This window comes from Spea bombifrons, chromosome 5 (genome assembly GCF_027358695.1).
Source record: "Spea bombifrons isolate aSpeBom1 chromosome 5, aSpeBom1.2.pri, whole genome shotgun sequence".
In the NCBI taxonomy this organism is placed as follows: Eukaryota; Metazoa; Chordata; class Amphibia; order Anura; family Pelobatidae; genus Spea; species Spea bombifrons.
In genome coordinates this window covers 77,366,439-77,510,617 of record NC_071091.1, presented here as the reverse complement: position 1 = coordinate 77,510,617, position 144,179 = coordinate 77,366,439, and the positions used below count along the sequence as shown (strand labels likewise).

At 39.1% G+C, this 144,179-nt stretch overlaps 2 protein-coding genes across 2 annotated transcripts; both read right to left on the bottom strand.

The window, feature by feature from the left end:
- Positions 1-39,914: 39,914 nt before the first annotated feature.
- LOC128497717 (laminin subunit alpha-1-like) lies at positions 39,915-131,577 on the bottom strand. Its single transcript, XM_053467878.1, is given in 56 exon segments — positions 39,915-40,713; positions 41,787-42,009; positions 43,760-43,893; positions 44,486-44,639; positions 44,917-45,075; positions 45,721-45,910; positions 46,871-46,986; positions 47,578-47,758; positions 48,118-48,306; positions 48,613-48,764; positions 49,407-49,577; positions 49,958-50,072; positions 50,420-50,561; positions 50,726-50,870; positions 51,197-51,347; positions 53,152-53,276; positions 54,689-54,839; positions 55,294-55,427; positions 56,031-56,174; positions 56,679-56,833; positions 57,725-57,907; positions 59,062-59,178; positions 59,716-59,818; positions 61,086-61,224; positions 61,573-61,736; positions 61,818-61,934; positions 62,180-62,390; positions 62,811-62,970; positions 63,365-63,476; positions 64,127-64,225; positions 65,552-65,694; positions 66,577-66,770; positions 67,230-67,316; positions 68,188-68,309; positions 69,344-69,481; positions 69,573-69,693; positions 69,832-69,953; positions 70,327-70,512; positions 70,943-71,122; positions 71,352-71,495; positions 72,225-72,461; positions 72,602-72,738; positions 74,007-74,187; positions 74,433-74,539; positions 76,129-76,340; positions 76,791-76,877; positions 77,070-77,197; positions 77,295-77,405; positions 126,825-126,945; positions 127,082-127,203; positions 127,576-127,761; positions 128,013-128,249; positions 128,390-128,526; positions 129,668-129,848; positions 130,135-130,200; positions 131,518-131,577. Coding segments are annotated over 56 exon segments (8,244 nt in total). The 3' UTR covers positions 39,915-40,552.
- A 277-nt stretch (positions 131,578-131,854) lies between these two features.
- On the bottom strand, positions 131,855-139,912 carry LOC128497716 (laminin subunit alpha-1-like). Its single transcript, XM_053467877.1, has 4 exons — positions 139,903-139,912; positions 137,885-138,055; positions 136,846-136,958; positions 131,855-132,110 (listed from the first exon to the last, which is right to left on the bottom strand). Exons 1-4 carry the CDS (start codon positions 139,910-139,912, stop codon positions 131,862-131,864), a joined length of 543 nt encoding a protein of 180 aa, XP_053323852.1. The 3' UTR covers positions 131,855-131,861.
- Positions 139,913-144,179: the final 4,267 nt, after the last annotated feature.

Below are 144,179 nucleotides of genomic sequence, written 5' to 3'. Positions count from 1 at the left end.
TTAAGCCATTCAGGAACAAGAGATTTTCACACTCCAAAATCATATTTGCTAAAGCATGATTTTACTTTTATATTTTTGATGTACCCATAAAATAAATTAGATATTGGTTTGCTCAGGACGGGACATACTAAAACAAATGACAAAATGGAGTGCCCATAGACCCATGGGCCACTTCATCAGAACTGTATACGTGGGCTCATTTTTTACTATTAAAAAAAGAAATAAAAGGCCCAAAGTAATATCTCATGGTATTACATTTACATGAAATACACGAAGAACAATAGCTGAATTTAACTTTTGTTTTTAATTGTACCGGAACAAAAGGCATGCTTTATTCCGAATGTCTGCTCCTCTGGGAAGATTGGCCCCAAATGATGGTGCAAATTGTTTGCTGTTGCTTTTGGCACGCAGGATCCGGTCGCGTATGTTTGTTTGTAATGGCATGTTTGTTCCAAATGGTGTAAAATTCAATATGAACCAGTCCAGGACTTTGTTTTGTGTGAAACTGTTTGTTTTCAGCCTCTTTCTCGTAGGACACACAGATACTGGGTCCATCCTCTGCATTGTAACTGTGGAAAAAACGCCATAAAAAACGCCAAGCCAATAAACCCACATGGCTTTTTCATGGCGTTTTTTCTCTCCCATTGACTTCTATTGGAGAAAAACGCCAAGATTTCTTGCAAAAAACGCCAGAGTGTCAACATGCTGCGATTTTGAAAAACTGCCAAAGAGCCCAAAAAAGCAGAAAAACGCCAAAGAGGACTGAAAAAACGCCAAACAGAAAAACGCCAAGTGGAAATGGCATTTTGCGATTTCCTATTGAAGAACAGTTAACATCTGGCTGCAGCCGTTTTTCACACAAAAAACGCCAGTTGGCGCTATTGGCGTTTTTATGGGCGTTTTTAGCAAAAAAAAAAACAAGTGGAAATCTAGCCTATCACTGATTTATCAGAGAAGACTGTGGTTAAAGACATTTAATCCAGTAAAATATACATCTATTCCTCAATTAGGAAAGAATGGTAATGATATGGCAACGAAGGTTAGAGCGCTGGATTATCTAAAAGAATAAGACCCAAGTAGCATGTAAATGTTTCTTACCAGTGCAGTTTTTCGCTAAGATTGCATCCCCATAGAAGCCATCGGCACATCGTTCACAGTGCCGTCCCGCTGTGTTGTCTGTGCATTTGAGGCATTCTCCTGTCACTGCATTACAATGGCCAACCTCAAAAGGGTCTATGTTCCCATTGCAATCACAAGGGACGCACGATCCTCCGGGAACAGAGGGACTGCCATAGTAACCATTTGCACATCTAGAACATAGGAAGTATTTAGTATTAACAAAACGTACTCTTTCAAAACACAGTTAATAACAGAGTAAAAAAGAAATCAACCAAGTCACTGCTATTATCATACATTTAAATTCACTATAACCATCATAGTTTGAACTTGACATTTGTATAAAGTCATAAGTGCCCCTTTATACAATACTATTAAATATTATTCATTGTGTATTAAAGACGATAAATAATGACTTACTTTTCACACCGTGTTCCGGTGTATCCAGGGGCACACTGGTCACAGACTGCCTCACCGTCAATGGATAAGTGACATGTTGGACTGAAACTGAATTAGAAGAAATATAACATACCACGTAAAACAGAACTCATTTTTTGGCTTTACATTGGTATCTCAAGTAACAAGATAATCAAATTAAAACTATACAACAAAATAGTACATCCAAAAATGTAAATAAACAGTTCAGACTGGCTTGGTAAAGAGAGTACATTGGCATGAATCATTTAAATAAAGGCTCACTTGTTAGTGGAGATCAGCAGAGGACAGGCGCATGGTTGGCAGTCATTAGGTGTTCCATGGTAAGGGTTTCCATAATAGCCTGGCATGCACTGATCACAATGATGTCCTGTGGTATTGTGCTGACAGTCCTGAAGGGCCATAAATAATTTTGTTAGTAAAGAAACAAATTCTCTCTCTCTCTCTCTCTCTCTCTCTCTCTCTCTCTCTCGTACATGTAAATGTAGACGGTTAAATTACTTACATAACATGCACCATGGATGTCGCACTCAGTCGCGTGGCCGTTGCATTCACAGGGTTCACAGATGCCACCAAACAGGGTTCCACCCACACGATAATGACCAGGGAGACAAGACTAGAAAAGAGCTGGTATCCCGGGACAGAGACCCCAAATCGGGACTGTCCCGCCTGAATCGGGACAGCTGGGGGGCATGCGATCATAGAATTGAATATAGCTATGCATCAGCTCCAAAACATAACTAATCAACACTGTGCAAAACCTACGAGTGCAGCCGCCATCCTGGTATGCATAAAATCCATGGGCACAAACATCACACTTGAGTCCAGCTACTCCAGGTACGCAGGTGCACTGCCCGGCATCATTACAAGCATCTGAAACGGAGCCTGACTCGTTACAATCACAGGGGAGACATCCAATGCCAGACGTCAAACCGTAGAATCCATGCTGTGGGAATAAACCATAAAGTCACTCACTTTCCATGAAAATGTATTTAATTCCTAGAGTGCGTTAATGGCCCTATAGAAGTGCCGTTTGCTTAACCGGATCCGTGTTGGTGAGTCCACAGGAGAATACTGTTATGTTATCTATCTTTGTATCTGTTATAAAATCAACTATATTTAATTGCCCTGATCTTATTCTTTTTACACTATACATTCACTTTAAGAATAACCGGTTTTATTGTTTCTTACCACGCACTGATCGCATCTTTTTCCAAACACATTTGGTTTACATTCACATATGCCAGTCTCGTGGCGACAAATGCCTGAAACAGAGCTTTCAGGATGGCATTGGCAAGCTTAAAAAAAGAAAAGGAAAAAAATAGACGTAAATAATGGTCAACTTTTTTAAATTAGCAAATATACACATTTAAAAAAATAAATATGATACATAGTGAATAATGCATTTGTTTGCATTCAAAAGCTTAGTCTGCCAGAAAAAAAAAACCAGCAGATGTTTAAGGGAAAAAAGAAGGGAAATTCCACAATAAACTAGATGCCTTCATTCAACTATCCGAAGACATAACGTGCATACAGCTATAGGGATTAATCAACGGGAAATGTTGAGGCACAACAAGAAATAAAAGGCACAAAAATGACAATCCTAGTCAAGTAAATGCCACATTTGTGACACCAACGGAGAGTGCCGTTTTCTTAACCGGATCGGTGTTGGTGGGCCCACGGGAGAATACTGCCTCCTTACTACAAAGAAGGTGACTCCGTCCTGAATCACAGGGGCTCATACCCACCAACACAATACGTACAGTCAACCGCAGCGGTATTTATGTCACGCGAAATGCTGCCGTACTTAAGTTATGGCGAGTGCTTAAACTTTTTTTTTGTTTTGTCATATTAAAATCTCCTATGGGTACTTAATTTATTAGTATGATTACTTTGCATTATTATGTTTATCTTAGCTATACTTCTAAAGTATTTGCTCGGCTGCACAGTCAAGTCAAACGGGAGTTAATATATGCATGGAATCAGCCATTCACAATCGAGTGGGCGGGGTTATCTGGCTGACGCAATAACAAAGGCACCAACGAAAAGCTAGAAGCTGATACAGCAGCTGAAAACCTATTTTGACAGAATAAATTGATTTGGAGAGAAATAAGTAAAGCGCAAACGCCACAGGTATCCCCCTCGAACATTGTTATATGTTGGTGCAGTATTTATATTGTTAAAAAAAACAAAACATTTAATAGATTTATAAATATTTATTTGGGGTTTGTGTGACGTTTTTAAGCCATTCAGGAACAAGAGATTTTCACACTCCAAAATCATATTTGCTAAAGCATGATTTTACTTTTATATTTTTGATGTACCCATAAAATAAATTAGATATTGGTTTGCTCAGGACGGGACATACTAAAACAAATGACAAAATGGAGTGCCCATAGACCCATGGGCCACTTCATCAGAACTGTATACGTGGGCTCATTTTTTACTATTAAAAAAAGAAATAAAAGGCCCAAAGTAATATCTCATGGTATTACATTTACATGAAATACACGAAGAACAATAGCTGAATTTAACTTTTGTTTTTAATTGTACCGGAACAAAAGGCATGCTTTATTCCGAATGTCTGCTCCTCTGGGAAGATTGGCCCCAAATGATGGTGCAAATTGTTTGCTGTTGCTTTTGGCACGCAGGATCCGGTCGCGTATGTTTGTTTGTAATGGCATGTTTGTTCCAAATGGTGTAAAATTCAATATGAACCAGTCCAGGACTTTGTTTTGTGTGAAACTGTTTGTTTTCAGCCTCTTTCTCGTAGGACACACAGATACTGGGTCCATCCTCTGCATTGTAACTGTGGAAAAAACGCCATAAAAAACGCCAAGGCAATAAACCCACATGGCTTTTTCATGGCGTTTTTTCTCTCCCATTGACTTCTATTGGAGAAAAACGCCAAGATTTCTTGCAAAAAACGCCAGAGTGTCAACATGCTGCGATTTTGAAAAACTGCCAAAGAGCCCAAAAAAGCAGAAAAACGCCAAAGAGGACTGAAAAAACGCCAAACAGAAAAACGCCAAGTGGAAATGGCATTTTGCGATTTCCTATTGAAGAACAGTTAACATCTGGCTGCAGCCGTTTTTCACACAAAAAACGCCAGTTGGCGCTATTGGCGTTTTTATGGGCGTTTTTAGCAAAAAAAAACACAAGTGGAAATCTAGCCTATCACTGATTTATCAGAGAAGACTGTGGTTAAAGACATTTAATCCAGTAAAATATACATCTATTCCTCAATTAGGAAAGAATGGTAATGATATGGCAACGAAGGTTAGAGCGCTGGATTATCTAAAAGAATAAGACCCAAGTAGCATGTAAATGTTTCTTACCAGTGCAGTTTTTCGCTAAGATTGCATCCCCATAGAAGCCATCGGCACATCGTTCACAGTGCCGTCCCGCTGTGTTGTCTGTGCATTTGAGGCATTCTCCTGTCACTGCATTACAATGGCCAACCTCAAAAGGGTCTATGTTCCCATTGCAATCACAAGGGACGCACGATCCTCCGGGAACAGAGGGACTGCCATAGTAACCATTTGCACATCTAGAACATAGGAAGTATTTAGTATTAACAAAACGTACTCTTTCAAAACACAGTTAATAACAGAGTAAAAAAGAAATCAACCAAGTCACTGCTATTATCATACATTTAAATTCACTATAACCATCATAGTTTGAACTTGACATTTGTATAAAGTCATAAGTGCCCCTTTATACAATACTATTAAATATTATTCATTGTGTATTAAAGACGATAAATAATGACTTACTTTTCACACCGTGTTCCGGTGTATCCAGGGGCACACTGGTCACAGACTGCCTCACCGTCAATGGATAAGTGACATGTTGGACTGAAACTGAATTAGAAGAAATATAACATACCACGTAAAACAGAACTCATTTTTTGGCTTTACATTGGTATCTCAAGGAACAAGATAATCAAATTAAAACTATACAACAAAATAGTACATCCAAAAATGTAAATAAACAGTTCAGACTGGCTTGGTAAAGAGAGTACATTGGCATGAATCATTTAAATAAAGGCTCACTTGTTAGTGGAGATCAGCAGAGGACAGGCGCATGGTTGGCAGTCATTAGGTGTTCCATGGTAAGGGTTTCCATAATAGCCTGGCATGCACTGATCACAATGATGTCCTGTGGTATTGTGCTGACAGTCCTGAAGGGCCATAAATAATTTTGTTAGTAAAGAAACAAATTCTCTCTCTCTCTCTCTCTCTCTCTCTCTCTCGTACATGTAAATGTAGACGGTTAAATTACTTACATAACATGCACCATGGATGTCGCACTCAGTCGCGTGGCCGTTGCATTCACAGGGTTCACAGATGCCACCAAACAGGGTTCCACCCACACGATAATGACCAGGGAGACAAGACTAGAAAAGAGCTGGTATCCCGGGACAGAGACCCCAAATCGGGACTGTCCCGCCTGAATCGGGACAGCTGGGGGGCATGCGATCATAGAATTGAATATAGCTATGCATCAGCTCCAAAACATAACTAATCAACACTGTGCAAAACCTACGAGTGCAGCCGCCATCCTGGTATGCATAAAATCCATGGGCACAAACATCACACTTGAGTCCAGCTACTCCAGGTACGCAGGTGCACTGCCCGGCATCATTACAAGCATCTGAAACGGAGCCTGACTCGTTACAATCACAGGGGAGACATCCAATGCCAGACGTCAAACCGTAGAATCCATGCTGTGGGAATAAACCATAAAGTCACTCACTTTCCATGAAAATGTATTTAATTCCTAGAGTGCGTTAATGGCCCTATAGAAGTGCCGTTTGCTTAACCGGATCCGTGTTGGTGAGTCCACAGGAGAATACTGTTATGTTATCTATCTTTGTATCTGTTATAAAATCAACTATATTTAATTGCCCTGATCTTATTCTTTTTACACTATACATTCACTTTAAGAATAACCGGTTTTATTGTTTCTTACCACGCACTGATCGCATCTTTTTCCAAACACATTTGGTTTACATTCACATATGCCAGTCTCGTGGCGACAAATGCCTGAAACAGAGCTTTCAGGATGGCATTGGCAAGCTTAAAAAAAGAAAAGGAAAAAAATAGACGTAAATAATGGTCAACTTTTTTAAATTAGCAAATATACACATTTAAAAAAATAAATATGATACATAGTGAATAATGCATTTGTTTGCATTCAAAAGCTTAGTCTGCCAGAAAAAAAAAACCAGCAGATGTTTAAGGGAAAAAAGAAGGGAAATTCCACAATAAACTAGATGCCTTCATTCAACTATCCGAAGACATAACGTGCATACAGCTATAGGGATTAATCAACGGGAAATGTTGAGGCACAACAAGAAATAAAAGGCACAAAAATGACAATCCTAGTCAAGTAAATGCCACATTTGTGACACCAACGGAGAGTGCCGTTTTCTTAACCGGATCGGTGTTGGTGGGCCCACGGGAGAATACTGCCTCCTTACTACAAAGAAGGTGACTCCGTCCTGAATCACAGGGGCTCATACCCACCAACACAATATGTACAGTCAACCGCAGCGGTATTTATGTCACGCGAAATGCTGCCGTACTTAAGTTATGGCGAGTGCTTAAACTTTTTTTTTGTTTTGTCATATTAAAATCTCCTATGGGTACTTAATTTATTAGTATGATTACTTTGCATTATTATGTTTATCTTAGCTATACTTCTAAAGTATTTGCTCGGCTGCACAGTCAAGTCAAACGGGAGTTAATATATGCATGGAATCAGCCATTCACAATCGAGTGGGCGGGGTTATCTGGCTGACGCAATAACAAAGGCACCAACGAAAAGCTAGAAGCTGATACAGCAGCTGAAAACCTATTTTGACAGAATAAATTGATTTGGAGAGAAATAAGTAAAGCGCAAACGCCACAGGTATCCCCCTCGAACATTGTTATATGTTGGTGCAGTATTTATATTGTTAAAAAAAACAAAACATTTAATAGATTTATAAATATTTATTTGGGGTTTGTGTGACGTTTTTAAGCCATTCAGGAACAAGAGATTTTCACACTCCAAAATCATATTTGCTAAAGCATGATTTTACTTTTATATTTTTGATGTACCCATAAAATAAATTAGATATTGGTTTGCTCAGGACGGGACATACTAAAACAAATGACAAAATGGAGTGCCCATAGACCCATGGGCCACTTCATCAGAACTGTATACGTGGGCTCATTTTTTACTATTAAAAAAAGAAATAAAAGGCCCAAAGTAATATCTCATGGTATTACATTTACATGAAATACACGAAGAACAATAGCTGAATTTAACTTTTGTTTTTAATTGTACCGGAACAAAAGGCATGCTTTATTCCGAATGTCTGCTCCTCTGGGAAGATTGGCCCCAAATGATGGTGCAAATTGTTTGCTGTTGCTTTTGGCACGCAGGATCCGGTCGCGTATGTTTGTTTGTAATGGCATGTTTGTTCCAAATGGTGTAAAATTCAATATGAACCAGTCCAGGACTTTGTTTTGTGTGAAACTGTTTGTTTTCAGCCTCTTTCTCGTAGGACACACAGATACTGGGTCCATCCTCTGCATTGTAACTGTGGAAAAAACGCCATAAAAAACGCCAAGCCAATAAACCCACATGGCTTTTTCATGGCGTTTTTTCTCTCCCATTGACTTCTATTGGAGAAAAACGCCAAGATTTCTTGCAAAAAACGCCAGAGTGTCAACATGCTGCGATTTTGAAAAACTGCCAAAGAGCCCAAAAAAGCAGAAAAACGCCAAAGAGGACTGAAAAAACGCCAAACAGAAAAACGCCAAGTGGAAATGGCATTTTGCGATTTCCTATTGAAGAACAGTTAACATCTGGCTGCAGCCGTTTTTCACACAAAAAACGCCAGTTGGCGCTATTGGCGTTTTTATGGGCGTTTTTAGCAAAAAAAAAAACAAGTGGAAATCTAGCCTATCACTGATTTATCAGAGAAGACTGTGGTTAAAGACATTTAATCCAGTAAAATATACATCTATTCCTCAATTAGGAAAGAATGGTAATGATATGGCAACGAAGGTTAGAGCGCTGGATTATCTAAAAGAATAAGACCCAAGTAGCATGTAAATGTTTCTTACCAGTGCAGTTTTTCGCTAAGATTGCATCCCCATAGAAGCCATCGGCACATCGTTCACAGTGCCGTCCCGCTGTGTTGTCTGTGCATTTGAGGCATTCTCCTGTCACTGCATTACAATGGCCAACCTCAAAAGGGTCTATGTTCCCATTGCAATCACAAGGGACGCACGATCCTCCGGGAACAGAGGGACTGCCATAGTAACCATTTGCACATCTAGAACATAGGAAGTATTTAGTATTAACAAAACGTACTCTTTCAAAACACAGTTAATAACAGAGTAAAAAAGAAATCAACCAAGTCACTGCTATTATCATACATTTAAATTCACTATAACCATCATAGTTTGAACTTGACATTTGTATAAAGTCATAAGTGCCCCTTTATACAATACTATTAAATATTATTCATTGTGTATTAAAGACGATAAATAATGACTTACTTTTCACACCGTGTTCCGGTGTATCCAGGGGCACACTGGTCACAGACTGCCTCACCGTCAATGGATAAGTGACATGTTGGACTGAAACTGAATTAGAAGAAATATAACATACCACGTAAAACAGAACTCATTTTTTGGCTTTACATTGGTATCTCAAGTAACAAGATAATCAAATTAAAACTATACAACAAAATAGTACATCCAAAAATGTAAATAAACAGTTCAGACTGGCTTGGTAAAGAGAGTACATTGGCGTGAATCATTTAAATAAAGGCTCACTTGTTAGTGGAGATCAGCAGAGGACAGGCGCATGGTTGGCAGTCATTAGGTGTTCCATGGTAAGGGTTTCCATAATAGCCTGGCATGCACTGATCACAATGATGTCCTGTGGTATTGTGCTGACAGTCCTGAAGGGCCATAAATAATTTTGTTAGTAAAGAAACAAATTCTCTCTCTCTCTCTCTCTCTCTCTCTCTCTCGTACATGTAAATGTAGACGGTTAAATTACTTACATAACATGCACCATGGATGTCGCACTCAGTCGCGTGGCCGTTGCATTCACAGGGTTCACAGATGCCACCAAACAGGGTTCCACCCACACGATAATGACCAGGGAGACAAGACTAGAAAAGAGCTGGTATCCCGGGACAGAGACCCCAAATCGGGACTGTCCCGCCTGAATCGGGACAGCTGGGGGGCATGCGATCATAGAATTGAATATAGCTATGCATCAGCTCCAAAACATAACTAATCAACACTGTGCAAAACCTACGAGTGCAGCCGCCATCCTGGTATGCATAAAATCCATGGGCACAAACATCACACTTGAGTCCAGCTACTCCAGGTACGCAGGTGCACTGCCCGGCATCATTACAAGCATCTGAAACGGAGCCTGACTCGTTACAATCACAGGGGAGACATCCAATGCCAGACGTCAAACCGTAGAATCCATGCTGTGGGAATAAACCATAAAGTCACTCACTTTCCATGAAAATGTATTTAATTCCTAGAGTGCGTTAATGGCCCTATAGAAGTGCCGTTTGCTTAACCGGATCCGTGTTGGTGAGTCCACAGGAGAATACTGTTATGTTATCTATCTTTGTATCTGTTATAAAATCAACTATATTTAATTGCCCTGATCTTATTCTTTTTACACTATACATTCACTTTAAGAATAACCGGTTTTATTGTTTCTTACCACGCACTGATCGCATCTTTTTCCAAACACATTTGGTTTACATTCACATATGCCAGTCTCGTGGCGACAAATGCCTGAAACAGAGCTTTCAGGATGGCATTGGCAAGCTTAAAAAAAGAAAAGGAAAAAAATAGACGTAAATAATGGTCAACTTTTTTAAATTAGCAAATATACACATTTAAAAAAATAAATATGATACATAGTGAATAATGCATTTGTTTGCATTCAAAAGCTTAGTCTGCCAGAAAAAAAAAACCAGCAGATGTTTAAGGGAAAAAAGAAGGGAAATTCCACAATAAACTAGATGCCTTCATTCAACTATCCGAAGACATAACGTGCATACAGCTATAGGGATTAATCAACGGGAAATGTTGAGGCACAACAAGAAATAAAAGGCACAAAAATGACAATCCTAGTCAAGTAAATGCCACATTTGTGACACCAACGGAGAGTGCCGTTTTCTTAACCGGATCGGTGTTGGTGGGCCCACGGGAGAATACTGCCTCCTTACTACAAAGAAGGTGACTCCGTCCTGAATCACAGGGGCTCATACCCACCAACACAATACGTACAGTCAACCGCAGCGGTATTTATGTCACGCGAAATGCTGCCGTACTTAAGTTATGGCGAGTGCTTAAACTTTTTTTTTGTTTTGTCATATTAAAATCTCCTATGGGTACTTAATTTATTAGTATGATTACTTTGCATTATTATGTTTATCTTAGCTATACTTCTAAAGTATTTGCTCGGCTGCACAGTCAAGTCAAACGGGAGTTAATATATGCATGGAATCAGCCATTCACAATCGAGTGGGCGGGGTTATCTGGCTGACGCAATAACAAAGGCACCAACGAAAAGCTAGAAGCTGATACAGCAGCTGAAAACCTATTTTGACAGAATAAATTGATTTGGAGAGAAATAAGTAAAGCGCAAACGCCACAGGTATCCCCCTCGAACATTGTTATATGTTGGTGCAGTATTTATATTGTTAAAAAAAACAAAACATTTAATAGATTTATAAATATTTATTTGGGGTTTGTGTGACGTTTTTAAGCCATTCAGGAACAAGAGATTTTCACACTCCAAAATCATATTTGCTAAAGCATGATTTTACTTTTATATTTTTGATGTACCCATAAAATAAATTAGATATTGGTTTGCTCAGGACGGGACATACTAAAACAAATGACAAAATGGAGTGCCCATAGACCCATGGGCCACTTCATCAGAACTGTATACGTGGGCTCATTTTTTACTATTAAAAAAAGAAATAAAAGGCCCAAAGTAATATCTCATGGTATTACATTTACATGAAATACACGAAGAACAATAGCTGAATTTAACTTTTGTTTTTAATTGTACCGGAACAAAAGGCATGCTTTATTCCGAATGTCTGCTCCTCTGGGAAGATTGGCCCCAAATGATGGTGCAAATTGTTTGCTGTTGCTTTTGGCACGCAGGATCCGGTCGCGTATGTTTGTTTGTAATGGCATGTTTGTTCCAAATGGTGTAAAATTCAATATGAACCAGTCCAGGACTTTGTTTTGTGTGAAACTGTTTGTTTTCAGCCTCTTTCTCGTAGGACACACAGATACTGGGTCCATCCTCTGCATTGTAACTGTGGAAAAAACGCCATAAAAAACGCCAAGCCAATAAACCCACATGGCTTTTTCATGGCGTTTTTTCTCTCCCATTGACTTCTATTGGAGAAAAACGCCAAGATTTCTTGCAAAAAACGCCAGAGTGTCAACATGCTGCGATTTTGAAAAACTGCCAAAGAGCCCAAAAAAGCAGAAAAACGCCAAAGAGGACTGAAAAAACGCCAAACAGAAAAACGCCAAGTGGAAATGGCATTTTGCGATTTCCTATTGAAGAACAGTTAACATCTGGCTGCAGCCGTTTTTCACACAAAAAACGCCAGTTGGCGCTATTGGCGTTTTTATGGGCGTTTTTAGCAAAAAAAAAAACAAGTGGAAATCTAGCCTATCACTGATTTATCAGAGAAGACTGTGGTTAAAGACATTTAATCCAGTAAAATATACATCTATTCCTCAATTAGGAAAGAATGGTAATGATATGGCAACGAAGGTTAGAGCGCTGGATTATCTAAAAGAATAAGACCCAAGTAGCATGTAAATGTTTCTTACCAGTGCAGTTTTTCGCTAAGATTGCATCCCCATAGAAGCCATCGGCACATCGTTCACAGTGCCGTCCCGCTGTGTTGTCTGTGCATTTGAGGCATTCTCCTGTCACTGCATTACAATGGCCAACCTCAAAAGGGTCTATGTTCCCATTGCAATCACAAGGGACGCACGATCCTCCGGGAACAGAGGGACTGCCATAGTAACCATTTGCACATCTAGAACATAGGAAGTATTTAGTATTAACAAAACGTACTCTTTCAAAACACAGTTAATAACAGAGTAAAAAAGAAATCAACCAAGTCACTGCTATTATCATACATTTAAATTCACTATAACCATCATAGTTTGAACTTGACATTTGTATAAAGTCATAAGTGCCCCTTTATACAATACTATTAAATATTATTCATTGTGTATTAAAGACGATAAATAATGACTTACTTTTCACACCGTGTTCCGGTGTATCCAGGGGCACACTGGTCACAGACTGCCTCACCGTCAATGGATAAGTGACATGTTGGACTGAAACTGAATTAGAAGAAATATAACATACCACGTAAAACAGAACTCATTTTTTGGCTTTACATTGGTATCTCAAGTAACAAGATAATCAAATTAAAACTATACAACAAAATAGTACATCCAAAAATGTAAATAAACAGTTCAGACTGGCTTGGTAAAGAGAGTACATTGGCGTGAATCATTTAAATAAAGGCTCACTTGTTAGTGGAGATCAGCAGAGGACAGGCGCATGGTTGGCAGTCATTAGGTGTTCCATGGTAAGGGTTTCCATAATAGCCTGGCATGCACTGATCACAATGATGTCCTGTGGTATTGTGCTGACAGTCCTGAAGGGCCATAAATAATTTTGTTAGTAAAGAAACAAATTCTCTCTCTCTCTCTCTCTCTCTCTCTCTCTCGTACATGTAAATGTAGACGGTTAAATTACTTACATAACATGCACCATGGATGTCGCACTCAGTCGCGTGGCCGTTGCATTCACAGGGTTCACAGATGCCACCAAACAGGGTTCCACCCACACGATAATGACCAGGGAGACAAGACTAGAAAAGAGCTGGTATCCCGGGACAGAGACCCCAAATCGGGACTGTCCCGCCTGAATCGGGACAGCTGGGGGGCATGCGATCATAGAATTGAATATAGCTATGCATCAGCTCCAAAACATAACTAATCAACACTGTGCAAAACCTACGAGTGCAGCCGCCATCCTGGTATGCATAAAATCCATGGGCACAAACATCACACTTGAGTCCAGCTACTCCAGGTACGCAGGTGCACTGCCCGGCATCATTACAAGCATCTGAAACGGAGCCTGACTCGTTACAATCACAGGGGAGACATCCAATGCCAGACGTCAAACCGTAGAATCCATGCTGTGGGAATAAACCATAAAGTCACTCACTTTCCATGAAAATGTATTTAATTCCTAGAGTGCGTTAATGGCCCTATAGAAGTGCCGTTTGCTTAACCGGATCCGTGTTGGTGAGTCCACAGGAGAATACTGTTATGTTATCTATCTTTGTATCTGTTATAAAATCAACTATATTTAATTGCCCTGATCTTATTCTTTTTACACTATACATTCACTTTAAGAATAACCGGTTTTATTGTTTCTTACCACGCACTGATCGCATCTTTTTCCAAACACATTTGGTTTACATTCACATATGCCAGTCTCGTGGCGACAAATGCCTGAAACAGAGCTTTCAGGATGGCATTGGCAAGCTTAAAAAAAGAAAAGGAAAAAAATAGACGTAAATAATGGTCAACTTTTTTAAATTAGCAAATATACACATTTAAAAAAATAAATATGATACATAGTGAATAATGCATTTGTTTGCATTCAAAAGCTTAGTCTGCCAGAAAAAAAAAACCAGCAGATGTTTAAGGGAAAAAAGAAGGGAAATTCCACAATAAACTAGATGCCTTCATTCAACTATCCGAAGACATAACGTGCATACAGCTATAGGGATTAATCAACGGGAAATGTTGAGGCACAACAAGAAATAAAAGGCACAAAAATGACAATCCTAGTCAAGTAAATGCCACATTTGTGACACCAACGGAGAGTGCCGTTTTCTTAACCGGATCGGTGTTGGTGGGCCCACGGGAGAATACTGCCTCCTTACTACAAAGAAGGTGACTCCGTCCTGAATCACAGGGGCTCATACCCACCAACACAATATGTACAGTCAACCGCAGCGGTATTTATGTCACGCGAAATGCTGCCGTACTTAAGTTATGGCGAGTGCTTAAACTTTTTTTTTGTTTTGTCATATTAAAATCTCCTATGGGTACTTAATTTATTAGTATGATTACTTTGCATTATTATGTTTATCTTAGCTATACTTCTAAAGTATTTGCTCGGCTGCACAGTCAAGTCAAACGGGAGTTAATATATGCATGGAATCAGCCATTCACAATCGAGTGGGCGGGGTTATCTGGCTGACGCAATAACAAAGGCACCAACGAAAAGCTAGAAGCTGATACAGCAGCTGAAAACCTATTTTGACAGAATAAATTGATTTGGAGAGAAATAAGTAAAGCGCAAACGCCACAGGTATCCCCCTCGAACATTGTTATATGTTGGTGCAGTATTTATATTGTTAAAAAAAACAAAACATTTAATAGATTTATAAATATTTATTTGGGGTTTGTGTGACGTTTTTAAGCCATTCAGGAACAAGAGATTTTCACACTCCAAAATCATATTTGCTAAAGCATGATTTTACTTTTATATTTTTGATGTACCCATAAAATAAATTAGATATTGGTTTGCTCAGGACGGGACATACTAAAACAAATGACAAAATGGAGTGCCCATAGACCCATGGGCCACTTCATCAGAACTGTATACGTGGGCTCATTTTTTACTATTAAAAAAAGAAATAAAAGGCCCAAAGTAATATCTCATGGTATTACATTTACATGAAATACACGAAGAACAATAGCTGAATTTAACTTTTGTTTTTAATTGTACCGGAACAAAAGGCATGCTTTATTCCGAATGTCTGCTCCTCTGGGAAGATTGGCCCCAAATGATGGTGCAAATTGTTTGCTGTTGCTTTTGGCACGCAGGATCCGGTCGCGTATGTTTGTTTGTAATGGCATGTTTGTTCCAAATGGTGTAAAATTCAATATGAACCAGTCCAGGACTTTGTTTTGTGTGAAACTGTTTGTTTTCAGCCTCTTTCTCGTAGGACACACAGATACTGGGTCCATCCTCTGCATTGTAACTGTGGAAAAAACGCCATAAAAAACGCCAAGGCAATAAACCCACATGGCTTTTTCATGGCGTTTTTTCTCTCCCATTGACTTCTATTGGAGAAAAACGCCAAGATTTCTTGCAAAAAACGCCAGAGTGTCAACATGCTGCGATTTTGAAAAACTGCCAAAGAGCCCAAAAAAGCAGAAAAACGCCAAAGAGGACTGAAAAAACGCCAAACAGAAAAACGCCAAGTGGAAATGGCATTTTGCGATTTCCTATTGAAGAACAGTTAACATCTGGCTGCAGCCGTTTTTCACACAAAAAACGCCAGTTGGCGCTATTGGCGTTTTTATGGGCGTTTTTAGCAAAAAAAAAAACAAGTGGAAATCTAGCCTATCACTGATTTATCAGAGAAGACTGTGGTTAAAGACATTTAATCCAGTAAAATATACATCTATTCCTCAATTAGGAAAGAATGGTAATGATATGGCAACGAAGGTTAGAGCGCTGGATTATCTAAAAGAATAAGACCCAAGTAGCATGTAAATGTTTCTTACCAGTGCAGTTTTTCGCTAAGATTGCATCCCCATAGAAGCCATCGGCACATCGTTCACAGTGCCGTCCCGCTGTGTTGTCTGTGCATTTGAGGCATTCTCCTGTCACTGCATTACAATGGCCAACCTCAAAAGGGTCTATGTTCCCATTGCAATCACAAGGGACGCACGATCCTCCGGGAACAGAGGGACTGCCATAGTAACCATTTGCACATCTAGAACATAGGAAGTATTTAGTATTAACAAAACGTACTCTTTCAAAACACAGTTAATAACAGAGTAAAAAAGAAATCAACCAAGTCACTGCTATTATCATACATTTAAATTCACTATAACCATCATAGTTTGAACTTGACATTTGTATAAAGTCATAAGTGCCCCTTTATACAATACTATTAAATATTATTCATTGTGTATTAAAGACGATAAATAATGACTTACTTTTCACACCGTGTTCCGGTGTATCCAGGGGCACACTGGTCACAGACTGCCTCACCGTCAATGGATAAGTGACATGTTGGACTGAAACTGAATTAGAAGAAATATAACATACCACGTAAAACAGAACTCATTTTTTGGCTTTACATTGGTATCTCAAGTAACAAGATAATCAAATTAAACCTATACAACAAAATAGTACATCCAAAAATGTAAATAAACAGTTCAGACTGGCTTGGTAAAGAGAGTACATTGGCGTGAATCATTTAAATAAAGGCTCACTTGTTAGTGGAGATCAGCAGAGGACAGGCGCATGGTTGGCAGTCATTAGGTGTTCCATGGTAAGGGTTTCCATAATAGCCTGGCATGCACTGATCACAATGATGTCCTGTGGTATTGTGCTGACAGTCCTGAAGGGCCATAAATAATTTTGTTAGTAAAGAAACAAATTCTCTCTCTCTCTCTCTCTCTCTCTCTCTCTCGTACATGTAAATGTAGACGGTTAAATTACTTACATAACATGCACCATGGATGTCGCACTCAGTCGCGTGGCCGTTGCATTCACAGGGTTCACAGATGCCACCAAACAGGGTTCCACCCACACGATAATGACCAGGGAGACAAGACTAGAAAAGAGCTGGTATCCCGGGACAGAGACCCCAAATCGGGACTGTCCCGCCTGAATCGGGACAGCTGGGGGGCATGCGATCATAGAATTGAATATAGCTATGCATCAGCTCCAAAACATAACTAATCAACACTGTGCAAAACCTACGAGTGCAGCCGCCATCCTGGTATGCATAAAATCCATGGGCACAAACATCACACTTGAGTCCAGCTACTCCAGGTACGCAGGTGCACTGCCCGGCATCATTACAAGCATCTGAAACGGAGCCTGACTCGTTACAATCACAGGGGAGACATCCAATGCCAGACGTCAAACCGTAGAATCCATGCTGTGGGAATAAACCATAAAGTCACTCACTTTCCATGAAAATGTATTTAATTCCTAGAGTGCGTTAATGGCCCTATAGAAGTGCCGTTTGCTTAACCGGATCCGTGTTGGTGAGTCCACAGGAGAATACTGTTATGTTATCTATCTTTGTATCTGTTATAAAATCAACTATATTTAATTGCCCTGATCTTATTCTTTTTACACTATACATTCACTTTAAGAATAACCGGTTTTATTGTTTCTTACCACGCACTGATCGCATCTTTTTCCAAACACATTTGGTTTACATTCACATATGCCAGTCTCGTGGCGACAAATGCCTGAAACAGAGCTTTCAGGATGGCATTGGCAAGCTTAAAAAAAGAAAAGGAAAAAAATAGACGTAAATAATGGTCAACTTTTTTAAATTAGCAAATATACACATTTAAAAAAATAAATATGATACATAGTGAATAATGCATTTGTTTGCATTCAAAAGCTTAGTCTGCCAGAAAAAAAAAACCAGCAGATGTTTAAGGGAAAAAAGAAGGGAAATTCCACAATAAACTAGATGCCTTCATTCAACTATCCGAAGACATAACGTGCATACAGCTATAGGGATTAATCAACGGGAAATGTTGAGGCACAACAAGAAATAAAAGGCACAAAAATGACAATCCTAGTCAAGTAAATGCCACATTTGTGACACCAACGGAGAGTGCCGTTTTCTTAACCGGATCGGTGTTGGTGGGCCCACGGGAGAATACTGCCTCCTTACTACAAAGAAGGTGACTCCGTCCTGAATCACAGGGGCTCATACCCACCAACACAATATGTACAGTCAACCGCAGCGGTATTTATGTCACGCGAAATGCTGCCGTACTTAAGTTATGGCGAGTGCTTAAACTTTTTTTTTGTTTTGTCATATTAAAATCTCCTATGGGTACTTAATTTATTAGTATGATTACTTTGCATTATTATGTTTATCTTAGCTATACTTCTAAAGTATTTGCTCGGCTGCACAGTCAAGTCAAACGGGAGTTAATATATGCATGGAATCAGCCATTCACAATCGAGTGGGCGGGGTTATCTGGCTGACGCAATAACAAAGGCACCAACGAAAAGCTAGAAGCTGATACAGCAGCTGAAAACCTATTTTGACAGAATAAATTGATTTGGAGAGAAATAAGTAAAGCGCAAACGCCACAGGTATCCCCCTCGAACATTGTTATATGTTGGTGCAGTATTTATATTGTTAAAAAAAACAAAACATTTAATAGATTTATAAATATTTATTTGGGGTTTGTGTGACGTTTTTAAGCCATTCAGGAACAAGAGATTTTCACACTCCAAAATCATATTTGCTAAAGCATGATTTTACTTTTATATTTTTGATGTACCCATAAAATAAATTAGATATTGGTTTGCTCAGGACGGGACATACTAAAACAAATGACAAAATGGAGTGCCCATAGACCCATGGGCCACTTCATCAGAACTGTATACGTGGGCTCATTTTTTACTATTAAAAAAAGAAATAAAAGGCCCAAAGTAATATCTCATGGTATTACATTTACATGAAATACACGAAGAACAATAGCTGAATTTAACTTTTGTTTTTAATTGTACCGGAACAAAAGGCATGCTTTATTCCGAATGTCTGCTCCTCTGGGAAGATTGGCCCCAAATGATGGTGCAAATTGTTTGCTGTTGCTTTTGGCACGCAGGATCCGGTCGCGTATGTTTGTTTGTAATGGCATGTTTGTTCCAAATGGTGTAAAATTCAATATGAACCAGTCCAGGACTTTGTTTTGTGTGAAACTGTTTGTTTTCAGCCTCTTTCTCGTAGGACACACAGATACTGGGTCCATCCTCTGCATTGTAACTGTGGAAAAAACGCCATAAAAAACGCCAAGGCAATAAACCCACATGGCTTTTTCATGGCGTTTTTTCTCTCCCATTGACTTCTATTGGAGAAAAACGCCAAGATTTCTTGCAAAAAACGCCAGAGTGTCAACATGCTGCGATTTTGAAAAACTGCCAAAGAGCCCAAAAAAGCAGAAAAACGCCAAAGAGGACTGAAAAAACGCCAAACAGAAAAACGCCAAGTGGAAATGGCATTTTGCGATTTCCTATTGAAGAACAGTTAACATCTGGCTGCAGCCGTTTTTCACACAAAAAACGCCAGTTGGCGCTATTGGCGTTTTTATGGGCGTTTTTAGCAAAAAAAAAAACAAGTGGAAATCTAGCCTATCACTGATTTATCAGAGAAGACTGTGGTTAAAGACATTTAATCCAGTAAAATATACATCTATTCCTCAATTAGGAAAGAATGGTAATGATATGGCAACGAAGGTTAGAGCGCTGGATTATCTAAAAGAATAAGACCCAAGTAGCATGTAAATGTTTCTTACCAGTGCAGTTTTTCGCTAAGATTGCATCCCCATAGAAGCCATCGGCACATCGTTCACAGTGCCGTCCCGCTGTGTTGTCTGTGCATTTGAGGCATTCTCCTGTCACTGCATTACAATGGCCAACCTCAAAAGGGTCTATGTTCCCATTGCAATCACAAGGGACGCACGATCCTCCGGGAACAGAGGGACTGCCATAGTAACCATTTGCACATCTAGAACATAGGAAGTATTTAGTATTAACAAAACGTACTCTTTCAAAACACAGTTAATAACAGAGTAAAAAAGAAATCAACCAAGTCACTGCTATTATCATACATTTAAATTCACTATAACCATCATAGTTTGAACTTGACATTTGTATAAAGTCATAAGTGCCCCTTTATACAATACTATTAAATATTATTCATTGTGTATTAAAGACGATAAATAATGACTTACTTTTCACACCGTGTTCCGGTGTATCCAGGGGCACACTGGTCACAGACTGCCTCACCGTCAATGGATAAGTGACATGTTGGACTGAAACTGAATTAGAAGAAATATAACATACCACGTAAAACAGAACTCATTTTTTGGCTTTACATTGGTATCTCAAGTAACAAGATAATCAAATTAAACCTATACAACAAAATAGTACATCCAAAAATGTAAATAAACAGTTCAGACTGGCTTGGTAAAGAGAGTACATTGGCGTGAATCATTTAAATAAAGGCTCACTTGTTAGTGGAGATCAGCAGAGGACAGGCGCATGGTTGGCAGTCATTAGGTGTTCCATGGTAAGGGTTTCCATAATAGCCTGGCATGCACTGATCACAATGATGTCCTGTGGTATTGTGCTGACAGTCCTGAAGGGCCATAAATAATTTTGTTAGTAAAGAAACAAATTCTCTCTCTCTCTCTCTCTCTCTCTCTCTCTCGTACATGTAAATGTAGACGGTTAAATTACTTACATAACATGCACCATGGATGTCGCACTCAGTCGCGTGGCCGTTGCATTCACAGGGTTCACAGATGCCACCAAACAGGGTTCCACCCACACGATAATGACCAGGGAGACAAGACTAGAAAAGAGCTGGTATCCCGGGACAGAGACCCCAAATCGGGACTGTCCCGCCTGAATCGGGACAGCTGGGGGGCATGCGATCATAGAATTGAATATAGCTATGCATCAGCTCCAAAACATAACTAATCAACACTGTGCAAAACCTACGAGTGCAGCCGCCATCCTGGTATGCATAAAATCCATGGGCACAAACATCACACTTGAGTCCAGCTACTCCAGGTACGCAGGTGCACTGCCCGGCATCATTACAAGCATCTGAAACGGAGCCTGACTCGTTACAATCACAGGGGAGACATCCAATGCCAGACGTCAAACCGTAGAATCCATGCTGTGGGAATAAACCATAAAGTCACTCACTTTCCATGAAAATGTATTTAATTCCTAGAGTGCGTTAATGGCCCTATAGAAGTGCCGTTTGCTTAACCGGATCCGTGTTGGTGAGTCCACAGGAGAATACTGTTATGTTATCTATCTTTGTATCTGTTATAAAATCAACTATATTTAATTGCCCTGATCTTATTCTTTTTACACTATACATTCACTTTAAGAATAACCGGTTTTATTGTTTCTTACCACGCACTGATCGCATCTTTTTCCAAACACATTTGGTTTACATTCACATATGCCAGTCTCGTGGCGACAAATGCCTGAAACAGAGCTTTCAGGATGGCATTGGCAAGCTTAAAAAAAGAAAAGGAAAAAAATAGACGTAAATAATGGTCAACTTTTTTAAATTAGCAAATATACACATTTAAAAAAATAAATATGATACATAGTGAATAATGCATTTGTTTGCATTCAAAAGCTTAGTCTGCCAGAAAAAAAAAACCAGCAGATGTTTAAGGGAAAAAAGAAGGGAAATTCCACAATAAACTAGATGCCTTCATTCAACTATCCGAAGACATAACGTGCATACAGCTATAGGGATTAATCAACGGGAAATGTTGAGGCACAACAAGAAATAAAAGGCACAAAAATGACAATCCTAGTCAAGTAAATGCCACATTTGTGACACCAACGGAGAGTGCCGTTTTCTTAACCGGATCGGTGTTGGTGGGCCCACGGGAGAATACTGCCTCCTTACTACAAAGAAGGTGACTCCGTCCTGAATCACAGGGGCTCATACCCACCAACACAATATGTACAGTCAACCGCAGCGGTATTTATGTCACGCGAAATGCTGCTGTACTTAAGTTATGGCGAGTGCTTAAACTTTTTTTTTGTTTTGTCATATTAAAATCTCCTATGGGTACTTAATTTATTAGTATGATTACTTTGCATTATTATGTTTATCTTAGCTATACTTCTAAAGTATTTGCTCGGCTGCACAGTCAAGTCAAACGGGAGTTAATATATGCATGGAATCAGCCATTCACAATCGAGTGGGCGGGGTTATCTGGCTGACGCAATAACAAAGGCACCAACGAAAAGCTAGAAGCTGATACAGCAGCTGAAAACCTATTTTGACAGAATAAATTGATTTGGAGAGAAATAAGTAAAGCGCAAACGCCACAGGTATCCCCCTCGAACATTGTTATATGTTGGTGCAGTATTTATATTGTTAAAAAAAACAAAACATTTAATAGATTTATAAATATTTATTTGGGGTTTGTGTGACGTTTTTAAGCCATTCAGGAACAAGAGATTTTCACACTCCAAAATCATATTTGCTAAAGCATGATTTTACTTTTATATTTTTGATGTACCCATAAAATAAATTAGATATTGGTTTGCTCAGGACGGGACATACTAAAACAAATGACAAAATGGAGTGCCCATAGACCCATGGGCCACTTCATCAGAACTGTATACGTGGGCTCATTTTTTACTATTAAAAAAAGAAATAAAAGGCCCAAAGTAATATCTCATGGTATTACATTTACATGAAATACACGAAGAACAATAGCTGAATTTAACTTTTGTTTTTAATTGTACCGGAACAAAAGGCATGCTTTATTCCGAATGTCTGCTCCTCTGGGAAGATTGGCCCCAAATGATGGTGCAAATTGTTTGCTGTTGCTTTTGGCACGCAGGATCCGGTCGCGTATGTTTGTTTGTAATGGCATGTTTGTTCCAAATGGTGTAAAATTCAATATGAACCAGTCCAGGACTTTGTTTTGTGTGAAACTGTTTGTTTTCAGCCTCTTTCTCGTAGGACACACAGATACTGGGTCCATCCTCTGCATTGTAACTGTGGAAAAAACGCCATAAAAAACGCCAAGCCAATAAACCCACATGGCTTTTTCATGGCGTTTTTTCTCTCCCATTGACTTCTATTGGAGAAAAACGCCAAGATTTCTTGCAAAAAACGCCAGAGTGTCAACATGCTGCGATTTTGAAAAACTGCCAAAGAGCCCAAAAAAGCAGAAAAACGCCAAAGAGGACTGAAAAAACGCCAAACAGAAAAACGCCAAGTGGAAATGGCATTTTGCGATTTCCTATTGAAGAACAGTTAACATCTGGCTGCAGCCGTTTTTCACACAAAAAACGCCAGTTGGCGCTATTGGCGTTTTTATGGGCGTTTTTAGCAAAAAAAAAAACAAGTGGAAATCTAGCCTATCACTGATTTATCAGAGAAGACTGTGGTTAAAGACATTTAATCCAGTAAAATATACATCTATTCCTCAATTAGGAAAGAATGGTAATGATATGGCAACGAAGGTTAGAGCGCTGGATTATCTAAAAGAATAAGACCCAAGTAGCATGTAAATGTTTCTTACCAGTGCAGTTTTTCGCTAAGATTGCATCCCCATAGAAGCCATCGGCACATCGTTCACAGTGCCGTCCCGCTGTGTTGTCTGTGCATTTGAGGCATTCTCCTGTCACTGCATTACAATGGCCAACCTCAAAAGGGTCTATGTTCCCATTGCAATCACAAGGGACGCACGATCCTCCGGGAACAGAGGGACTGCCATAGTAACCATTTGCACATCTAGAACATAGGAAGTATTTAGTATTAACAAAACGTACTCTTTCAAAACACAGTTAATAACAGAGTAAAAAAGAAATCAACCAAGTCACTGCTATTATCATACATTTAAATTCACTATAACCATCATAGTTTGAACTTGACATTTGTATAAAGTCATAAGTGCCCCTTTATACAATACTATTAAATATTATTCATTGTGTATTAAAGACGATAAATAATGACTTACTTTTCACACCGTGTTCCGGTGTATCCAGGGGCACACTGGTCACAGACTGCCTCACCGTCAATGGATAAGTGACATGTTGGACTGAAACTGAATTAGAAGAAATATAACATACCACGTAAAACAGAACTCATTTTTTGGCTTTACATTGGTATCTCAAGTAACAAGATAATCAAATTAAAACTATACAACAAAATAGTACATCCAAAAATGTAAATAAACAGTTCAGACTGGCTTGGTAAAGAGAGTACATTGGCATGAATCATTTAAATAAAGGCTCACTTGTTAGTGGAGATCAGCAGAGGACAGGCGCATGGTTGGCAGTCATTAGGTGTTCCATGGTAAGGGTTTCCATAATAGCCTGGCATGCACTGATCACAATGATGTCCTGTGGTATTGTGCTGACAGTCCTGAAGGGCCATAAATAATTTTGTTAGTAAAGAAACAAATTCTCTCTCTCTCTCTCTCTCTCTCTCTCTCTCGTACATGTAAATGTAGACGGTTAAATTACTTACATAACATGCACCATGGATGTCGCACTCAGTCGCGTGGCCGTTGCATTCACAGGGTTCACAGATGCCACCAAACAGGGTTCCACCCACACGATAATGACCAGGGAGACAAGACTAGAAAAGAGCTGGTATCCCGGGACAGAGACCCCAAATCGGGACTGTCCCGCCTGAATCGGGACAGCTGGGGGGCATGCGATCATAGAATTGAATATAGCTATGCATCAGCTCCAAAACATAACTAATCAACACTGTGCAAAACCTACGAGTGCAGCCGCCATCCTGGTATGCATAAAATCCATGGGCACAAACATCACACTTGAGTCCAGCTACTCCAGGTACGCAGGTGCACTGCCCGGCATCATTACAAGCATCTGAAACGGAGCCTGACTCGTTACAATCACAGGGGAGACATCCAATGCCAGACGTCAAACCGTAGAATCCATGCTGTGGGAATAAACCATAAAGTCACTCACTTTCCATGAAAATGTATTTAATTCCTAGAGTGCGTTAATGGCCCTATAGAAGTGCCGTTTGCTTAACCGGATCCGTGTTGGTGAGTCCACAGGAGAATACTGTTATGTTATCTATCTTTGTATCTGTTATAAAATCAACTATATTTAATTGCCCTGATCTTATTCTTTTTACACTATACATTCACTTTAAGAATAACCGGTTTTATTGTTTCTTACCACGCACTGATCGCATCTTTTTCCAAACACATTTGGTTTACATTCACATATGCCAGTCTCGTGGCGACAAATGCCTGAAACAGAGCTTTCAGGATGGCATTGGCAAGCTTAAAAAAAGAAAAGGAAAAAAATAGACGTAAATAATGGTCAACTTTTTTAAATTAGCAAATATACACATTTAAAAAAATAAATATGATACATAGTGAATAATGCATTTGTTTGCATTCAAAAGCTTAGTCTGCCAGAAAAAAAAAACCAGCAGATGTTTAAGGGAAAAAAGAAGGGAAATTCCACAATAAACTAGATGCCTTCATTCAACTATCCGAAGACATAACGTGCATACAGCTATAGGGATTAATCAACGGGAAATGTTGAGGCACAACAAGAAATAAAAGGCACAAAAATGACAATCCTAGTCAAGTAAATGCCACATTTGTGACACCAACGGAGAGTGCCGTTTTCTTAACCGGATCGGTGTTGGTGGGCCCACGGGAGAATACTGCCTCCTTACTACAAAGAAGGTGACTCCGTCCTGAATCACAGGGGCTCATACCCACCAACACAATATGTACAGTCAACCGCAGCGGTATTTATGTCACGCGAAATGCTGCCGTACTTAAGTTATGGCGAGTGCTTAAACTTTTTTTTTGTTTTGTCATATTAAAATCTCCTATGGGTACTTAATTTATTAGTATGATTACTTTGCATTATTATGTTTATCTTAGCTATACTTCTAAAGTATTTGCTCGGCTGCACAGTCAAGTCAAACGGGAGTTAATATATGCATGGAATCAGCCATTCACAATCGAGTGGGCGGGGTTATCTGGCTGACGCAATAACAAAGGCACCAACGAAAAGCTAGAAGCTGATACAGCAGCTGAAAACCTATTTTGACAGAATAAATTGATTTGGAGAGAAATAAGTAAAGCGCAAACGCCACAGGTATCCCCCTCGAACATTGTTATATGTTGGTGCAGTATTTATATTGTTAAAAAAAACAAAACATTTAATAGATTTATAAATATTTATTTGGGGTTTGTGTGACGTTTTTAAGCCATTCAGGAACAAGAGATTTTCACACTCCAAAATCATATTTGCTAAAGCATGATTTTACTTTTATATTTTTGATGTACCCATAAAATAAATTAGATATTGGTTTGCTCAGGACGGGACATACTAAAACAAATGACAAAATGGAGTGCCCATAGACCCATGGGCCACTTCATCAGAACTGTATACGTGGGCTCATTTTTTACTATTAAAAAAAGAAATAAAAGGCCCAAAGTAATATCTCATGGTATTACATTTACATGAAATACACGAAGAACAATAGCTGAATTTAACTTTTGTTTTTAATTGTACCGGAACAAAAGGCATGCTTTATTCCGAATGTCTGCTCCTCTGGGAAGATTGGCCCCAAATGATGGTGCAAATTGTTTGCTGTTGCTTTTGGCACGCAGGATCCGGTCGCGTATGTTTGTTTGTAATGGCATGTTTGTTCCAAATGGTGTAAAATTCAATATGAACCAGTCCAGGACTTTGTTTTGTGTGAAACTGTTTGTTTTCAGCCTCTTTCTCGTAGGACACACAGATACTGGGTCCATCCTCTGCATTGTAACTGTGGAAAAAACGCCATAAAAAACGCCAAGGCAATAAACCCACATGGCTTTTTCATGGCGTTTTTTCTCTCCCATTGACTTCTATTGGAGAAAAACGCCAAGATTTCTTGCAAAAAACGCCAGAGTGTCAACATGCTGCGATTTTGAAAAACTGCCAAAGAGCCCAAAAAAGCAGAAAAACGCCAAAGAGGACTGAAAAAACGCCAAACAGAAAAACGCCAAGTGGAAATGGCATTTTGCGATTTCCTATTGAAGAACAGTTAACATCTGGCTGCAGCCGTTTTTCACACAAAAAACGCCAGTTGGCGCTATTGGCGTTTTTATGGGCGTTTTTAGCAAAAAAAAAAACAAGTGGAAATCTAGCCTATCACTGATTTATCAGAGAAGACTGTGGTTAAAGACATTTAATCCAGTAAAATATACATCTATTCCTCAATTAGGAAAGAATGGTAATGATATGGCAACGAAGGTTAGAGCGCTGGATTATCTAAAAGAATAAGACCCAAGTAGCATGTAAATGTTTCTTACCAGTGCAGTTTTTCGCTAAGATTGCATCCCCATAGAAGCCATCGGCACATCGTTCACAGTGCCGTCCCGCTGTGTTGTCTGTGCATTTGAGGCATTCTCCTGTCACTGCATTACAATGGCCAACCTCAAAAGGGTCTATGTTCCCATTGCAATCACAAGGGACGCACGATCCTCCGGGAACAGAGGGACTGCCATAGTAACCATTTGCACATCTAGAACATAGGAAGTATTTAGTATTAACAAAACGTACTCTTTCAAAACACAGTTAATAACAGAGTAAAAAAGAAATCAACCAAGTCACTGCTATTATCATACATTTAAATTCACTATAACCATCATAGTTTGAACTTGACATTTGTATAAAGTCATAAGTGCCCCTTTATACAATACTATTAAATATTATTCATTGTGTATTAAAGACGATAAATAATGACTTACTTTTCACACCGTGTTCCGGTGTATCCAGGGGCACACTGGTCACAGACTGCCTCACCGTCAATGGATAAGTGACATGTTGGACTGAAACTGAATTAGAAGAAATATAACATACCACGTAAAACAGAACTCATTTTTTGGCTTTACATTGGTATCTCAAGTAACAAGATAATCAAATTAAACCTATACAACAAAATAGTACATCCAAAAATGTAAATAAACAGTTCAGACTGGCTTGGTAAAGAGAGTACATTGGCGTGAATCATTTAAATAAAGGCTCACTTGTTAGTGGAGATCAGCAGAGGACAGGCGCATGGTTGGCAGTCATTAGGTGTTCCATGGTAAGGGTTTCCATAATAGCCTGGCATGCACTGATCACAATGATGTCCTGTGGTATTGTGCTGACAGTCCTGAAGGGCCATAAATAATTTTGTTAGTAAAGAAACAAATTCTCTCTCTCTCTCTCTCTCTCTCTCTCTCTCTCGTACATGTAAATGTAGACGGTTAAATTACTTACATAACATGCACCATGGATGTCGCACTCAGTCGCGTGGCCGTTGCATTCACAGGGTTCACAGATGCCACCAAACAGGGTTCCACCCACACGATAATGACCAGGGAGACAAGACTAGAAAAGAGCTGGTATCCCGGGACAGAGACCCCAAATCGGGACTGTCCCGCCTGAATCGGGACAGCTGGGGGGCATGCGATCATAGAATTGAATATAGCTATGCATCAGCTCCAAAACATAACTAATCAACACTGTGCAAAACCTACGAGTGCAGCCGCCATCCTGGTATGCATAAAATCCATGGGCACAAACATCACACTTGAGTCCAGCTACTCCAGGTACGCAGGTGCACTGCCCGGCATCATTACAAGCATCTGAAACGGAGCCTGACTCGTTACAATCACAGGGGAGACATCCAATGCCAGACGTCAAACCGTAGAATCCATGCTGTGGGAATAAACCATAAAGTCACTCACTTTCCATGAAAATGTATTTAATTCCTAGAGTGCGTTAATGGCCCTATAGAAGTGCCGTTTGCTTAACCGGATCCGTGTTGGTGAGTCCACAGGAGAATACTGTTATGTTATCTATCTTTGTATCTGTTATAAAATCAACTATATTTAATTGCCCTGATCTTATTCTTTTTACACTATACATTCACTTTAAGAATAACCGGTTTTATTGTTTCTTACCACGCACTGATCGCATCTTTTTCCAAACACATTTGGTTTACATTCACATATGCCAGTCTCGTGGCGACAAATGCCTGAAACAGAGCTTTCAGGATGGCATTGGCAAGCTTAAAAAAAGAAAAGGAAAAAAATAGACGTAAATAATGGTCAACTTTTTTAAATTAGCAAATATACACATTTAAAAAAATAAATATGATACATAGTGAATAATGCATTTGTTTGCATTCAAAAGCTTAGTCTGCCAGAAAAAAAAAACCAGCAGATGTTTAAGGGAAAAAAGAAGGGAAATTCCACAATAAACTAGATGCCTTCATTCAACTATCCGAAGACATAACGTGCATACAGCTATAGGGATTAATCAACGGGAAATGTTGAGGCACAACAAGAAATAAAAGGCACAAAAATGACAATCCTAGTCAAGTAAATGCCACATTTGTGACACCAACGGAGAGTGCCGTTTTCTTAACCGGATCGGTGTTGGTGGGCCCACGGGAGAATACTGCCTCCTTACTACAAAGAAGGTGACTCCGTCCTGAATCACAGGGGCTCATACCCACCAACACAATATGTACAGTCAACCGCAGCGGTATTTATGTCACGCGAAATGCTGCCGTACTTAAGTTATGGCGAGTGCTTAAACTTTTTTTTTGTTTTGTCATATTAAAATCTCCTATGGGTACTTAATTTATTAGTATGATTACTTTGCATTATTATGTTTATCTTAGCTATACTTCTAAAGTATTTGCTCGGCTGCACAGTCAAGTCAAACGGGAGTTAATATATGCATGGAATCAGCCATTCACAATCGAGTGGGCGGGGTTATCTGGCTGACGCAATAACAAAGGCACCAACGAAAAGCTAGAAGCTGATACAGCAGCTGAAAACCTATTTTGACAGAATAAATTGATTTGGAGAGAAATAAGTAAAGCGCAAACGCCACAGGTATCCCCCTCGAACATTGTTATATGTTGGTGCAGTATTTATATTGTTAAAAAAAACAAAACATTTAATAGATTTATAAATATTTATTTGGGGTTTGTGTGACGTTTTTAAGCCATTCAGGAACAAGAGATTTTCACACTCCAAAATCATATTTGCTAAAGCATGATTTTACTTTTATATTTTTGATGTACCCATAAAATAAATTAGATATTGGTTTGCTCAGGACGGGACATACTAAAACAAATGACAAAATGGAGTGCCCATAGACCCATGGGCCACTTCATCAGAACTGTATACGTGGGCTCATTTTTTACTATTAAAAAAAAAGCAATAAAAGGCCCAAAGTAATATCTCATGGTATTACATTTACATGAAATACACGAAGAACAATAGCTGAATTTAACTTTTGTTTTTAATTGTACCGGAACAATCCGGGCAACGCAGCTGGTGAGCACATACATTTTGCCTAACAGCTATTAAGGAGGTTATTGAGAATGACCGATTCTGGTGCAAAACAAAAAAAAAAAAAACAGAGATGGTTATTACACACAAGCCTCTCAGCGTCAGGTTGTTTAGAAAGTTTTATCGGCGTATCACTGATTTATCAGAGAAGACTGTGGTTAAAGACATTTAATCCACTAAAATATACATCTATTCCTCAATTAGGAAAGAATGGTAATGATATGGCAACGAAGGTTAGAGCGCTGGATTATCTAAAAGAATAAGACCCAAGTAGCATGTAAATGTTTCTTACCAGAGCAGTTTTTCGCTAAGATTGCATCCCCATAGAAGCCATCGGCACATCATTCACAGTGCCGTCCCGCTGTGTTGTCTGTGCATTTGAGGCATTCTCCTGTCACTGCATTACAATGGCCAACCTCAAAAGGGTCTATGTTCCCATTGCAATCACAAGGGACGCACGATCCTCCGGGAACAGAGGGACTGCCATAGTAACCATTTGCACATCTAGAACATAGGAAGTATTTAGTATTAACAAAACGTACTCTTTCAAAACACAGTTAATAACAGAGTAAAAAAGAAATCAACCAAGTCACTGCTATTATCATACATTTAAATTCACTATAACCATCATATCCCACAATGTAAAGTAAATTCTGCAATGCTGTAAGTCTATAAAGAAGTTGAAAGAACGGTTCTGCTTATATAAAATGTAGTTCAAATCTGCATGTTTAAGTTATGAAACACATCCATTCTGGATTGTATTGCTCCGGAAATTCTCAAATTCCAAATAATCCAATCTGAGTACAGCTGTGCAATGCATTCGATGTATTTACTATGTGTTGGTCTGTACATAACCGTTTGAACTTGACATTTGTATAAAGTCGTAAGTGCCCCTTTATACAATACTATTAAATATTATTCATTGTGTATTAAAGACGATAAATAATGACTTACTTTTCACACCGTGTTCCGGTGTATCCAGGGGCACACTGGTCACAGACTGCCTCACCGTCAATGGATAAGTGACATGTTGGACTGAAACTGAATTAGAAGAAATATAACATACGACGTAAAACAGAACTCATTTTTTGGCTTTACATTGGTATCTCAAGTAACAAGATAATCAAATTAAAACTATACAACAAAATATTACATCCAAAAATGTAAATAAACAGTTCAGACTGGCTTGGTAAAGAGAGTACATTGGCGTGAATCATTTAAATAAAGGCTCACTTGTTAGTGGAGATCAGCAGAGGACAGGCGCATGGTTGGCAGTCATTAGGTGTTCCATGGTAAGGGTTTCCATAATAGCCTGACATGCACTGATCACAATGATGTCCTGTGGTATTGTGCTGACAGTCCTGAAGGGCCATAAATAATTATGTTAGTAAAGAAACAAATTCTCTCTCTCTCTCTCTCTCTCTCATACATGTAAATGCAGACGGTTAAATTACTTACATAACATGCACCATGGATGTCGCACTCAGTCGCGTGGCCGTTGCATTCACAGGGTTCACAGATGCCACCAAACAGCGTTCCACCCACACGATAATGACCAGGGAGACAAGACTAGAAAAGAGTAATTTCTGATTATAATATATACACCTTTACTACCTGCATGCTGTAAATATATTTAAGCTCTTGAAAATACTTTATTACTAAATGGCAAAAATGGAAAGAAATAAAATGGAGGCTTGGCTGAAACTCCCACTGGGTCGATGGAACTGACCATGCACTCGCCTACGTCGATGTGTTTCAGGAGTGGTGTGGAAAGCAAGGGCTTGTTTCACTCACCTCTGCCTATTTTAACCAATCTCCACTTACTCTCTCTCATTTACAGCCATGCATTCTCCCTCCTACAAAAGCCTTTTTATTTATTTTTTTAATTAATGTATAAGGCTGCTTAGGGATGGAGACATGCAAACATTTTTAATAAAAACTTTATAGTCTTTAATCTTATCACATAACTTGAACGATGCATATATTGCCCGTAAGACTATAATTCTGCCATGTTTGTACGCGTCGCTGTGGTTTTTATTGCTTCTATGAAGTTCTATGAAGTACCAGTACCCAGGAAACGTTCTGAGCCCATAAGGGAAACAACAGTAGAGAAAATGGATTTGGATCAACAACATGAAACAAAACATGCAACAAACATTTATTTAGCCTGTGGCTTCAACGTTATCAAGTTAGTACCAAGGAAAAGTCATTTAGAAAACAGTAGTACATACTTCTGGTAAGGTTAAGTGTCCTGAAGCTACCATGTATAGTCCACGTCCATGTATAGACCACGCAGACATTCTGTTACTGAATTCCCTTTTATTAAGGCTCACATCAGACGTGTAACACAGTTGCTGCCTTAAGGACTAAAGGATTTTTTGCACTTTAGCTACCTGGTTTTCAAACATAATCCTCTCTCATTTAATTTAACTACACAAGTAGTATATCATTTGATCAGAGAAGGCTTTCAATTGTTTGGGAGTCTCATTTGGGTGAAAATGCAGTGCAGTCTCATTGATTTAGTTATTTGGTAAGCAATATAGCCATGAAAAATTAGATAGGACTTGTCAAACTTGGGGTAAGCAATATATGGCCGTATAGCGTGACAAAATCTCCAATAGTTATGCCATAGATGGTATTTTTTTAAATGGCACTCATTGGGTATGCACTGAAGTCTTGCTTTGTTTTGTGTTCTTATAACAAATGTAGCTGTCCTTTTATCCATGTAATCCAATGTCACTGATTAGTAGGGCTGCAACTAACGATTATTTTAATAATCGATTAGTTGGCCGATTATTTTTTCGATTAATCGATTAATCGGATAAAAAAATACATTATTTTAAATTGAAGAAAAATTGCAATAAAAAACGTACAATTTACACTTTCATCTCTTTATTGCAATGGCCTCTCTCTCTATTCACCTTCTTATTTTACTGACATAATAATAAAAGCTACAAGAACCCAAACACAGTGCTTCTCAAACTAGGTTTTAATACAAAGTTATTAGTAAATATTAATTCATATGTTAACTATTTTTCATATTTAATAAAAACTGAGAAAAAAGCCTTGTTTAAATTTTTTTATTTACCAAACTGCCCCCAGTTATGCACATCTGACCCCCAGCTTGCCACTCTGCCCCCATATATGCCTTATACCTCTTATATGCCAGATTCCACTGTGCCCCCTGATATGCCACTGTGCCCCTGATATGCCTTATACTCCTTATATGCCAGTGATATGCAACTGAGCCCCCTGATATACCTTTTACCCCCAGATTTGTTTTATGCCCCCCTGATATGCCTAATATCGATGTCTTATACCCCCTATATGCCACTGAGCCCCCTGATATACCTTTTACCCCAGATATGTTTATGCCCCCTGATATGCCTAATATCCATATGCCTTATACCCCCTATATGCCCTAAAAATTCATAATACCCCCCATACACCACTATAACTCACCCATACACCACTCTGGCTCCTCCCCCTCCCATACACCACTCTGACTCCTCCCCTCCCATACACCACTCTGGCTCCTCCCCCGCCCATACACCACTCTGGCTCCTCCCCTCCCATATACCACTCTGCCTCCTCCCCCCCATACATCACTCTGGCTCCTCCCATACTCCACTCTGCCTCCTCCCATACATCACGTTGGCTCCTCCCCCTCCCATACATCACTTTGCCTCCTCCCCCCTCCCATACTCCACTCTGCCTCCTCCCCCCTCCCATACTCCACTCTGCCTCCTGTGAACCTCCGTTTCTGACAAGACACCAGGGAGCCGGGTAGAGAGGCAGAGTGGCGTATGAGAGGGGGAGGAGCCAGAGTGGTGTATTGGAGGGTGGCTCCCATACACCCCTCTGACTCCTCCCCCCTCCCATACACCGCTCTGCCTCTCTACCCGGCTCCGTTACTGAAGGCACTTTCATTGCAGCTTCATAGAAGCCACAGTGTAAGTGAAGGGCAGTAACGGAGTCTGTCTGTGCGATGCAGACCCTCACCGGCCATCAGAGAGGATGATTCTCTGTCAGCCGGTGGGGGTCTGCATCGCACAGACAGACTCCGTTACTCACCTTCACTTACACTGAGGCTTCTATGAAGCTGCAGGGAAAGTGCTTGTCAGTAAGGGTGCCGGGTAGAGAGGCAGAGTGGCGTATGAGAGGGGGAGGAGCCAGAGTGGTGTATTGGAGGGTGGCTCCCATACACCCCTCTGACTCCTCCCCCCTCCCATACACCGCTCTGCCTCTCTACCCGGCTCCGTTACTGAAGGCACTTTCATTGCAGCTTCATAGAAGCCTCAGTGTAAGTGAAGGGCAGTAACGGAGTCTGTCTGTGCGATGCAGACCCTCACCGGCCATCAGAGAGGATGATTCTCTGTTAGCCGGTGGGGGTCTGCATCGCACAGACAGACTCCGTCACTCACCTTCACTTACACTGAGGCTTCTATGAAGCTGCAGGGAAAGTGCCTTCAGTAACGGTGCCGGGTAGAGAGGCAGAGTGACGTATGGGAGGGGGGAGGAGTCAGAGGGGTCTATGGGAGGGGGGAGAGAGACGGAAGTGAGAGACCGGCCGACAGTGAGGGGAATCCAGGTCCCCTGCAGCGTTGCGGGGGATCTGGATTCCGGTGTTATAATCCGATCTCTGTTTGAGGTCGGATTATATAAGGAGAGGGGTTTTTCAGAGCATTTGCTCTGAAAAAAACCTCTTTTTATAATCGATAAAAATCGATCCGATTAATCGATGATGAAATTCGTTGACAACGATTTTCATAATCGATTATTATCGATTTTATCGATTAGTTGTTTCAGCCCTACTGATTAGCTGAGTGCGGTCTAGTCATCTGTTACACATAGAAAAATTAAAGAATGATATGCTGTGCAGATACTTATTTTTATCACTAAAGAAAGCATGTACATTTTATTTTATTAAACCGGTATTTCTTAATTGATGTACATCATTAATATACTACATTCCAGATAAATCACTGCTGATAAGACCAGCATTCGCAGCTTGAGTCAGCAGCTTCAGGAAAAGAGATACTCTGTAGGTAGGAGCTTGGATCTGTGTTTAGGGCAGTCGGTGTGTATGGCTTTAAGTGGATATATGTTTATATAAATGCATGTGATTGTGCCTGTTAAGGTATATGCATTATGCCTTGTGTGACATATGTAAAGCCAACACAAGACGTATGCTTGCTTGGCATTGAATGCAAATACATAAAATACAATTCAGTAAGTAAGCCATCGGGACGCCCGGGGCGAATGCTTAAGGTGGATTCCAAATTTACAATTACACAGCATATTCTTGGCATTAACTACTCTAATAATAAAAAGATAATGGTGAATACAAAAGCCTATTTGATTGCAGACAGTTAAAACATAGCCACTTAAGGCTGTGCCTAAAGATAAATATTTTTATGCAGACTTACCGTATTTGCTCGATTATAAGACGAGGTTTTTTTCAGAGCAAATGCTCTGAAAAATACCCCTCGTCTTATAATCGGGGTCGTCTTCTAATCAGACCTCAAATAGAGGTCTGATTAGGAGACTAAGATCCAGATCCCCCGCACCGCTGCAGGGGACCTGGATCTTCCTGTCGTCGCCCCCCCCACACACACACACACTTACCGGTGCTTCCGGAGGTGAAGTTGGCAGCGGGGGTTTGTATGCGTCCGTCGCAAATACCTTCCCCGACTGTCAGAGATCAGAGTTCAAGAGTTCCTGATCTCTGACAGCCGGGGAAGGTATTTGCGACGGACGCATACAAACCCCCGCTGCCAACTCCACCTCCTTCCGGCTGCCGCGGAATGAGACGTCAACCTGCTGCCCCGGCAATACAGCAGGAAATTGGAAGCACCGGTAAGTAAGTAAGTGTGTGTGTGTGTGTGTGTGTGTGTGTGTGTGTGTGTGTGTGTGTGTGTGTGTGTGTGTGTGTGTGTGTGTGTGTAGGGCATTTCTGGAATGCCTTACACCCCTATATGCCACTCTGGCACTTAGGGGGTTAAAAGGCATATTATGGGGCAGAGTGGCATATAGGGAGGTATAAGGCATTTCAGGAGGCAGAGTGGCGTTAAGGGGGCATTTAATAGTGCACTCTGCCTCCTGAAATGCCTTATACCTCCCTATATGCCACTCTGCCCCATAATATGCCTTTTAACCCCCAAAATGCCAGAGTGGCATATAGGGGTATAAGGCATTTCTGGAGGCAGAGTGCTCTATATAATGCCTTTTAACTCCCTTAATGCCACTCTGCCTCCTGGAATGCCTTATACCTCCCTATATGCCACTCTGCCCCATAATATGCATTTTAACCCCCTAAATGCCAGAATGGGATATAGGGGTATAAGGCATTTCTGGAGGCAGAGTGGCACATAGGGGGTCAAAAGGCATACCATGGGGCACAGTGGCATATAGAGGGTTAAAAGGCATATCATGGGCCACAGTGCCATATTGGTGTGGCAAGCCTGGGGGCAGATGTGCGTAACTGGGGGACAGGTTGGAAAATACAAGAAATAAAAACAAAAAAAAAATATTTTTCTCAATCATAGCTTTTATTAAAAAAATAGTTTACATGAATTAACATTTACTGGTAAAACTTTTTTCCTTTAGGGTCGTCTTATATTCAGGCTTTTTCTTTTTTTCCTAAGTTAATATTCAGATTTTGGGGGGTCGTCTTATAATCAGGGTCGTCTTATAATCGAGCAAATACGGTAATTATAGGTGTTTTAATTGCAGTATCATTACGGGCCACATGACGTATTCACACAAACCTGCTCCTCTCATTTGTTCTAGACAATTATATGATTGCACTAAAGCAAATTACATATGATCTGATATTGTCAAGTTCAAATTGTCAAAAACGTGGCTAGGAAACAATTAATTATAAGGTGCTGCTGCATAAATATTATCATGATCATTAAGTTTATGCTATATATTAACTGAGATGATGCTTTGAGTTCATTTTACTGTCCTTAGCAAACATCACTGTGAAAAGAACAGAAGTCAGAATATTTTGTAACCAATACTGTATGCATTAATCTGCATGTTGTAAAATGTACAGATATCCACACAAAATGGGGTTCCATTTTATTTTATGTAAGACATAGACTGGGCTGTTCCTCTAATATTCACTAATCCTCTAATGTTCTCTAATGTCTCTGTATACTAACTAAATCGATGCATCTGTTGTGACACAGGTTGTAAATGTGTTTGTGAGGGCTAAGGACTAAGCTCTGTACCCCTGCCAAGCCATCATCTGGTGGTCTAGATGGCAGATGGCTATTACTCTTGTTATTATATATTCTGGCATGCATGTTGTTTTACATTCATGCTTCTGCTTCAGCCACAGAAGTTGTTATGACCACCTGGGCACCACAGCCCAAGAGCCACCTTGTGGTGCTCAGCTTCGGAGCATTGCAAGGTGGTCATATTGATTTTACAGCTCCCTGGGCTGGTCAAAGGAGATCAGAGTATCTTCTCAACTGCTCCTCAGCACCCTTAGCATAAGAGAATTATTATGTAAATATAAATCAAATCAATATTCGGTGTAACCTCCCCTGCCTTCAAAACATCATCAATTCTTCCAAAAATCTTGAAGAACTAACCCCTCTTCAGGCACAGACTTCGGCAGATTCAGGCAGCCTCAGTTGCTTCTCTCTCTATATATGTAATCCAAAACAGACTTGTTGATGTCGCAATGAGGGCTCTTGGGGGGGCATGCCATCACTTCCAGGACTCCTTTCTTCTTCTTTACACTGAAGATAGTCATTCAGCATATGTCTTGGCTGTATGTTTGGGGTCATTGTTATGCTGCACAATGAATTTGGGGCCTCCCTGATGGTATTGCATGGTTGATTCATGTCTGCCTGCACTTTTCAGCATTAAGGAGACCATTAATTCTGACCAAATCACCAATTTCACTTCAGAAGTGCAGCCACAAACCTGCAAGGAACTTCCACCATGCGTCGCTGTAGCCTACAAACATGCATACTTGTACCTCTCTCCAGCCCTTTGGTGAACAAACTGCCTCCTGCTACAGTTTTTCAGTCGTTTGGCGGCACTACTGAACATCTTCCCATTACAAAGGGAAGAAAGCATGTGTCTTTCAGCTGTAGCTCTACAAAAACCGACATAATTCTCCATGACTACATCCGGGTTGGGACAAACACATACCAACCTTGCAAAGTCTGACCCTGGTTTTTGTTGCTAATTTTCAAAATTAAACATACTGGAAATTGCCTTTATTTTAAAATGAAAGGAAAATCACCAATCGGAGGGTACTAAATTGATATATCCATGCTACCGTAAACACCAGTGTCGCCGACCACAGGTTCTGTATCATTCAGATTACCTGAAAATTGCAACAATGCACAGTATGCACTTACAACCAAAGGTTTTATTGCTGTATAACGCCATTAAAATTGGCTCAAGGCAGTAAGTGCAAAATGCTAGTAAAATTGCATGACACTGGTTATAAATCAATTATACAGTGTGTGTATATATATATATATATATATATAGGGGGTATGTGTGTATAAAGTGCCCCTGTAAAAAGGGCTCATGTGTCAGTATATAGTTGTAGCATTTCTCTGTATAAGGGCACATGTGCCTGTATATAGAATTATAGGAGGTATGGAGCAGAGGTAATGATCGGATATAAGGCAGCGTAGTTACTATGTGGGAGAGGTAGGCATCATTCCGATACAGAGGAGTGGGTGTTTGTATAAGGAGAGGGGTAAGGTTCCAGTACGGGGCAGGAGAGAGACAAGGATTGGTGGATTGGTAAGGGTTGCAGAGCTCAGGTATGGGGCAGACGAGGGGGTAGTAAAGCCCCGATACAAGGCAGGGGGTGGTAATGCTCCAGTACAGTGATGGGGAAGTCTGATGCGGGGCAATGCTCTTATTCTGTGGGCTGAGGTATAGCACAGCTCGCTGTTTCTATATAGCACAGTCAGTATAATGCCCCCACACAATGGCTGGGCTAAGGCCGCTTCTCACTGGCTGTGACCCATGATATAATCTGAAAATTAGTAAATTAAACTAAAAAATAACATTGTCCAATGGGACACCATTGTTGCAGTTCTCAAAAATATGTATTAAGAATATCTATTAATATGGAATCTGCAATACTTTTTAGTGTTATAGCTGCAAAACTTGGATATTAAGTATTTATGTTTTGGAATTCATTGTAAATCGGATGCACAGTCTAAGTTAGTTATGAATAAATAGCAGATACAGCTTTGTTGTTTATGCAGAGAGGGTAATAAAAATCAAAGCTATCAGTCATTATTTTTAAAGAAGTCATGCGTATTTTATTGTAAATCATTTTGAGAAATGTTTGCATTTTAACAGCTCTTAAAACAATTAGCACTGAGCAAAAACAAAATACTGTCAGATTCTCAGCAGCAAACGTATAAAGACAAAAATATTTCAATTTACTGCTATCCTACTGGAGGTATTTGTTGTATTTTTCCTCAAAAAAAAATTAAATTGCTAAAACTTTTAAAAAAAAGTTCCTGAGTTGGAAATATGAATTAAAAAGTTTTGGAGCACCATTGAGAAAATGGGGTAACAGTTAATAAAAAAGATATATTTTCACATTAGATCAAAACTGCCACCCAAGGTCCTATGGCAAGGAGACAGGCCCCAAATGCTTTATCGTGTTCTTAGAAGACCTGGGAAATTCAGGGGTTTTGTGTACTGAATAACAGATTAAATAGGCTCTGTGTCCCTGTATCACCCAATACGTGTTTATATTTCAGATGGTGTCGTTGGCAGCACTTTGTGAGCTAATATTACTTCATGCTGTTACTTAAAGAGCTGGTTCCAAACCTACTTTGAGAATAACAGCATGTAAGTATAGACCTCCTCTACTTGATAACATCTTGTTCGATGAATGTATATGTAGGAGATATGTCTCCTGTTTATTGTTCTGTTCCAGGACAGGAATGAGGAAAGACTCCGCGCATTTCAAAGGCTTTGCTGAAATCACTGGCTTCGGTCTGCGTGCCCTTCACCAGTTTCATGTTGCGTATGCATCCGTGGAATGAGGTCTGGCTGGTCAAGCAGTTTTGCTTCACATCAGCTACATACGAGGGGAAAAAAAACAAAGAAAAAGAGTGTCAATGTTTGTTTTCATTCCATTCTGTGCACCTTTGGGGACAGTTGTGGGGAAGCTGACATAGTTGTCAAAGGTGTTCCTTTGACAACTATGTCAGCTTTTGTGTACATATATTTCACTGTATATTATCTGTAACAAAAAAAACTGATAAATCAGGAGGGCCATGCTCACAATTAATTTTTATAATTTTGTATTTATTTATATATTATATATAATATGTTTTCCAATTTATCAAACAAATCATAAATTAAAAGTATGTCCTTTCGAATATGGCTTTGGCTGTGATATGGATATTCATCAATGTATCAATGTAATAGCAGATTTAATAGCTTTCTGTAAGCAGTAAAAGTGATAGAACAAGGAGCCGGATACAGTGAAGCACAGCATTCACTTTAACAAAGTGCCGGCACACAGAATTTCATGGTGAATGTTTTCCCTTAATAACTTGATATAACTTTAAAATGTGGACTGGAAGAGTTAAAACAAATGGAGCTTGCAATTATTACATTAACCTGTGATCCTGGAAGTTGTTTATACATCTTACTTACATTCCTACTATTAGTGACTCAAACTTCCTTCCCCATGGCTTTATGTTTTCACAGCGCCTCGCCTTATTTAATTAAGTAGACACAACACTGGTGACGTGATGGAGCCAACACTATTTTACATTGCATTTTAAATGTTTGGAGACATATCGTTTTATATTTAGCTTACAAACGGAGATCATTTTGAGGTATCGTACGCCTGTATATGTAAATATATGTATAAGGATGTTGGCTTTGATAACAAAGTAATAAATAAAATACATTCTAGTTGTGTCGGCTGTGGCAAAAGCGGGCTTTAAGTAATGATATACAAATACGAAAGTTTAAAGGTGTAAAAACTGAGGTCTCAATTGACCTTACCGAGAAGGTGTTAGATAAGTCTAAGATAAGCTATCCTAAATCTAAGACAAGACCACAGACACATTAGTCAATGAGTCAGGGGATACTCTAACCAGAAATAATTCTTTGAAGTTTACATTAAATTGCTCTTACCCGGATAGCCTCCAACATAAATCGGATTGTTAGTGTCTGCAGAGGTTGACTGGACATGTGGGCTCTCTGCATTCACAACATTTCCATCCACCGTAAGGACAATGCGATGTTTAATTTTACTGGCCTGAAGCTTATGCCACTTGCCATCACATAAAGAGCTGGGGCTCTCTGGCTTGTAGACTGCTGTTATTCTGCCGGCACCATTATTAACATGGAACAAAACCTGTCAAAATAGAACGCAATGATTAAATCAGTTCTGGTCATATAGTTAATATTATCATTTCAAGATCATCCTTTTGATGGTACAGACCACTCTTCTCCTGATGCCTTGATGGTCTGCACTCTAGCAGAGACAAGAGGCACTGGGTCATCATAACCAGGCTCCCTTGGTCTCTGTGTAGACCTCCACTGAAGGAGGAGAAAAGAGATACTTGCCACTGAATTCACAGATCCTCCTACTCCACAATATAAATGATGTACATGAGTCTTTGGATCCCATTATAATGTCTCTGGTTTCGCTTTTGTGACACTACTCATCTGTTGCAGTTGTGTGTGCTCATGAAGTAGACAACAGGGCAGTGTGCTTAATCAGCCCATTAGAATACGTCATCACATACTTGTTGTGAGGAGGCAGAGTGAAGTATGGGAGGGGGGAGGAGGCAAAGTGGTGTATGGGAGGGGGAGGAGGCAAAGTGATGTATGGGAGGGGGAGGAGGCAGAGTGGTGTACGGGAGGGGGAAGAGCCAGAGTGGAGTATGGGGGGGGAGCCAGAGTGGTGTATGGGAGGGGGAGGAGCCAGAGTGGTGTATGGGAGGGGGAGGAGCCAAAGTTGTGTATGGGTGAGTTATAGTGGTGTATGGGGGGTATTATGAATTTCAGGGCATATAGGGGATATAAGGCATATCGATATTAGGCATATCAGGGGGTCATAAAACATCTGGTAAAAGGTATATCGGGGGCTCAGTTGCATATCACTGGCATATAAGGAGTATAAGGCATATCAGGGGCACAGTGGCATATCAGGGGGCACAGTGGAATCTGGCATATAAGAGGTATAAGGCATTTATGGGGGCAGAGTGGCAAGCTGGGGGTCTGATGTGCATAACCGGGGGCAGTTTGGTAAATAAAAAAAATTTAAACAAGGCTTTTTTTCTCATAGTTTTTATTAAATATGAAAAATAGTTAACATATGAATTAATATTTACTAATAACTTTGTATTAAAACCTAGTTTGAGAAACACTGTGTTTGGGTTCTTGTAGCTTTTATTATTATGTCAGTAAAATAAGAAGGTGAATAGAGAGAGGCCATTGCAATAAAGAGATGAAAGTGTAAATTGTACGTTTTTTATTACATTATTTTAAATTTAAAAAATTGCATTTTTTTATCCGATTAATCGAAAAAATAATCGGCCAACTAATCGATTATTAAAATAATCGTTAGTTGCAGCCCTAGGTTTCAATAAATTAATTTACTTATGCTAAAGTATGTGACAGTTCCCCCTTAAAGTATCACACTAGATGGATCTATTGGAGACACCATGGATGATGCCTTTTAGGGGCAAGGAAGAAATGGTCTGAGAAAAAAGTAAACCCATTTGTAAGATGAGGTAAACATCCTCCTCTCGGATGGTGGATCTGTGTGCATTACACACTTGCATCCATCAGCAAAATCACAGGCAGAATGTATTTCCTACAAAGCATTAAAAAATGTAGAAATGAGCTGGAAGATGTCAAGGATGTGCTACGTCCTTGGCAGGAAACATTTGAGAATCAACAAACTCATCTCATTTGTCTATGTTTTACAAAAACTGTTTAGCGTTTAATTAAAATGAAACACATTATAGGACATTTCAAGGTTTATAACCTCAGTGTTTTCTTATGCATATTTGATTCCTAGAATTCTGTCACTATACAGTTATAATTACATTTCTGATGTCAAAAGCATACACAAAGGACAGCCAAAAGATGCTTACCTTGCCATGTATGATTTCCAGGCCAATGGCATCAACTTTAGCGCTGCTAATTCCAAGAAGAACACCGTTCATCTGCGTAGTGCGGAACTCGAGAGACACGTTTACGTCTGAGCGGACTTTGTACCCCTCTTTAACTACAAACCAAAGATTTATAACGTGTATATTAATTATATACTTGTAGGTTCCTCAGCAAGCAATACTTGTGAATTTTTAAAACAAAAGAACTCTACATTTATTGTAATGCTTACTGTAACAGATCATTGTAAAGAATCAGATATTTTCTAAGAGAAAGGATGCATCATATGTGATGACCATACCTGATATGTTAATTCTTTAATAGACCATAGTGCAGATTTTATGTAGTGACACACCAGATGTGTTCACCAAATGACTAATACCAGTCCTTGTGGAAACCTTGACCTGTCATTATTTAAACATATATCTAATTAAGTCACCTGCATTCAAGCAGGGATATCAATCAAAACATACTGGTAGTAAAAGCACCAATTGGGAGTCTAATTTGGTTTATTGGAAATTAGGTTAATATCAGCTTTATTATAGTATTAAAGTTATAGAGTTTGATCTAGAAACAGTAAGTGTTCACAATAATTATTATTTCTTAAAACCATGATTTAACCATAATTAAACCCGATAGGAACATACAAACCTATTAAGTGTGAAAAGGTGCTTAGTATGCACAGTAAGTGCTATTCAAGTCATATTTACCAAGGGCAGCAAATCCAGTTCCATCAAAGTAAGTTCCCTCTTGGACAGATGCGTAGCACTTATTTACTGCGTGTATGGAGATAGCGCTCTCCTTATCCAGTTGTTTGTTATTAATGGCAACTTTGCCAATGCATGCTGGGACACTGTGTGTGATCTAAATGAAAGAGAGAATGACGGCTAATTAGTACATTGCCACCTCTTGTTAGCAGCCATTTGGCCACAACTGTTTTCATTCCGAGACAAAACAAGCAACCAAGTGCACAGAAATAGAATTTGAGGGAATTTGGCTTATCTGCCTGTCCATCTTTTTCTACCTACAGTCAGTCCTCAAACTGTACTTGGCCATCAATAGCCTGATAGCATGTGCAATATAATATATATAATATATTTTTGTCTCCAAAGTTTTGTTTCAATACAAGCAGTTTACTTACATTCCCAATGCTCTTCACTGTATAGTCTAGTGGAAGCCCACCAAGATAAAGCTTCCCTTCCACATCCAAAGTATTGCTGTCCCCTGGAGCACTAACTGATGCTGATTCCTGACCATCAATAGTAATCGTACCTTTTCTTTTATAATATTCTGTTATTACCTGAAAAAAACAGATGGCTGTGACATATAATAATAAAGACAGGATACCAGATTGAGCAAAAAATTATATTTCCTAAATACTCTAATATACGTTCATATTCTTGCTTCTTAATATGCATTTCATATTAATGAATGTATTATAACAGTGTTGTGTGACTTCATTAAAGGGCCACTTCAGTCTGTACACTTACAAATATCACCACCAGTGCATCAACGAGCACTAATTCATTTTTGTTTGTTGAAATGATGATTTTCAGTATTATCTTTGCTGTATGGTGTCGATGAAAGATAGGCATAGAGACGGATTCTAATAACGAAATGATTGGCCATTGTGCAATAGATTAAAAAGGTGAAATAAACTAATGATGAGGCAGAGGTTTTCTTCTTTTGTAGGATATAACCAAACCTGGGAACTCTTGGTAATTTCCCAGGGAGTAAATGTGATCAAACGCTGGTCTCCGGCCCGCATATTGAATGCACACGTGAGAAAGCAGAGCCTTACCTAGAGACTTACTTAAACAGAGTTTTACTATAAGTTCCCAGGCATGGTTATAACTCAAATACCAGCTAGTTGAGATTTTTGGGGGTTGATAATGATAATTGTTCACATCTTAAGTAACTGAAAATATAAGCAGCAGTCACTTACTGAGTGCCACTTTCCATCATTAATAACAGCCGTATGGAAAGCCTGAGTCCGTCCTTTTCCCATATCAAATAAGAAATAAAGTTTCCCTTCATGAAGTTGAAGTGCAGCGTAATCCATCTGGTTCTGGTGAGCCATATAGTAAATAAGACCACTGGTGGCATATGTCCTGAGAGTTATCTGTACAGAGAGTCTGGGAAAAAGAATTTTATTTAATTTCATATTTCTTTTTCAGAAATGACTATAAATTACCAGTTTTCCACTAATCCATGAAGGAGTATATACTTGGAATTTTATCAATTATTTCCATTAATAAGCAAAACATATTAAATAATATAAAAGCAGATTTAAAAGTGTATTGTAATCAGTTTGATTTTAGAACATTTTGTAATTACTATGATGTATTATACATCAGGTAGTGACATGTAGGTCACCGGCAGGAACTATATCTCCCACGATGCTCACGCAGCATCCTTAAATGAAAAGTCTAGTTTCCAAAATAGTTTTATTATTTCATTTTGCATTATTTTACTGAAAATTAGGGCATACAACCTTTAGTGATAGGAGTTAACATATCTATCTCATTTAAGGCCTCTACTGACAACTGGACGCATTAGAATGCAAACATCATCATACTCAGAAGCAGTCTGATTGTCACTGACAAGCATGGGAGTTCTACTGCACATGTGCAAGAAGCATACTGCAGTATGAACCTTGCTCTCAGTAAAGGTGCTGGAGGAGGAGTTAAATGAAAAATAAAAACTTGAATAACTAAAGAATGTTTGCACAGTTCTGCATGCAGTAAAATGATATGGAGTCCATGCAAGATGCATTTAACATGGAAATAGGGCTGGAGTGCTTAGTCAAAGAAAATAATCTCATTTATTCCTAGCTTAGTATCATGGTAGTGTGGTTCCTCAACAAAAGGAACTGTACAAGCCGGATACCCCTACCAAATAGAGCAAAATCAATTGATTAAAAAACATGACAAAATAACAAATCCATCAGTTGACGTGAAACTGTAACCTGAGCATATCACCATAAAGGTTTGTCGACATCTCTTTGAAAGTTATTATAACATGTTTACTTGTCTTGGAAAGTACATATGTTCTTAAATATTATATATTTATAATCAGCTTTACAATGTACTTACTTTCTTCTGACAGCTGATTGGTCAAAAGGCAGTACAATGTGGCTTCCCTGAGTGAGGCCAAACTGGTGAGCATCTGGCACATGGTCCGGCATCATCTCCAGTGCACACTGCAATGGCTGCAGGCAAAAATGTCACTTTTATAGATATATTGATTTGACAAATAAATATAATATTAACTACATTTTCAAACACTTAAAATGCCTTAGCTTTTTAAAGGACAGGAGTTGTGAACTAACCAGTGGTGAGGATAAACTGGTAAAGGACCTAATATCTGTATGAAAAATAACTGTTTTATTAAAGCTACATTTTCTTAAAATAGATTTTACGGCATTGGTCCTAGAGGAGCAGCATACTCATGTAACAAGATGTAGACACACATGACCTTCTAGGGACCCCTGGAAACATTTTTACCCCACAACTTAGACTGCCATTTTTTATGGAACCTACGTATCAGCACCATGGTATAACACAAACCCTACTGTTCTTTCCGATGGGACACCGTCTACTAATAGATCAGTTGTTGCAGAGCTAGCTGACCCCTAGGAATTCTGGGCTTAGCTTCTGACCCTTTTTGCCACCCCCGAATGATAAACCACTGCCCCTGTTTGATTCAAAATTTACTGGAGTTGTTCATTCTTAATTTGCACGGAACTCATGGTTTTTAGAAAACCTTATTGAATGGGAATTTCTAGAATAGACTGTTTTACCTTAGTTACAAATGATTTCTGTATGGGGGTAGTTAATTTTCTCTCTGTGACAGGCTGAGCAGGCGTTGCAGTCGGCAGAACTTCCACTTCCAGCTGGGCAATGGATTTAGGCTTCTCTGACAGCATGCAGCTATCCATATGAACCCCCTCATATTTCAGGACATTGGTGAAATCCATCTGCCTTTATTGCAAAAGGGAAAATGTATTATTTTGTACAGTTTATTAGCAGTTTATTTTTTCCTTAAAAAGAGAATTAACACTTACATAAAACAGAGTACATAAACTAAACAAAAATAAAAGTTGAGATTATTTAAATATTTTATAAACTAAAATAAAAGTTGTTTAAATATTTTATAAGCTAAAATATATTTGTATAAATAAGTGTTGAGTTATTTTATTTAATTAAAAATATTGGTTAACATAAGCATTAAAACAGAACTCCCGCCATTGTTATTGCTGTTATCAGTTTAAAAATAAGTTATCTAAAGTATTGTGCTTTTTTTTGGATTAATGCATATTAGACAGTTTGATGAAACTTACTCCATATTTACAACCAGATTGCGTATACATCCGTAGAAAGACTGGCTTGTTTTGAGGGGGGCTGTACCCATTTTACCAGGGACGCCACCGACATAAAAATTGGAAGCATTTATAGAGATGGAATCGACAGATGGTCCGTTCATCTTCACCTCGGAAGGTTTTCCTTCATCCACTTGTACATTCACAAGTCTAAAAAAATAATGTCCAAATTGTCAATTCTGCCCACTTGACCCACTTGATAACTGAAGTCATAGAATGTATATTTTTCTCTAGCAAAGATTACAATATCTTAACATATTATAATTAACATATTAATTATAATAATTAACTTTATTTATGGAACTTTATTAAATTCCTAAAATTTTAAGAGGTTTCTATTATATCTTTCCCTTAAAATGTATCATTTGTCATATATGAAGAATATGAAACATTCCCTGATGCATCTTTCTACACTTTCTAGAGTTTATAATATAAACCTATATGTTTTGCAATTACCTCTTGTTCCGGATGACAATAATAGAGTGTTCTTGTCCATCACTAAAGGTTCCAGTAGGAGATTTGATGATGACCTTTCTTGTGCTGGCACCATCCACAGGGTTGATATGGAATTCAATATGTCCATTCACCAGCATTATAGCAAAGAATGGCTAAATGAAAATATATGGTTTTAAAATCTATATGTTAGTTCTGAGGGCTGAGATTCCCATCAAAGAGATACAAGCACATGGATAGTACTGATTTATATACATTCAAGGACCACATGAGGCCCTTGTCACGGAAGAATGTGCATGCAAATAAGGTTAACAATTATCACCTTTGCCTCTAATTGTTAACCTTATTTTGCATGCGCCTACCCAGAATCCCGTGTGGTTGTGGCAGCACCATGAGATTTCTGAGGGAAAAACAAGCCTCCTGGCTTGTCTGGTGTCTGTAGATGAGAGTTTAATAATACTTCTACTACCCCTTAAACCCTTAGGGGTTTCCATCACCTTTTACCCACCATACCTTATGTAATGGTTATATACATCATTATATACGGTCTAGTGCTAGTAACATTTTGATACACATGATATAAAAAGTACATTTACATTTATAGGACTCATCTTGCTTTTCAAGCAAACTACAGGTTAGCTGTTATAATAAAATATCTGCCCTTCTTTGGAGCTGCAACAGGGACCAATCACCAAGCTCTGTAATTTTATAAAACCGTCATAAATCTGAATTATTTGTGTAAATATGTTTCATAAAATTATAATAATAATAATAATAATAATCATTTGATTACTCACCAAGAGAGCTTGCCTGCGACTGCGTTTTTCCGCTCCCTTGCCAAATCCAGCCACGATAATTCCAGATTCATTGAGTGTGGAGAACGATACCATTAGCTCTGATTCTGCTGCCAATGATACTGGCTGCATTTCCACGTAGCCATCTTTTAAAACGGTGATGCTACGAGTTGGCTACGGCAGGAGAAAAAGACACAAAAATACTTTAGTGGTTGGATTCAAAATCATTCACTCAGATTACAGTGGATTAAAAATTGTGGAGTCTCACAGATGCTATCAAATGAATAATAACATAAATAATAATATGCTTATTGGTTGATAGATATGCAACCGATAATCAGATTAAATGTACCTGATTGTAGATGCGGTAAGGTAAATGTATAAACTTCAGTTAATGCATCTATGATAACCTAAACTGTATTGAATTTAGTAAGTGAAGAAAAGCAGGAGTTTGTAGGAGAGCTGCGGTAAATAATATATGAGGTGACTTCTGAGACATTTCACTGATTATAATTGGCATTGCCTCATACAATTTGGATAGGAAGGTTTCTTACCTCCAGTTTACAGCCTTTTCTTACACCATAGGCATTTCTTAGCAAGTCAAAATTTGAGCGGGAAATCTCCAAGTTCTTTATACAGCCCACATAGGACCTGCTGCTAAGCTGTTTTCTAAAATCAAGAAAGATTTGCAATTGATGTGATAAAAACATAATGAACATGTTTGAAAATGTTTTAGATAAAGGATACTTTCTTTATACTAAGTTTGAATAATCTTCGTTGGCTTGAAGTAAAAATTTTCATAAAAATTGTGTAGTTGAGTTGCATTTAAACACACATCTCTTCTAAGGGGAGCCATCATTAAAACATTTAATTTAGCTTTACTGCAAGATTCATCCTTTGGAAGATCAGCCTGGGATCAAATAATTTCTTCTTGTTTTCAAACAGATGTTTTATTTACTAATGCAGTTTATGTTCGTCCAAAAATCTACAAAGAAAATTATAACTAGACGTAATACCTAACACTCCTGGATCTGGGAAGTCCACCAATATAAATAGGATCCTTATCTGACCGGTTAAGGTCTGAAGCAACGCCTGGAGCTTCTCCTTGCTTGGTTTCTCTCTGGGTTGAGTTGTAGGAATCCATCACAGCCAGTATACCTTTGTCACAAGAGAACACATCGGTCTTAAAACGAAACTTCAAATACTTCACTAGTTGAAATGATCTACAACAAGTTCTTAGAGGCCCAAAAACTTTTAAAAAAGTGTCAAGGATGGCCACGACAGACACTTGACTGGTTTGTGTGTGTGAGCTTCAGCCGTACCTTGCTTCCTGTTGCGCTGGAAGGCTACTTTATGCCATGCTCCATCATTATAGCGTCCATCTGTCATCAGTATCAGAGGTCCTGATCCCAATTCGACAGATACTCTCAGTTTACCGTCCACCATTTCCATAGATAAATAATCTCGCTGATAAAACAAGAACGAAGTTTGATCAACTTTGTTGAACCATACTGAGCAGCTAAACACTAGGATGTTAAACTTATTTCACCAATGTGTCTACCAGTTAAATAAATTAGTTTAAAAAAGCGAACCTTGACTTATTCTAAACATCATCTGGGTATTGCTTTAAGGCTTGGGTTCATCAACAAGTAAACAGCTGGACCAAAAGCCAAGCACCAAAAAGCAAGGGATTAGCAAAAAAACATGTGTTTTCATTTTTAAATGATTAACTTTTAGAACGTAGAAAACAATAGCTGGAAAGAAATGAAAATAACTAAAGGGCAAGGTCTTACTGTTCCATTGGAAGCAAGATACAAAAGAAGGCCATTTGGAGCGAATGTTCGGAAATGGATAACTATCTGAGATGAAGTGGAACGAAGCGTCTTCTCTACAATAGAATATCCACTGCCGTCAAAATGGAAAGCAGTTTCTTCTTCTCGTGGGCTACAAATACAAAAGGGAAAATTTCAGTCAAGCCATATCGTGGTGGACAAATGCTGGCACTACAAGTGCCATTGAGATAACTAGTATATGATTAAGAATAGTATTGCAGGTGGATATATCACAATGAGGCAAGTTTAATACCGGTATATGATTTAACAAGGGGTAACAACATTTACTCATCTCCATGATAAAATCAAGTGTAATTATTAGCAGGGCTCTACCGGGGAGTTGAATTGGGCCAGACACAGGCACTTTAAGCCCAGCAGCCCATAAGTGACGTATGTATGCAGATGCAGGCTACACTCTTACACTCTCTCATGGTGCAGCTGCACATTAAAAGGCCAGATCTGGCATGCAAGTGGCAGTTAAGGTAAGTGACTGGCGACAGCTGGCACCGGCCAGCTGTATACCTGTTGACTTACTATAGCTATACTCATTGCAAACGACTATGACAAGCATGGAGCGTGTCCACGGTTTATGCTTTTATAGGAGTAACTATGTAACTATCTGGCATTATGTAGAAATTATTAATGCAAACAACTACATAACTAACATTTGGAATACACTAAGAACTTAGATCCCTGCAGAAGTTTTACGCCTTATAACGCTCTTGCTGGTCAATATAAATTGTAATATTGCCACCTGCTGGTATGAACGTGTCATAACTACTCACTCACAAACAGTGGTGTTACGAAGGGATGAATCCTACATTCATATAATTGACATTTGTAATATTTAGGGGTGTCCCATCACCCATTAATTTGCAGGACATATATATATACATTTTACTTGTGGCTGAGTACTGCTACCTTGCAGTATGTACTCATAGAACAGTTCAATAACCGATTTCATGTATCTGATTTTCAATTGTGGGTAGCATGTGAAAATCTACATAATTCTACATTGTAACGCATGCTGGACCCCCATTTTAGGAAGATTATCCGTTATATACATATGTCATGGCTAATGGCAGATGTGTGATTCTACATTGGAATTGGTTATTGCTTCTCCAAGAACTGCACAAAGGGAAAAATCAGCACATGTTTAAAAAAAATCTTTGAAAATAAATAAGAAGTGATTACTAATAGTTATTTAGGACTTAGCATTAAAATATATAGCTAGGAAAAATATTCCTTGTAAACTAAAACAATTTACACATTTGCATATTTTAACACATTCCTAAAGCGTACCCACTTTTTATGAGAAAGTAATAAAATATGTTTTAGCCATGCTCTGTAGGAAAAAATAAAAATAGAATCAATGTGTCCATTTTTAGTGATTAAAGCTGGTATCTGTGTTAGAGGCGAGTACAATTTTCCATAAAAAGATAAAACCAAAAAAAAAAAAAAAAATCTATAAAATCACGCTCTCTGCTTCCTGCAGGAATTCCAGCATCATTTAAATTTCCAGACGTGTAAAAACAAGTAGAAAACACTTTTCTTATAATTTTCCATATATTTAAATGTTTTCTATTTTGGTGTGAAACTGTGCCTCTAACAGTAATGATGGGCTGAACATGAAAAGAAACAGAATATCCTCCTGCAGCCACTTTTGGTTTAATAATAGTATGTCTGGCTTCTATCTGAATACCCATTATAGGTTTAGATGTCAATTTTTGCATTTTACATATTTATTTTGTTGACAAAATATTAAATAAACCAAATATATTTTATTTTATTAATTGGGGGGGGGCAGAAGAGCTTCTCTAAAGAAGATAAGTGAGCTTACAAAACATACATTAGTAAAAGGTAGCATGGCAACAATATAGAAATAGCATTAATACTTTTAGGAAGCTAAATAATACCTTCCATAGCATCCACCACATTTGCCCTCTCTCTCAACATAGTTCCATAAACCAATGGAGTGCCCATTAAGGAACGCCTCGCCCATGCAACCTTTAAAATCTGTGGTCTTGACTGCTGTTGATTTCTAGGAAAGAAAAATACACAGATAATTAGCCATGGGATTTGTTTATACACGTTTTAATGTTATTTTAAAAATATATTTTCCCAACTATATGGGAAAGCAGAACCTCTCCTGATGTCTTTAGGCAGCCTACAGGTCTGTATCTAAGTGTGACAACATCAGGCAAGCCCTACATACTACCTATGGAATAATGTATACATATTTTAGGTAGAGGACATCAAAGGTCTGTCAAATGCCTGTTGAACAAACATGTTTTTGGACTATGTTCTAGCACACTTCTCTTTGACTCTGCTCAGACATCTTGAATGCATCCTAGGTTACAATGTCACAAAGATACTGATTTTGGCTTAAGCCAGTGTCTACATGCCAAGCTATATCTACTGATATGCTTAATATCCATGAGGAAGGGAGAAGGAGTGTGAACCAGAGGAGGGTTTGGGTTGCTCCAGGTTTCTGTACACCTATAAGATGGTTTTCCTAAATATAAAAATATATATGTATATATATATATATATATATATATATATATACCGTATTGGCTCGGATATAGGCCGCCCCCGTATATAGGCCGCACCCTAAAAGTCTGGTGCTTTTTTAAAGAAAAAGTTTTTTTCTTTAAAAAAGCACCAAAAAAAAAAAAAATGCTGCCACTCTGTCCCCCCTCCCCGAGATATGCTGCCACTGTCCTCCCTCCCCCCCGAGATATGCTACCACTGTCCTCCCTCCCCGAGATATGCTACCACTGTCCTCCTCCTCCCCCCCGAGATACGCTACCACTGTCCCCCCCCGAGATACGCTACCACTGTCCCCCCCCCGAGATATGCTGCCACTGTCCTCCCTCCCCCCCGAGATATGCTACCACTGTCCTCCCTCCCCCCCCGAGATACGCTACCACTGTCCTCCCTCCCCGAGATATGCTACCACTGTCCTCCTCCTCCCCCCCGAGATACGCTACCACTGTCCTCCCCCCCCGAGATATGCTACCACTGTCCCCCCCCCCCCGAGATACGCTACCACTGTCCCCCCCCCCCGAGATATGCTGCCACTGTCCTCCTCTGCCCCCCCCTCCTCGACTTACCGGAGCAGACTCCCGGGTGTCTTGCGGGGCCGGCGGGGGACATCTACGCAATACGCGTATGCAACTTCCGGTGCCGGTGCCGGTGCGGCCTATATTCGAGCCAATACGGTATATATATATATATATATATATATATATATATATATATATATATAAACACTTCTGTTTCACAATGATACAGCAACAACGGTGCAAGAAGACCAAATTATGGAGCTTGAGTCTATAATATGATTAATCATTTTTTTTTTTCTATATTGTAGGTTTAACCATGTCTACAATTATTATAGGTAACAAATAAGTTCATGCTCAAAAAATGCATTTCATCTGGGAAATATACCTGTAATTGTCCTCCTATTCCCCCAACAAACATCAATGTTGAGTTATCGATGTGGAGTATGGATGATGTACCAGGTGAAGATGACATTTTGGCTGTGGGCTTCTGAGAAGTGCCAATTTCTTCCACAGTCAATGAACCTGATTTACCAAACCTGTGAAGATGAACCATGGATGTTATAGCTAATGATACTACAATATCATATTTGTATAACCAACTCTCTCAACTAATTAGTTTTTGTTGTCTTTGTGTCTATCTAACTAAACGCATACATACACTGATCCTGTATAAAATGTTATAAAGTGTTTTTTTCAACCTGGAAGGAACATCTCAGTAATTGGTACTGAATTTATTTATCAGAGAAGGTCAACTATATTAATTTACGTCTCAGCGAAATTACTTTTTGATAAAAGATAAAGTACCAGAACACAAAGGAATTACATCAAAGTATAGAGTGGAAAATGTGGGGTTCAAGTTTGAAGATATTTTTTGGTGGTCAGTAAGTACAGTAAATGAACTCTTGTAGAAATCGTCACACTAAAGAACAAATCATTAAAATTCTGTACAATTGCCATATGTTTTACTGGTCACACGTAAATAAGCTTTACCTTGTTGCGTGTATTTTATGCCACTTGTTATTGTTTATCTGGATATCAGGTTCTTCGAGCCTTACAGATCCTGCGCCCAGGTCCCAAAGGAAGGAAACCTTGCCTTTCAGCATTTCTACCGCCATGAAGTCAGCCTGCAAAAAAAACAAAATAAATGATCAATGTGCTAATAAAGCCCCATTTTTCAAATGCTGTAATTTCATTAACATTATGACTAGAAGTTTTATTAATAATAAAATCCTTTTCACTGTGTAATAATTCCCTGGAATATCTGTCTTCTGTATGTTCATATATACGATTACTTTAGTTGCATACTGTAGATCAAAATGACTTCAAAACTTTTGTAGCCGCTTTCATGTTCAGTGTCCAGGTAAACGCCAGGTGAATGCACAACTCATACAGAACTGAATAAAGACTCAACTCAATGGGAGAACAACTCGTAGGAAACTTTTAGCCCCCAAGTTATTGATAGTCGAACATTTCTTGGAAACGTTGATTTGAGTATCTATGGCACATAATGGAGTCTGAAGCTTAGAAGTATCCCAATGCAAGAAGGGCCAAACATTGCAAGTTTCTCCACAAGGGCAAATTTGCACTTTAAACCTCTAAGCGAATGACTGTAGAGGGACACGATCTTTTCTTAGTAAATGTTCTTCAAATTTCTCTTTACTGCATGATACATCTGGCATTGAAATGGCTTTTTGTCAACAAATGCATGAAACATTAAAGTCACTCACTTTCGTGCTGCTGCCCAGGTAGAAAAGCAGGTTGTCCGGCTCGCCGGTCTTAACATTAAGAGTTAGAGTGCTGAAATGTGTAGAATAGAGCTCTGGATGGTAAGAGCGTACACAATCTCTGTCGGCTGAAACAGCCACTTTAATCTGCAAAAATAGAAAATAATTTATTATTAATATCGAAAAACAATTGCTCGTTCAGTGCTATGTGCTGTAGAGTGCTTTATAGCTAAATTATATGGACTATTAACATAAGGAAACATTATACTCAATCAGTGAAATGGTAAGTGGACCAGAACCAGTATAGAAATAATTCATCTATAAATCCCCAGAAAACCTAAAAACTATTCCAACACACTGGATACGTGCAAAAATTCTTCCAAATTTGCAAATATCCAATTTTTGTTGCAAAGAAATATTTGGGTTTAAAAAATATGATATGTTTTTAGATATGTGTTTTTCTTGGAAATCTGCTTCCACTTGTAAGGTAACTGATTAAAAATAGTGCCTCTTTTAACCCTCAGAGGGGTTGTTTTTATGATACCGAGACCTTTATTCTAAATAAGCCTTATACTATCTATGGCTGACTTAGTCATCAGTAAAAGGTAATAGTTGAAACTCTTTTTTCCGTAACACTTTTATCACACTTACCGATGCGGCCTGTTTACGGGCCTGGCTAATAAGCTCTTTAATTTCAGATAGATTTCTGCTTAGGTTTTCCTCAAGCAATTTCAAAGGTTTCAGTCTATCCAATAAAATGTTGGCCTGTGTTTCCACTTCTTTAATTCTGCTTTCCGCTGTTACCGCTGGTGAAACAAAACATATTAAGAAGCTTGCACATACAGTATACATAAAAACATTAACATAGGTGAACCTAATATTCAGGCACGTTGTGTGTTCTTAGCATGGCCTTTGTCATGAAGAAAAGTCCTACTACCAGCAACCAAGCGGCAGCTAGCCAGTTATGCCAGTGCCTACCCGACAGCCGTCTGCAGCGCAGTCCCATCGGGCTGCAGGAAAATTTGTGATGCGCACTAGAGGGCCAACCTGTGCCGCGCAACAAGAGGCATCCCTGCGATGGATTTAAAAACCCGGAACTGATATTAAGAAGCACCCTATTGTGTTCCTGTTATACGTATCAGGAGAACCCAGCTACCAAACCCAGCTATCCCGACTACCTACGTTGTGTACCAACCTTGACCTGGCATTCTGTGGTACCTGTATATGTGTGTGTGTGTGTATATATATATATATATATATATATATATATATATATATATCCACACTATTTGGATCACCAAAATCCCTGTCTTCTTATTTTGGGGCTCAACCTCTTGCTATCAGGCTGGTGTGTGCTTCTGGTTCACTGCAGTTGTGACAGCTCTTTGCGGGGGAGGGAGACCATGAGCTGGTAGTCAAGCTGGAAATGGGGTCCCTTATTACATGAAATGTAGAATTTGACAGTAGATAAGAGATATTTGGTCAGTTTAGTCTGCTTGTCTCCAGAGTTTGAGATGACTCAATAAGCCTGGCCAAGCTCTGCTTTGGCTCTTGCTCGGGCTTTACAGAGCAGGTAAAAAAATGAACAGCATATTAAACCTCTTCCACAACGATTGTACATTCTATGCCAAAGTACTCCGTGCACCCTATATTTTTGCAGCAAAGTATCGGCGAGTGCATTAATGCGGGAAACATACCCGTCTTGGATGAGTCCGCTAGAAGCTCGTTGGTTTTCCGCAGCGTGTCATTGACTTTGGACAGCGCAGAGGACGCAGTTAACACCTTTTGGTTGAAGTTCGTGATATGGTTTAAAGTGCCAGCTGCACTGACATTGGCAGACAAGGCAAGCTCTTTAGCATCTTGTAGTTTCTCACTGGTATCTGTTCCAGGGTAGATAAAGCAAATTATGAACTTTTTCACTTTGAAAAGTGAAGTTGAAAAATTGAGAAAAGGGAAAACATTTCGAAGAAAAAGTACATATAAAGAGGCTGTTATTGAAACCTGAATTAAGGAGTGGTTCTCAATTTAGGACACAAAATCCCGATGAGGATTATTCTTATGAGGAATGAATGCAGACGAGATTTTAATACTAACCCCACACTAAATTACTCAGACGTTAATGTGGCTCCTGCCCTGTTGGGGATGTGGATACGCAGTTATTGTCTTGCAAGAAATAAAAGCATGGGCTTGGAAGCTCAGAGGTTATTTTAGAAATTATGCTTCTCAACATTTCAAAAGGCAAAAGAAGGACACCTTTTTGTTAGGAGCACGGTTACAGCCTAGTGTGTATCGAAACATATTCACAGCATTTAATGAGTTATTCTGTCAGAAAATCACACTGAAGAGCCATTACCAGGTAAGCAGGCCTCGCTCTCAGAAGGAAGTCTAGGCATTGTATGTCTGAACTGAATCAATAATTAAAGCTTCTGTTCCAGCAATATGTTTAGCAGTCTCATCACATTTTCAGTTTCTGAAGCATAGCAATGTCTCATTAATGACATAAGCGTGATGTCATCATTACTGTATTCATTACATTGTCATTGCAAAACCAGTAATTCATCAAAATAACATATTTCTTCTTTTAGAGTCTTTTCAAATATATAACATCTGACAACTTGTGGAACCTCCCTTTTAAAACGCAGTGTTCCCCCTACTCTAATGAATATGCCCAAGAAATAATTATTTAATACTGTAAATGTTTTTTCCAGGAACACAGGCAACAAAAAAGCAGACACTAATAGGTTCTTGCTATACAAACTGAAAAAAAAGTTTCTTTGTTTTATAGGTAAAGAAGATACCTTTTACACTAGGAAAAAAATCAGCTTTGTTTTGTTAATGCCCATTTGGAATGAACAGAGGATTATGCTGAGATGGTCAGGAATTAAACCGAAGCAAATCATTTATGTGTTTCTATTGTGCACCTGTACAAAGACTCTTTTGTCTGCATTTCCATCAGAGATGCACATTTTTATTAGTGAAAGTACAATTTGTAGGTACAGCTAGAAGTAAATGAATACGCCTTAATGCTACTTACCATTTGGTAAATTTCTCAGAGCCAGCAGCTGTTCACTTATTTGACGTGTAAATGCATGAGTGCGTTTTTGTATTGTATCTGCTTTTGTTTTCAGATCGTTCAAATCAGACACAAGACCTATGGGAACGAACAAAAGAGTTTGAGAAGATTACCAATTTAAATATCTGAAAGGAAGAACTGTCAATGACAAACAAGTGTCGGGCATAAGAAATTGGATTTTTATTTTTCTCAGTAGGTGTTTCTGCTCTGTCTGATGATGGTAACTTCACGATGTCGTACTGAAGTGTCATTTGATTACAGTGCGGATGCCACGTAACCTTTCAGCTTCCATTTTTTGTTTAAAACATCCAAAATGACACAGAATCACTGAAATAAACAGTAATCTATTTGTATGCAGGCTGGGACTGGCCAACTGGCAAACCGGGTAAATGCCTTGTGGGCCAGTGCCAGATGGCCCTGGTCACTTACCTTTACTGTCGTAGATTTGTGGCATGCGTCCTCATATAACCATTCTTTTATTGGATCAAATAAGATGTCTATCATTGGGGTCTATTAAAGTAGCTAATATTCCTAAAGTTATGTAAAGCTATGGTACTGACAAAAATATAGTATAATATGGTACAAAAATATCATTCAAAGTTCCCAAACCCTTACCTTCCGTGCTAAGACTTAAATTTTTGGCCTCATTAAGAAGTTGTGTGCTGAACTTCATAGAATTTTTTGGTGCAACTTGTAAAGATCCATTTGCCCCTGAAACCTTTTAAAAGAAAACATATCGTTATCAGATTTTTTTAAATGATGTAATAAGTCAAAAATGATTTGTGTTTGTTTGTGTTCTTAGAGTAAAAGTTGTAGTTTCAGTGCTATACCTGCAGTGATAAAATGTTAACGATGGTCAGCAAGGTAGGTTGGGGAATTAAGCTCAAGTCAGGTGGTATATGTTGTCTGTCATTTACACATTTATCAAGTGCTATTAAAGAAAATAACTGCATTATATCTTAATATTTGGTCAAGGATGCCATTTGTTGGCACCATACATATTTTAATATGAACGCTATAAGAACAAATCAAATGGACAATTAAAAAAAACTGGTTATAGGCAACACTATGATGTAGGCATTGGATAACTACTAAAAACTAAGCACAGCAGAAACAGTCCCAATATAAAATGTTGCATTTAGAACAAAATGAGTTCTAGGATATGGTCCTTTTTCAAAAAGTTATCTACATGTTTGGGGGTCCATAACCCTGAGATCCAATAAGCTTTTTGCATTGTTGTGATGTGAAGGACAAAATAGATTCTAACACTAAGCAAATAGAGGTCTGGAAAGTGATGGGATGTTGATGCTTTCACATAACACTGGAGATCTAAGTTATTATTTTACTTTAAGGAGAATTTTGTTTGTGACCAGATGCATTCTATAGTTCTTCTCTGGGTTTCGTGTATGATTTCTGTCATTGTAAGACACATTTTCTGGGTTACTGTATTACAGGGGTACCTGGCCAGGGAAGCCACTACTTATCGGACACTATGGATTTGTTGGATTTTTTTGCCAGGTAACTAAACTATACATTAGTGCTTACTTTTTAGGGCTAAAACCTTAGGCGTCATATCATATAGTTCATAGGGTTAACTGATGAAAATTATACAACCTAAAAATGAACTAGCAATTCTTACAGGTCTGATCTTAAGTAACAGTGAGTGGACATTAGTAGTGACATTATTTCCAATAAACATTAACCAATCTAGTTAATATAATAATCTGAAAAATAAAAACCCACGTTCTAATAAAATGTGCTTAATCTTTGATACTGTACTGGAGAGTTTGGGCTATAGAAGGTGCACCATAACCTACATTTTGTATATTTTTTAGCATATGGATGTCATTAGGATACAAGTCTATTAAGAGTGTTAATACAATTGTCTATTAGAATGTCATTGTGGATTGATAACACTAACAGTAATCTTTCTTCCATTCCATGTTCTTTAGACCTGTGCACCTGCCGCTCTTTGAAGACCTTACCATTGCCAGGACTCCTGTAACTGTGTGGTTACACTGTTCTGCAAGAACCTCTGATTGCTCAATCATATTTTTGATATCTGTGTGAGAGTGGATCGCACTGGTGGCATTCAAAGAGGCATTCCTTATATCTAAAAGAGAACTGGAAACACACAAAAAAGATATATTATTATATTGCCCCTTTAAAATATGATGTTTTTGCTGAAAAGATTTTGTAGCAAAATGAGTAAAAAAACATTGAAAACACATCAAACTCTACAACTAAGGTTTACAGCTTTAAATAGTGGATGTGTTGTTCTGCTTATGCATTTGTTTTAATAAAATAATCACATCTTCTTCTACTACCCAGCTTGTAGGAATTTAGATTTGACTTCCATTTAACTTAATACCGTGACGAAACCAAGGTATATGGCAATGCTGACTTATATGAAATATTACTGAACTGGATGAATGAATAACTACATTTTGGTATTAACACTGCTATGTTTACCTATTTAGAGAAGCAGAAAGTTTGTGTAGTTCTGCTGCATAATCTTCTGCCTTATAGACCATGTCAAGTGCGTCTCTTTTGGCCATCTGCATTACCAGACGATCTACATGGTGTCTCAGTTTAGAATTCCAAAGAAGCAGCTCCTCTTGGTGGGTCTCCAAAACCTATGGACAACATTACAGCATTAAATCCACATTAAATGACTCTCTATGGTCCAATTAATTCAGTGACACCTGGATACATACAGATGTAGCATTAATGGTGTCCTCTGCAAGCAAAACTGCATCATCCACCAGCCCAAGACCTTCCTCAATCAACAACACAGAACGGTTCTTATTTTCCTGAAGGTCGTGTTTTTTTGTCTGTAAGGGAAAAGAAATAAAAATACATTCCGCTAAAATTATTTTACCACACCACACTGATTGTTCCTTATGATTTTTTTCTAGTTGTCCATGGGTCAACTTTCATACTTGCAGCCCCTAGGACTAATGCAGAGTTCCCCCGGGATGCAAAGATGTTTCAAATGAAAAAGTATTTTTTTAACCTTGATCAATTGTTTTACCACATTAATAGGTAATTATAAACATTAATTCTGAAACTCATTTACCCTCAAATCAGCCAGATTTCTTTGTATAATGACCAGCAGATCGTTGGTGTTGTTGGTGTTTGCAGATGCCACATACAACAAATCCTCCGCTGCCAGTAGTTTGTTGTTACGTTGTGCGAGGGCATTTTCAAGACTATTTTTTAACTTTGTTAAATCTTGGTGTGGCTTCTCATATTGTTTCTGAACTCTGTGTAGATAGCCTTCTGATACTCTGATAAATCATAAAAGGAAAAAAAACTACTCAGATAAAAGTAAATACCGCTATTGGTTCAATTTCTATAACTGTCTGGTACTCTCTGCAGAAATCATCTTTAATCTAACTTCTTGTGTTCTTGTGACAGGCGGTATAAAAAAATAAGCAAAAGGGCGACTCATTTTAAAAGTGTGTTTTAAGTTATATAGATATATTTGAATTAGCAATTCCTTTTTTCCCTGTGAACATCCAATGTGACATCCAATAAACAAAACAAATATATGTACGTATAATAATAATATAAAATGTATACGTACTAACATGTATACATACATATATATATATATATATATATACACACACACATACACACATACATATACATACATATATATACATATATATATTTCGCAAAAACAAGAAAATAAAGGCGCTTACTTGAGGGTTTTGGTAGCATCTTGACTTTGATCATCAAAATATTTCGACCTCATAGAACTGAGCATTAAGGAGACATCATCCTCATAATTTAATTGCAAATTGTCAGAGAGCTGTGTATCAATGCTCGTCTCATTTAGGCTTTCGACCACTTCCACCAATACTGCAAGAAAGATAGGTTAATAGCTCATTTAGAAAGCTCCCAAACACTAGAAACGACAGATCTGGCCACATAGTCAAATTAGGCAGCGGTCTAGTATGCCGAGTTGGTAGGGGTGCCACTATATATATATTTTTTTTTTACAAAGAAAGTATACATGTAGCACATAATTTACCATGGGTGCTAGAAGTCCTATAGTTGTCCATGTATGCCATCAACCTCAGTACTAGAAGAAAGTCTGTGTTGATTTAAATAACTATTTAAAGTTAATAAAGTACACGCAAAAAGGAAGAACTGCCCTTATATCGCCAAACAACTTCTATCTTTGACAACCAGATAATTGCTGGATAGGTATCAACTGTTGGGGATAAACCCATTTAAATGGCAATAAATGTACCTTGAATAGTTGTTTGCATTTTGTCAATAAAGCCGATTAACTCTTGAGTCTTATTCAGAGTTCTGACGGTGGCATTGTTCAGTGCTTCTCCATCACCTATCACCTGCTCCATCTTAGAGAAAAGTAAACATGTATGATTTAGATTTTTAAAAATGCAAATTACATTTAAGTTGTAGAACAATGAGCAATGTATAGATCATTTTGAACCATTTAATAATATCACTGAATCTTAAACGCTCCAAAGCACCTGTATGTAATAAAATATTTTACATAATTAACCTAATTTCAATTGATCTCGCAGGATAGATATACAAAGTTCATAAAGCAAAAAAAGAGAAATACTACAGTGCTCTGAAAAGGTATTTATTGTAATTATGTCTGTGTGTGTCTAGTGAAATTAAACCTAATTATCTATTTTATTTGGTTAAGTGATTTAGTAACCAAGGGGGCAAGGGTCACATGTTTTTTCCTTCTACAAATGAAAAGATCATTTAAGAACTGCACGTTATGTTTACTCAGGTTATCTATGATCTAAAAAAAAAAAAAAAAAAAATACATATAGTAGCACTATATGTATTGACCTTACTGGACACATATGAGGTCTACTTTTTAATATTTGCTTTGCTAGATTTTACATTAAGAAATAGACGTAAATAGAATTAAAGCTGTCCAAGGTATAACAAAGCAAACTTCATATTATGGCGATCTTAATAAAAGAGGCACTGTAGGAAAATGAATCTGCAGATTATGGCGTGTACTCACGTGCTGCTCAAGTTGGAGGGTGTCTTTAGACAAAGAACTGAGCTGCTCCATTGTCTTGTCCAGGGATATTATTGGGCTGACTCTTATTGGCACAGACTCCTGAAAAACAATCCAAATTTGTCTAGTTATTGAGAATATTGAGAAACATGACTTAAAACTACACATTTTACTTGCATAAACCTAGATAAAAATAATGTAAACTTTACTTGGGAATATACCTAACAGATGGAATATACCGTATGTACATATGAAATAAATGTAATGATGACATAAGAGATTCCAGAGATGCCATAATAAATGCTCATGGACCTTGGACAGGAATACAAATCAAATCTGTACTTCTCCAGCCTGAACATACATGGATTATTATTATTTATTGTTTTATATAGCGCCATCAAATTCCGTAGCGCTGTACAATGGGTGGACAGGACATAACAAGTAGTATATAACATAACAAATTGATTAACAGAGACAACAGGTGAGGAGGGCCCGGATCAAACAAATTTACAATCTAGAGATACAAGCCTAAAACATGCAGAAATGTATAAATGGCCAAAGAACAGGGTATTTTATAGATAGATAGATGCTATTTACTTTCAGTTTATTTAATGTGTGACTTTCAACACTTTGTATTATTTGTTTTTTTCCGGGCAGACCTCAAAATAAAGTGATTTCTGTTGATTTAGACTTTAAGAGCTGTTGCGTTTCAGCTATGTGCTCGTAACCTTTCAATAAATCCTGTGAGCCCTTTCCATGAACCTCAATGTTTGTTGTATCTTAATCTCCTATCAACCATCGTTTTTGGCTTTTAAGGCATATTTAAATATGTATTAAAATTATATTTGCATATAATTGCCTCTGGTAATTGGCGAACATCATGCTCTAAGCCGGGACCTGATTACATTACAGAGAGAGCAGCAACTTCATCTACAGATCCAATTTGAACAGTTTCAAGAACATCATAAATATCCTTTATTGGATTTTATCCAGTTTTCCCCGATCTGGACAGTATCAGCCACGACGGGTCTACAGAGAGCAACTACATTATTTGTACGGAGGGATGGAGGGAAACTTAAAGTAACATAATTAATATTTATTAAAACACGTTCTTATTCACAAAGCTGCCTATGTTACAATATTTCATTTGCAATCTAATGTTGTTGATTAAAATTAAACTAGACCCACATTCTACATATATCTACCATTTCTTCTGGGAGGCTGTTCCACTTATCTACCACTCTTACAGTAAAGTATAACTTTCTTATAAGTCTATATTACAGATGGATGGATGAAACATGATGAAAGCAAGCGACAGACAGATAGATAGATAGATAGATAGATAGATAGATAGATAGATAGATAGATACCTAATCAAATACCACCATATCTGGTTGAAATATGTGTTAAACTTTTTGAGTAAGATACCTTAAAGTGATTTGTCACATTTTCCAAGTTGAATAGAGTTTGATGAGGTGGTCTACCAATACCGGTCATATTAAAAGAGAAGATGGCCTGGTGCATACTATCCAAATCATCAAGTAATGTTCCAGTGCAATCATCATCACAAGCTGGAAATAAAGGAATAAATAAATGGTCAAAGCCATGGACAGGCAGGTAACCGCTTGAGTACTTTATACCCCAGTAGTATTAGATCATTTTATTAAGGTGCACTGAAGAAGTGGTGTTAAGATATATCTATTAAGACGTGTCGCACGGATCCTACAATAATAGACGCAACAGGTTCTGAAAAAACCCTTTACTTCCAAGGGCAGCACTACTATGTATTATCACGCGCAGGACACCACTGTTTCAGGCTTGGGTAACTTTCCCTGAACAGCTCACATTAATAATATTATCCCACACAATGAATATTAAACAGCATATGGAAGTGTCATTACTTATTAATTAATGAGGACACTCTTTTCCTGTATCTAATTATAATATGAAATAAAACATATTCAACGGTTTCCTATCTTATTATGTGTTGGTCACATGAAGATATCAGTGAGGTTGTATTACATTATGTTGTCCAATGCATGCTTGGACCATCTATTTTAACATCTGTCACTGTATTTATATGTACCTTTATCCTTGAGTATACATCTGTGAAAGGAAAAAGTTCCCACAAGGAATGCAAGGTAGTTAATCAGGTGTGATTTATTAGGTGCACCAATAGGGGCAAGGGTGACTGCCTAATTTTTGGCTTAGATTGGCCATTGTACCGAAATGTACTTGTTCGTGCCTCTGATCCATCACTTTCCTTGCATTATTAAACTTTTTCGACTATGTGTTTGTGTGAACTGGTTCTTTTGACTTATAAGTTGCTCTTATCACAGCGTCATTCCCCGTGCACCCAACTCTATATACCTATGTCAAAGGTCCCTTTCTTCCACTAACAAAATAGCTAGGTTATCGGCACAGTATAGAGTGTACTGATGTGTGTTACTTACATATACATTCTTCTTCCAAAAGAATGTGTCTTAATTCACAAGTATCACAAAGACGGCCAGTTACTCCTGTTTTGCAAATGCACTGGCCGGTTAGCCGATCACATTCATTATTCAATGAGCCGCTTGGGTTGCAGTCACATTTCTGGCAGAAGCCATCAGGCTCATTTGGATTTCCGTAGTAGCCAAGAGAACACCTACATGTTACAAAACATATACAGAATACATAATTAAATAATTTATGTTTGCGCCATAACTCCTTTGCATCATAAGTAGCTATTGTTAAAGAAAATGTCAAGTTCTTATTTTAGCGTCTTTTAAATAACTGAACCGGTCCAACTTTTCTAGTGTTTCTGTGAAGCCCAACAGCTTGGCCAACACCGACAACCTGGCTTGTTTCATAGGCGTCGGTGATAATAGCATTTACAGGAGCCACTGAGTTTAGTGCTCGCCTCAAGCTTTACGAAAAAATGATATGGTGTTGGTCCAAAAGATGACAGGGTCTTTTGCTTAAGATGGCACAAGCTATCGGGCAAACACAGAAAAGTATGTCTTTGCTGTTTTCAATGTTCGCCTCCCAAAAAAAGATATCACTTTTGACTATGAGTAAAAACTGACTGTAATACTCTCTTTTCAATAGCACATATGGTCCTTACCTTTCACAGTATCGCCCTTCATATCCAGGTAGACAGGCATCACAACGGAAATCATTAATACCTTCTAGGACGCACGTGGGGCTAAAACTAGGAACATAAACAGTAAAAGGGAGTTTAAAACGTTTAACAATTCTTCTCACAATTTATAGCGCAGAACTGCATACTGTCATATTAGAGCAGATTTTATTTCTCTATGTTTATATTGTTATACTTAATTTCTCTAATTTGCTAATACAGCATGTAATCAGAGCTATATTACCCTAGTCAGCTTCCAAGGACAGGAGACCTGAGAAGAATGCCAGCCTCAAACGGCCTATTGAGCCCCAGCGAGGAGGTTTAAGAGATCAATCTACTCAACACAGCACATTGTTTTGAGAGAAGGAAGAGGTCTGAACTTCTCCGTCATGCTTCCGCGTGCGACTGAGTATTTAGTGCCAGAATATGGTGTCATACGCAGACATCATCTATCTATATGCAGAGGTGGAGTGGTCAGACAGATCTATACCACCGTAAAGGGAGTCATTCAGACACTTGAACTAGTATACTCCCTAAGACCCCATGGAGTGTTAATCTTACATAAAAATACATGCTAGAGATTTCATTTGAGAGAAAACACCTTCATTACATATTGAAAGCATTCCACTGTACAACTTAGTACCCCATTTTCACAAAAGCATCTAAGTAGGACATTGATGTTAACCATATATTTTTGGCTCATTTGCAGACGCTTCAAGATGCCTTCTTATGGTTATTTCTCAACAATATAATTGCGGTTTATGATACCAAATCATGTTGCTTCCAGCATTAATGCTAAGAGGACTAGAAACTGACCCCATAAGAAGAGATTCTAAAAAAGCAATATTAAAACATAAATATCTGATTTGTGGAGTAATGGCAGACAAGGAAGAAGACTGTACACGCATTTCAACATAAAATAGGTGTTTAGATGTAAAATTACCTCTGGCTGTTGCCCTTGGGACAAGCACACAATGAGCAATCTGCAATTGACCCAGTTACTTTCCCATAGTAGCCAGGAGCACATAGATGGCAGTGGTCACCAGCTGTATTATCCTGGCAGTCCTGCAACATGACAGCAAACCAACAATCAGCATTGCCTGTAACTGGTTGTCGCTGGTAATACACTAATCCTTCACTTAATACTGCAGCAAGGAGGTTCTATAACAATATACCCACTTTCAGGTAATGATCGGGGAAATTGGTGAAATCTGACAGTATGGTTTTTAGACTGGTCGATGCATGTTATCTATTGCTATAAGGCATATGTTTTTATGAAAGACACTTTTTTGCACTTGGAGATTGAATTTTTGTTCTTTTTTTATTTTGTTCACTATGTTGTGTTAGACATGTGAGCATAGCTAAATATTAGCTGTTCCCAAAGAAAAGAGAGTTAAATCTAAGTTTGTGTTGTCTTTTAGTATCCAACAGAAGAAAGGACCTCCAAAGAAGGGGCCTATGGGATTTTATTAACATGTTGGCCTACTAATGGCTGTATCTATTTTTATTGAATGGGAAATTGGGATTACACAGTAAATTATTGCAAATTATTAAAATATTAACCAACTCTCTGGTGGGGGAGTCGTAGGATAAAATTGTACAACGCCAGTGGGTATTACATGCAATAACATTCACCTTTCAACATTCATCTGGCGTGTTCTACTATCATATAAACTAATATGTAAATGCTCAAACAGACATAACCACACATGGAGAAATATTATCTAGATGGTCTAGAGTTACAGTTTTGCACATACATTTAAAATCATACAAAATACCCCTCATTTTACTTACATATAACATAGGTAGACTTGAATAAATGAAAATATTTACTTAAGATTGTTTCAATTGTAAATGTTGACTGACCCCTTCAATGTGAGGCAATATTAAGAGATGAAATAATATATAAATACGATGTAAATACTGAAAATATATTATCTCTCAAGGACCCTAAAATTGACAAGTTTTCACCCTAATTTTATTCTAACATTATTTTAATGTTAGTTATTAATGTAATTACAATGTAGAATGCATTATCATAAATGAGACTGAAATGTAATATATCTGGCTGCTTTGAGATCCTGTATAATGTTACATACCATGCATCTGCCAGTATCTGGATCACAGATCTCGCTGTGGTTGCTGCACTGACAGGGGACACAGGGAGGGTTTTGGAAACGTAACCCTAAGATACTGATTTCTGAGAGCTTCTCTCTATAGTATCCAGGTGCACACTCCTAAAGAAAGAAAAATATGGCGTGAAAAAGGGTAAATCCATTGTTTTTGAAACGGCAGAATAAAATTCTACTTTTTGGAAATGCAATTTACCTGACATGAAAGTCCTCTATAACCAGGGGGGCACTCGCAGACCTCAATGAGATGAGCAGCTTCTCGGCCAGAATGCATGTCTGATGCCTCCACCGCAATCTCCATTGATATATTAGAGATCCTAGGAATGTTAAAAAAAAAAGAGGAAAATAATAGGAATTTAACACAGAATGAACACAATAACTGATGACCTGATGTTTTACAAGCACAAAAGTATAACGAGACTGTGATTTATGTACATAATTTACTAAATCTTTACCTGCTTTGTTGTAATCCATATCCATAAGATGCTTTGATTAGAATGTAATCAATGTTGTTTAAAACATACATGAAATCCGATCTTGTTACAGTCTGCTCAGAATCAAAATACCTCCAGTTATTCTGCAAATGACAAGCAAATAAAGGAAACATTCAGTGAAGTTAAATGGTAACCATTACATTGGATTAAACAAAAACATAGTTCCAGAGAAGTTTTGTGATCACAGCATAGACCATTGGATTGCTCACATTTTGCAAGGCCTACTCTTTAGATTAATAACGTCTAAAGTATCGGGGACAATGTTCCAAAAGTCTGTACCTGAGCACTGAACATCCAACTAAGATCCTTAATCCTTAGCAGCATTATGAGTTGGTTACTAAGTAATACATATGTTGGTTTGATGTGGCTCAGTTCTACTTTGCCCAGTTGGTTTTAGCTATGGAGAACTTGAGCAGCTGCTGAGAAGCTAGGCTATTACTTATATACAGTACTTACCTCTGTCATGCTGGCTTGAATCTCCGCTCTCACCGCGTTTCCAGGAGCAGGGGTGTACATAGATATAATCAGTTTGCTGGCGCTCCCACCTTTCATTAAAATCTGGGGCTCAAAATCAGAGGAACCAGAATCTCCCAGAGCATAATAAGTAATGACATATGACAGCATTCCACCGTAGGCCAAAATCTGTGGCCAGATAAATAGAAGATAAAAGTGTAAAACATGGTTTACATTGCCACAAAATAAAAAGAATGACTGTTAATGCAACCGCAAACATTAGACCTTTACGGCTCAACAATACATTTTTATGTTATATTCATATCTTGGAATTCTCTGGGTTTGACCAGGATTCTCCGGGTAAAGCCCCGCTTCCTTGGGTCTTCCAGTCTTTATTTTTGCTTGGCAGGGGGCGGGACTTGGCTATATCCAATCTCCACCCACTTCCTGTTTTCTCCTACCCACTTTGCTTTGACTTCCCTTCTAGCAGGCCCCTATACAAGACCAACCCCGCCTCTATATGTGACTAGCCCCACCCGCCATCAAGGCAAGGCCACAGATATCACATTAATATGACCATTTTACACGTATCAAGTTAAATATTAACTACTGTTCTTACCTTATTATCTAAAAACTGTTGTGGTAATTGCCAGTAGAATTTTTCCGAATTCAGACGTTGCTGCACCACTGTTGCGTCCAATAAAATGTCAACCGCCTCTGAGAATACCCCGTCTGTAGTTCCCTGGAGGTTACTTGGAGAAACCACGCTGAGCAGAGCATTATCCGGGACCAAGGAAATCTAAATACAAATATTTAAAAGTATTATATATCGCATTGCATCAGAAAAAAACAAGAACTGATCTTTTTTGTTTTGTATTTTGCCTGTAAAAGATTACATTTGTATTGGATCATATGCAGAGAAATTCTTTACCTTTGACAGCAATGCTAATTTTAAAACTTTAAATTAGAATATAATGTATACTTGGTAATGGGATACAGGACAATAAATACAAATATCAGTAACTTACAGGTATGCGGACATAGCCTTCCATTTCGGCACAAAGCTGGGATACTCCAGAACAGAAACAGAGGGAACAGCCCAGTGGATTCTCAGCATGAAGAGCAAAAGTGCCAGCCTTACACTCGTTGCAATAACTTCCAACCACATTGTCCTGTAACAAAGCAGGTATATAAAATCACGTTTTTAAAAGGACAAAAGTACACATCATTTTACACATTTTGCAGATTAGCCATTTGTATAATGTGTTCTAGCTCTGTTACTTAAGCCCAAAATACTAGACAATCACCTAGATTCCTTATCATACTGTCAGTGGAGTTGCATTCATGAATAGCATAATAGATAATTAATCATCTGTGCGCCTTTGCACTGTGGATTCTACGGTATCTATGTCAAAATAAAAGTTTGCTAATGCAACCAGAGAGTTATGTGACAAAAATGGCCCATGTACCTTAAAATACACATTCCCAATGTGATTGATTGAATTTGGTTGAATCACAATCTATTCCAAAAAACAGTGGCTAAATCTTGTGGAGGCCAAAAAAAGCCTACTTTAAGGGCTAAACATTTTCTCTTTAATGTTTAATACAAAAATTCAATGGATTCTAGCTGAATTGGCTTCAATGGGAGCAGTGCAGGCTGCAGGACATGTGCTCTCGGTACAGACAGGGGAGAAGGAGTCTGGTTTTGTTACTAAAAACTGCAAAATATCGTACAGTACGTGACAAACTGCACGCAGAAAAAATGCATTGGTTTTACACAGAACATTGTTTTCCCAAGGATGTTTGAAGCTATACAATGTATTATACCATGTTATATTTTTTTTATCAAGTTATGTTATAAAACACGTGTTGGAGTAATACAGAGAACAGGGTTTATTTACCTTACAAGCACATTGGCCGGTCTCTTCCACGCAGCTGCACACCTTCCGTTCATCATCACACCATGCAGACTGCGTGCCTTCGGGATCACAGTCACAAGAAACGCACTCGGGATATTTCCTATATCCAAACAGGCAGGCGCTGCAGCTTTGTCCACCAAATTCCTTTCTGCAATGGCACTGGCCAGTTGAAAGGTCACACTGGAGGCTGTTGGACCCATCTTTGCTGCAGTTACATTCCTGAAATCAGACAAATACATGACATCTTGACATTTGCAGCATTAATATGATCCTGTTGGCAGATATCCCCGCCAGACCAACTAGGTTGTTGGTCACATGGTTACCCGGCACAGGCTTTGATAATTCTAGAGGTCTCTTACCAGACATCCAAGTTCTGGATCATGACCCCAGTAGTTGGTGTCACAGAATTCACACTTGGGTCCATGCGTATGAGGAGGGCAGATGCACTCTCCAGACTCAGGATCACAGTTATTCTGGGTGTGAGCACAGTCACAAGCTGGGAAGGAAAACGTAACACAACAATGTTGGAAAATTGCAAAATGTGAAAGGGGGACACTTTTTTTTAAAAAAACTCTCCGATACAAGCAATTGCATCACCACTTAAAACACACTTTATTTTTGTCAGCACAGTCATGCATATTAAAAATAACCAACACATTGAATTGAATTCCCATAAGGCTCAGCCAGACATACTACTTCCATGATGCTGGCTGAGCGTCATGGGAAGTGCAGCAACAGTAAAGCTGCAGATGCTAGCTGTGAACTACAATTCCTATGAATTGTCCACCAGGTGTCCACCATAATGCTGGCTGAGCACCATTGGAAGAGTAGTCCACAGCAGCAGAATTTTTTTTTAAATTAAAAAAGGCTAATGTTATCCTCCCTCCATTGATTTTTGGAATCAAAACGTTTGATACTGCAAAAATTGATGACATTATTCTTCACGATATTCTTGTAAGAAACTTTTATTTCTTTGTTAATTCATGTAAACAATTGTTTCATATTTATTAAGAAATTTCCTTTTATTTGCCAACCCCCCCAGTTATGCACAGCTGCCCCCAGAAATGCATTATACCCCCTATATGACACTCTGCCTTCCTGATATGCCTTATACCCTCCTATATGCCGCTCTGCCCCATGATATGCCTTTTAACCCCCTATATGCCTTATACCCCCCTATATGGCACTCTGCCTCCAGAAATGCCTTATACCCCCTATATGACACTCTGCCTTCCTGATATGCCTTATACCCTCCTATATGCTGCTCTGCCCCATGATATGTCTTATACCCCCCTATATGCCTTATACCCCCCTATATGGCACTCTGCCTCCAGAAATGCCTTATACCCCCTATATGCCACACTGCCTCCAGAAATGCCTTATACCCCTATAAGCCACTCTGGAGGCAGAGTTTAAAAGGGGTGGGACGAAGAGCTGAGGCACGGCCATTGGGCGGCGCGGTGGGTGCACGCCAGCCCCTTTATTTTCATTAGACGCCGGCGGCCGGAAAAGGCTTTCAATCCCGTTTGCAGCCGCTCAGCGGCTGTTTTCAATGTTGATCTGCCGGCCAACATTGAAAACAGCCTCTGAGCGGCTGCGAACAGGATTGAAAGCCCCTTCCGGCCGCTGGTATCCCGGGACAGAGACCCCAAATCGGGACTGTCCCGCCTGAATCGGGACAGCTGGGGGGCATGCGATCATAGAATTGAATATAGCTATGCATCAGCTCCAAAACATAACTAATCAACACTGTGCAAAACCTACGAGTGCAGCCGCCATCCTGGTATGCATAAAATCCATGGGCACAAACATCACACTTGAGTCCAGCTACTCCAGGTACGCAGGTGCACTGCCCGGCATCATTACAAGCATCTGAAACGGAGCCTGACTCGTTACAATCACAGGGGAGACATCCAATGCCAGACGTCAAACCGTAGAATCCATGCTGTGGGAATAAACCATAAAGTCACTCACTTTCCATGAAAATGTATTTAATTCCTAGAGTGCGTTAATGGCCCTATAGAAGTGCCGTTTGCTTAACCGGATCCGTGTTGGTGAGTCCACAGGAGAATACTGTTATGTTATCTATCTTTGTATCTGTTATAAAATCAACTATATTTAATTGCCCTGATCTTATTCTTTTTACACTATACATTCACTTTAAGAATAACCGGTTTTATTGTTTCTTACCACGCACTGATCGCATCTTTTTCCAAACACATTTGGTTTACATTCACATATGCCAGTCTCGTGGCGACAAATGCCTGAAACAGAGCTTTCAGGATGGCATTGGCAAGCTTAAAAAAAGAAAAGGAAAAAAATAGACGTAAATAATGGTCAACTTTTTTAAATTAGCAAATATACACATTTAAAAAAATAAATATGATACATAGTGAATAATGCATTTGTTTGCATTCAAAAGCTTAGTCTGCCAGAAAAAAAAAACCAGCAGATGTTTAAGGGAAAAAAGAAGGGAAATTCCACAATAAACTAGATGCCTTCATTCAACTATCCGAAGACATAACGTGCATACAGCTATAGGGATTAATCAACGGGAAATGTTGAGGCACAACAAGAAATAAAAGGCACAAAAATGACAATCCTAGTCAAGTAAATGCCACATTTGTGACACCAACGGAGAGTGCGCCGTTTTCTTAACCAGATCGGTGTTGGTGGGCCCACGGGAGAATACTGCCTCCTTACTACAAAGAAGGTGACTCCGTCCTGAATCACAGGGGCTCATACCCACCAACACAATATGTACAGTCAACCGCAGCGGTATTTATGTCACGCGAAATGCTGCCGTACTTAAGTTATGGCGAGTGCTTAAACTTTTTTTGTTTTGTCATATTAAAATCTCCTATGGGTACTTAATTTATTAGTATGATTACTTTGCATTATTATGTTTATCTTAGCTATACTTCTAAAGTATTTGCTCGGCTGCACAGTCAAGTCAAACGGGAGTTAATATATGCATGGAATCAGCCATTCACAATCGAGTGGGCGGGGTTATCTGGCTGACGCAATAACAAAGGCACCAACGAAAAGCTAGAAGCTGATACAGCAGCTGAAAACCTATTTTGACAGAATAAATTGATTTGGAGAGAAATAAGTAAAGCGCAAACGCCACAGGTATCCCCCTCGAACATTGTTATATGTTGGTGCAGTATTTATATTGTTAAAAAAAACAAAACATTTAATAGATTTATAAATATTTATTTGGGGTTTGTGTGACGTTTTTAAGCCATTCAGGAACAAGAGATTTTCACACTCCAAAATCATATTTGCTAAAGCATGATTTTACTTTTATATTTTTGATGTACCCATAAAATAAATTAGATATTGGTTTGCTCAGGACGGGACATACTAAAACAAATGACAAAATGGAGTGCCCATAGACCCATGGGCCACTTCATCAGAACTGTATACGTGGGCTCATTTTTTACTATTAAAAAAAAAGCAATAAAAGGCCCAAAGTAATATCTCATGGTATTACATTTACATGAAATACACGAAGAACAATAGCTGAATTTAACTTTTGTTTTTAATTGTACCGGAACAATCCGGGCAACGCAGCTGGTGAGCACATACATTTTGCCTAACAGCTATTAAGGAGGTTATTGAGAATGACCGATTCTGGTGCAAAACAAAAAAAAAAAAAACAGAGATGGTTATTACACACAAGCCTCTCAGCGTCAGGTTGTTTAGAAAGTTTTATCGGCGTATCACTGATTTATCAGAGAAGACTGTGGTTAAAGACATTTAATCCACTAAAATATACATCTATTCCTCAATTAGGAAAGAATGGTAATGATATGGCAACGAAGGTTAGAGCGCTGGATTATCTAAAAGAATAAGACCCAAGTAGCATGTAAATGTTTCTTACCAGAGCAGTTTTTCGCTAAGATTGCATCCCCATAGAAGCCATCGGCACATCATTCACAGTGCCGTCCCGCTGTGTTGTCTGTGCATTTGAGGCATTCTCCTGTCACTGCATTACAATGGCCAACCTCAAAAGGGTCTATGTTCCCATTGCAATCACAAGGGACGCACGATCCTCCGGGAACAGAGGGACTGCCATAGTAACCATTTGCACATCTAGAACATAGGAAGTATTTAGTATTAACAAAACGTACTCTTTCAAAACACAGTTAATAACAGAGTAAAAAAGAAATCAACCAAGTCACTGCTATTATCATACATTTAAATTCACTATAACCATCATATCCCACAATGTAAAGTAAATTCTGCAATGCTGTAAGTCTATAAAGAAGTTGAAAGAACGGTTCTGCTTATATAAAATGTAGTTCAAATCTGCATGTTTAAGTTATGAAACACATCCATTCTGGATTGTATTGCTCCGGAAATTCTCAAATTCCAAATAATCCAATCTGAGTACAGCTGTGCAATGCATTCGATGTATTTACTATGTGTTGGTCTGTACATAACCGTTTGAACTTGACATTTGTATAAAGTCGTAAGTGCCCCTTTATACAATACTATTAAATATTATTCATTGTGTATTAAAGACGATAAATAATGACTTACTTTTCACACCGTGTTCCGGTGTATCCAGGGGCACACTGGTCACAGACTGCCTCACCGTCAATGGATAAGTGACATGTTGGACTGAAACTGAATTAGAAGAAATATAACATACGACGTAAAACAGAACTCATTTTTTGGCTTTACATTGGTATCTCAAGTAACAAGATAATCAAATTAAAACTATACAACAAAATATTACATCCAAAAATGTAAATAAACAGTTCAGACTGGCTTGGTAAAGAGAGTACATTGGCGTGAATCATTTAAATAAAGGCTCACTTGTTAGTGGAGATCAGCAGAGGACAGGCGCATGGTTGGCAGTCATTAGGTGTTCCATGGTAAGGGTTTCCATAATAGCCTGACATGCACTGATCACAATGATGTCCTGTGGTATTGTGCTGACAGTCCTGAAGGGCCATAAATAATTATGTTAGTAAAGAAACAAATTCTCTCTCTCTCTCTCTCTCTCTCATACATGTAAATGCAGACGGTTAAATTACTTACATAACATGCACCATGGATGTCGCACTCAGTCGCGTGGCCGTTGCATTCACAGGGTTCACAGATGCCACCAAACAGCGTTCCACCCACACGATAATGACCAGGGAGACAAGACTAGAAAAGAGTAATTTCTGATTATAATATATACACCTTTACTACCTGCATGCTGTAAATATATTTAAGCTCTTGAAAATACTTTATTACTAAATGGCAAAAATGGAAAGAAATAAAATGGAGGCTTGGCTGAAACTCCCACTGGGTCGATGGAACTGACCATGCACTCGCCTACGTCGATGTGTTTCAGGAGTGGTGTGGAAAGCAAGGGCTTGTTTCACTCACCTCTGCCTATTTTAACCAATCTCCACTTACTCTCTCTCATTTACAGCCATGCATTCTCCCTCCTACAAAAGCCTTTTTATTTATTTTTTTAATTAATGTATAAGGCTGCTTAGGGATGGAGACATGCAAACATTTTTAATAAAAACTTTATAGTCTTTAATCTTATCACATAACTTGAACGATGCATATATTGCCCGTAAGACTATAATTCTGCCATGTTTGTACGCGTCGCTGTGGTTTTTATTGCTTCTATGAAGTTCTATGAAGTACCAGTACCCAGGAAACGTTCTGAGCCCATAAGGGAAACAACAGTAGAGAAAATGGATTTGGATCAACAACATGAAACAAAACATGCAACAAACATTTATTTAGCCTGTGGCTTCAACGTTATCAAGTTAGTACCAAGGAAAAGTCATTTAGAAAACAGTAGTACATACTTCTGGTAAGGTTAAGTGTCCTGAAGCTACCATGTATAGTCCACGTCCATGTATAGACCACGCAGACATTCTGTTACTGAATTCCCTTTTATTAAGGCTCACATCAGACGTGTAACACAGTTGCTGCCTTAAGGACTAAAGGATTTTTTGCACTTTAGCTACCTGGTTTTCAAACATAATCCTCTCTCATTTAATTTAACTACACAAGTAGTATATCATTTGATCAGAGAAGGCTTTCAATTGTTTGGGAGTCTCATTTGGGTGAAAATGCAGTGCAGTCTCATTGATTTAGTTATTTGGTAAGCAATATAGCCATGAAAAATTAGATAGGACTTGTCAAACTTGGGGTAAGCAATATATGGCCGTATAGCGTGACAAAATCTCCAATAGTTATGCCATAGATGGTATTTTTTTAAATGGCACTCATTGGGTATGCACTGAAGTCTTGCTTTGTTTTGTGTTCTTATAACAAATGTAGCTGTCCTTTTATCCATGTAATCCAATGTCACTGATTAGCTGAGTGCGGTCTAGTCATCTGTTACACATAGAAAAATTAAAGAATGATATGCTGTGCAGATACTTATTTTTATCACTAAAGAAAGCATGTACATTTTATTTTATTAAACCGGTATTTCTTAATTGATGTACATCATTAATATACTACATTCCAGATAAATCACTGCTGATAAGACCAGCATTCGCAGCTTGAGTCAGCAGCTTCAGGAAAAGAGATACTCTGTAGGTAGGAGCTTGGATCTGTGTTTAGGGCAGTCGGTGTGTATGGCTTTAAGTGGATATATGTTTATATAAATGCATGTGATTGTGCCTGTTAAGGTATATGCATTATGCCTTGTGTGACATATGTAAAGCCAACACAAGACGTATGCTTGCTTGGCATTGAATGCAAATACATAAAATACAATTCAGTAAGTAAGCCATCGGGACGCCCGGGGCGAATGCTTAAGGTGGATTCCAAATTTACAATTACACAGCATATTCTTGGCATTAACTACTCTAATAATAAAAAGATAATGGTGAATACAAAAGCCTATTTGATTGCAGACAGTTAAAACATAGCCACTTAAGGCTGTGCCTAAAGATAAATATTTTTATGCAGACTTACCGTATTTGCTCGATTATAAGACGAGGTTTTTTTCAGAGCAAATGCTCTGAAAAATACCCCTCGTCTTATAATCGGGGTCGTCTTCTAATCAGACCTCAAATAGAGGTCTGATTAGGAGACTAAGATCCAGATCCCCCGCACCGCTGCAGGGGACCTGGATCTTCCTGTCGTCGCCCCCCCCCCACACACACACACTTACCGGTGCTTCCGGAGGTGAAGTTGGCAGCGGGGGTTTGTATGCGTCCGTCGCAAATACCTTCCCCGACTGTCAGAGATCAGAGTTCAAGAGTTCCTGATCTCTGACAGCCGGGGAAGGTATTTGCGACGGACGCATACAAACCCCCGCTGCCAACTCCACCTCCTTCCGGCTGCCGCGGAATGAGACGTCAACCTGCTGCCCCGGCAATACAGCAGGAAATTGGAAGCACCGGTAAGTAAGTGTGTGTGTGTGTGTGTGTGTGTGTGTGTGTGTGTGTGTGTGTGTGTGTGTGTGTGTGTGTAGGGCATTTCTGGAATGCCTTACACCCCTATATGCCACTCTGGCACTTAGGGGGTTAAAAGGCATATTATGGGGCAGAGTGGCATATAGGGAGGTATAAGGCATTTCAGGAGGCAGAGTGGCGTTAAGGGGGCATTTAATAGTGCACTCTGCCTCCTGAAATGCCTTATACCTCCCTATATGCCACTCTGCCCCATAATATGCCTTTTAACCCCCAAAATGCCAGAGTGGCATATAGGGGTATAAGGCATTTCTGGAGGCAGAGTGCTCTATATAATGCCTTTTAACTCCCTTAATGCCACTCTGCCTCCTGGAATGCCTTATACCTCCCTATATGCCACTCTGCCCCATAATATGCATTTTAACCCCCTAAATGCCAGAATGGGATATAGGGGTATAAGGCATTTCTGGAGGCAGAGTGGCACATAGGGGGTCAAAAGGCATACCATGGGGCACAGTGGCATATAGAGGGTTAAAAGGCATATCATGGGCCACAGTGCCATATTGGTGTGGCAAGCCTGGGGGCAGATGTGCGTAACTGGGGGACAGGTTGGAAAATACAAGAAATAAAAACAAAAAAAAAATATTTTTCTCAATCATAGCTTTTATTAAAAAAAATAGTTTACATGAATTAACATTTACTGGTAAAACTTTTTTCCTTTAGGGTCGTCTTATATTCAGGCTTTTTCTTTTTTTCCTAAGTTAATATTCAGATTTTGGGGGGTCGTCTTATAATCAGGGTCGTCTTATAATCGAGCAAATACGGTAATTATAGGTGTTTTAATTGCAGTATCATTACGGGCCACATGACGTATTCACACAAACCTGCTCCTCTCATTTGTTCTAGACAATTATATGATTGCACTAAAGCAAATTACATATGATCTGATATTGTCAAGTTCAAATTGTCAAAAACGTGGCTAGGAAACAATTAATTATAAGGTGCTGCTGCATAAATATTATCATGATCATTAAGTTTATGCTATATATTAACTGAGATGATGCTTTGAGTTCATTTTACTGTCCTTAGCAAACATCACTGTGAAAAGAACAGAAGTCAGAATATTTTGTAACCAATACTGTATGCATTAATCTGCATGTTGTAAAATGTACAGATATCCACACAAAATGGGGTTCCATTTTATTTTATGTAAGACATAGACTGGGCTGTTCCTCTAATATTCACTAATCCTCTAATGTTCTCTAATGTCTCTGTATACTAACTAAATCGATGCATCTGTTGTGACACAGGTTGTAAATGTGTTTGTGAGGGCTAAGGACTAAGCTCTGTACCCCTGCCAAGCCATCATCTGGTGGTCTAGATGGCAGATGGCTATTACTCTTGTTATTATATATTCTGGCATGCATGTTGTTTTACATTCATGCTTCTGCTTCAGCCACAGAAGTTGTTATGACCACCTGGGCACCACAGCCCAAGAGCCACCTTGTGGTGCTCAGCTTCGGAGCATTGCAAGGTGGTCATATTGATTTTACAGCTCCCTGGGCTGGTCAAAGGAGATCAGAGTATCTTCTCAACTGCTCCTCAGCACCCTTAGCATAAGAGAATTATTATGTAAATATAAATCAAATCAATATTCGGTGTAACCTCCCCTGCCTTCAAAACATCATCAATTCTTCCAAAAATCTTGAAGAACTAACCCCTCTTCAGGCACAGACTTCGGCAGATTCAGGCAGCCTCAGTTGCTTCTCTCTCTATATATGTAATCCAAAACAGACTTGTTGATGTCGCAATGAGGGCTCTTGGGGGGGCATGCCATCACTTCCAGGACTCCTTTCTTCTTCTTTACACTGAAGATAGTCATTCAGCATATGTCTTGGCTGTATGTTTGGGGTCATTGTTATGCTGCACAATGAATTTGGGGCCTCCCTGATGGTATTGCATGGTTGATTCATGTCTGCCTGCACTTTTCAGCATTAAGGAGACCATTAATTCTGACCAAATCACCAATTTCACTTCAGAAGTGCAGCCACAAACCTGCAAGGAACTTCCACCATGCGTCGCTGTAGCCTACAAACATGCATACTTGTACCTCTCTCCAGCCCTTTGGTGAACAAACTGCCTCCTGCTACAGTTTTTCAGTCGTTTGGCGGCACTACTGAACATCTTCCCATTACAAAGGGAAGAAAGCATGTGTCTTTCAGCTGTAGCTCTACAAAAACCGACATAATTCTCCATGACTACATCCGGGTTGGGACAAACACATACCAACCTTGCAAAGTCTGACCCTGGTTTTTGTTGCTAATTTTCAAAATTAAACATACTGGAAATTGCCTTTATTTTAAAATGAAAGGAAAATCACCAATCGGAGGGTACTAAATTGATATATCCATGCTACCGTAAACACCAGTGTCGCCGACCACAGGTTCTGTATCATTCAGATTACCTGAAAATTGCAACAATGCACAGTATGCACTTACAACCAAAGGTTTTATTGCTGTATAACGCCATTAAAATTGGCTCAAGGCAGTAAGTGCAAAATGCTAGTAAAATTGCATGACACTGGTTATAAATCAATTATACAGTGTGTGTATATATATATATATATATATATAGGGGGTATGTGTGTATAAAGTGCCCCTGTAAAAAGGGCTCATGTGTCAGTATATAGTTGTAGCATTTCTCTGTATAAGGGCACATGTGCCTGTATATAGAATTATAGGAGGTATGGAGCAGAGGTAATGATCGGATATAAGGCAGCGTAGTTACTATGTGGGAGAGGTAGGCATCATTCCGATACAGAGGAGTGGGTGTTTGTATAAGGAGAGGGGTAAGGTTCCAGTACGGGGCAGGAGAGAGACAAGGATTGGTGGATTGGTAAGGGTTGCAGAGCTCAGGTATGGGGCAGACGAGGGGGTAGTAAAGCCCCGATACAAGGCAGGGGGTGGTAATGCTCCAGTACAGTGATGGGGAAGTCTGATGCGGGGCAATGCTCTTATTCTGTGGGCTGAGGTATAGCACAGCTCGCTGTTTCTATATAGCACAGTCAGTATAATGCCCCCACACAATGGCTGGGCTAAGGCCGCTTCTCACTGGCTGTGACCCATGATATAATCTGAAAATTAGTAAATTAAACTAAAAAATAACATTGTCCAATGGGACACCATTGTTGCAGTTCTCAAAAATATGTATTAAGAATATCTATTAATATGGAATCTGCAATACTTTTTAGTGTTATAGCTGCAAAACTTGGATATTAAGTATTTATGTTTTGGAATTCATTGTAAATCGGATGCACAGTCTAAGTTAGTTATGAATAAATAGCAGATACAGCTTTGTTGTTTATGCAGAGAGGGTAATAAAAATCAAAGCTATCAGTCATTATTTTTAAAGAAGTCATGCGTATTTTATTGTAAATCATTTTGAGAAATGTTTGCATTTTAACAGCTCTTAAAACAATTAGCACTGAGCAAAAACAAAATACTGTCAGATTCTCAGCAGCAAACGTATAAAGACAAAAATATTTCAATTTACTGCTATCCTACTGGAGGTATTTGTTGTATTTTTCCTCAAAAAAAAATTAAATTGCTAAAACTTTTAAAAAAAAGTTCCTGAGTTGGAAATATGAATTAAAAAGTTTTGGAGCACCATTGAGAAAATGGGGTAACAGTTAATAAAAAAGATATATTTTCACATTAGATCAAAACTGCCACCCAAGGTCCTATGGCAAGGAGACAGGCCCCAAATGCTTTATCGTGTTCTTAGAAGACCTGGGAAATTCAGGGGTTTTGTGTACTGAATAACAGATTAAATAGGCTCTGTGTCCCTGTATCACCCAATACGTGTTTATATTTCAGATGGTGTCGTTGGCAGCACTTTGTGAGCTAATATTACTTCATGCTGTTACTTAAAGAGCTGGTTCCAAACCTACTTTGAGAATAACAGCATGTAAGTATAGACCTCCTCTACTTGATAACATCTTGTTCGATGAATGTATATGTAGGAGATATGTCTCCTGTTTATTGTTCTGTTCCAGGACAGGAATGAGGAAAGACTCCGCGCATTTCAAAGGCTTTGCTGAAATCACTGGCTTCGGTCTGCGTGCCCTTCACCAGTTTCATGTTGCGTATGCATCCGTGGAATGAGGTCTGGCTGGTCAAGCAGTTTTGCTTCACATCAGCTACATACGAGGGGAAAAAAAACAAAGAAAAAGAGTGTCAATGTTTGTTTTCATTCCATTCTGTGCACCTTTGGGGACAGTTGTGGGGAAGCTGACATAGTTGTCAAAGGTGTTCCTTTGACAACTATGTCAGCTTTTGTGTACATATATTTCACTGTATATTATCTGTAACAAAAAAAACTGATAAATCAGGAGGGCCATGCTCACAATTAATTTTTATAATTTTGTATTTATTTATATATTATATATAATATCTTTTCCAATTTATCAAACAAATCATAAATTAAAAGTATGTCCTTTCGAATATGGCTTTGGCTGTGATATGGATATTCATCAATGTATCAATGTAATAGCAGATTTAATAGCTTTCTGTAAGCAGTAAAAGTGATAGAACAAGGAGCCGGATACAGTGAAGCACAGCATTCACTTTAACAAAGTGCCGGCACACAGAATTTCATGGTGAATGTTTTCCCTTAATAACTTGATATAACTTTAAAATGTGGACTGGAAGAGTTAAAACAAATGGAGCTTGCAATTATTACATTAACCTGTGATCCTGGAAGTTGTTTATACATCTTACTTACATTCCTACTATTAGTGACTCAAACTTCCTTCCCCATGGCTTTATGTTTTCACAGCGCCTCGCCTTATTTAATTAAGTAGACACAACACTGGTGACGTGATGGAGCCAACACTATTTTACATTGCATTTTAAATGTTTGGAGACATATCGTTTTATATTTAGCTTACAAACGGAGATCATTTTGAGGTATCGTGCGCCTGTATATTTAAATATATGTATAAGGATGTTGGCTTTGATAACAAAGTAATAAATAAAATACATTCTAGTTGTGTCGGCTGTGGCAAAAGCGGGCTTTAAGTAATGATATACAAATACGAAAGTTTAAAGGTGTAAAAACTGAGGTCTCAATTGACCTTACCGAGAAGGTGTTAGATAAGTCTAAGATAAGCTATCCTAAATCTAAGACAAGACCACAGACACATTAGTCAATGAGTCAGGGGATACTCTAACCAGAAATAATTCTTTGAAGTTTACATTAAATTGCTCTTACCCGGATAGCCTCCAACATAAATCGGATTGTTAGTGTCTGCAGAGGTTGACTGGACATGTGGGCTCTCTGCATTCACAACATTTCCATCCACCGTAAGGACAATGCGATGTTTAATTTTACTGGCCTGAAGCTTATGCCACTTGCCATCACATAAAGAGCTGGGGCTCTCTGGCTTGTAGACTGCTGTTATTCTGCCGGCACCATTATTAACATGGAACAAAACCTGTCAAAATAGAACGCAATGATTAAATCAGTTCTGGTCATATAGTTAATATTATCATTTCAAGATCATCCTTTTGATGGTACAGACCACTCTTCTCCTGATGCCTTGATGGTCTGCACTCTAGCAGAGACAAGAGGCACTGGGTCATCATAACCAGGCTCCCTTGGTCTCTGTGTAGACCTCCACTGAAGGAGGAGAAAAGAGATACTTGCCACTGAATTCACAGATCCTCCTACTCCACAATATAAATGATGTACATGAGTCTTTGGATCCCATTATAATGTCTCTGGTTTCGCTTTTGTGACACTACTCATCTGTTGCAGTTGTGTGTGCTCATGAAGTAGACAACAGGGCAGTGTGCTTAATCAGCCCATTAGAATACGTCATCACATACTTGTTGTGAGGAGGCAGAGTGAAGTATGGGAGGGGGGAGGAGGCAAAGTGGTGTATGGGAGGGGGAGGAGGCAAAGTGATGTATGGGAGGGGGAGGAGGCAGAGTGGTGTACGGGAGGGGGAAGAGCCAGAGTGGAGTATGGGGGGGGAGCCAGAGTGGTGTATGGGAGGGGGAGGAGCCAGAGTGGTGTATGGGAGGGGGAGGAGCCAAAGTTGTGTATGGGTGAGTTATAGTGGTGTATGGGGGGTATTATGAATTTCAGGGCATATAGGGGATATAAGGCATATCGATATTAGGCATATCAGGGGGTCATAAAACATCTGGTAAAAGGTATATCGGGGGCTCAGTTGCATATCACTGGCATATAAGGAGTATAAGGCATATCAGGGGCACAGTGGCATATCAGGGGGCACAGTGGAATCTGGCATATAAGAGGTATAAGGCATTTATGGGGGCAGAGTGGCAAGCTGGGGGTCTGATGTGCATAACCGGGGGCAGTTTGGTAAATAAAAAAAATTTAAACAAGGCTTTTTTTCTCATAGTTTTTATTAAATATGAAAAATAGTTAACATATGAATTAATATTTACTAATAACTTTGTATTAAAACCTAGTTTGAGAAACACTGTGTTTGGGTTCTTGTAGCTTTTATTATTATGTCAGTAAAATAAGAAGGTGAATAGAGAGAGGCCATTGCAATAAAGAGATGAAAGTGTAAATTGTACGTTTTTTATTACATTATTTTAAATTTAAAAAATTGCATTTTTTTATCCGATTAATCGAAAAAATAATCGGCCAACTAATCGATTATTAAAATAATCGTTAGTTGCAGCCCTAGGTTTCAATAAATTAATTTACTTATGCTAAAGTATGTGACAGTTCCCCCTTAAAGTATCACACTAGATGGATCTATTGGAGACACCATGGATGATGCCTTTTAGGGGCAAGGAAGAAATGGTCTGAGAAAAAAGTAAACCCATTTGTAAGATGAGGTAAACATCCTCCTCTCGGATGGTGGATCTGTGTGCATTACACACTTGCATCCATCAGCAAAATCACAGGCAGAATGTATTTCCTACAAAGCATTAAAAAATGTAGAAATGAGCTGGAAGATGTCAAGGATGTGCTACGTCCTTGGCAGGAAACATTTGAGAATCAACAAACTCATCTCATTTGTCTATGTTTTACAAAAACTGTTTAGCGTTTAATTAAAATGAAACACATTATAGGACATTTCAAGGTTTATAACCTCAGTGTTTTCTTATGCATATTTGATTCCTAGAATTCTGTCACTATACAGTTATAATTACATTTCTGATGTCAAAAGCATACACAAAGGACAGCCAAAAGATGCTTACCTTGCCATGTATGATTTCCAGGCCAATGGCATCAACTTTAGCGCTGCTAATTCCAAGAAGAACACCGTTCATCTGCGTAGTGCGGAACTCGAGAGACACGTTTACGTCTGAGCGGACTTTGTACCCCTCTTTAACTACAAACCAAAGATTTATAACGTGTATATTAATTATATACTTGTAGGTTCCTCAGCAAGCAATACTTGTGAATTTTTAAAACAAAAGAACTCTACATTTATTGTAATGCTTACTGTAACAGATCATTGTAAAGAATCAGATATTTTCTAAGAGAAAGGATGCATCATATGTGATGACCATACCTGATATGTTAATTCTTTAATAGACCATAGTGCAGATTTTATGTAGTGACACACCAGATGTGTTCACCAAATGACTAATACCAGTCCTTGTGGAAACCTTGACCTGTCATTATTTAAACATATATCTAATTAAGTCACCTGCATTCAAGCAGGGATATCAATCAAAACATACTGGTAGTAAAAGCACCAATTGGGAGTCTAATTTGGTTTATTGGAAATTAGGTTAATATCAGCTTTATTATAGTATTAAAGTTATAGAGTTTGATCTAGAAACAGTAAGTGTTCACAATAATTATTATTTCTTAAAACCATGATTTAACCATAATTAAACCCGATAGGAACATACAAACCTATTAAGTGTGAAAAGGTGCTTAGTATGCACAGTAAGTGCTATTCAAGTCATATTTACCAAGGGCAGCAAATCCAGTTCCATCAAAGTAAGTTCCCTCTTGGACAGATGCGTAGCACTTATTTACTGCGTGTATGGAGATAGCGCTCTCCTTATCCAGTTGTTTGTTATTAATGGCAACTTTGCCAATGCATGCTGGGACACTGTGTGTGATCTAAATGAAAGAGAGAATGACGGCTAATTAGTACATTGCCACCTCTTGTTAGCAGCCATTTGGCCACAACTGTTTTCATTCCGAGACAAAACAAGCAACCAAGTGCACAGAAATAGAATTTGAGGGAATTTGGCTTATCTGCCTGTCCATCTTTTTCTACCTACAGTCAGTCCTCAAACTGTACTTGGCCATCAATAGCCTGATAGCATGTGCAATATAATATATATAATATATTTTTGTCTCCAAAGTTTTGTTTCAATACAAGCAGTTTACTTACATTCCCAATGCTCTTCACTGTATAGTCTAGTGGAAGCCCACCAAGATAAAGCTTCCCTTCCACATCCAAAGTATTGCTGTCCCCTGGAGCACTAACTGATGCTGATTCCTGACCATCAATAGTAATCGTACCTTTTCTTTTATAATATTCTGTTATTACCTGAAAAAAACAGATGGCTGTGACATATAATAATAAAGACAGGATACCAGATTGAGCAAAAAATTATATTTCCTAAATACTCTAATATACGTTCATATTCTTGCTTCTTAATATGCATTTCATATTAATGAATGTATTATAACTAGACTTGGGCACCAGGGGGCTCTTCGTGTTCGTCTTCGTGCTCGTCTTCGGGGGAAAAAAAATCTTCGTATTCCGCGAATATTCGCCCGTTCCTGTCTTCTCTTCGGGCGAATATTCGCGGACATTCTTCGTGCTCGTTTAATCTTCGTTTTCCTCCTGGTTGCCTAGCAGGGGTTAATACGGGGTTAATAACACATCACAGCAGCAGCAGCTGCCGTGAAGGTACGTGTGTGCAGCTCTATTGGTCGTTTCGGCAGGGGGCTGGTCTGGCATCAACGAGTGAATTGCAGAACTGCAGAATGCACTTCATTCGTTGATGGCAGGCGAGCCCCCTGCCGAAACGACCAATAGAGTTGCACACACATACCGAGGTGTACTGTCCATAGATGTTTAATAAAAGAATAGGGAATATTTTACATTTTTAAATTGATTTTGGACCACTTTACATGCCTAACATTTGCTACCTATTTACAATGGCATACTTTGCAACAACCCAACTTACTTATTGGACAGGACTGGAAAATAGCAGGACTGTCCACCAAAATCTTGGGTGTGTTGGCAGGTATGCTGATGGAAAAATGTTGGACAAGAACTAAAAAATAGCTTAGGGTTAATGTACGGTTATGTTTAAGATTAGTAGCAGTGCACTGGTTTGGTTAAAGATGGATTATGTCTAAATAATAATAATTTAATTTTAATGTTTTTTTTTAAAAAAAAATAGGGGTTTATTTAAATGTATTTTAAAGTTAGATTTATTATTTAGTACTTGATTATATTTATTAAATGTTTATAGTAGCGTTACCTACCGAGCTATACCTACCTATGTGTATTTGCATTTTGCATACCTAGTTTAGCTAAATTAGATGGGACAGGACTGGAAAAAAGCAGGACTGTCCCTGAAAAAGTTGGGTCTGTTGGCAGGTATGTGGATGGAAAAATGTTATAGGGTGAAGTGTGAGTTATAGTGTTAATGTAATGCTATTAGTGAGTGAAGGCCAGGGCAAATAACAAGGAAAAGGTCCTTGTGTTTTGTGCATTGTAAGTGTGTGTGTATGTGTGTTATGTGTGATGTCACTGTGTGTTATATGTGTTATATGTGTTATTGTGTGTGTTATGTTTGGTTGGTTGTGTATCAGAAGGAAAATAATGAAATGGAAAAGGAAATGGGAAAGGCAAATGAGTGGGCAATTGGCGACCCGCTCACCTGTTTCACCCCAGGGCAAAGCACCCAAACACTGTCAGTCTTAGACGTTTGGCAGCAGACTTCCAGAGCTCAGACACAAGGCCCTAGCGTAAGCTGGCCACTCCGGCGGAGGTAGCAGGCGTTGCCACACCGCAAACAGAGGCAGCCAGGGGGGAGAAACTGCCCTTACCATTAGGGACATTTTGGGCATGACTCTAGCCAGGAAGCGAACTGGCAGAGAAGAGATGCTGGCACCACCACCAGCAGCAGCATTGAAAAGGCGAATGAGTGGGCAATTGGCGACCCACTCACCTGTTTCACCCCAGGGCAAAGCACCCAAACACTGTCAGTCTTAGACGTTTGGCAGCAGACTTCCAGAGCTCAGACACAAGGCCCTAGCGTAAGCTGGCCACTCCGGCGGAGGTAGCAGGCGTTGCCACACCGCAGACAGAGGCAGCCAGGGGGGAGAAACTGCCCTTACCATTAGGGACATTTGATTCATGACACTAGCCAGGAAGCGAACTGGCATCGAAGAGACACTGGCACCACCACCAGCAGCAGAATTGGGAAAGGCGAATGAGTGGGCAATTGGCGACCCACTCACCTGTTTCACCCCAGGGCAAAGCACCCAAACACTGTCAGTCTTAGACGTTTGGCAGCAGACTTCCAGAGCTCAGACACAAGGCCCTAGCGTAAGCTGGCCACTCCGGCGGAGGTAGCAGGCGTTGCCACACCGCAGACAGAGGCAGCCAGGGGGGAGAAACTGCCCTTACCATTAGGGACATTTGATTCATGACACTAGCCAGGAAGCGAACTGGCATCGAAGAGACACTGGCACCACCAGCAGCAGCAGCAGCAGCAGAATTGGGAAAGGCGAATGAGTGGGCAATTGGCGACCCACTCACCTGTTTCACCCCAGGGCAAAGCACCCAAACACTGTCAGTCTTAAACGTTTGGCAGCAGACTTCCAGAGCTCAGACACAAGGCCCTAGCGTAAGCTGGCCACTCCGGCGGAGGTAGCAGGCGTTGCCACACCGCAGACAGAGGCAGCCAGGGGGGAGAAACTGCCCTTACCATTAGGGACATTTGATTCATGACACTAGCCAGGAAGCGAACTGGCATCGAAGAGACACTGGCACCACCAGCAGCAGCAGCAGCAGCAGAATTGGGAAAGGCGAATGAGTGGGCAATTGGCGACCCACTCACCTGTTTCACCCCAGGGCAAAGCACCCAAACACTGTCAGTCTTAAACGTTTGGCAGCAGACTTCCAGAGCTCAGACACAAGGCCCTAGCGTAAGCTGGCCACTCCGGCGGAGGTAGCAGGCGTTGCCACACCGCAGACAGAGGCAGCCAGGGGGGAGAAACTGCCCTTACCATTAGGGACATTTGATTCATGACACTAGCCAGGAAGCGAACTGGCATCGAAGAGACACTGGCACCACCAGCAGCAGCAGCAGCAGCAGAATTGGGAAAGGCGAATGAGTGGGCAATTGGCGACCCACTCACCTGTTTCACCCCAGGGCAAAGCACCCAAACACTGTCAGTCTTAAACGTTTGGCAGCAGACTTCCAGAGCTCAGACACAAGGCCCTAGCGTAAGCTGGCCACTCCGGCGGAGGTAGCAGGCGTTGCCACACCGCAGACAGAGGCAGCCAGGGGGGAGAAACTGCCCTTACCATTAGGGACATTTGATTCATGACACTAGCCAGGAAGCGAACTGGCAGAGAAGAGACACTGGCACCACCACCAGCAGCAGAATTGGGAAAGGCGAATGAGTGGGCAATTGGCGACCCACTCACCTGTTTCACCCCAGGGCAAAGCACCCAAACACTGTCAGTCTTAGACGTTTGGCAGCAGACTTCCAGAGCTCAGACACAAGGCCCTAGCGTAAGCTGGCCACTCCGGCGGAGGTAGCAGGCGTTGCCACACCGCAGACAGAGGCAGCCAGGGGGGAGAAACTGCCCTTACAATTAGGGACATTTTGGGCATGACTCTAGCCAGGAAGCGAACTGGCAGAGAAGAGATGCTGGCACCACCACCACCACCACCACCACCACCAGCAGCATTGAAAAATTGGAAAGGCGAATGAGTGGGCAATTGGCGACCCACTCACCTGTTTCACCCCAGGGCAAAGCACCCAAACACTGTCAGTCTTAGACGTTTGGCAGCAGACTTCCAGAGCTCAGACACTAGGCCCTAGCGTAAGCTGGCCACTCCGGCGGAGGTAGCAGGCGTTGCCACACCGCAGACAGAGGCAGCCAGGGGGGAGAAACTGCCCTTACCATTAGGGACATTTGATTCATGACACTAGCCAGGAAGCGAACTGGCATCGAAGAGACACTGGCACCACCAGCAGCAGCAGCAGCAGCAGAATTGGGAAAGGCGAATGAGTGGGCAATTGGCGACCCACTCACCTGTTTCACCCCAGGGCAAAGCACCCAAACACTGTCAGTCTTAGACGTTTGGCAGCAGACTTCCAGAGCTCAGACACAAGGCCCTAGCGTAAGCTGGCCACTCCGGCGGAGGTAGCAGGCGTTGCCACACCGCAAACAGACGCAGCCAGAGGGGAGAAACTGCCCTTACCACTAGGGACATTTTGGGCATGACTCTAGCCAGGAAGCGAACTGGCAGAGAAGAGATGCTGGCACCACCACCACCACCAGCAGCAGCATTGAAAAATGGGAAAGGCGAATGAGTGGGCAATTGGCGACCCACTCACCTGTTTCACCCCAGGGCAAAGCACCCAAACACTGTCAGTCTTAGACGTTTGGCAGCAGACTTCCAGAGCTCAGACACAAGGCCCTAGCGTAAGCTGGCCACTCCGGCGGAGGTAGCAGGCGTTGCCACACCGCAGACAGAGGCAGCCAGGGGGGAGAAACTGCCCTTACAATTAGGGACATTTTGGGCATGACTCTAGCCAGGAAGCGAACTGGCAGAGAAGAGATGCTGGCACCACCACCAGCAGCAGCATTGAAAAGGCGAATGAGTGGGCAATTGGCGACCCACTCACCTGTTTCACCCCAGGGCAAAGCATCCAAACACTGTCAGTCCTTGGCGTTTGGGAGCGGACTTCCAGAGCTCAGACACAAGGCCCTAGCGTAAGCTGGCTACATTGGCGGAGGTAGCAGGCGTTGCCACACCGCAGCAAGTGCAACCAGGGGGGAGAAACTGCCCTTACCATAAGGGACAATTAAGGCATGACACTAGCCAGGAAGCGAACTGGCAGAGAAGAGATGCTGGCACCACCAGCAGCAGCAGCAGCAGCAGCAGCATTGGAAAAGGCAAATGAGTGGGCAATTGGCGACCCACTCACCTGTTTCACCCCAGGGCAAAGCATCCAAACACTGTCAGTCCTTGGCGTTTGGGAGCGGACTTCCAGAGCTCAGACACAAGGCCCTAGCGTAAGCTGGCTACATTGGCGGAGGTAGCAGGCGTTGCCACACCGCAGCAAGTGCAACCAGGGGGGAGAAACTGCCCTTACCATAAGGGACAATTAAGGCATGACACTAGCCAGGAAGCGAACTGGCAGAGAAGAGATGCTGGCACCACCAGCAGCAGCAGCAGCAGCAGCAGCAGCAGCAGCAGCATTGGAAAAGGCAAATGAGTGGGCAATTGACGACCCGCTCACCTGTTTCACCCCAGGGCAAAGCATCCAAACACTGTCAGTCCTTGGCGTTTGGGAGCGGACTTCCAGAGCTCAGACACAAGGCCCTAGCGTAAGCTGGCTACATTGGCGGAGGTAGCAGGCGTTGCCACACCGCAGCAAGTGCAACCAGGGGGGAGAAACTGCCCTTACCATAAGGGACAATTAAGGCATGACACTAGCCAGGAAGCGAACTGGCAGAGAAGAGATGCTGGCACCACCAGCAGCAGCAGCAGCAGCAGCAGCAGCAGCAGCAGCATTGGAAAAGGCAAATGAGTGGGCAATTGACGACCCGCTCACCTGTTTCACCCCAGGGCAAAGCATCCAAACACTGTCAGTCCTTGGCGTTTGGGAGCGGACTTCCAGAGCTCAGACACAAGGCCCTAGCGTAAGCTGGCTACATTGGCGGAGGTAGCAGGCGTTGCCACACCGCAGCAAGTGCAACCAGGGGGGAGAAACTACCCTCACCATCAGGGACATTCGAGGCATGACACTAGCCAGGAAGCGAACTGGCATTGAAGAGAGACACTGGCACCACCACCAGCAGCAGCAGAATTGGGAAAGGCGAATGAGTGGGCAATTGACGACCCGCTCACCTGTTTCACCCCAGGGCAAAGCATCCAAAAACTGTCAGTCCTTGGCGTTTGGGAGCGGACTTCCAGAACTCAGACACAAGGCCCTAGCGTAAGCTGGCTACACCGGCGGAGGTAGCAGGCGTTGCCACACCGCAGCAAGTGCAACCAGGGGGGAGAAACTACCCTCACCATCAGGGACATTCGAGGCATGACACTAGCCAGGAAGCGAACTGGCATTGAAGAGAGACACTGGCACCACCACCAGCAGCAGCAGAATTGGGAAAGGCGAATGAGTGGGCAATTGACGACCCGCTCACCTGTTTCACCCCAGGGCAAAGCATCCAAAAACTGTCAGTCCTTGGCGTTTGGGAGCGGACTTCCAGAACTCAGACACAAGGCCCTAGCGTAAGCTGGCTACACCGGCGGAGGTAGCAGGCGTTGCCACACCGCAGCAAGTGCAACCAGGGGGGAGAAACTACCCTCACCATCAGGGACATTCGAGGCATGACACTAGCCAGGAAGCGAACTGGCATTGAAGAGAGACACTGGCACCACCACCAGCAGCAGCAGAATTGGGAAAGGCGAATGAGTGGGCAATTGACGACCCGCTCACCTGTTTCACCCCAGGGCAAAGCATCCAAAAACTGTCAGTCCTTGGCGTTTGGGAGCGGACTTCCAGAACTCAGACACAAGGCCCTAGCGTAAGCTGGCTACACCGGCGGAGGTAGCAGGCGTTGCCACACCGCAGCAAGTGCAACCAGGGGGGAGAAACTACCCTCACCATCAGGGACATTCGAGGCATGACACTAGCCAGGAAGCGAACTGGCATTGAAGAGAGACACTGGCACCACCACCAGCAGCAGCAGAATTGGGAAAGGCAAATGAGTGGGCAATTGACGACCCGCTCACCTGTTTCACCCCAGGGCAAAGCATCCAAGCACTGTCAGTCCTTGGCGTTTGGGAGCAGACCTACAGAACTCAGACACAAGGCCCTAGCGTAAGCTGGCTACACCGGCGGAGGTAGCAGGCGTTGCCACACCGCAGCAAGTGCAACCAGGGGGGAGAAACTACCCTTACCATCAGGGACATTCGAGGCATGACACTAGCCAGGAAGCGAACTGGCATTGAAGAGAGACACTGGCACCACCACCAGCAGCAGCAGAATTGGGAAAGGCGAATGAGTGGGCAATTGACGACCCGCTCACCTGTTTCACCCCAGGGCAAAGCATCCAAGCACTGTCAGTCCTTGGCGTTTGGGAGCAGACCTACAGAACTCAGACACAAGGCCCTAGCATAAGCTAGCTACACCGGCGGAGGTAGCAGGCGTTGCCACACCGCAGCAAGTGCAACCAGGGGGGAGAAACTACCCTTTCCATTAGGGACATCTGAGGCATGATTTCAGCCAGGAAGCGAACTGGCAAAAGATACTGGCACCACCACCAGCAGCAGCGTTGGAAACGGAAAAAGGTGAATGAGTGGGCAATTGACGACCCACTCACCTGTTTCACCCCAGGGCAAAGCATCCAAAGACTGTCAGTCCTAGGCGTTTGGGAGCGGACTTACAGAGCTCAGACACTAGGCCCTAGCGTAAATTGGCTACACCAGCGGAGGTAGCAGGCATTGCCACACCGCAGCAAGTGCAACCAGGGGGAGAAACTACCTTAAACATTAGAGAGAAAAAATTTAACTTTCCAAGCTAAGAGCTGGGTAACCCAATTTGGGCAGATTGAATTTAAGAAAGGCAATCTGCTCCATCAGATGAGGTGCCATGCGTGAGCGCTGTGGACTCAGTATGTTTCCAGTCATAGAAAACACGCGCTCACTTTGAACAGTGGTTGGCGGACATGATAGAAGCTGCTGCGCAACCCATGAGAGTGCAGGCCACACACTCTTCTTTTCATCCCAGTAGCTAAGAGGATCAACATTAGGAGCAGAAGGAACTTCACAGAGGTAAAGTTTGACCATTTCAGCAGCACTACTCTCCTTTCTGCTGCTAGCTCTGTCAGATGGTCCAACTATACTGCCAAGTGCCTCTTCCCAAAACGCAGCTGCTCCACTCAGCTGTGTTGTGCTGCTTGTGGCACTGCTGCTGATGCTGCTGCTAGGGGTAGCAGACCACATCATCTCTTCCTCCTCCTGCACCTCACCCTCCTCGGACAGCATTCCCATTTTACGCTGCCAGTCACGCACCTTGTTGACCAATTGCTCCCGGTAGCTACTGAGAACATTGAATTTCAAAGCTAGCTTTCCCTTAATTCTTGGATCACAAAGGCACGCTAGCATCATTTCGGGACTCTCTTCCATTCGCTTGCGAAGGTGTACTTTTAGCAGATCCTTCAGCTTCCTGACTATGGCTGCTACGTCAGGATGTAGAGTGCCACCTTGAACAGCCTCACGGTTTCCAAGGAACACATCCATCTTGCTGCCTAGATGGGAGAACACTGGGATTACCTGGGCCAGACTGGCAGTGTTTGAGCTTAAATTTTCTGTGGCATCCCTGAATGGTTTAAGGACTGCCACTAGCTGGGCGATCACTGTCCAATCCTCCCTATTCAATGGAGAGGTAATCCCAATATTGTGCTCTGAGGCAAGATTATGGATTGCCCTCTGCTGCTCCAAAATCCTCTCTAGCATGTCTAACGTGGAGTTCCACCGTGTACTGACATCCTGACGTAGGCAGTGTACGGGAAGACCTGACCTCTCTTGCTCTTCCCTCAAAAGTTGGCTAGCCTTAACACTATGGTGAAAGTGCCCAGCGATCTTTCTGCAGCGGGACAGAACTACTGCTGCCACATTAGTTCCTTCTGACATTGCTGCCTTCACTACAAGATGGATGATGTGGGCTGCACAGCGCACACCAACAATATGACCATCTCGCAGCGCTTTCACCATATTGGCACCTCCGTCAGTTACCACAAAACCAACTTCAACATTGGTGCCCGCCTCTGCTCCCACCCAAAGGCTAAACATTTTCCTCATCGCATGCAGAATGTTTTGGGAAGTGTGCTTTTCATCCATCACTTCTGCATGGAGAAGGAAAGATCGGTAGCCTGCTGCAGCAGCTTCCTTAGACACACCGGGCTGCCACCAGTGTGCTGTCAAAGAAAGAAAGGCATGCTGGCCGCTAGGTGCACTCCACAAATCTGTAGTGAAATGAACAGACTGACCAGCAGCCTTGGAAAGCTCCTCTTTCACTGCTGCAACACAGGACCGATACAATGAGGGGACAATGTTCCTGCTGAAAGTGGAACGTGACGGAACTGTATATTGTGGAGCCACAGCCGCCATCAATTGTTTGAAAGGCTCCCCTTCGATCATAGAGAAGGATGCCCCTCCAACAGCAATGAACTGACCAATCAGTCGCGTTACTTTATTGGCCTGCTGTTTGGGCATTGACCTTTTGGATTGGAATGCCACAAATTGTTCCAGGGTGGGCTGGACATGCAGTGCTCCAACCTGCCTTGGTCTCTGGCTGCCAGCACTAGTTGCTGCTGCTGCTGCTGCTGCTATTGGCTCAGAAGAAGAAGCTGTTGGGGTTTTTCCACGGCCACCAGCTATGCTGCCTGCACTAAGTTTTACCTCTGCATCTTTCCCCAATAGCACAGCGTTGTGTTGAGTGCTGAGGTGATGCTTCATGCTAGCACTGGTAAAATGGCCAGACACTTTCCCTCTGCTTATTAGCTTCCCACAATGTTTGCACTTTCCATAGCGCCCTTCTTCAACATTTTCAAAGTGCTCCCAAATTGGGGCGCGCATAGCCTTGGAGTGTGCCTTGGGTGCTGCTCTTACTGCTCGGGGTGGATCAACAGAGGCAGAACTAGTGGTGGTGGGACTGGTGGTAACAGTACTGGCCATAGTGGGACTGCTAATTGCTTTAGATTTGCTAGGTTTTGCTGCTGCTGCTGGTGGTGGTGATGGTGATGATCGTAGCGGAGAAGGTGGAGGCTCAGGGGAAAATTGTGCACTAGTCATTTGGACACTGCTCCCTGAGGAATCTGATTCCTGACCACTCATCTCCTCTACTTCCTCTGGCTCATAGTCTAGCTCTTCATTAGCCAGATCGAATGGAATTCCTGCTAGGCTGGAGCTAAGACTGATATCGTCGTGAGACTCGTGACTAGTAGTAGTGCGAGCAGGAAGAATAGACTCTGCACTTGGCCTCTCAGTCTCAGGCTCCTCTGCTACCTCGCTAGGTGGAGTTCCACTATGTGTAGCCCTCTCTCTAACTGTCTTTACAAAAATTTTGTAAGGACTTGGTGGCTTGCTAGAGGTACTAGGAGGACATGGCGTGGCGGTACCAGTGGGAACAGTAGGCGCAGCACTAGTGGTGGTAGAGGCGGGGGTGGTGGTGGTGGTGGTTTTCCCTACAAAGGAATGAGATCGCTTTGGTTTGGGACCCCTCTGAGTCTTGCTGCTAATTTGGCTCTGCTTGGTACCTTGCATGCTGCTGGTGGATGGGGAAGATGCTGCTTGGGGCAAAAGGCACTTCTTTTTAGTCACTGGGCTGGTACTACTTGTGCTACCCTTTAACTTTGAACGTGCTTCTGGTGCTTTAGGCTTTCCGTAAAAAACCATAGAGCTTGTGGGCCTAGCCGCACTACTACTGCCTGCTTTTGGTGCCTTTCCTTTACTTGATGATCCTTCAAGCAATGCTTCCCCAAATGATAAGCGAGAGCTTGGCCTACTTGGCCGACTAGACTGACGCAAAGGCTGCATCTTAGAGCTGGTGGTGGTGCTGGTGGTGGTGCTGGTGGTGGTGGTGGTGGTGGTGGTGGTGGTAGATGGAGCTTGTCCCTCCTTAGTCCCAAAAGGAGGATCCATTTCAAATTTTGTGTTGTGTGTGTAGTGTAGTGTAGTGTAGTGTAGTGTAGTGTTTAAAAAACTATAAAAAAAAAATAAAAAAATAAAAATAAAAAAAAGGAAAAACGAATTAAAGACAAAAAAATTAGAGGAAGTTCTCTTCAGTGCTACTGCTTAAAAAGTAAAACTATGCACTACTGCACTGTGCTGTGTGCAATCTGCCAAAATCCTAAAGTTATTTAAATTATTAACTCAAGATTAACTATTTAATAACTAGCAGTATTTTATTTTTAATTTGAATTTACACGGGCCTAAGAGCTTAGCCTACTACTATGCTAGCCTAAAGCTATATTTCCTTACTATAAGTCTACCTCTAGGCAGACGCTCTCAAACCCACTAAGCTAAAGTGAGGTTAAATCAGATTCAGTATATGATTTATTAATTAATATTAAGTTATATAATATTAATAGATTAGAACTAATTTACTTATATATTATGTATTATAGATAGAAGAATATAGATTATGAATTAGAATTTAGAATTAGAATTACTTATATTATAGATTATGAATTAGAATATTATTATTTATAATATATTATAGATTAAGATTAAAGAAGATTAGAATTATTTTAGTACTACAGCTAGTAGCTTGAAGCTTTGCTTAGTACAGCTCGTCACAGTCAATTTTTCTTGAAAAGAATTAGAAATAAAATAAAATGTCACAGCAAAACAGTTATCTTCACTGCTTGCTGCACTCACTAGCCCAACAAGTTCACTTCACTGATGGACTGAGGTGAGCAAAACACTAAGGGTACTTTTAATAAAATTGAAATAAAATGTAAAATAAATGAGAAAATCTTTGCAAAACAGTTAACGTCACTGCTTGCTGATCAAAAAAAAACACAGCACTTATGCGGCTGCACTCACTAGCCCAACAAGTTCACTTCACTGATGGACTGAGGTGAGCAAAACAAATGAAATAAAATGAAAGATTAATTAAGAAAAATTGACTTGGTCTCTTACTGTTGCTAAAACAAAGCACAAACTATAGAGCTGCAGCACCAGTACTAATAAGATTAGCTGAACTATACGCTAGTAGTAATTAATTAATATTATTACTTTTATTTATAGCTAATTTAATTAACTATTAAGATAAGAAAGAATTAGAGAATTATTGATATTACTGATTTTAGATTAGACACTAGTAGATGTTCTGAATGTCTACAGTACACTCTACACTAGTATACTATTACTAACTATAACTGACAAATATATATATTTTATAATGAATTCAATTATTAATTATATTAATTAATATTACTGATTTTAAATTAGACACTAGTAGATGAATGTCTACAGTACACTCTACACTAGTATACTATAGTATATATATATATATGACTGACAAATATATATATATATATAATATTATAATGAACTATTAAATTATAGATTCTATTAAATTGTAATTTATAAATTCTATTTAATTTATTTAAGCAGGACAGGCAATAGGCACTAGTGCCAGCCCAGGGCAAGGGCACCCCAGTGCCACTGAGGCACTGGGTGCACTGTCAACTCAACAGCACTTACACTAAAGTTGATGACAAATTAATTTTAAAAAAATTAAATTAATCAAATTATTATTATTAAATTAATTATATTAAGTAGCACTGAAGTGAGGATGAAGTACACTGTGAGAAAGGCTTACCAGTCTCACACAGAACAGAACAATCTCTCTCTGTAACGCTCGGATGCAGCACAGCAGTGTTGCCAAAGCAGTCACAGCGAAAAATGAATGGATCTCTCAGGCAAGCTCTGGTCTTATAAAGGCGCCTTCAGAATTCAAAAAACAGCAGCACAGGCATTGGACGAGACCCTTAGCGTTACGTCACAAGAGTGAGCTGATTGGACAGACGAGGATCAGCTCACTCCTGTTTGAAATTTTGGCGGTTGCGCGGCAAAAACGAAGACGATCACGAAGAATCTTCGATTCTTCGTGATTGTGAGTCTTCGTCTTCGCCTACGGTTTGCCGGCACTGTATTCTGTTCTACGTTCCTTCGGAACGAACAAAAAAACGGCCTCTTCGTGCTCGTTTTCATGTTCGCCCGAAGACGAATGCACAAGTCTAATTATAACAGTGTTGTGTGACTTCATTAAAGGGCCACTTCAGTCTGTACACTTACAAATATCACCACCAGTGCATCGACGAGCACTAATTCATTTTTGTTTGTTGAAATGATGATTTTCAGTATTATCTTTGCTGTATGGTGTCGATGAAAGATAGGCATAGAGACGGATTCTAATAACGAAATGATTGGCCATTGTGCAATAGATTAAAAAGGTGAAATAAACTAATGATGAGGCAGAGGTTTTCTTCTTTTGTAGGATATAACCAAACCTGGGAACTCTTGGTAATTTCCCAGGGAGTAAATGTGATCAAACGCTGGTCTCCGGCCCGCATATTGAATGCACACGTGAGAAAGCAGAGCCTTACCTAGAGACTTACTTAAACAGAGTTTTACTATAAGTTCCCAGGCATGGTTATAACTCAAATACCAGCTAGTTGAGATTTTTGGGGGTTGATAATGATAATTGTTCACATCTTAAGTAACTGAAAATATAAGCAGCAGTCACTTACTGAGTGCCACTTTCCATCATTAATAACAGCCGTATGGAAAGCCTGAGTCCGTCCTTTTCCCATATCAAATAAGAAATAAAGTTTCCCTTCATGAAGTTGAAGTGCAGCGTAATCCATCTGGTTCTGGTGAGCCATATAGTAAATAAGACCACTGGTGGCATATGTCCTGAGAGTTATCTGTACAGAGAGTCTGGGAAAAAGAATTTTATTTAATTTCATATTTCTTTTTCAGAAATGACTATAAATTACCAGTTTTCCACTAATCCATGAAGGAGTATATACTTGGAATTTTATCAATTATTTCCATTAATAAGCAAAACATATTAAATAATATAAAAGCAGATTTAAAAGTGTATTGTAATCAGTTTGATTTTAGAACATTTTGTAATTACTATGATGTATTATACATCAGGTAGTGACATGTAGGTCACCGGCAGGAACTATATCTCCCACGATGCTCACGCAGCATCCTTAAATGAAAAGTCTAGTTTCCAAAATAGTTTTATTATTTCATTTTGCATTATTTTACTGAAAATTAGGGCATACAACCTTTAGTGATAGGAGTTAACATATCTATCTCATTTAAGGCCTCTACTGACAACTGGACGCATTAGAATGCAAACATCATCATACTCAGAAGCAGTCTGATTGTCACTGACAAGCATGGGAGTTCTACTGCACATGTGCAAGAAGCATACTGCAGTATGAACCTTGCTCTCAGTAAAGGTGCTGGAGGAGGAGTTAAATGAAAAATAAAAACTTGAATAACTAAAGAATGTTTGCACAGTTCTGCATGCAGTAAAATGATATGGAGTCCATGCAAGATGCATTTAACATGGAAATAGGGCTGGAGTGCTTAGTCAAAGAAAATAATCTCATTTATTCCTAGCTTAGTATCATGGTAGTTGTGGTTCCTCAACAAAAGGAACTGTACAAGCCGGATACCCCTACCAAATAGAGCAAAATCAATTGATTAAAAAACATGACAAAATAACAAATCCATCAGTTGACGTGAAACTGTAACCTGAGCATATCACCATAAAGGTTTGTCGACATCTCTTTGAAAGTTATTATAACATGTTTACTTGTCTTGGAAAGTACATATGTTCTTAAATATTATATATTTATAATCAGCTTTACAATGTACTTACTTTCTTCTGACAGCTGATTGGTCAAAAGGCAGTACAATGTGGCTTCCCTGAGTGAGGCCAAACTGGTGAGCATCTGGCACATGGTCCGGCATCATCTCCAGTGCACACTGCAATGGCTGCAGGCAAAAATGTCACTTTTATAGATATATTGATTTGACAAATAAATATAATATTAACTACATTTTCAAACACTTAAAATGCCTTAGCTTTTTAAAGGACAGGAGTTGTGAACTAACCAGTGGTGAGGATAAACTGGTAAAGGACCTAATATCTGTATGAAAAATAACTGTTTTATTAAAGCTACATTTTCTTAAAATAGATTTTACGGCATTGGTCCTAGAGGAGCAGCATACTCATGTAACAAGATGTAGACACACATGACCTTCTAGGGACCCCTGGAAACATTTTTACCCCACAACTTAGACTGCCATTTTTTATGGAACCTACGTATCAGCACCATGGTATAACACAAACCCTACTGTTCTTTCCGATGGGACACCGTCTACTAATAGATCAGTTGTTGCAGAGCTAGCTGACCCCTAGGAATTCTGGGCTTAGCTTCTGACCCTTTTTGCCACCCCCGAATGATAAACCACTGCCCCTGTTTGATTCAAAATTTACTGGAGTTGTTCATTCTTAATTTGCACGGAACTCATGGTTTTTAGAAAACCTTATTGAATGGGAATTTCTAGAATAGACTGTTTTACCTTAGTTACAAATGATTTCTGTATGGGGGTAGTTAATTTTCTCTCTGTGACAGGCTGAGCAGGCGTTGCAGTCGGCAGAACTTCCACTTCCAGCTGGGCAATGGATTTAGGCTTCTCTGACAGCATGCAGCTATCCATATGAACCCCCTCATATTTCAGGACATTGGTGAAATCCATCTGCCTTTATTGCAAAAGGGAAAATGTATTATTTTGTACAGTTTATTAGCAGTTTATTTTTTCCTTAAAAAGAGAATTAACACTTACATAAAACAGAGTACATAAACTAAACAAAAATAAAAGTTGAGATTATTTAAATATTTTATAAACTAAAATAAAAGTTGTTTAAATATTTTATAAGCTAAAATATATTTGTATAAATAAGTGTTGAGTTATTTTATTTAATTAAAAATATTGGTTAACATAAGCATTAAAACAGAACTCCCGCCATTGTTATTGCTGTTATCAGTTTAAAAATAAGTTATCTAAAGTATTGTGCTTTTTTTTGGATTAATGCATATTAGACAGTTTGATGAAACTTACTCCATATTTACAACCAGATTGCGTATACATCCGTAGAAAGACTGGCTTGTTTTGAGGGGGGCTGTACCCATTTTACCAGGGACGCCACCGACATAAAAATTGGAAGCATTTATAGAGATGGAATCGACAGATGGTCCGTTCATCTTCACCTCGGAAGGTTTTCCTTCATCCACTTGTACATTCACAAGTCTAAAAAAATAATGTCCAAATTGTCAATTCTGCCCACTTGACCCACTTGATAACTGAAGTCATAGAATGTATATTTTTCTCTAGCAAAGATTACAATATCTTAACATATTATAATTAACATATTAATTATAATAATTAACTTTATTTATGGAACTTTATTAAATTCCTAAAATTTTAAGAGGTTTCTATTATATCTTTCCCTTAAAATGTATCATTTGTCATATATGAAGAATATGAAACATTCCCTGATGCATCTTTCTACACTTTCTAGAGTTTATAATATAAACCTATATGTTTTGCAATTACCTCTTGTTCCGGATGACAATAATAGAGTGTTCTTGTCCATCACTAAAGGTTCCAGTAGGAGATTTGATGATGACCTTTCTTGTGCTGGCACCATCCACAGGGTTGATATGGAATTCAATATGTCCATTCACCAGCATTATAGCAAAGAATGGCTAAATGAAAATATATGGTTTTAAAATCTATATGTTAGTTCTGAGGGCTGAGATTCCCATCAAAGAGATACAAGCACATGGATAGTACTGATTTATATACATTCAAGGACCACATGAGGCCCTTGTCACGGAAGAATGTGCATGCAAATAAGGTTAACAATTATCACCTTTGCCTCTAATTGTTAACCTTATTTTGCATGCGCCTACCCAGAATCCCGTGTGGTTGTGGCAGCACCATGAGATTTCTGAGGGAAAAACAAGCCTCCTGGCTTGTCTGGTGTCTGTAGATGAGAGTTTAATAATACTTCTACTACCCCTTAAACCCTTAGGGGTTTCCATCACCTTTTACCCACCATACCTTATGTAATGGTTATATACATCATTATATACGGTCTAGTGCTAGTAACATTTTGATACACATGATATAAAAAGTACATTTACATTTATAGGACTCATCTTGCTTTTCAAGCAAACTACAGGTTAGCTGTTATAATAAAATATCTGCCCTTCTTTGGAGCTGCAACAGGGACCAATCACCAAGCTCTGTAATTTTATAAAACCGTCATAAATCTGAATTATTTGTGTAAATATGTTTCATAAAATTATAATAATAATAATAATAATAATCATTTGATTACTCACCAAGAGAGCTTGCCTGCGACTGCGTTTTTCCGCTCCCTTGCCAAATCCAGCCACGATAATTCCAGATTCATTGAGTGTGGAGAACGATACCATTAGCTCTGATTCTGCTGCCAATGATACTGGCTGCATTTCCACGTAGCCATCTTTTAAAACGGTGATGCTACGAGTTGGCTACGGCAGGAGAAAAAGACACAAAAATACTTTAGTGGTTGGATTCAAAATCATTCACTCAGATTACAGTGGATTAAAAATTGTGGAGTCTCACAGATGCTATCAAATGAATAATAACATAAATAATAATATGCTTATTGGTTGATAGATATGCAACCGATAATCAGATTAAATGTACCTGATTGTAGATGCGGTAAGGTAAATGTATAAACTTCAGTTAATGCATCTATGATAACCTAAACTGTATTGAATTTAGTAAGTGAAGAAAAGCAGGAGTTTGTAGGAGAGCTGCGGTAAATAATATATGAGGTGACTTCTGAGACATTTCACTGATTATAATTGGCATTGCCTCATACAATTTGGATAGGAAGGTTTCTTACCTCCAGTTTACAGCCTTTTCTTACACCATAGGCATTTCTTAGCAAGTCAAAATTTGAGCGGGAAATCTCCAAGTTCTTTATACAGCCCACATAGGACCTGCTGCTAAGCTGTTTTCTAAAATCAAGAAAGATTTGCAATTGATGTGATAAAAACATAATGAACATGTTTGAAAATGTTTTAGATAAAGGATACTTTCTTTATACTAAGTTTGAATAATCTTCGTTGGCTTGAAGTAAAAATTTTCATAAAAATTGTGTAGTTGAGTTGCATTTAAACACACATCTCTTCTAAGGGGAGCCATCATTAAAACATTTAATTTAGCTTTACTGCAAGATTCATCCTTTGGAAGATCAGCCTGGGATCAAATAATTTCTTCTTGTTTTCAAACAGATGTTTTATTTACTAATGCAGTTTATGTTCGTCCAAAAATCTACAAAGAAAATTATAACTAGACGTAATACCTAACACTCCTGGATCTGGGAAGTCCACCAATATAAATAGGATCCTTATCTGACCGGTTAAGGTCTGAAGCAACGCCTGGAGCTTCTCCTTGCTTGGTTTCTCTCTGGGTTGAGTTGTAGGAATCCATCACAGCCAGTATACCTTTGTCACAAGAGAACACATCGGTCTTAAAACGAAACTTCAAATACTTCACTAGTTGAAATGATCTACAACAAGTTCTTAGAGGCCCAAAAACTTTTAAAAAAGTGTCAAGGATGGCCACGACAGACACTTGACTGGTTTGTGTGTGTGAGCTTCAGCCGTACCTTGCTTCCTGTTGCGCTGGAAGGCTACTTTATGCCATGCTCCATCATTATAGCGTCCATCTGTCATCAGTATCAGAGGTCCTGATCCCAATTCGACAGATACTCTCAGTTTACCGTCCACCATTTCCATAGATAAATAATCTCGCTGATAAAACAAGAACGAAGTTTGATCAACTTTGTTGAACCATACTGAGCAGCTAAACACTAGGATGTTAAACTTATTTCACCAATGTGTCTACCAGTTAAATAAATTAGTTTAAAAAAGCGAACCTTGACTTATTCTAAACATCATCTGGGTATTGCTTTAAGGCTTGGGTTCATCAACAAGTAAACAGCTGGACCAAAAGCCAAGCACCAAAAAGCAAGGGATTAGCAAAAAAACATGTGTTTTCATTTTTAAATGATTAACTTTTAGAACGTAGAAAACAATAGCTGGAAAGAAATGAAAATAACTAAAGGGCAAGGTCTTACTGTTCCATTGGAAGCAAGATACAAAAGAAGGCCATTTGGAGCGAATGTTCGGAAATGGATAACTATCTGAGATGAAGTGGAACGAAGCGTCTTCTCTACAATAGAATATCCACTGCCGTCAAAATGGAAAGCAGTTTCTTCTTCTCGTGGGCTACAAATACAAAAGGGAAAATTTCAGTCAAGCCATATCGTGGTGGACAAATGCTGGCACTACAAGTGCCATTGAGATAACTAGTATATGATTAAGAATAGTATTGCAGGTGGATATATCACAATGAGGCAAGTTTAATACCGGTATATGATTTAACAAGGGGTAACAACATTTACTCATCTCCATGATAAAATCAAGTGTAATTATTAGCAGGGCTCTACCGGGGAGTTGAATTGGGCCAGACACAGGCACTTTAAGCCCAGCAGCCCATAAGTGACGTATGTATGCAGATGCAGGCTACACTCTTACACTCTCTCATGGTGCAGCTGCACATTAAAAGGCCAGATCTGGCATGCAAGTGGCAGTTAAGGTAAGTGACTGGCGACAGCTGGCACCGGCCAGCTGTATACCTGTTGACTTACTATAGCTATACTCATTGCAAACGACTATGACAAGCATGGAGCGTGTCCACGGTTTATGCTTTTATAGGAGTAACTATGTAACTATCTGGCATTATGTAGAAATTATTAATGCAAACAACTACATAACTAACATTTGGAATACACTAAGAACTTAGATCCCTGCAGAAGTTTTACGCCTTATAACGCTCTTGCTGGTCAATATAAATTGTAATATTGCCACCTGCTGGTATGAACGTGTCATAACTACTCACTCACAAACAGTGGTGTTACGAAGGGATGAATCCTACATTCATATAATTGACATTTGTAATATTTAGGGGTGTCCCATCACCCATTAATTTGCAGGACATATATATATACATTTTACTTGTGGCTGAGTACTGCTACCTTGCAGTATGTACTCATAGAACAGTTCAATAACCGATTTCATGTATCTGATTTTCAATTGTGGGTAGCATGTGAAAATCTACATAATTCTACATTGTAACGCATGCTGGACCCCCATTTTAGGAAGATTATCCGTTATATACATATGTCATGGCTAATGGCAGATGTGTGATTCTACATTGGAATTGGTTATTGCTTCTCCAAGAACTGCACAAAGGGAAAAATCAGCACATGTTTAAAAAAAATCTTTGAAAATAAATAAGAAGTGATTACTAATAGTTATTTAGGACTTAGCATTAAAATATATAGCTAGGAAAAATATTCCTTGTAAACTAAAACAATTTACACATTTGCATATTTTAACACATTCCTAAAGCGTACCCACTTTTTATGAGAAAGTAATAAAATATGTTTTAGCCATGCTCTGTAGGAAAAAATAAAAATAGAATCAATGTGTCCATTTTTAGTGATTAAAGCTGGTATCTGTGTTAGAGGCGAGTACAATTTTCCATAAAAAGATAAAACCAAAAAAAAAAAAAAAAATCTATAAAATCACGCTCTCTGCTTCCTGCAGGAATTCCAGCATCATTTAAATTTCCAGACGTGTAAAAACAAGTAGAAAACACTTTTCTTATAATTTTCCATATATTTAAATGTTTTCTATTTTGGTGTGAAACTGTGCCTCTAACAGTAATGATGGGCTGAACATGAAAAGAAACAGAATATCCTCCTGCAGCCACTTTTGGTTTAATAATAGTATGTCTGGCTTCTATCTGAATACCCATTATAGGTTTAGATGTCAATTTTTGCATTTTACATATTTATTTTGTTGACAAAATATTAAATAAACCAAATATATTTTATTTTATTAATTGGGGGGGGGCAGAAGAGCTTCTCTAAAGAAGATAAGTGAGCTTACAAAACATACATTAGTAAAAGGTAGCATGGCAACAATATAGAAATAGCATTAATACTTTTAGGAAGCTAAATAATACCTTCCATAGCATCCACCACATTTGCCCTCTCTCTCAACATAGTTCCATAAACCAATGGAGTGCCCATTAAGGAACGCCTCGCCCATGCAACCTTTAAAATCTGTGGTCTTGACTGCTGTTGATTTCTAGGAAAGAAAAATACACTGATAATTAGCCATGGGATTTGTTTATACACGTTTTAATGTTATTTTAAAAATATATTTTCCCAACTATATGGGAAAGCAGAACCTCTCCTGATGTCTTTAGGCAGCCTACAGGTCTGTATCTAAGTGTGACAACATCAGGCAAGCCCTACATACTACCTATGGAATAATGTATACATATTTTAGGTAGAGGACATCAAAGGTCTGTCAAATGCCTGTTGAACAAACATGTTTTTGGACTATGTTCTAGCACACTTCTCTTTGACTCTGCTCAGACATCTTGAATGCATCCTAGGTTACAATGTCACAAAGATACTGATTTTGGCTTAAGCCAGTGTCTACATGCCAAGCTATATCTACTGATATGCTTAATATCCATGAGGAAGGGAGAAGGAGTGTGAACCAGAGGAGGGTTTGGGTTGCTCCAGGTTTCTGTACACCTATAAGATGGTTTTCCTAAATATAAAAATATATATGTATATATATATATATATATATATATATATATACCGTATTGGCTCGGATATAGGCCGCCCCCGTATATAGGCCGCACCCTAAAAGTCTGGTGCTTTTTTAAAGAAAAAGTTTTTTTCTTTAAAAAAGCACCAAAAAAAAAAAAAATGCTGCCACTCTGTCCCCCCTCCCCGAGATATGCTGCCACTGTCCTCCCTCCCCCCCGAGATATGCTACCACTGTCCTCCCTCCCCGAGATATGCTACCACTGTCCTCCTCCTCCCCCCCGAGATACGCTACCACTGTCCCCCCCCGAGATACGCTACCACTGTCCCCCCCCCGAGATATGCTGCCACTGTCCTCCCTCCCCCCCGAGATATGCTACCACTGTCCTCCCTCCCCCCCCGAGATACGCTACCACTGTCCTCCCTCCCCGAGATATGCTACCACTGTCCTCCTCCTCCCCCCCGAGATACGCTACCACTGTCCTCCCCCCCCGAGATATGCTACCACTGTCCCCCCCCCCCCGAGATACGCTACCACTGTCCCCCCCCCCCGAGATATGCTGCCACTGTCCTCCTCTGCCCCCCCCTCCTCGACTTACCGGAGCAGACTCCCGGGTGTCTTGCGGGGCCGGCGGGGGACATCTACGCAATACGCGTATGCAACTTCCGGTGCCGGTGCCGGTGCGGCCTATATTCGAGCCAATACGGTATATATATATATATATATATATATATATATATATATATATATATAAACACTTCTGTTTCACAATGATACAGCAACAACGGTGCAAGAAGACCAAATTATGGAGCTTGAGTCTATAATATGATTAATCATTTTTTTTTTTCTATATTGTAGGTTTAACCATGTCTACAATTATTATAGGTAACAAATAAGTTCATGCTCAAAAAATGCATTTCATCTGGGAAATATACCTGTAATTGTCCTCCTATTCCCCCAACAAACATCAATGTTGAGTTATCGATGTGGAGTATGGATGATGTACCAGGTGAAGATGACATTTTGGCTGTGGGCTTCTGAGAAGTGCCAATTTCTTCCACAGTCAATGAACCTGATTTACCAAACCTGTGAAGATGAACCATGGATGTTATAGCTAATGATACTACAATATCATATTTGTATAACCAACTCTCTCAACTAATTAGTTTTTGTTGTCTTTGTGTCTATCTAACTAAACGCATACATACACTGATCCTGTATAAAATGTTATAAAGTGTTTTTTTCAACCTGGAAGGAACATCTCAGTAATTGGTACTGAATTTATTTATCAGAGAAGGTCAACTATATTAATTTACGTCTCAGCGAAATTACTTTTTGATAAAAGATAAAGTACCAGAACACAAAGGAATTACATCAAAGTATAGAGTGGAAAATGTGGGGTTCAAGTTTGAAGATATTTTTTGGTGGTCAGTAAGTACAGTAAATGAACTCTTGTAGAAATCGTCACACTAAAGAACAAATCATTAAAATTCTGTACAATTGCCATATGTTTTACTGGTCACACGTAAATAAGCTTTACCTTGTTGCGTGTATTTTATGCCACTTGTTATTGTTTATCTGGATATCAGGTTCTTCGAGCCTTACAGATCCTGCGCCCAGGTCCCAAAGGAAGGAAACCTTGCCTTTCAGCATTTCTACCGCCATGAAGTCAGCCTGCAAAAAAAACAAAATAAATGATCAATGTGCTAATAAAGCCCCATTTTTCAAATGCTGTAATTTCATTAACATTATGACTAGAAGTTTTATTAATAATAAAATCCTTTTCACTGTGTAATAATTCCCTGGAATATCTGTCTTCTGTATGTTCATATATACGATTACTTTAGTTGCATACTGTAGATCAAAATGACTTCAAAACTTTTGTAGCCGCTTTCATGTTCAGTGTCCAGGTAAACGCCAGGTGAATGCACAACTCATACAGAACTGAATAAAGACTCAACTCAATGGGAGAACAACTCGTAGGAAACTTTTAGCCCCCAAGTTATTGATAGTCGAACATTTCTTGGAAACGTTGATTTGAGTATCTATGGCACATAATGGAGTCTGAAGCTTAGAAGTATCCCAATGCAAGAAGGGCCAAACATTGCAAGTTTCTCCACAAGGGCAAATTTGCACTTTAAACCTCTAAGCGAATGACTGTAGAGGGACACGATCTTTTCTTAGTAAATGTTCTTCAAATTTCTCTTTACTGCATGATACATCTGGCATTGAAATGGCTTTTTGTCAACAAATGCATGAAACATTAAAGTCACTCACTTTCGTGCTGCTGCCCAGGTAGAAAAGCAGGTTGTCCGGCTCGCCGGTCTTAACATTAAGAGTTAGAGTGCTGAAATGTGTAGAATAGAGCTCTGGATGGTAAGAGCGTACACAATCTCTGTCGGCTGAAACAGCCACTTTAATCTGCAAAAATAGAAAATAATTTATTATTAATATCGAAAAACAATTGCTCGTTCAGTGCTATGTGCTGTAGAGTGCTTTATAGCTAAATTATATGGACTATTAACATAAGGAAACATTATACTCAATCAGTGAAATGGTAAGTGGACCAGAACCAGTATAGAAATAATTCATCTATAAATCCCCAGAAAACCTAAAAACTATTCCAACACACTGGATACGTGCAAAAATTCTTCCAAATTTGCAAATATCCAATTTTTGTTGCAAAGAAATATTTGGGTTTAAAAAATATGATATGTTTTTAGATATGTGTTTTTCTTGGAAATCTGCTTCCACTTGTAAGGTAACTGATTAAAAATAGTGCCTCTTTTAACCCTCAGAGGGGTTGTTTTTATGATACCGAGACCTTTATTCTAAATAAGCCTTATACTATCTATGGCTGACTTAGTCATCAGTAAAAGGTAATAGTTGAAACTCTTTTTTCCGTAACACTTTTATCACACTTACCGATGCGGCCTGTTTACGGGCCTGGCTAATAAGCTCTTTAATTTCAGATAGATTTCTGCTTAGGTTTTCCTCAAGCAATTTCAAAGGTTTCAGTCTATCCAATAAAATGTTGGCCTGTGTTTCCACTTCTTTAATTCTGCTTTCCGCTGTTACCGCTGGTGAAACAAAACATATTAAGAAGCTTGCACATACAGTATACATAAAAACATTAACATAGGTGAACCTAATATTCAGGCACGTTGTGTGTTCTTAGCATGGCCTTTGTCATGAAGAAAAGTCCTACTACCAGCAACCAAGCGGCAGCTAGCCAGTTATGCCAGTGCCTACCCGACAGCCGTCTGCAGCGCAGTCCCATCGGGCTGCAGGAAAATTTGTGATGCGCACTAGAGGGCCAACCTGTGCCGCGCAACAAGAGGCATCCCTGCGATGGATTTAAAAACCCGGAACTGATATTAAGAAGCACCCTATTGTGTTCCTGTTATACGTATCAGGAGAACCCAGCTACCAAACCCAGCTATCCCGACTACCTACGTTGTGTACCAACCTTGACCTGGCATTCTGTGGTACCTGTATATGTGTGTGTGTGTGTGTGTGTGTGTGTATATATATATATATATATATATATATATATATATATATATATATATATATATATATATATATATATCCACACTATTTGGATCACCAAAATCCCTGTCTTCTTATTTTGGGGCTCAACCTCTTGCTATCAGGCTGGTGTGTGCTTCTGGTTCACTGCAGTTGTGACAGCTCTTTGCGGGGGAGGGAGACCATGAGCTGGTAGTCAAGCTGGAAATGGGGTCCCTTATTACATGAAATGTAGAATTTGACAGTAGATAAGAGATATTTGGTCAGTTTAGTCTGCTTGTCTCCAGAGTTTGAGATGACTCAATAAGCCTGGCCAAGCTCTGCTTTGGCTCTTGCTCGGGCTTTACAGAGCAGGTAAAAAAATGAACAGCATATTAAACCTCTTCCACAACGATTGTACATTCTATGCCAAAGTACTCCGTGCACCCTATATTTTTGCAGCAAAGTATCGGCGAGTGCATTAATGCGGGAAACATACCCGTCTTGGATGAGTCCGCTAGAAGCTCGTTGGTTTTCCGCAGCGTGTCATTGACTTTGGACAGCGCAGAGGACGCAGTTAACACCTTTTGGTTGAAGTTCGTGATATGGTTTAAAGTGCCAGCTGCACTGACATTGGCAGACAAGGCAAGCTCTTTAGCATCTTGTAGTTTCTCACTGGTATCTGTTCCAGGGTAGATAAAGCAAATTATGAACTTTTTCACTTTGAAAAGTGAAGTTGAAAAATTGAGAAAAGGGAAAACATTTCGAAGAAAAAGTACATATAAAGAGGCTGTTATTGAAACCTGAATTAAGGAGTGGTTCTCAATTTAGGACACAAAATCCCGATGAGGATTATTCTTATGAGGAATGAATGCAGACGAGATTTTAATACTAACCCCACACTAAATTACTCAGACGTTAATGTGGCTCCTGCCCTGTTGGGGATGTGGATACGCAGTTATTGTCTTGCAAGAAATAAAAGCATGGGCTTGGAAGCTCAGAGGTTATTTTAGAAATTATGCTTCTCAACATTTCAAAAGGCAAAAGAAGGACACCTTTTTGTTAGGAGCACGGTTACAGCCTAGTGTGTATCGAAACATATTCACAGCATTTAATGAGTTATTCTGTCAGAAAATCACACTGAAGAGCCATTACCAGGTAAGCAGGCCTCGCTCTCAGAAGGAAGTCTAGGCATTGTATGTCTGAACTGAATCAATAATTAAAGCTTCTGTTCCAGCAATATGTTTAGCAGTCTCATCACATTTTCAGTTTCTGAAGCATAGCAATGTCTCATTAATGACATAAGCGTGATGTCATCATTACTGTATTCATTACATTGTCATTGCAAAACCAGTAATTCATCAAAATAACATATTTCTTCTTTTAGAGTCTTTTCAAATATATAACATCTGACAACTTGTGGAACCTCCCTTTTAAAACGCAGTGTTCCCCCTACTCTAATGAATATGCCCAAGAAATAATTATTTAATACTGTAAATGTTTTTTCCAGGAACACAGGCAACAAAAAAGCAGACACTAATAGGTTCTTGCTATACAAACTGAAAAAAAAGTTTCTTTGTTTTATAGGTAAAGAAGATACCTTTTACACTAGGAAAAAAATCAGCTTTGTTTTGTTAATGCCCATTTGGAATGAACAGAGGATTATGCTGAGATGGTCAGGAATTAAACCGAAGCAAATCATTTATGTGTTTCTATTGTGCACCTGTACAAAGACTCTTTTGTCTGCATTTCCATCAGAGATGCACATTTTTATTAGTGAAAGTACGATTTGTAGGTACAGCTAGAAGTAAATGAATACGCCTTAATGCTACTTACCATTTGGTAAATTTCTCAGAGCCAGCAGCTGTTCACTTATTTGACGTGTAAATGCATGAGTGCGTTTTTGTATTGTATCTGCTTTTGTTTTCAGATCGTTCAAATCAGACACAAGACCTATGGGAACGAACAAAAGAGTTTGAGAAGATTACCAATTTAAATATCTGAAAGGAAGAACTGTCAATGACAAACAAGTGTCGGGCATAAGAAATTGGATTTTTATTTTTCTCAGTAGGTGTTTCTGCTCTGTCTGATGATGGTAACTTCACGATGTCGTACTGAAGTGTCATTTGATTACAGTGCGGATGCCACGTAACCTTTCAGCTTCCATTTTTTGTTTAAAACATCCAAAATGACACAGAATCACTGAAATAAACAGTAATCTATTTGTATGCAGGCTGGGACTGGCCAACTGGCAAACCGGGTAAATGCCTTGTGGGCCAGTGCCAGATGGCCCTGGTCACTTACCTTTACTGTCGTAGATTTGTGGCATGCGTCCTCATATAACCATTCTTTTATTGGATCAAATAAGATGTCTATCATTGGGGTCTATTAAAGTAGCTAATATTCCTAAAGTTATGTAAAGCTATGGTACTGACAAAAATATAGTATAATATGGTACAAAAATATCATTCAAAGTTCCCAAACCCTTACCTTCCGTGCTAAGACTTAAATTTTTGGCCTCATTAAGAAGTTGTGTGCTGAACTTCATAGAATTTTTTGGTGCAACTTGTAAAGATCCATTTGCCCCTGAAACCTTTTAAAAGAAAACATATCGTTATCAGATTTTTTTAAATGATGTAATAAGTCAAAAATGATTTGTGTTTGTTTGTGTTCTTAGAGTAAAAGTTGTAGTTTCAGTGCTATACCTGCAGTGATAAAATGTTAACGATGGTCAGCAAGGTAGGTTGGGGAATTAAGCTCAAGTCAGGTGGTATATGTTGTCTGTCATTTACACATTTATCAAGTGCTATTAAAGAAAATAACTGCATTATATCTTAATATTTGGTCAAGGATGCCATTTGTTGGCACCATACATATTTTAATATGAACGCTATAAGAACAAATCAAATGGACAATTAAAAAAAACTGGTTATAGGCAACACTATGATGTAGGCATTGGATAACTACTAAAAACTAAGCACAGCAGAAACAGTCCCAATATAAAATGTTGCATTTAGAACAAAATGAGTTCTAGGATATGGTCCTTTTTCAAAAAGTTATCTACATGTTTGGGGGTCCATAACCCTGAGATCCAATAAGCTTTTTGCATTGTTGTGATGTGAAGGACAAAATAGATTCTAACACTAAGCAAATAGAGGTCTGGAAAGTGATGGGATGTTGATGCTTTCACATAACACTGGAGATCTAAGTTATTATTTTACTTTAAGGAGAATTTTGTTTGTGACCAGATGCATTCTATAGTTCTTCTCTGGGTTTCGTGTATGATTTCTGTCATTGTAAGACACATTTTCTGGGTTACTGTATTACAGGGGTACCTGGCCAGGGAAGCCACTACTTATCAGACACTATGGATTTGTTGGATTTTTTTGCCAGGTAACTAAACTATACATTAGTGCTTACTTTTTAGGGCTAAAACCTTAGGCGTCATATCATATAGTTCATAGGGTTAACTGATGAAAATTATACAACCTAAAAATGAACTAGCAATTCTTACAGGTCTGATCTTAAGTAACAGTGAGTGGACATTAGTAGTGACATTATTTCCAATAAACATTAACCAATCTAGTTAATATAATAATCTGAAAAATAAAAACCCACGTTCTAATAAAATGTGCTTAATCTTTGATACTGTACTGGAGAGTTTGGGCTATAGAAGGTGCACCATAACCTACATTTTGTATATTTTTTAGCATATGGATGTCATTAGGATACAAGTCTATTAAGAGTGTTAATACAATTGTCTATTAGAATGTCATTGTGGATTGATAACACTAACAGTAATCTTTCTTCCATTCCATGTTCTTTAGACCTGTGCACCTGCCGCTCTTTGAAGACCTTACCATTGCCAGGACTCCTGTAACTGTGTGGTTACACTGTTCTGCAAGAACCTCTGATTGCTCAATCATATTTTTGATATCTGTGTGAGAGTGGATCGCACTGGTGGCATTCAAAGAGGCATTCCTTATATCTAAAAGAGAACTGGAAACACACAAAAAAGATATATTATTATATTGCCCCTTTAAAATATGATGTTTTTGCTGAAAAGATTTTGTAGCAAAATGAGTAAAAAAACATTGAAAACACATCAAACTCTACAACTAAGGTTTACAGCTTTAAATAGTGGATGTGTTGTTCTGCTTATGCATTTGTTTTAATAAAATAATCACATCTTCTTCTACTACCCAGCTTGTAGGAATTTAGATTTGACTTCCATTTAACTTAATACCGTGACGAAACCAAGGTATATGGCAATGCTGACTTATATGAAATATTACTGAACTGGATGAATGAATAACTACATTTTGGTATTAACACTGCTATGTTTACCTATTTAGAGAAGCAGAAAGTTTGTGTAGTTCTGCTGCATAATCTTCTGCCTTATAGACCATGTCAAGTGCGTCTCTTTTGGCCATCTGCATTACCAGACGATCTACATGGTGTCTCAGTTTAGAATTCCAAAGAAGAAGCTCCTCTTGGTGGGTCTCCAAAACCTATGGACAACATTACAGCATTAAATCCACATTAAATGACTCTCTATGGTCCAATTAATTCAGTGACACCTGGATACATACAGATGTAGCATTAATGGTGTCCTCTGCAAGCAAAACTGCATCATCCACCAGCCCAAGACCTTCCTCAATCAACAACACAGAACGGTTCTTATTTTCCTGAAGGTCGTGTTTTTTTGTCTGTAAGGGAAAATAAATAAAAATACATTCCGCTAAAATTATTTTGATTGTTCCTTATGATTTTTTTTAGTTATCCATGGGTCAACTTTCATACTTGCAGCCCCTAGGACTAATGCAGAGTTCCCCCGGGATGCAAAGATGTTTCAAACGTAAAAGTATTTTTTTAACCTTGATCAATTGTTTTACCACATTAATAGGTAATTACAAACATAAATTCTGAAACTCACTTACCCTCAAATCAGCCAGATTTCTTTGTATAATGACCAGCAGATCGTTGGTGTTGTTGGTGTTTGCAGATGCCACATACAGCAAATCCTCCGCTGCCAGTAGTTTGTTGTTACGTTGTGCGAGGGCATTTTCAAGACTATTTTTTAACTTTGTTAAATCTTGGTGTGGCTTCTCATATTCTTTCTCAACTCTGTGTAGATAGCCTTCTGATACTCTGATAAATCATAAAAGGAAAAAAACTACTCAGATAAAAGTAAATACCGCTATTGGTTCGGGTCTGGTACTCTCTGCAGAATTCACCTTTAGTCTAACTTCTTGTGTTCTTGTGACAGGCGGTATAAAAAAATAAGGAAAAGGGCAACTCATTTTAAAAGTGTGTTTTAATTTATATAGATATATTTGATTTAGCAATTCCTTTTTTCCCTGTGAACATCTAATAAACAAAACAAATATATGTACGTATAATAATAATATAAAATGTATACGTACTAACATGTATACTAATATATATATATATATATATACACATACACACATACATATACATACACACATACATATATATATTTCGCAAAAACAAGAAAATAAAAGCGCTTACTTGAGGGTTTTGGTAGCATCTTGACTTTGATCATCAAAATATTTCGACCTCATAGAACTGAGCATTAAGGAGACATCATCCTCATAATTTAATTGCAAATTGTCAGAGAGCTGTGTATCAATGCTCGTCTCATTTAGGCTTTCGACCACTTCCACCAATACTGCAAGAAAGATAGGTTAATAGCTCATTTAGAAAGCTCCCAAACACTAGAAACGACAGATCTGACCACATAGTCAAATTAGGCAGCTGTCTAGTATGCTGAGTTGGTAGGGGTGCCACTCTCTATATATACCGTATATTTCGGCGTATAAGACGACCGGGCGTATAAGACGACCCCCAACTTTTACAGTTCAAATATAGAGTTTGGACTATACTCGCCGTATAAGACTACCCCTCTACCCAGCATACAACAACCAGCCAATCAAGGCAAGCAATGTACCTTACCGGTGATTTGCTGGTTGATTTGCTGACATATACATACATGCACTGCCCTTACACACACACACACACACACACACATATATATAATATATATATATGTGTATATATATATATATATATATGTGTGTGTATATATATGTGTGTGTATATATATATATGTGTGTGTATATATATATCTACACATATGCCTGTCCATACATACACATTTATACACTGCCCTCACCACACACCCCTGCCTTTACACACATGTATATGTATATGTATATATACACACACACGTATGTATATATATATATATATATATATATATATATATACATACATACATACATCAGTGTGTGTGTATATATATTATATATATATATATATATATATATATATACAAAGTCCAAAATCAACAATTGCACACCAATCACCACTTTTTTAGCCCGGTGCCAAGTAGCTGCAACAGCAAATCTTATAATATCAAAAAAATCGTTACCGGCACTCCAGGGACTTCTTTAAATAATCACTCCAGAAACAGCAGTTTTCTAATCAACGTTTCAGTCTGTTTATTAGACTTTCATCAGGACACGTGTGTGTGTGTGTGTGTGTGTGTATATATATACACACACCAGCTTACAAATACACTGACCATATCACACCAACATACATACACTGCACTCACACCCCTTTCTCCCCATCTCTTACCTTATCTTCTGTCTTCTTTCTTCCATCCAGTTGTGGGAGCGCGAGGTCTGGCACTTCAGACCTCGGCTTCCCTGCTCCCTCATCACTACGCGCCGGCAATTGATGCCGAGCGCCGGGACATGACGTCATCCCCAGGCTCGGCATCAATAGCCGACACGTAGTGATTAGAGAGCAGGGAAGCCGAGGTCTGAAGTGCCAGACCTCGAGCTCCCTAATGTCGGGCTAGTTAGAGGGAGGTCGTGATCTCCCCAACCAGCCCTGCTGATCAGGGCTAGTTGGGGAGATCACGATCTTGCACCTACCTCGGCGCGGCCCTGAAGACCGGCCCAGGGGAGGCGGCTTCTTCACTCGCCCCTCCCCTAGAGATTGGTGGCTTCGTGGGAACCTCCGGCTTGGTAAGTACCCGGTGGTTGCATTTCTTAGGGGTTTCTAAGTTAGTACCCGGCGTATAAGACGACCCCCCACTTTTAAGAAGATTTTCTGGGGTTAAAAAGTCGTCTTATACGCCGGTATATACAGTATGTTTTTTTTTACAAAGAAAGTATACATGTAGCACTTAATTTACCATGGGTGCTAGAAGTCCTATAGTTGTCCATGTATGCTATCAACCTCAGTACTAGAAGAAAGTCTGCGTTGATTTAAATAACTATTTAAAGTTAATAAAGTACGCGCAAAAAGGAAGAACTGCCCTTATATCGCCAAACAACTTCTATCTTTGACAACCAGATAATTGCTGGATAGGTATCTGTAGTTCAACAACTGTTGGGGATAACCCCATTTAAATGGCAATAAATGTACCTTGAATAGTCGTTTGCATTTTGTCAATAAAGCCGATTAACTCTTGAGTCTTATTCAGAGTTCTGATGGTGGCATTGTTCAGTGCTTCTCCATCACCTATCACCTGCTCCATCTTAGGGAAAAGTAAACATGTATGATTTAGATTTTTTAAAATGCAAAACAAATTACATTTAAGTTGTAGAACAATGAGCAATGTATAGATCATTTTGAACTATTTAATAATATCACTGAATCTTAAACGCTCCAAAGCACCTGTATGTAATAAAATATTTTACATAATTAACCTAATTTTAATTGATCTCGCAGGATAGATATACGAATTTCATAAAGCAAAAAAAAAGAAATACTACAGTGCCCTGAAAAGGTATTTATTGTAATTATGTCTGTGTGTGTCTAGTGAAATTAAACCCAATTATCTATTATATTTGGTTAATTGGTTTAGTATCTAAGGGGGCAAGGGTCAGATTTTTTTTCCTTCTACAAATGAAAAGATCATTTAAGAACTGCACGTTATCTTTGCCTAATATTAAAATTATTTGGATGATCAAAAAAAAAAAAAAAAAAAAATGGTGACAAATATGCAAAAATAGAAATTGGGGGCAATTGCGTTTTTGTAGCACTATATGTATTGACCTTATTGGACACATATGAGGTCTACTTTTTAATATTTGCCTTACTAGATTTTACATTAAGAAATAGACGTAAATAGAATTAAAGCTGTCCAAGGTATAACAAAGCAAACTTCATATTATGGCGATCTTAATAAAAGAGGCACTGTAGGAAAATCAATCTGCAGATTATGGCGTGTACTCACGTGCTGCTCAAGTTGGAGGGTGTCTTTAGACAAAGAACTGAGCTGCTCCATTGTCTTGTCCAGGGATATTATTGGGCTGACTCTTATTGGCACAGACTCCTGAAAAACAATCCAAATTTGTCTAGTTATTGAGAATATTGAGAAACGTGACTTAAAACTACACATTTTACTTGCATAAACCTAGATAAAAATAATGTAAACTTTACTTGGGAATATACCTAACAGATGGAATATACCGTATGTACATATGAAATAAATGAATATGTGTTTTTAGTCAAATACATTTAAAAAATGTAATGATGACATTAACCTGACTGAGAAATATAAGAGATTCCAGAGATGCCATAATAAATGCTCATGGACCTTGGACAGGAATACAAATCAAATCTGTACTTCTCCAGCCTGAACATACATGGATTATTATTATTTATTGTTTTATATAGCGCCATCAAATTCCGTAGCGCTGTACAATGGGTGGACAGGACATAACAAGTAGTATATAACATAACAAATTGACTTACAGAGACAACAGGTGAGGAAGGCACTGATCAAACAAATTTACAATCTAGAGATACAAGCCTAAAACATGCAGAAATGTATAAATGGCCAAAGAACAGGGTATTTTATAGATAGATAGATGCTATTTACTTTCAGTTTATTTAATGTGTGACTTTCAACACTTTGTATTATTTTTTTTTTTCCGGGCAGACCTCAAAATAAAGTGATTGCTGTTGATTTAGACTTTAAGAGCTGTTGCGTTTCAGCTATGTGCTCATAACCTTTCAATAAATCCTGTGAGCCCTTTCCATGAACCTCAATGTTTGTTGTATCTTAATCTCCTATCAACCATCGTTTTTGGCTTTTAAGGCATATTTAAATATGTATTAAAATTATATTTGCATATAATTGCCTCTGGTAATTGGCGAACATCATGCTCTAAGCCGGGACCTGATTACATTACGGAGAGAGCAGCAACTTCATCTACAGATCCAATTTGAACAGTTTCAAGAACATCATAAAGACCCTTTATTAGATTTTATCCAGTTTTCCCCGATCTGGACAGTATCAGCCACAACTTGTCTACAGAGAGCAACTACATTATTTGTACGGAGGGATGGAGGGAAACTTAAAGTAACATAATTAATATTTATTAAAACACGTTCTTATTCACAAAGCTGCCTATGTTATAATATTTCATTTGCAATCTAATGTTGTTGATTAAAATTAAACTAGACCCACATTCTACATATATCTACCATTTCTTCTGGGAGGCTGTTCCACTTATCTGCCACTCTTACAGTAAAGTATAACTTTCTTATAAGTCTATATTACAGATGGATGGATGAAACATGATGAAAGCAAGCGATAGATAGATAGATAGATGATAGATAGATAAATACCTAATCAAATACCGCCATATCTGGTTGAAATATGTGTTATACGTTTTGAGTAAGATACCTTAAAGTGCTTTGTCACATTTTCCAAGTTGAATAGAGTTTGATGAGGTGGTCTACCAATACCGGTCATATTAAAAGAGAAGATGGCCTGGTGCAAACTATCCAAATCATCAAGTAAGGTTCCAGTGCAATCATCATCACAAGCTGGAAATAAAAGAACAAATAAATGGTCAAAGCCATGGACAGGCAGGAAACAGCTTGAGTACTTTATACCCCAGTAGTATTAGATCATTTTATTAAGGTGCACTGAAGAAGTGGTGTTAAGATATATCTATTAAGAAGTGTTGCATGGATCCTACAATAATAGACTCAACAGGTTCTAAAAAACCCTTTACTTCCAATCAAAGGGCAGCACTACTATGTAGCAGCTTGGCCCGTCACTATGTATTATCACACGCAGGACACCACTGAAACAGGCTTGGGTAAGTTTCCCTGAACGTCTCACATTAATAACGTTATCCCACACAATGAGCACGAAGCATCTAGTAAGAGTTGGTGAAGGAATCGTTAAACAGCATTAAATAACGAGGACACTCTTTACCCGTATCTAATTATAATATGAAATAAAACATATTCAACGGTTTCATATCTTATTATGTTTGGGTCACATGAAGTGCGATTTATTAGGTGCACCACTAGTGGCAAGGGTGACCGCCTAATTTTTGGCTTAGATTGGCCATTGTACCGAAATGTACTTGTTCGTGCCTCTGATCCATCACTTTCCTTGCATTATTAAACTTTTTCGACTATGTGTGTGAACTGGTTCTTTTGACTTATAAGTTGCTCTTATCACAGCGTCATTCCCCGTCCACCCAACTCTATATACCTATGTCAAAGGTCCCTTTCTTCCACTAACAAAATAGCTAGGTTATCGGCACAGTATAGAGTGTACTGATGTGTGTTACTTACATATACATTCTTCTTCCAAAAGAATGTGTCTTAATTCACAAGTATCACAAAGACGGCCAGTTACTCCTGTTTTGCAAATGCACTGGCCGGTTAGCCGATCACATTCATTATTCAATGAGCCGCTTGGGTTGCAGTCACATTTCTGGCAGAAGCCATCAGGCTCATTTGGATTTCCGTAGTAGCCAAGAGAACACCTACATGTTACAAAACATATACAGAATACATTATTAAATACTTTATGTTTGCACCATAACTCCCTTGCATCATAAGTAGCTATTGTTAAAGAAAATGTCAAGTTCTTATTTTAGCGTCTTTTAAATAACTGAACTGGTCCAACTTTTCTAGTGTTTCTGTGAAGCCCAACAGCTTGGCCAACACCGACAACCTGGCTTGTTTCATAGGCTTCAGTGATAATAGCATTTACAGGAGCCACTGAGTTTAGTGCTCGCCTCAAGCTTTAGGAAAATTGATAGGGTTTTGGTCCAAAAGATGACAGGGTCTTTTGCTGAAGATGGCATAAGCTATTGGGAAAACACAGAAAAGTATGTCTTCTTTGTTGTTTTCAATGTTCGCCCCCCAAAAAAAGAGTAAAAACTGACTGTAATACTCTCTTTTCAATAGCACATATGGTCCTTACCTTTCACAGTATCGCCCTTCATATCCAGGTAGACAGGCATCACAACGGAAATCATTAATACCTTCTAGGACGCACGTGGGGCTAAAACTAGGAACATAAACAGTAAAAGGGAGTTTAAAATGTTTAACAATTCTTCTCACAATTTATAGCGCAGAACTGCATACTGTCATATTAGAGCAGATTTTATTTCTCTATGTTTATATTTTTATACTTAATTTCTCTAATTTGCTAATACAGCATGTAATCAGAGCTATATTACCCTAGTCAGCTTCCAAGGACAGGAGACCTGAGAAGAATGCCAGCCTCAAACGGCCTATTGAGCCCCAGCGAGGAGGTTTAAGAGATCAATCTACTCAACACAGCACATTGTTTTGGGAGAAGGAAGAGGTCTGAACTTCTCCGTCATGCTTCCGCGTGCAACTGAATATTTAGTGCCAGAATATGGTGTCATGCGCAGACATCATCTATCTATATGCAGAGGTAGAGTGGTCAGACAGATCTATACCACCGTAAAGGTAGTCATTCAGACACTTGAACTCTGTATTCCACTGTACAACTTAGTACCCCATTTTCACAAAAGCTTCTAAGTAGGACATTGATGTTAAGCATATATTTTTGGCTCATTTGCAGATGCTTCAAGATGCCTTCTTATGGTTATTTCTCAACAATATAATTGCGGTTTATGATACCAAATCATGTTGATTCCAGCATTAATGCTAAGAGGACTAGAAACTGACCCCATCAGAAAAGATTCTAAAAAAAGCAATATTAAAACATAAATATCTGATTTGTGGAGTAATGGCAGACAAGGAAGAAGACTGTACACACATTTCAACATAAAATAGGTGTTTAGATGTAAAATTACCTCTGGCTGTTGCCCTTGGGACAAGCACACAATGAGCAATCTGCAATTGACCCAGTTACTTTCCCATAGTAGCCAGGAGCACATAGATGGCAGTGGTCACCAGCTGTATTATCTTGGCAGTCCTGCAACATGACAGCAAACCAACAATCAGCATTGCCTATAACTGGTTGTCGCTGGTAATACACTAATCCTTCACTTAATACTGCAGCAAGGAGGTTCTATAACAATATACCCACTTTCAGGTAATGATCAGGGAAATTGGTGAAATCTGACAGTATGGTTTTTAGACTGGTCGATGCATGTTATCTATTGCTATAAGGCATATGTTTTTATGAAAGACACTTTTTTGCACTCGGAGATTGATTTTTTTGTTCACTATGCGGTGTTAGACATGTGAGCATAGCTAAATATTAGCTCCAAAGAAGGGGCCTATGGGATTTTGAAAAGTTATGGTATTTTATTAACATGTTGGCCCGCTAATGGCTGTATCTATTGTGAGACTGTGAGCCCCAGGGAGTTGATTGGCATGGCATCTGGGTACAGCTGCTATGCAGATTATACATATGGGTCCCTGGGGTGGAGCAATTGGAGAGCAGGGTGGGCCAATGCTCCATTTCCCCCATTTTGTGGAAATTCCATGCCAGGTTTTCCAGGAGGCAAGAAGTCCACAGGATCCGGTCCGGGATTCCTATGGGGCCGGCATAAGGCACAGGTGCTGGACATTAAAAACCCCTGGAGCCTGATACTCAGAGAGACTGTTGGGGGGAGAGGAAGTTCCCTGTGCTCCCAGGGCAAGGAGAGGCCCTGAAGAAGACAATCCCTGAGCCAAGTGAGGCAATACCTGCCTGGACGTTTTGTGTGTTGTCTGGGGGAGGTTTTCCAGAGCCTGGCGTAGCTGGGTCTGGCTGGCAGGTTGAGTTAGTGGGTGATTAGGCTGGTCAGTCTGGACCAGCATAGTTAAGTTAGAGAGGGCTCCAATTGGGAGCTAGGTTTTCTTTTTATGATTTGGTTTTTGGGGTTTAAGCGGTTAAAATAAAGCGCTGTTTTGTTCAAAGCTACTGTTCCTGACTCTGATTGCCCTAGAGGACTGTGCTTAGGACCCCTAAAAGTGACATGTATGGCCCTCATGCTATAGGGTTTGTCACACTATTTTTATTGAATGGGAAATTGGGATTATACAGTAAATTATTGCAAATTATTAAAATATTAACCAACTCTCTGGTGGGGGAGTCGTAGGATAAAATTGTACAACGCCAGTGGGTATTACATGCAATAACATTCACCTTAGTCATCTGGCTTGATCTACTATCATATAAACTAATATTTAAATGCTCAAACAGACATAACCACAAATGGAAAAATATTTATCTAGATGGTCCAGAGTTACAGTTTTGCACATACATTCAGAATCATACAAAATACCCCTGATTTTACTTATATATAACATAGGTAGACTTGAATAAATGAAAATATTGTTTCAATTGTAAATGTTGACTGACCCCTTCAATGTGAGGCAATATTAAGATATGAAATAATATATAAATACGATGTAAATACTGAAAATATATTATCTCTCAAGGACCCTAAAATTGACAAGTTTTCACCCTAATTTTATTCTAACATTATTTTAATGTTAGTTATTAATGTAATTACAATGTAGAATGCATTATCATAAATGAGACTGAAATGTAATATATCTGGCTGCTTTGAGATCCTGTATAATGTTACATACCATGCATCTGCCAGTATCTGGATCACAGATCTCGCTGTGGTTGCTGCACTGACAGGGGACACAGGGAGGGTTTTGGAAACGTAACCCTAAGATACTGATTTCTGAGAGCTTCTCTCTATAGTATCCAGGTGCACACTCCTAAAGAAAGAAAAAAATGGGGTGAAAAGGGTAAATCCATTGTTTTTGAAACGGCAGAATAAAATTCTACTTTTTGGAAATGCAACCTACCTGACATGAAAGTCCTCTATAACCAGGGGGGCACTCGCAGACCTCAATGAGATGAGCAGCTTCTCGGCCAGAATGCATGTCTGATGCCTCCACCGCAATCTCCATTGATATATTAGAGATCCTAGGAATGTTCAAAAAAAGAGGAAAATAATAGGAATTTAACACAGAATGAACACATTAACTGATGACCTGATGTTTTACAAGCACATAAGTATAACGTGACTGTGATTTATGTACATAATTTACTAAATCTTTACCTGCTTTGTTGTAATCCATATCCATAAGATGCTTTGATTAGAATGTAATCAATGTTGTTTAAAACATACATGAAATCTGATCTTGTTACAGTCTGTTCAGAATCAAAATACCTCCAGTTATTCTGCAAATGACAAGCAAATAAAGGAAACATTCAGTGAAGTTAAATGGTAACCATTACATTGGATTAAACAAAAACACAGTTCCAGAGAAGTTTTGTGATCACAGCATAGACCATTGGATTGCTCACATTTTGCTGTCCTACTCTTTAGAATAATAATGTCTAAAGCATCAGAGACAATGTTCCAAAAGTCTGTACCTTGGCACTGAACATTCAACTAAGAGCCTTAATCCTTAGCAGCATTATGAGTTGGTTACTAAGTAATACATATGTTGGTTTGATGTGGCTCAGTTTTATTTTGCCCAGTTGGTTTTAACTGTGGAGAACTTGAGCAGCTGCCGAGAAGCCAGGCTATTACTTATATACAGTACTTACCTCTGTCATGCTGGCTTGAATCTCTGCTCTCACCGCGTTTCCAGGAGCAGGGGTGTACATAGATATAATCAGTTTGCTGGCGCTCCCACCTTTCATTAAAATCTGGGGCTCAAAATCAGAGGAACCAGAATCTCCCAGAGCATAATAAGTAATGACATATGACAGCATTCCACCGTAGGCCAAAATCTGTGGCCAGATAAATAGAAGATAAAAGTGTAAAACATGGTTTACATTGCCAGACAAAATAAAAAGAATGACTGTTAATGCAACCGCAAACATTAGACCTTTACGGCTCAACAATAAATTTTTATGTTATATTCATATCTTGGAATTCTTCTTTGAAGCTATACAATGTATTATACCATGTTATATTTTTTTTTATCAAGTTATGTTATAAAACACGTGTTGGAGTAATACAGAGAACAGGGTTTATTTACCTTACAAGCACATTCGCCGGTCTCTTCCACGCAGCTGCACACCTTCCGTTCATCATCACACCATGCAGACTGCGTGCCTTCGGGATCACAGTCACAAGAAACGCACTCGGGATATTTCCTATATCCAAACAGGCAGGCGCTGCAGCTCTGTCCACCAAATTCCTTTCTGCAATGGCACTGGCCAGTTGAAAGGTCACACTGGAGGCTGTTGGACCCATCTTTGCTGCAGTTACATTCCTGAAATCAGACAAATACATGACATCTTGACATTTGCAGCATTAATATGATCCTGTTGGCAGATATCCCGGCCAGACCAACTAGGTTGTTGGTCACATGGTTATCCGGCACAGGCTTTGATAATTCTAGAGGTCTCTTACCAGACATCCAAGTTCTGGATCATGACCCCAGTAGTTGGTGTCACAGAATTCACACTTGGGTCCATGCGTATGAGGAGGGCAGATGCACTCTCCAGACTCAGGATCACAGTTATTCTGGGTGTGTGCACAGTCACAAGCTGGGAAGGAAAACGTAACACAACAATGTTGGAAAATTGCAAAATGTGAAAGGGGGACACTTTTTTTTAAAAAAAACTCTCCGATACAAGCAATTGCATCACCACTTAAAACACACTTTATTTTTGTCAGCACAGTCATGCATATTAAAAATAACCAACACATTGAATTGAATTCCCATAAGGCTCAGCCAGACATACTACTTCCATGATGCTGGCTGAGCGTCATGGGAAGTGCAGCAACAGTAAAGCTGCAGATGCTAGCTGTGAACTACAATTCCTATGATTCTCAGCCATCCAGCCAGGTGTCCACCATAATGCTGGCTGAGCACCATTGGAAGAGTAGTCCACAGCAGCAGAATTTTTTTTTTAAATTAAAAAAGGCTAATGTTATCCTCCCTCCATTGATTTTTGGAATCAAAACGTTTGATACTGCAAAAATTGATGACATTATTCTTCACGATATTCTTGTAAGAAACTTTTATTTCTTTGTTAATTCATGTAAACAATTGTTTCATATTTATTAAGAAATTTCCTTTTATTTGCCAACCCCCCCAGTTATGCACAGCTGCCCCCAGAAATGCATTATACCCCCTATATGACACTCTGCCTTCCTGATATGCCTTATACCCTCCTATATGCCGCTCTGCCCCATGATATGCCTTTTAACCCCCTATATGCCTTATACCCCCCTATATGGCACTCTGCCTCCAGAAATGCCTTATACCCCCTATATGCCACACTGCCTCCAGAAATGCCTTATACCCCTATAAGCCACTCTGGAGGCAGAGTTTAAAAGAGGTGGGACGAAGAGCTGAGGCACGGCCATTGGGCGGCGCGGTGGGTGCACGCCAGCCCCTTTATTTTCATTAGACGCCGGCGGCCGGAAAAGGCTTTCAATCCCGTTTGCAGCCGCTCAGCGGCTGTTTTCAATGTTGATCTGCCGGCCAACATTGAAAACAGCCTCTGAGCGGCTGCAAACAGGATTGAAAGCCCCTTCCGGCCGCTGGTATCCCGGGACAGAGACCCCAAATCGGGACTGTCCCGCCTGAATCGGGACAGCTGGGGGGCATGCGATCATAGAATTGAATATAGCTATGCATCAGCTCCAAAACATAACTAATCAACACTGTGCAAAACCTACGAGTGCAGCCGCCATCCTGGTATGCATAAAATCCATGGGCACAAACATCACACTTGAGTCCAGCTACTCCAGGTACGCAGGTGCACTGCCCGGCATCATTACAAGCATCTGAAACGGAGCCTGACTCGTTACAATCACAGGGGAGACATCCAATGCCAGACGTCAAACCGTAGAATCCATGCTGTGGGAATAAACCATAAAGTCACTCACTTTCCATGAAAATGTATTTAATTCCTAGAGTGCGTTAATGGCCCTATAGAAGTGCCGTTTGCTTAACCGGATCCGTGTTGGTGAGTCCACAGGAGAATACTGTTATGTTATCTATCTTTGTATCTGTTATAAAATCAACCATATTTAATTGCCCTGATCTTATTCTTTTTACACTATACATTCACTTTAAGAATAACCGGTTTTATTGTTTCTTACCACGCACTGATCGCATCTTTTTCCAAACACATTTGGTTTACATTCACATATGCCAGTCTCGTGGCGACAAATGCCTGAAACAGAGCTTTCAGGATGGCATTGGCAAGCTTAAAAAAAGAAAAGGAAAAAAATAGACGTAAATAATGGTCAACTTTTTTAAATTAGCAAATATACACATTTAAAAAAATAAATATGATACATAGTGAATAATGCATTTGTTTGCATTCAAAAGCTTAGTCTGCCAGAAAAAAAAACCAGCAGATGTTTAAGGGAAAAAAGAAGGGAAATTCCACAATAAACTAGATGCCTTCATTCAACTATCCGAATACATAACGTGCATACAGCTATAGGGATTAATCAACGGGAAATGTTGAGGCACAACAAGAAATAAAAGGCACAAAAAAGACAATCCTAGTCAAGTAAATGCCACATTTGTGACACCAACGGAGAGTGCGCCGTTTTCTTAACTAGATCGGTGTTGGTGGGCCCACGGGAGAATACTGCCTCCTTACTACAAAGAAGGTGACTCCGTCCTGAATCACAGGGGCTCATACCCACCAACACAATACGTACAGTCAACCGCAGCGGTATTTATGTCACGCGAAATGCTGCCGTACTTAAGTTATGGCGAGTGCTTAAACTTTTTTGTTTTGTCATATTAAAATCTCCTATGGGTACTTAATTTATTAGTATGATTACTTTGCATTATTATGTTTATCTTAGCTATACTTCTAAAGTATTTGCTCGGCTGCACAGTCAAGTCAAACGGGAGTTAATATATGCATGGAATCAGCCATTCACAATCGAGTGGGCGGGGTTATCTGGCTGACGCAATAACAAAGGCACCAACGATGGATTTCTTGGATGGATTTGTACCTTTGTACCTTTTTGTATGTTTTTTATTAATGGATAAATGTATGTAGTTATTTCTGCTCATAAATTGCCACTATAGTTTCCATCGTTTATTTTATGGGATTTTAGAGTAATAAACTAACATTTATCGAAAAGCCTTTGTCTGCTACCTTCTTCAAATTTTACTAAACCTCCAAACACCGCGCAAACTCTCTTCACTATCAGACAGTAGGTGATGAATGGCTGCTTTATACAGAATATGCTTAAAAGACCTTGTAACAAAATATGAAACAGCTATATGTTTCTTTAAATTCTGTCTATGGAAACACTATGACTGCTCGAGCGATATTCCAGCTGTTTTGTTTTTTTTCCTGAAAGCAACAGTTTTTATCTTGATAGAGACAAAATTCCAAAGATAATCAAAGGAATTTAACACTGCAAATCTTTTTTGGTTTTGATGTAAATCAGCCAATTATAACTAAATACATACTGATATATATTTTCCCTATGGGAGAAACTACAGACTGCAAAGATTACTGCTCCTCTTATCTTTGCTCCCTGCAGACAATGACCGCAAGGCTGAAGAGATCATCAAAGACAAGAATTTCCAACAAATTGTCCTTGCTGGTCATGTCATTGGTCTGTAGATTAGATGAGGAAACACAACAGCAATCTCATTTACTAATACAAGCAGAGGGCAAACGGTTGTACATGGTCTATCTGCGTGACAATGGAAGCACAGATTTCTGCTCCAGGATTCTGGAGAAGGCATCTAAAAAACAGGCTGTTGTTTACTTACATTGGGATGTAACCAAAAAAGCAAGGTTCCATGAATCATGGTGAAAGTGATGGGTATAAATACATACTACACCAGTCTGCAACTATTTAATCAGTGGAAAAGTAAAATTTGAAATAATTATACCTCTCCATGTTCCAGTGGCACAAGTCTTGAATAAAATGACGTGCAAATCACTTCATCATCCCTTCTGTACGTTGGTGGCCCAAGTCTTGGTGTCACGTTGTATCGACTCAAGCACTCGTAGTCACTGATTGCATAATACTGCCAAGGCGTGAACTCAACACCATCCTGAGAACGTTCTAATATCCAGTTACCTGGCCGTGGGGAATTTGCTGCTTTAATTATTATGTATGCAACTTGGAAGATCTGCACACAAAAAGAATGTTTCATTAAATACATATTTCACACAAAAACATTTTCTTTTTCATTCCTATTGCTACACAATTGCTATAAGACACTGCCCCTCAATTTGTCTTTTCTTAACTGTATTTCCAGGGTTATAAGTTACCTCCTAATTGTACCAGGCAAAACGCTTGTAAAGATATATTTTCCTAACAATTTGCACCAAAAGGATTAAAATATGCCAGTATTATTTTTTTTTTCTTTCCATAATACACATACTGCACAAATATGGATATTTGCAAAAAGAGAATACATATTATAGCTCTTAACTAATTATTATTTATCCATTTCTCATATTTTGCAGAACTGTACTTCAGGTAAGCAGTACAAAATAATTTGGATTTACAAGAAGAAAAGATAAGGAGAGCCCTGCTAACTGAGCTTACAATCTAGATATGTGTGTTTCCCATTCTTAAGTGAAAACCTTAATATATATTTTTCAGGGGTTTGTAATGTGCATTACTATTTATCCATGAAACTGCGCTTATATTACCATCACAGTATTTTCTCCCCCACACTGTGTATTCTGCTAACTTGCCTCCCTGTTTGTTATATGGTTGAGTGAACGACAAATGAGCCGGTTCATTTTGTGCTGAGATTTTTTCTGAATGGCTCCAGAGTCATGAGTCTTAACAAAGCTACAGCTGATGTAGCTCATTGTAAGCCCACACTGGACAAGTATTTGCAACAATATATGTTTCTCCTGTAGCCTGTTTCATTCTTCAATTTAGAGAACATGCAGAAGCACCAATTTAAAGCTATACCGCTTACGAGCCAATATGAATTATACATTTTAATTTGCCATCCAAACAACATCCCACTATCGCTCTCTGTAACATATGGGCAAGAAAAGGAGTGTCCAGTGTGATTACAGGAGCCACTTAAGGCTGATGGACCGATTTCCTCCAGTTGTCCGTGGGCTAACATCCCATCTGCACTATGATGGGACCTTCGTTTTAAGCCCAGTGCTGCGTGACCAACAGTTCCCGACCTGGACAGGATTTTAGATGTTCTAGATGTGGCACCATGTTGTTATCTAAATGGTATAATTGGTCAAACATGACCTTGGTCTGAAAGTTGTCTGTCTACACCTGAAATCCATACAATTGTGCATACCATAACAACACAATGGAACAGCAATGAATTAATTGGCAAGCTATCAAGGTAATTATATTTACGCAAGTTCTCCAACCAATCCTGGGATGCATATTAATACCCTCCGTTGCTGCTAATAACATGTACCTTATGTGCTTACATGATAAGAGATATTTTAGGTGATTATTTTTAAACCTGCTTAATAACTTATAAGTTATTTAAAATATTCTGTGTACATTATTTTATCATAAAAGATTGACTTTTTGTCTTTCATAGCTTGATCTGTGCTAACTGATATTAATCTGGTGTGAACATTGCGAGACGGGGTGGGACAGTGTGCGACGGGAAGAGGTAAGCGGAGTGAAATTCTGTAAGCACAAAGATCAGATTTATATTTGTCTTCAGACTGAGGCATACATATTTTGGGTTGCAGACTTAATTATTTTCCTTAGTTTAACAGTTGGTACCCTTAGAGATGTATATAGAGGTTGCACAGATGGGACATTTCACTGGTCTGTACCTTGCAGGACACCATAGAATAGACTAGGTGGCAGAGTAAAAAGGCACATAAAATTCTTAGGCATTTAGGAGGATTAGTGTAAACTGCTAACAAGCAGTGTGTTGGCAAATAGCTTAACATCATAAAAAACACTTTCTGAACTTAAGAGAGAACAGCTCATTCTGCATGTATTTTAGGATCTAAATAATGACATCACCACCCACTTACTATAATCCCATTTATTGCAACAACCACTAGGAGGAAAATGGCTTCTAAAATCCAAATTCTATTAGAGTGTTTTGTTTCTTTCACAAACTTATATATTTATATTGTATGCAATGTGTCCCCAGAAAATACAGTGGAAGTGTTTAAGAGTATTTAAAGAAAAAAAAAGTTCACCAGTGTGCTGAAAAATATATAATAAAACTGCTAAGAATATAAGGCATGAAAGTAACCCTTGACACCAAATAAATGGCTATATGACAGTGGCCTGGGAAAAAACCCATGGAAAATAATAGGCAGTCAAGCAACATGCTGTAAAACTGTCTCTTTACAACATAATGGATGAGCAACGTGACTGATGATTCTCTCAGGATAAATTTACCAGATCAGTGATGTCTCTTTTTGCTGCACAATATTTGACACAAAGAGCAAATAAGTAGATTTATGCATGAATACCTTAAAGCTTGTAGGGATAACATGCAAACACGTATGCAAATTTAGGATGCATTATTTTAAATGGGACATTGCGATGATATAAAGTATTGTTTATCTAATGAAATAATCTCCTCGAGTCAGTAGTCAGAGTGTCCACTCCATTAATTAGACTAGACATTCTGCGTTTAACAGCAAGGTAGCATGATGAGGACCTAGTTTGTCGTCTAGATGATTGGACTGAGATAACAGAGATAAAACATATATCTAATATGGATACACGCAACCGTTCAAAAGTTTGGGGTCACTTACCAACTTGCTTGTTTTCGAAAGAAAATACATTTTTGTCTATTAGAATAACATGGAATGGATGAGAAATACCGTGCAGACGTCGTTAATGTTGTTAAATGACTATTGCAGATGGAAAGAGCTGATTTTGTATGGAATATCTTCATTGGCGTACTAGGCCCTTTATCACTCCCATCACTCCTGTGTTCCAATGGCACGTTATGTTTGCTAATCCAAGTTTACATTTAAAAGGCTAATTGATCATTAGAAAACCCGTTTTGCAACTATATTAGCACAGTTACAAATTTCCATGACCCCAAACTTCTGAACTGTATTGTATCTAATGTCAAAACATTGTATTATATGAAAACCACAACTGTTTTGAAACAAATAACATGTCATTTTTTTCTGCATAAATGTAGCAAATATAGTGGCACATTAGCCTTTCTGAGTAGGGACTGAGTTCAGGGTTGGAAAGAAAAAACCCGACTTGGAAAAGGGGCAAACATATATGGGGTGGGGGATTCTACAGAACCCTAAACCCTAGCCTCATATATTCACAAAGCAGACAACAGGAACATTTAAAGGAACCACATGAATTGAAGTGCATATGATGGCTGTCCCTTAAATAAGGAAAATGGCTATAGCCATGTTTGTTCAAGAGGTCCTACATTAAAGTTGATATATTTAATTGGGCTAAAGCCGTAGAATAACATAAATCTTTGGAATCTCAGAGGTGTCAAAAACGTACATAATCTGAAAACAACAATACATTTTCATATAGCTTAATTGAATCTATTTTTTAATATAATGAGATAATGTAGAGATGTGACCCTAGCTTTCTCATTAAGATGGTTAAGCATGGTTAATAAGCAGACAAATGGATCCCCCGGTTAAAGTAAACTGAATTAAAATGTAAACCCCTTATCATGCATTAACCAACACTGAAAATGAGAAGCACTAATACAGGGTTTAATTAATTATTCCTAGTCGCAAATGCTAAAGCTGTCCTTATGCCCTAAATAAAGTAAATTTTTTACACACAAGAGGATTTGGGGCATTTATGATATAGTGGTGGGGAAAGAATTGGCGAGAATTGATTCTAGTATTGATCCTAGTGATATCTTTGACCTGCTATGTCCATTTCATGCACGTAACAGAACAATTTAGTATTACTAATACAATAATAATAATAATACTTATTATTTTGAATGTCATTTACTTTGTTACCTTTCAAATTCTTGGATTGTGATCAACCACACTATTAAAAGGGAATTGTGACTATTTATTTTACTTAGTACCAGGTTACAAATATGGTTTCCTTATTTAATAGTTGTAGTTTTAGCAAAATATAATATTTTCAGGCAGACGTTCATATCTGTGATGTAGCTCTGTTATCTGAGCCCAACCTACTAGGCAAACACCCTTACTCCTTTCAAATAATTGAATGGCTCAGTCTTAATCACCCAGCAGGACACTCTGATTAATGAAATGCATAAATCATTATATTTAATCCTCAAAGAGAAACATATTTTTTTCCCATGAGATTTTGACTTTATCAACTAAATGTAAAGCATTGTGTGCCGCTATTTTTTCTACACAGTATTACATGCACTATTTAGAAAGTTCACAGATAAAAGACATAAACACTACAGATAAGCAGTCCATATATTATGCAGTTTACAGGTTATTTATAGAGAAACAGAGGACCGTATAATGAGTACTTCCAAGTGGAACAAAGACTGTACATGTGAGATTTATAAGGATCCAGACGTTATTTGGTTAGCTTGTAATTTAGATTGTTCAAAGGAACTGGAAATGTGATATCTTACACATTTGGTATATGTGTGGTATTTCCAATTCAGGATGCTTGTAATTAAAGAGTAATGAAGGTCTTTCTAATACAGTAGGGGTTGTGCAGTACTTGATCCATACATTTTAAAATGTGAAGGTATAGGCAATCTGGTTCTAACTGTGCTAACTAAAAGATAAAATAACCCTGGTGTCACACCATACCCTTAGTTGACTATTCTCCCACAAATACTACATAGATGCCATAAAGAACTGCAAATGTGTAGGACTATGCAGAAAGGTGCTATTTTAAATCAGGAAAAAAAGATTTTAGCTAGAAAAAACAATAAAACAAGAAAGTGTCATAATTACTTGTCTTAAATCCAGTGTTATGGTGACCCAGTGATATATTCTGCCATTCTGAATACTGGGACTTTGCCACCAATCATTAGTGCCATCGATTGCATTGGTTATCGGGTGCCGTTCTGTAAATAAACAAATAAAAAAACATATACCAGCTTGCAAGTGAAAGAGAATAGAAAATTGAGTAAGAAAGCATTTTATTTCTATATATTTTGGTGAGAGGATTATTGGGTTCCGGTCAGTAAACAAAATACTACAGAAATAACGATGCCTGTTTGCAGTTAACCAGCAAGATGTACAACACATAATGAGGTCTTTTAACTACAATGTGAGTACATGAAAGTTGGCAAAAAAATCTTAATTTGTAGCAGCTCATTCATATATTCACTATTACTAACTCACATACTCAAACACACACAACTTATTCTGCACATTGATTGCTTGAAAAAAGCAAGCAATATGCAGAATAATTCAACCCCCAGATTGCTTGTGATTTGTAAATATAAGCTGAAGCTTGCAAATTTCTCTTTGTAGCCTCAGGGGGTGACATGTAACCTCCCACACACACAGACACCAAAAAAAGATTAATTACAAAAATAATAATAGAAATGAAACAGGGATCCCCACATTAAGCAAGGGGGTCAACAACCCATCCACCTTTATCCCCTACCCTGTATGTGGTGGGGTAGGGGGTAATAATAGACTATATTGGGGTATAAAGCCCACCATGCTCTACATAATTTAGTGTTTACTGGGATGAAGTTTAAAATATACTGGGGGGAAAGGTTATTGAGTACAAAAAAATAAACTTTATATTAAACACCCTATTTACCCCCCTCCCCCCAAAAAATCCAAGTCGGTGAACTAGGAGTGAATGAGGTACTTCACTGTCCACCCCTTTGCACCTACAGGGTTCAGCCTTTTTAACTTTTACATTTTGTATTTGAGTGATTATATGAATTGCTTGCATGTAATGACATGTGACTAAACCATTTAACTATTTGTTGGTGAATAGACTCAACAGTATATCAGAAGATGGGTAACTTACCTTTGGGATTGGAACTGTTCTCATCACAGATGCTACATTGAGGGTTGCGTATTGGCCTCCCTGGCACATGTTCTACAAGTTTACAAAACATTTCTGGTCCCATTTCACCACATGTGGCATTAGTGGTAATAACGGCATTACTGGCAAGATTCAGTATAGCGGGAAACAAACCTAAACAGAACACAACAAGATTTACCATGTAGAATAACAGGGGAATAATGTGTTTTCAGTTTTAAAGTATTCCAGTTGATGATTTAAAACACAATATGTATGTGTATTTAATCAAGCATTAACTCTTTTTCCCTGGTTACTTTGCTGTCATCACTATATATTAGCACAATGTTAGTGATTTTTGGTATCGTCCGTGAACAGTTCTTGCTTTAGAACAATATTATGAAGCAATGTATTATAGTACGTTTATTAGAGAAGAATTGTCCTACAAACCTCCCAAGAAATGTTGATAAAATGTCATGTTTTAAAGTTATATATATATCCAAACAAGATAAAGATAATCTGCCATGCCTGATGGACCAATCTTAAAAAGAACATGTTAATAATATAACTTAAATGTCTTGTTCTCCATACACTGCTAAATGTCACACTTTTGTAATGAAACATGGAAACATCATTTCTAGCGCTGTCAAAAGTGCAAACTCTTCTCAGAAATAATTATATATTCATGCAAGTTGCCTAATTTTCATTTTTGGGGGAAACACTTGTCAAGTGACACAAAAAAAACATGAACTGATAAGACATTCCTTTTTACGCAATTAAACCTTCAAATGAAATAATAAAATGACAGATCTGTAAAAGGTTAATTTACTTAACATGCAAGAGCTTGTAATTAACATTTTGTCTAAGTGACACAGTGCCTTTGAATACAATTATGTTTAAAATTCAATGTTGATGCTCTAGATAAAGATATAATACATTAAGGCAAACAAAGGGCTCGATCAGGCATTCTTCCTGACCTGGGATCGCAGTGTTTTCCTGTTTACTTTCTTGCTACCCTCATGCTTGCGTCTGGTTAGTGCTCTACTTTATGAAGCAATCATGCAGTTCAATTGCCAAAAAAACTGTAGGGTTTTGTTATCTGTGTTCATGTTCCTAGAGCCATGAAACTGCAAATCTGCACATTCCTTCCATTATTTTGACTGGCTTTAGCTTATGTATGCCTCTGACCTTTTAAGTTCTGATAACTTATCTTCATAGCACATTCCTTTTATTGGGAGCTTTGCTCAGTGATCAATACATATTTTCTTTTAATATATGTCAAGTTTTAACCTTTTATCATTTGAAAGAATGATAAAAGCAAAGGATCTTTATGAACAATGACCTTATTAAATGTAATATATATATATATATATATATATATATATATACATATATATATCACTACTATACCTATATATATATCACTACTATTACCTAAGCATTGTTTAGTATGTCCTACTTGTTATGTGCTACACTACTTGTCACCCATTGTAAAGCTTTACAGAATATGATGATACGACATAAATCAATAAATAACAGCTACATTTTAGTTATCCATATTTTTAACAAAGTTAGGACCTATATGGAATATTCAAAGATACTTTTCAGTTTGTGTCCTTCTTCTAAGCAATTAAAACCATAGGTAGTAAGAAAAGCAAAAGAAAAATTGAAGATAACCCGCTGTGTGGATGTTACCACTTGCTTTCCCCCCACAGCCTTTTGTTCTTTGATTGTTGAGTACAATAAACATCCTTTAAAGAGAACGAAGGTGATGCGCAGTTTGAGGCAGAGGTGAGGTCAGTTATAGTAATATGTGGGTTCAGAACAGAAGTCACATCATATTACTCAGCAGTCCGTGTTCTTTATGGGGCTTGGCTGTATGGGCTACCCTTCCTACATTATTCTCCAGATTCTCCCTTCTTTGACTCAGCTCCTTCCACTCTCACCCCTTCGATAGTCCACTGTACGCTAGCCCAAACCCGTGTATGCAGCCAACCCTACCTACCTGACTTGACCCCACTCACATGCAGCCATTGAGCGTTGAAACCCAGCTATAATAAAAATAGAAACCCGTAGAACTTTGTAGGTCATAGAGAATCACCTCCTTCCAATACACTAAGGGCCTTGAGAAATAGTACATTTTAAACATTTAGAATGTTTGATACTTTAAGCAAGAGTTAACAACGATTATTCTCAGACATGATTTTCTTAACATGGAATGAATGGCCTCACCAGATGTTAGAAACACTGTAGTATTGTGTGTTTTATTTTTTTTTGGAGTCTTCCTCCTGTGGTTTATTATCTTGATATCGCTATGTATATATTTTAATTTATTTGAATATTTATATAGCTTTAGATGTAGAATTCCAAGCATGTCTTCAGGCGTCTGGCTTTAGTTCCTCTCCAGGGCTCTTTTCCCATTCATACCAAATTTCATTTCCTGTGTTGCTTTGTTGAACTTCTGTTTGCAAAAACCTGCTTTTCTGAGAGCAGGTATATGTGTAAAATGCCTTGGAGGTAATCTCTCATAGAGGGTCATGACAACGAGGCAAAGTTAAAAATGATATTACCTTATGAATGTTCTAATATATATATATCCTGATATATATGGGATAGATTGTTACCCCCAATACAAAGAAAAGAAATAACCAGCCCATCAAATGATCAATAAGAAAATAATCTTTGAACTTTTAGGTGTTGATTATTACGCACCCTTGGTTTTTATGGTGATCTGTTTTCCCCACAATGGACCACTTACTATGATGTCCAAACGCATCACACTGCTACAACCATACTTGGTTGAATATGGGTAAATTCGCCAGTTTAAAACCATCACCCAAACATACATTAAGCTATTGAACTGGGGAATAATTAATAATTGTACGTGAAATCTTGCTTATAAGAATAAAGTATATGTGTCTTCTGATATACAAATTAGTACTAAAGATAATATTTTTCCAAGCATTAATAATTTCCTACAAGTCAAGTTCACCTTTATCTTGAATGAAACTAGCCACAAATTTAGCCCTTGAAAGGGTTGCAAAAAAATTCACATTGTAAAATACTATGGTGGCCTCCTCAACTGGAGGTTTTGCCTTCTTCCTGAAGTGTCTGAAGGCTTTTACAGTAAAAAGGAGTGCTGCATTCACAGTTATTCAGGTTTATTGTGTATATTATTGATAATAACCCCTGGAGTTGGGTGGAATGGTTGATAAGCTATATGGCTGCTTTATACTATACAGAATTCATTATTTTGAGGTTGCTATTCCTTTTATCCGGGTTGTCTCAGATGCCTAATTTTAAGTACCGGTATTTTCACAGCTGAACTCCAACCACCAGTCTAGAAAACATCAAACAGCCTTGGTATGCATACTACCTGTGTACTTTTCCTACTTTACTACAACTGCACTGAGAAAGAACAACGGAACATATGTCATGATTGTATGTTTGCAGATCACACTACAAAGGAGCTGACGTTTAAAATGCTTTAATGACTGTGTTGACATATTGTAAAAAAAAAAGAAGTTCAATGAGATGGGGGGCAGTGTGAAAACCCTTGCCCCAGAAATGTAGCACCTGGCCTGGAACATGATGCTTCTAGCAGTGATCAGGAAATTTGGAATATTAACTTGCAGATGCAAGACAGCTGGAAGCGCCTGTGGAAGCCCGGCTTTCACGGCTAGGTTACTTAAGAAAATAGCAGAGGATGTTTACTTTCTAGCTCCTGTATTTATGTTTTGTGTCGGTTGTTTTAGTGTTCTTTACAAATCAAATCATTCTTGGTAGCACACTTTCTGAAGAATGTTTGGACTGGGGTTAATACGGACATTCAATAAACATAATTTTGTTCAGCAGATGGTTGTAGCCCTGCAGATGTAGAGCTAAACATCCTGCCAGCCTGCAAACCGTTAGGTGGTAGCCCTCAGATTTATATTAGGAGTGTTACAGAATAACACAATTTCTATTTATCTTCACCATTGCCCTGGTTACTGTGGTGACTGCGCCGTTATAACGCAATGCACAAATATACTTAAAACAACTGGGTCTAGAATGCCACATTTATATTGCCTTCCGTGTTATCTCTTGTTGGTTGAGCTAACAGGCCACAAAATATCAGCCCCTGGCTAGAAGTGTTCAGTCTTAATTACAGGGTAATTGACTAGACCTGCATGACTAACTCCCAAACAAAAAGAAATAAAGAATTCTAGTGTCTGTGCTGAATCTTAAATAATTCCCTCTGGCCAAGAGAAAATGGTTAATTACTATGAGTGTAAGGAGGTATACTTTTTTTTTTAATCAGAAAATTATCTTTTCTTTTTTTCAATGGCCCGGTCAGGACTGGAAGGATTCCAGGAGCCAAGATTCTATGGCTTCCAAAATCCTACTAGCTTTTATCTATGGAAGCATCAATCCTTGGCTTCAAAATCATTTCCAAGCTGGCGCCATAAATATTCTGTCTGGTTCCCAAAGCTGAGTTTTAGCAGGGTTATGTCAGGTTGACTACCCAGTTCCTTTAAGGACCATCCTAGCAAAGTTTGCATTTGAGTGATAACAGTTTATAGCATGAGAACCCGACAAGCAAGTGGGACCTGGGCCTACAGAAGGACCCAAAATCTTATGCCCTGTTAACTTTTATTTTAGGAAATCAGCCCTGCTGACCTGTGGTTTTTCAATGCCAGCTATAACTTTTGGGTGTTTCCAGTACTGTGCAGAACACAATAATGATGTCATAAAGTCGGCAGACAAGTCATCTGCTATGGACACCGTCATTCCATGCATAAACATAAATACAAGTTCTTGCTTTGCACCAAGCAGCTTCCTATTCACATCAGTGACCCAGAAGCATGTATGAAATTTGGGTGCCAATGTCAGAAAATGGTACAACTTGGTACCTCAATTGATCAATCAAAGCTTCAGCCTCCATGACATAAGCTTGCTGACGTCTATGTGGCGGTAGCGTAATTGACTTTAATTTGGTGAATTAGGTGTAGTGGGTTATACTTATTTTAAGGGCTGATATTGTTGTGGCGGTGTGTGTAAGACATACGGGGTTACTGCCACATGTTTGGGCCTTTACAAATGTAAGGCTTAGAACTATAAACACAAAATGTTATAATGTGCAAAAAGCTATGGATACTACGGAATCCTTTTTTTCATTAATCTAAATGATATATTTTTCAAAGCACTTATACAATTAGACCCTGTAATGTCAAACAGACTTATTTAGATAAATCAAGGATATAATATAACAAACTAAACTGAATGTGACTATGTGAGTGGAATGATCAATTGAGGCTACGTTACTGAATACTTCCTACGCTCTAACTCCTTGTTTTTAGAGCTAATTTTCCCCATCTGTCTGCAGACCAGTTCAAAGCACCTCAACTTGTTTGGGAAAATACTTGAAACCCGAGGACCTTTCAAAGGACATAATTATTTTGGTGAAAGAATAGTTTGCAGTGTTAAGGTCTCTGATACGATCTAAACCTTCATCAGGACAAGGCATTGTCCATGCCAAAACATTACAAAGAGTTAAAATACAGACTAAGCATTCTAGGCTGATTAGATAAGTGATGTACCATAAATAAAGGAAATGTAAAGCAACGTTTAGCCTATCAGACATCACCACAGCTTAAAAGCCCTTGTGCTGCATTTTTTCCTCTTGGCTAACATCACAAGTTGCAGAAACGTAGTCTTCTTCCCACAGTCGTTCAGGCAGTTACTGACTAATGAACCATAGAACAGCTAAATCTGTTCGTGACAAAGATTGAGATTCATAATCAATGTATGCCATTTTAAGTTACAAAGTTACAGTGGTATCATATATATAACGCAAGTCAGGGGGGGTTATATGCTCACAAAGCCAGACGTGTGTGAAGGATTATTTACTAACGCAAAAGTAAATCATTCTGAAGAGGAAATAGTGTAAGGAGTACATTTGAGACTCAGAAGAAAAACAGTGCAATGTATATTAACCTTATGCATTAGAAGTTAATGGACAATCGACAATAAAACGTTGGTCTTCACTAGAATGTACAGAATGCCATAGAGATTAACCGTTTGTATGTCAGATAATTTACTATGAATGCAGACCCAATGTGGTAGACTTATTTGGGATTCCAGGGGTTAATCATTAGTATGCAGTAGGCAAGACTCTAATAGTCCATGTGGGTTCCTCCAGCAATCTTGCTTGTAATACAATGAGCAACAGAGAAACTAAGATCTAAGGTTATGTAAGTGCAAGTTATTCAGAAACAAAACATCTATTATGGGCAGAATAAGACGCCAAGATATCTCAGAT

Bases quoted from the DNA above. Each gene is read 5' to 3' on its own strand.
- LOC128497716 (XM_053467877.1), bottom strand. The intron at 136,959-137,884 runs GTAAGTTACCCA...GTTTATTTACAG, and splicing joins GAACAGTTCCAATCCCAAAG to AACGGCACCCGATAACCAAT. The intron at 132,111-136,845 runs GTAATTATGACA...TTTTGTGTGCAG, and splicing joins TAACACTGGATTTAAGACAA to ATCTTCCAAGTTGCATACAT.